Genomic DNA, 126343 nt, shown 5'->3' with positions numbered 1-126343 from the left:
AGCCACCCAGACGCCCTGAGAGGGTCATTTTGAGAGCTGATGAGTTGACATTACCGTAAAGAGGTGGTAATGGAAGCCAGCTTTCAAGAGCTGAACAATAAAGTCAAAGAGTCAATAAGCATAGCCTGGGATTTAGAATGTGGCCAGGGAGAGCACTGGGGTAGGGCTGGCAGCGTGAAGAAGCCAGTCTTCACTTTTTGGTACCACTGTGGCCCCGACCACAGAAGAGCCCTTACCTGGACCCCTTCCATATTATTTTGCCATTTCCCTGCTTCTAAGTTTGTGTACTCCACCCACAAACACCTATTTCCTGTCTACCCTGACTCACTTGTAGGGCACAGATAACAGACATCCCAGTGAATGACAAGCCCTGGGACCCAGTTGCCCCCCTATCCTTTCCTGGAAGGCTTTTTGGTGACTCACTGGTCTGTTATTCCCAAAGGAAGACAGAAGTTTTTCCTAAGATTATTAAATTATATTTTTAAGGTTTAAACAAGAGAACCATGTAACTAAGGGTACACACGTTTAGACAGCAGAGTCACTTAACATCAAAATTCCTATAGTGTGCAAGGAGAGCTGATCAGATCTGTAAACCCAAGCAGGGAAGTTTAGGTGGTGACATGGACCCAGACCAGGGACAAAAAGGAGGACATGATGAGGGGTTTAGCCCAGCCTGAGGACGGAGACAGCAGCAGGATCCAGGCTACAAGCCCACAAGGTTGGTACAGATACTCCCCACAAAGGGCCTCTCTCTAACACTGGAGGATGGATTACAGATTCAGTTCCAGGATAATCTGTCCTCTGCCCTGGTTTTCTTCCTCTGCGACCTAATTTGTTATACATCTTCCTTATTCGAAAAAAAGGGGCACTGCTGATATAGTAGCCCCCAAATTGTGTTCATTTTCTCCACGTAACATAAATGTGTGTTAATAAGGAACATATATCTGATATATGTAAAAGACTCAAAAGTGAAGAATTTCAAGTTGGATCAAATCTTTTTTTTTTTTAAGATTTTATTTATTTATGACAGACAGCGAGAGAGGCAGAGACACAGGAAGAAGGAAGAGAAGCAGGCTCCATGCAGAGAGTCCGCTGTGGGACTGGATCCTGGGACCCCGGGATCACACCCTAAGCCAAAGACAGACAAGTTGGATCAAATCTTGCATAGCTATAGGCTCTGAAGGGCCCAGAATAAGCTCCCATGGCATAAAAATTATTTTTGAGCCTGAAGGCATCTGGGTTCCTGAAATCCCTTATCTGCCTAAAAGCAGAGCCTCCCAAAAGAACTTAAATATCATAAATCCCCTCCCCAGAGTGGCTCTAATTTTCTCTTCTTAGAGAATAGAAGTTGGCATCACACCCAAAGAGGCATTGCCACGAAACTCTCATATCTCCCAAATAATTTCCTAAGAGCCCATTTATTTTTCAAAAACTTCCTTTGTATTTCCATAAGTGGTCTTTATCCATTCTCCACTAAGAAGTCATTTGTTTTCCCAGAAGTGTCCCTCTGTCTCTCCCCATTCCCTGTTAAAATGGTATACGAGCCCCAAATTTTAACTGCCTCCCTGAGCCACATTTCTCTGCAAACTCCCATGCATATGTATGTAATTAAACCTATTTATTCCCCTTGCTAGCCTTTTTGTCAGATTAATTTGCAGGCCCTCAATGACTAAACTTAAGAGGGTAGAGGAAAAGTTTCTCTTCCCTGACAGTACTTTTGAAACATATTTGTATTCCAGATCATGATAAAAGAGGGTTGGCTCAGGTGACTCCAAGGATAGAATTAAGTCAACTTGGGGGAAAACTTGGCAGCTGATACTGAGGATTGATCAGATTTTCCCTAGGAGGAAAGAACATATTCCTACCACTCTTCTCTAAGACCTTTAGACCCTCCCAATCATAAAGCAGTTATCTGTAGGTGATGGTTCATCAGCTGTCTTCGATACCCAAACAATGGTAGCCCAAACAATGACCCTCAAAGATATCCAGATCCTATTCCCTGGAGCCTACACATGATACCATATATGGCAAAAGGGTTTTTGCAGATGTGATTAAATTAAGGGTCTTAAAGAGATTATCCTGCATTATCTACACTTTTACTTGGGCACCAAATGTAATAAGTATCCTTATAAGAGGGAGACAGAGGAATATTTAACTATATAAGAGGAAGAGGGTGAAGTGAGGCTGGCGACAGACATTGGAGTAATGTAGCCCCAAGCTAAGAAATGCTTGCAGCATCTAGAAGACAGAAGAGGCAAGGAACATATTCTCCCATGGACCCTTCAGAAGTAACTAGCCCTGCCAATACCTAGATTCTAGTCTCATAAGACTCATTTTGGACTTCTGATCTCTAGAACTGTAAGAGAATATATTTGAGTTATTTTTTATTTTTGTTTATTTATTTATTTATTTTAAGAGACAATGCAAGTGGGGTTGGTAGGGGAGGGGCATGAGGGGCAGAGGGAAAGGGATAGAATCTTAAGCAGACTCTGTGCTGAGCACAGAGCCCAACATGGGGCCGGATCTCACAACTGTGAGATTATGACCTGAGCTAAAATCAAAAGTTGGACGTTGAACCAGCTAAGCCACCCAGGGGCCCCTATTTGAGTCTTAAGGCTTCAAGTTTGTGGTGACTTTTTACAGCAGTAAGAAGCTAATGCACAAATCAGCCTCATATTTGGAGGTCCCCAAAGTCATCCTAAATACAACCCAGGCTCTCCCTATATGTGATCACTTAATCCTGTCTAAGTTAAATGCCCCAAATTTCTGGTCTTCCCACTCTTGCTCTGATAGAGTCTTCTCTTTCTCCTTATCTCTTCTGTTTCTCCTTATCTATCCTTATCTCTATAAGTAGGGCCACCCTACTTATCCTTCTTCCTTTCCAATGAAAGAGGAAAGAAAATCTGTGTCCCACTTAGTTGAGAATAGAGATAGCAAATAGGGACAAGAAAGAGACAGAGTGAGTTGCCTTTAGGATACTACGAACCCCAGAGGGGGTTATTAGTAATTAAGAGCTTGCTGGTAAATGTTCTGGCACATTAGTAAAACTTTGGCAGGTTCACTACATCAGGTAACATATTAAATACCATGTTTTATAATGTTCAGAAAGAGGAGTGCCATTTAGACCTTGCCAGGACCTCTTCTGAGAAAGCTGTGAGTTCTCAGATTTTTGGAAAAGGATTCTTCCGAATTTCTAGGCAAAACAAATTAAAAAAGAAAACAGAACTGTTCAGCTACCTGACTTTTTTCTCTATTCACACCTTCTGATTATACAGGTTTGTGAAGAGGAGTCAGGAGTTAACGTCTTAGATTAGTCCTGGGCCCCTAGTAGCACTGATTAAATGTTATTGTTATTGTTATTATTATTATCATCATTATTTTCTCTAATGATTCTGAAATAGCTAAATAATTATTCCCTCCTTCCCAAAAGATCCTTCAGGAATTTTAGAAAACCAAAAAGAGATGCATAAAGGTCAACCTGGGCTTTGCTTCTCTTTAGGAATTGCCTCCTGCTTCAACAACAACTTTTTACACATGCATCTTGCATTAAAAAGGGACGTTCTTTTCTTCTCTCATCTAGGTGAGAAGAAATAAACCTGTTGTCCTGTCAGAAATACTTAAATTGACCTCAGCCATGGATCACTCCAGACCCTTCCAAGTGATCTGCCTTGCCCACAGGCAAATCCGTAGGATTTATCCCAGCAAATACGATAGAAATCTGGATTTGCCCAAAAATCCTAGAGGGAAAGCTTACGCAACAAAATTCTACTCTTGGCTGCATCCAGGATCAAGACTTATTGCGATATGTGAAAACCCATGTGGCCTCACCCCACATTTTGAAACTGACCGCTGGCCTGATCATGCTTTCCCTTCCCTGGGCAGTGGAGCCCCACCTTCTCCTTGCCCACATTGTTTCAGGATCTTCTGTCTCTCTACACACTCCCTTCCACTCCTCTGACTTTCCCTCCTCCAACTCCACAGCAGGTTTCTCTGTGCCTTACTCATTTTCTTCTAAATGAAGGACCTTGGAAAAAGGAAAAGTAAATAGTGCTACAAGCCTGGGATTCATTTTTGACAACTTTATGTACTGTTAATGCATACATTTGTATGTATTAAACCAGGGTAGGGAATAGAGTCATGATAGATCATAAAAATGATCCTCAAAGTAAATTGCAGCATCTTGTATGACTCAAATCAACTTATAAGCTATAAAGAAATAGGGGGAAAAAAAAAAAGAAATAGGGGCACCTGGGTGGCTCAGTAGTTGAGTGTCTGCCTTTGGCTCAGGTCGTGATTCTGAGGTCCTGGGACAGAGTCTACATCAGGTTCCCCAGAGGAAGCCTTCTTCTCCCTCTCCAAGTATCTCTGCTCCTCTCTGTGTTTTAAATAAATAAATAAATAAATAAATAAATAAATAAATAAATAAATAAATAAATAAAATCTTAAAAAAAAACTATAAAGAAATGAATTAACTTGTGTTATTCATCCCTTCATTCTCACTTGCTTGGGGAATTCATGTTCAGCAAATGTAAAATGTGGAATTTTAAGGTACACAGACCATTCTGTGTTATTAAAGAACCTAAAATTTATATACAAAGGTGATATTCTCAACGGTCAGCTCTTTCACAATTTTATTCAGTCTGGCTCTTTTTCCTCTGAGGCTGTGATAGAGGCCAGCACTCCAGCCTGGAAATATAATGTCAGCTCATGATCTATCTCGGCAAGTAACACTGCACTTCCAGAGCACACCCGGTAGGAGCAATTACTTGCATTTCCAAGAAACCATATTTGTCTGAGAAAATTTCACATCTATTTTCTCTCCTAAGAACAATTAAAATAAATTCTGAATGGAAAAGTGATTACTATGTTTCAGTCTGCGTCACCCATCTTATGCTGCTATGTACTTCACTCAAGCATGACTCCTACGCTGCTATTTCCAGTTTTGTGGGAAGCACAGCTAATTCACTAGCCAAAACTTTAATGGAGGAAAAATAATTCTGGATAGAAGATACAGAAACAACCAATCACGGATCTGTCCATTCCACTACTTTAAGACAAGGCTATTTTCCTTTTTTTTTTTTAAGATTATTTATTTATTTATTCATGAGAGACACACAGAGAGAGGCAGAGACACAGGCAGAGAGAGGCAGGCTCCATGCAGGGAGCCTGATGTGGGACTCCATCCCGGGACTCCAGGACCACGCCCTGGGCTGAAGGCAGGCACTAAACCTCTGAGCCATCCAGGGATCTCCCAAGACAAGGCTATTTTCAAAACCTGCTCTGTAACTTGCTAATACCAAGTATTGGTAGTACTCCATACTCACTAAAATGTTAGAAGTCTACCTGTTTGAACTAGCTCTCTCCTGCCCCAGTATCTCTTTTCCAAATATTTTACTTCTCTATTAATAATGAGGATAAGCTGAGTAAGCTTTCCTTAAGACCAATTTAAATAAATCAGAAGATAAATGAACTATGTCCTTGGATTTTATGCCATGTTGAGTAAATAACCATGTACAAACCTTCAGGAATATAGTAAAAAATAAGAATGAGTACACTTTCCCCAAAATGCCTCATGGTTGTCCTTGCCAATTGCCTCAAAAGATTAAGAGCACACATCTAATCCCAAGACTCTCCTGTCTTCAATAATTCAGCTCAGTACACCTTTATCAATCATTTACCATGTACAAATGGCTGGTCTTGTCATTTTAGCGGACATAAAGATGAATAAGACATGGTACCTGCACAAGAAGAACTTACTCATTTCTCATCCATTAAGATATTGACACCTTTTTAGCATCCAATTTTATTTTCTGTTCCCAACAAGACTTGAATTAGGCAAAATCAAAGCCTGTCCTGTCCTTTGTGGCATGAGTTGAATCTATAGTCAAAACACTAATGTTAAAATAAAAGAGGAGGAAAATATTAACAATTTTCTTTCCAGGGACTCAGTTTGTGTTGTTTAGAATCTCCTCTCTTAGAGCAGTTTTTTCACCTAAAACCCTTAAATGAGTTCTCAAATATTTGTTCTCATTGTAATTTTGCTACTGCTTTGCTCTAAGACCCGTACAGAAAATCTTATGCTTTGTTATGTGAGACTAAGGGAATCTAGCTTCCCTCTAAGGAAAACACAAAAACTAGTGAGAAAAGCTGTTGAAAGAATGAACTCCATCATGTCTTGTGAAGTTTGGAGTTCCCCTTACGTTGAAATTTTGCACAGACAAGATTAATGAATAGTTAATAACCAGACATAGCCAATTCTATGAGCCCTAAGGAGACCTAGTGTTTAAATTTGAATCAGAAATGTGAAGTAAAGAAAATGCTGCCCATATTAGGAGTTGGGACTGGAACAAGCAGCAACCTTTTCTCTGATCCTTAGAGTCTTTTGCCTGGCTCAGCCATCAGGCCAGCTTAATGCACTGTCTTGAGAAAATGTTCTAATCTGAGTCTGGATTTGCTTAAAGGCTACATAAAACCTAGCAGAGTTATTGATGTGTAGGGGAGGAAAACAATTTACCTTCTATCTTTCTTCATTCTTGGCTGAGGACCCTATAATAAAAGACAGAGAAAATAATAAAACCAGAGAAAAATTATATAATGTATAATGCATGTATACATAGGAGATACCCAGAAAAAAGTGAGCATCTCAAAGAAGTGGCTTAGAACTCCAGCTTAGATATCATGGTCAGTGAAAGACAAAAGAAGAGAAGTATGGTGGAGGGGATATCAGTTATGGGGAAGTTTCTAGGTAAAGCATGGCAAGCAAGGGTAAGGTTTGTTATTCAAATTTAAATCAATGCTTTCTCTGTTGACACACACACACACACACACACAAAGATTCTCTTGTAATTTAAAGCCATTCCTCTGTTCTTGATAGGGAGACACCCCCTAAAAATGGAGACTTCCTTTATTAATATAAATTTTCCTAACAAAAGAGTAACTTCATTAATTCCATGTTTTCAGAATGCATTTTTTTTAAAATTAATGACTTAATAACTTGTATTCAGGAAGGAAAAGTAACTGAAACAGTGCTTCATAAGGTATGTCACACAAGGCCTCTTTGCAGGGACAGTGCCCGAGTTCCACACTGCCCCTCAAGCACCCTATTAAGATGTCATCCTGGGTGGCCATGAAATGGTGGTAACATATCCAAAATAATACATTAGTATTAATGCACTAAAACATTTAGGGGACTGGGTGGAGAAGACAGAGGGCAGAGAAGACAGCAATGTTAAACAATCAAATTTCTACTAACAGTAGCTAGCATCCTTCCAATTTTATATGAGACTATTTGATTTGGACACTCTTTCTCAACGTAACAACAGTACACATGAACACTTTACTGCTTTCTCTTCAGCTTCTCCCAATGTGCCATTTAACCATATGCAATTACATAAAATAAATTATTTTAAATGCTTTCCAAAAATGAGAACAATAAAGAAAAAAGTCATGTAAGTAAGAACATCAATTGCTATATTTGCATGTATGATCCATGATACTTGATCAATAGGAAGACATTCATAAATATTCAGGACTGGAAGTGACCTTGAAATTTTTATTGAAAGCATCTCATTTTATCAGCTTCAAATACCAAAGCTTAAAGAGATTAAATTGCCTTCACTCATGCCTCCAGTATGTGGTAGAAGCTGCAATAAAAATCAATTAACTAGGGGCGCCTGGGTGGCTCAGCTGGTTAAGCATCCACCTTGGACACAGGTCATGATCCCAGGGTCCTGGGCTAGAGCCCCACATCCGGCTCTCTACTCAGTGGGGAGCCTATTCTCCTTCCCCCTCTGCCTGTGCTCCCCCTGCTTGTGCACGCTCTCTCTTTCTCTCAAAAAAATATTAATTTTTTTTATTTAAAAAATCAATTAACTAAAATGAAACCACTTTCCCAACATATATGCTCCAACTCTTTTACGATGAGACTAGCATTGCTAATGTCAGAGAAACTTGCTCCAGCACCCTCTTTTAGAGCTCTGAAGGAGGAAGAGGTATTGAGACATCATGCTCCTTCTCCCAACTCTCTCCAAGTTATCACAGTAGTGGGAATTAAGAGAAGTGAAAATACTATGCCTGTCAGGACCTGGGGGGATGTCTCCTTGTGTGGGTGCTCTGCTTGAGGGGTGCAGTTGACATCAAAGAACAGGAGGTGAGAACAGGTATCCTGAGCAGGAAGTGGGTCGCGGCCCCTGTGCTACACAATCCCAGTGGGCACCATTCGCAGTGGCTCCCGGAGTTAAGCAATGGGGGCAAATTTGTGCTTTCATGAGGAGCTATGCATCATCTAGACTCTAGAGGACTCTTCTGGAGCGATTTGACAACTGTGAATTGTATATGACTGATCGCAAGGCAAAATAATTCTTGGCTACAAACATGGAAACTTAGTTCCATCCCTAGAGGTTCCATTGACTTCCCTCCTAATCTAAAAGCTAGGTTGGGGTGCTTCTGCACACTCATTTTAACATTCTGTACTCCATAGGGTGGTACTTTTTTTTTCCTTTAACTTTTCCATTGAACTGGTTGTAACATCTCACCAATTTGAGTTTAAAAAAAAGTCTTCAGCATGTGCTCATTTTCATATCTGTATGGGAGTTATGATTTTTATCCTTTTTAAAAAATATTCTTTAAGAATTCAGGGGAAGAGCTTACCTGGGTCTTTCCTTGTGATCCAGCCAATAGCATCCAAAACTTGATAGAAGGGAAGCCATAGCTGAGAACTATAGCTCACACCTGCTCAGGGTGTATTAGCATAATAATAGACACTTCAACCTGGAAGCTCAGGCTTTTTTCCTTTCTTCCCCCTGGGTTCCTTAGAGGTGAAAATCTATTACCCCAGGGAGGGTGTTTTAATTCACATCTAAGTGACTAGATCTCAAGCTGAGTTTGCATCCTCAATCCACTGGAGCCTGGATTCATTTGCAAGTAAATAAAATTTAACTTTCCTCTTCGAAAAGTCCTTAATGTCAGTGACAACAAGGAGCCATGGCAAAATTTTCATAACTAAAGGGTAAGTTTTGGCTTTAAATGCCAAGTAAGCTCTTTAAAAATAAAAATAAAAAAATCCTGGCCCCCTTCCTATAGTATATAACTTTCCAACCCTCCCTTTCTCCCTGCCTGCCCTCCTTCTATGGGAAGGCACAGTATTCTTGATATCCTTCGCTGAAATAAATCTATTTGGTATCTCAACAGACCAAAGCTCATCAGGAGTCTCAGCCTGTTGGAGGTACCTGGGGGCTCCTGGGTCTTTGGCGGAAACTCAGCCACTCAAAAGAGATGACACAGTGGATAAGAGAAGAACCAGGATCTAAAAATCAGTAGTTCCAAATTCATCCTTGGTTTTCCTACTATACCCTAAACCAAGGACAGTGGTTTCCAGAGGGAAGTGTAGGAAGCAATTATTCAAATTGTTACTTTTCTTTATTTTGAACTTAAAATGGTTTTTATTTTTTTTCAAATATTTCATGTATATTCTGCAATATAGCAGGATTATAGGATATGTATATAATTGACAAATGAATTGTTGTGCCCAAGATTGCGAATCCGAGAAACCACCAAGGAGCCGACACAGATGCAAACGCACGAGGGTTTATTTACAGGCTTGAGCTTGGGTCCAAGTGTGCCCGACACAGCAGAGCAGGGACTTGGACCCCGAGGTGGGTTTCAGCTTAGTTTTAAGGACTGGTCCAGGGGACCTCCAGAAGGGCTGGAGCAATTCCTCAAGTTCTGTTTACATTTTGATATGGGGCCTTCAAGGGCATTGAGCTCTGTTCTTATTCTAATAGGGGCTTCCTGCCCTTGGCTTGGGCTCTGTTTTTATTCTAATATGGGGCTTTCTAGGACGTTTAGCTGTAAGCTGTTTTCTTCCTGTAACCAAAGTAAGGTAAAGTTCAGCTCTTGTTCACAGGGGCCTGGGATGGCTGTACTTGTGCTAACGCTGAACTTAAAGTGGAATGGCCTTAATTTTCTTGGCCTCCACAGAATGAATGAATAAATATGTCCAGTGTATACTCAGAAAATGTATGATAAGGATGATCAGTCAAAACAATTTACAGACTTTTTCTTTAGTAATACTGTTGAACATTAAGTCCTGCATTCCTTAAAAGCAGGGATAGTAGAGGAATTCTCTTACCATTTTGTGGGAACCACCCAGGTAAAAGCCATCTATGCCCTTCTTCAATGATTTACTGGCTATAAATAATGGTTAGGACCAAGTAGAAAGAATTATAAAAATTAGAACAAGTAAAGGTAAGTTCTGAGATGCTCAGAACTGATTGACCCTTAAATTGAGTTGTTGGGGACCCCTGGGTGGCTCAGTGGTTGAATGTCAGCCTTCAACTTAGGTTGTGATCCCGCGGTCCTGGGATTGAGTCCCGCATCAGGCTCCCCACAGGGAGCCTGCTTCTCCCTCTGCCTCTGTCTCTGCCTCTCCCTCTGTGTCTCTCATGAGTAAATAAATAAAATCTTTTTTAAAACATTGAGTTGTTTTGGACTCAATTGTTTCCCCTAAAATCCATGCATTAACACCCTAATCTGCACTGTGCTTGGAGATAGGGACTTTAGGGAAGTAATTAAGGTTAAATGGGCTCTTCAGGGTGGGGCCCTAATCTTATAGGACTGCTGTCCTTATAAGAAGAGACACCAGCTATCTCTCTTCCCATTCCCGCTCGCAACATACAAGCCCAGAAGAAAGATCATGTGAGGACACAGTGAGAACGTGGCTGTCTGAAAGCCAGGAGGAGTGCTTTTGCCAAAAATTAACCCTGAAAGCACCTTGGTCTTAGACTTCAAGCCTCCAGAACTGTGAGACAATACATTACTGTTGTTTGAGCAGCATATCCCCCCTCCATCTGTGGTATCTTGTTATGGCAGCCTTTGCAGACTAATATATTTGTCCAATTAACCTTCATTGATCAAAAATAACTGTTATATGGCAACCCTCTCAGGCCCCTCCCTCTTTGGGAGCTTTGTACTATCACTCAATAAACTTTGCTTTACTATCACTCAACAAAACAAAACAAACACCAAAAAACTGTTACGACCCTACGGTCTGTAGGGTCTCTAGGAGAACATTGAGGAATGGTTTTCCATAACAGAGAAATCCCCTGTGAGAGGCCAGGTATTGGAAAGGGGGAAAAAAATCTTTTCCTTCTACCCGTCTTAGATGTATTGAGCAAATCAGAATTGATGAAAGACGGACAAGACAAAGGCAGAGGTTTATTAACATGAACCTCTCGCAGACACATGGAAGTCCCCAGAGGTGAGTAACTCAAAGGGGTGGCTAGAACTTGGGCTGCGTCTTAACAAAAGTAGAGTGAGTTTTTAAAGAAGTGACAAAGGGGAAGGACTTTGAGTTTCTAGGGTGGCAAATTGTGGAAAGGCAACTATCCAGGAAACCAATGGAAGCCTAACCGGGGCTGGTTAGTCAAGTTTGCTGTAAGGATTCCTGGGGTGAAAGCTCTAAGGTTGTCTCTGGATGACCTCTTGTCCTTTCTGGTGGAGCAGGGAGGGAGGAAGCCTTTACAAACTCAGGCCCTGCTTTTAGGCAAATAGGGGGAGGGTAGAGAACTTTTCTTATATCTACTTCTTCTCAATTGCCTTCACCTCAAAACAGTCCTGTCAGAGTGGGGGACGTTGAGGCAGCATATTCTGCTACCCTCCGCAGGAAAATCTTCCCATCTCCAAAAAAATGTACGAAAATTCACTTAACCCTCCTACCTTCCAGCCCACAGTGCAAAACACTTGTGACCTTTCTTTTAGTAATTATAAAGCCCCTCCATCCCAAAGGATTTCTAACATCAAATTAGAAAGTGGGAGTCCCCCTCTGCCTATGTCTCTGCCTCTCTCTCTCTCTCTCTCTGTGACTATCATAAATAAATAAAAATTAAAAAAAAAAAAAAAAAAGAAAGTGGGAGTCCTGGAAGTCAAAAGAACAACCGTCTTTTACAAGTCTAGGAAGGGTAAGTGCAAACGCATGTTTCTTTAAAAATATCTAAGCTGAGGGGCACCTGGCTGGCTCGGTCAATGAAATATGATGCTCCTGATCTCAGGGTTGTGAGTTCAAGTTCCACACTGGGTGTGGAGATCACTTAATGAAAAAATCTTTAGAAATTCTATCTAAGCTGACTAAACCTAGACCATCTTTCAACTTCTGTCATTTGGAGTCTACCCTGCAGTACCTGTAGCTACTCAGGATTTCCCTGTAGCCTCCATGGCTTCTCTACTCCCAATCACTCTCTACATGTTCCTTTCTTGTTCAGAACATTTTAATGCCTCAAGATCTTTACAGTGGGATTTGATACTGTCTCCAACTATGTTGCTCACTATCCCTACTCAAACCCCACTTTATCGAGCCTTCCCTGACTTCCGTCTTAATTCCATAGCATTGATATGTCTTAGTTCATTTGGGCTTCTATAACAAAACCCCACAGACTGGGCAGCTTAGAAACAGAAATTTACTTCTCAGTTCTAGAGGCTGGAAAGCCTGAGGTCAGGGTGCCAGGGTAGTTGTGTTCTTGTGAGAGCCCACTTCCTGATTCAGAGCCAGCATCATGCTGTGTCCTCACGCAGTGAAAGGGGTAAGTGATCTCTCAGGAGCCTTTTTAAAAAAATTTTTTTTAAAGATTTTATTTATTTATTCATGAGAGACACACAGAGAGAGGCAGAGACATAGCAGAGGGAGAAGCAGGCCTCCTGCAGGGAGCCCCATTTGGGACTCAATCCCAGGACCCTGGGATCACAACCTAAGCCAAAGGCAGATGCTCAACCACTGAGCCACCCAGGTGCTCCAAGGGAGCCTCTTTTTTAAGGGCACTCATCCCATTCATTATGACCTAAGTACCACCAAAGGCCCCACCTTCTAGTACCATCATCTTTGAGGTTTGAATTTCAACGTATAAATTTTGAGGGGGCACAAAACCTTTCCATTGGCCTACTGATTCCAAATAGAATCATTGTAAGTTGGGAAGGAAATATCCCCAACTGGCCCAGAGAAGCATATTTAGGGAAATAACTGTATTGCCCTTGGTATGGACAAGGACTGGGCTTCTGAATGACCAGAACTGTGAGGAGGTAGGTGTGTGGAAGAAATAGGATGACCCTTGCACACAGTCAATCCGTCTCTAAACCTAGCGTCTCTCCTCTAGTGACCTCACTTTCAAGGATGGTTTGACGTCCATTTTAATAGCACTCAGACCATTAATCTGGGCCAATTTCTTGTAGCCCTTCTCGATCCAAACTTTCATAATGTCTCACCCTTTGGATTAAATTTCCTTATTCTGTAAAGAGATGTGCTACCCCTAATATAAAATATCAGGCTACAGGAAAGGGCCCATATGGTCTAAGTAGCCAAAGCTCTGAAGATTGTGCTATAAGCAGCTAAAATCTAAAATTAGAACCAGATGCCCCACCTAGGACCCCTCTTGGAGGGATCACACCCAAGTCACATGACCATGCTGTGCCTCAATCTTTTTTTTTTAAGATTTTATTTATTTATTCATGAGAGACACACAGAGAGAGGCAGAGACATAGGCAGAGGGAGAAGCAGGCCCCCTTTGTGGAGCCTGATGCAGGACCCAATCCCAGGACCCCAGGACCATGAGCTGAGCCAAAGGCAGATACTCAACCACTGAGCCACCCAGGTGACCCTGTGCCTCAATCTTTTTATCCTGAAGAAGGGCACATTCACTCTTAACCTGGAAAGAATTTTATAGGCTTGGGTTTGAGAAGCCAATTTGAAAGCACTATTAATTTCCCCCTGCACACCCTGGTATCCAGGTCTGTGTTAATGCTTGTATGTGGCTTTCAGTCTCAGAAACCTGGCTTCTCATAGCCACTGTTAACTGGACTGAAACTATTACCTTGTGGGACCTATGAGTTCAATGTTGACTTTTGAGCTTTCGAAATGGAAGTTGACAAACTAGATCTGGAAAAATTACTTAAGATCTTCTCAAGAATTTCCATTCCCAGTTTGCAAAAATCCTGAAGGAGAGAACCTCTGCCTGGTTTATTCTGTTGCCCTGCAACCCCCTCCCTGGAGACATGTTGCAAACTAGCCTTTGCCAGAGCCAGGCTGCCACATAATGCTGCTGCTGCAATGGCCATGACCTTAATTACTATTGCCTATTATTCAAAAACACTAATTGAGTCATGGTCCCATTGCAAATGTGACTTAACTTGCTGTTTAACTGCTGGCTCAGGGACTGCAAATAAAAAATAATGGCAGTTGTAATTAACTCAGATCCAGCTATATACCCTGCCCCTCCGCCCGTGACGGGTAAAAGTTCAATTAAAAAGTAAAGTTATTAACAGAGTAAGGTTTGGTCACACATCTGTCATACAGAGTGTGACAGGACACAAAAAATTACCCCATGCCACTAGGGAGGGAATCCCTAAGGACCTGTGGTAACTTTACTCTGGGACTTTCAAGGTAAATAGCTCTCTGATCAAGCAATTAAAATTACTCCATATATAGGGTCATATGATTAGTCACTTTCCTAAAAAAAGTCTTAATAGAGGTGTTTATTTTAGAGTTATGAACGATAGAGCAGTAAACTACCAAAGTAAAAGAAGAAAAAGGATCATGAAGAATATAAGAACCTTATAGAAATGTCTGCAAACTACCCAAAAGGTTAGTTATTAGAAACCTCCGAAAAGATATGTGACACAATGAGATGTTGCCCGCATCCCCTAGGATGGCTGTCATGAGAAAGAAGGACAATAACAAATGTCGACAAGTTCAGAGACCTCGTGCGCCACCAGTGAGAATGTACGATGGAACAGCCACTTGGGAAACAGTTTGGTGAGTCTGAAAAAGTGAAACAAGTGTTCAAACGACCTGGCATTTCCACTTCCAGATATATACTCAAGATTAAAGACATATGTCCTCACAAAAACTTGTACACGAGTGCTCGCAGCAGCACTATTCATAATAGCCAAAAAGCAAGAGCAACACAAGTGTCCATTGATGGGCAGATGGATGAACAAAATACGATCTATCCATACAACGGGCTATCATTCAGCCAAAGAAAGGAATGAAGGCAGTGACATATGCTACGATGTGGATGAGTCTTGAAAATACGCCAAGCGAAAGAAGCCAGTCACAAAAGGCCACACATCATATGATTCCTTGTAGCCGAAAAGACCAGAATAGGTAAATTTGCAGAGAGAAAAAGTAGAATAGTGGTTGTCAGGGGCTGAGAGATGGGGGTGCAGGGGAGGAAACACCTTTCTCATTGGCTGGGTTCACAAATCATATTGATAAAAGATGATGAACCAGGAAAAAAATTGATTACGTATGTCTGCACAAGAGTTTCACTGAGAAATGAGATGCAAGGGGGAGGCCAGGGGATTGAGGCTTATATAACATCTGAGGCTAAACAAAGAAAAAGGGGTTCAGGCTTCCGGAAAGGTGGAGGGAAAGCAAGTTAGGAGAAGGCAAGGAATATATGGTAATTAAGGGTTGTCTTATTATGCACACAGCATCTGTCAGGTGTTAAGAGTACTGGGTGTCATACTATATGTTGGCAAATCGAAGTTCAATTTAAAAAAAGCAATAAAAAATAAAAAATTAAAAAATTAAAAAACAAAGCAATCAGAATAATCACACACACACACACACACACACACACACACACACACAAGAGCCATCTCTGAGAGTAGCTCTCTTCCTGGTCTGGAAGCACCTTCACAAAAGGGGAAATTCATGCTTTTTTTTCTTTTCTTTTCTTTTTTTCTTTAGGCAATTAGGAGTGGGCAGTAAAGAACGTTGTTTCTGCTGGTTCTCCATTGTCTTTAGCACAAAATAATCTTTGTCCCAAACGGCATTGTCGTTACCTGGCCTGTTGTGTCAACCCCGTGGCCCCTTACCAGGGCCACTTTGGGACAGACAGCTACTGCCTGCAGGAAGCAGCGACCACCAGTGAAGCAAATAACTGAGACAACGAAGACACAGCTCGGAGTGAAAACAGAAGGATCCATATAGGCACGGTCCTTTATGTTCCTGCCCCAAAGTACACAATCCAACAGGATTGCAAACTTTAACCAGCGCATAGGGAAATGTCCATCTGCATTTTGTTCACCAGTAATCTGGCCTCCCACAATTTTTTTGATTTTTAAAATTTTAGCTAAATGTCCAAACCGATTTAAAACTAAATCTGATCTGATTGTGTAAATGATGTTGTCGGAAGTTTCCAGTGTGTCTCAGATAAAGGTTCTCTGCTTCCTCGAGTTTGTCCCCTGTAGATGCCTGGACACTTGAGGGAAGAGTGACGGCCCAGCCAGTGTTTCCAGGCTTGGGTGGATCACGATCTGGTCTTTGATCTGGTCCTTCCAGGCTTGAGCGCTGCTCTGGTGCCCTTCCAGACTCCTCAACCACCAACTTGGCTGGACCCTCACTGCTGTAGATCTCTGGGCCTTTCTACAGCCAGCTTGCTATCCTGGGGGTCCTCTGCACTCGCAGCCCCCCGCAGTCCCATCCCCAGCGCTGGTGGCCTTCCCGCCTACTCCGTGTGTGGCCCTAGGGGAGGTCCCCAGCTCTCAGCTCGGCATCCCCAGCAGGGAGGGAGCCTGGGCACCCTACCGCAGCTGGGTCCAACAGGACCCCATCCAGGGCGAGCTGGGCAGGTCTGAGAATTGTTCCAGACAGATTTTCAGGGCTCTAATGAGCTACTTGTTTCTACAGAGCCCTTCCTCTCTCTTTGGCTTTTTTTTTTCTTTCCTTACTTGAGCCAAAGTGAAATAAGGCAGAAATCTGGGCATACACAACCCGTTTGGGGCTTCCTACCTCCCTCTGCAGACCTCTTCACAATTCCCTGAGGCTGGAAGAATCAGGCTTTCCCGGCTCCCACAAATCTCGGTTCTCACCGTCCTATCCTGTCTACCTCCCTAGTGGATCTCTCTGCACAGGGTAATCCAGGATTGGGTTGTATTAAGAAGAGAGGCATGGAGGTGGAATGAATTGGAAAAATCTTCTCTTCGTTCTCGTTTGCAGGTCAGGGGCCAAATGCTGTCTCATCTTTCCTGCGTTCACCTGATGGTATGCTGAATCTCTCTGTCCTGTGTGCTCCCCTTCCCTCGAACCAGGACAAGTCAATGCTTGGGGCCAAGGAAACGAAAGCCTGGCACTCTGAAAGGCAACAGAAAAATGCACATTAATACTTTCCAAAACCTACCCCTTTGCCATGTATGTATGTGCCATTTGATGAGAGTGCTCAGTAGGTAAGAATATTAAGGAATCCTAGAATAGTACTGAGTACTCAAGTACTCAAAACATGGTGCCATAATGTATCATTCTTCTAGATCAACAAGTGTATTTTATTGTGCTAACAGCAGATGCTCTTGTAGGACGATGAAATGTAGATGCATATAAATGGGACACGTGTAATGTAAGAGTCCATAGAGTACTCTGGAACCAGATAGCCTGGGTTCAAATCCTGACTCTGCCACTTACTTTTGGCAAGTGCCAGTCCTGTGCTTTTGTTTCCTCATTGATAAAATAGGGGTAATAATTTAGAAGGCGTTTGTAACAAATACAGAAAACACACATATAGGGAATGTGTGTAATAAACATGGCTTGAATATTAAACTTTTCCTTATTCTCCAAAGTCACCACAGTCCATTTCAGTACATATAAAAATATATGCTTAATACTTTGTACAATACTGGTTTTTGGTCCAAACAAAACTGGATCAGAAAAGCCAATAAATTCACTTTAAGAATCCCCAATTTTTTTTTAAAGATTTCCAAATGGATTAGGCAACTTTGAATAATGGGATTCACATAACAAAATCTGAGACAAGGGATGCTTGGGTGGCTCAGTGGTTGAGTGTCTGCCTTTGGCTCAAGGCATAATCCCAGGACTCTGGGATGGAGTCCCACATCAGGCTTCCTGCATGAAGCCTGCTTCTGCCTCTGCCTATGTCTCTGTCTCTCTGTCTCTCATGAATAAATAAATAAAATCTTTTAAAAAATAAAATAATAAAATAAAATCTGAGACAAGACTAAACAAAGAACAAATGTTCTTTTTTTTAATAAATTAATTTTTTATTGGTGTTCAATTTACCAACATACAGAATAACACCCAGTGCTCATCCCGTCACGTGCCCCCCTCAGTGCCCATCACCCATTCACCCCCACCCCCCGCCCTCCTCCCCTTCCACCACCCCTAGTTCGTTACCCAGAGTTAGGAGTCTTTATGTTCTGTCTCCCTTTCTGATATTTCCCACACATTTCTTCTCCCTTCCCTTATATTCCCTTTCACTATTATTTATATTCCCCAAATGAATGAGAACATACACTGTTGGTCCTTCTCCGATTGACTTACTTCACTCAGCATAATACCTTCCAGTTCCATCCGCGTTGAAGCAAATGGTGGGTATTTGTCGTTTCTAATGGCTGAGGAATATTCCATTGTGTACATAAACCACATCTTCTTTATCCATTCATCTTTCGATGGACACCAAGGCTCCTTCCACAGTTTGGCTATTGTGGACATTGCTGCTAGAAACATCAGGGTGCAGGTGTCCCGGCGTTTCATTGCATCTGAATCTTTGGGGTAAATCCCCAACAGTGCAATTGCTGGGTTGTAGGGCAGGTCTATTTTTAACTCTTTGAGGAACCTCCACACAGTTTTCCAGAGTGGCTGCACCAGTTCACATTCCCACCAACAGTGTAAGAAGGTTCCCTTTTCTCCGCATCCTGCCCAACATTTGTGGTTTCCTGCCTTGTTAATTTTCCCCATTCTCACTGGTGTGAGGTGGGATCTCATTGTGGTTTTGATTTGTATTTCCCTGATGGCAAGTGATGCAGAGCATTTTCTCATGTGCGTGTTGGCCATGTCTATGTCTTCCTCTGTGAGATTTCTGTTCATGTCTTTTGCCCATTTCATGATTGGATTGTTTGTTTCTTTGGTGTTGAGTTTAAGAAGTTCTTTATAGATCTTGGAAACTAGCCCTTTATCTGATACGTCATTTGCCAATATCTTCTCCCATTCTGTAGGTTGTCTTTGAGTTTTGTTGACTGTATCCTTTGCTGTGCAAAAGCTTCTTATCTTGATGAAGTCCCAATAGTTCATTTTTGCTTTTGTTTCTTTTGCCTTCCTGGATGTATCTTGCAAGAAGTTACTGTGGCCAAGTTCAATATTAGTTGACCATAAAGTTCAGGGTTCACTTCTGGATTCTCTATTCTGTTCCACTGATCTATGTGTCTGTTTTTGTGCCAGTACCACACTGTCTTGATGACCACAGCTTTGTAGTACAACCTGAAATCTGGCATTGTGATGCCCCCAGATATGGTTTTCTTTTTTAAAATTCGCCTGGCTATTCGGGGTCTTTTCTGATTCCACACAAATCTTAAAATAATTTGTTCTAACTCTCTGAAGAAAGTCCATGGTATTTTGATAGGGATTGCATTAAACGTGTGAATTGCCCTGGGTAACATTGACATTTTCACAATATTAATTCTGCCAATCCATGAGCATGGAATATTTTTCCATCTCTTTGTGTCTTCCTCAATTTCTTTCAGAAGTGTTCTATAGTTTTTAGGGTATAGATCCTTTACCTCTTTGGTTAGGTTTATTCCTAGGTATCTTATGCTTTTGGGTGCAATTGCCATGCTACCAAATTGCTGTATGACTTCTAGCAATCTTGGGGTGGATGGAGGCTTTTGGGTTTTCTATGTAGAGTATCATGTCATTAGCGAAGAGGAGAGAGTTTGACTTCTTCTTTGCCGATTTGAATGCCTTTAATGTCTTTTTGTTGTCTGATTGCTGAGGCTAGGACTTCCAGTATTATGTTGAATAGCAGTGGTGAGAGTGGACATCCCTGTCTTGTTCCTGATCTTAAGGGAAAGGCTCCCAGTGCTTCCCCATTGAGAATGATATTTGCTGTGGGCTTTTCGTAGATGGCTTTTAAGATGTCGAGGAAAGTTCCCTCTATCCCTACACTCTGAAGAGTTTTGATCAGGAATGGATGCTGTATTTTGTCAATTATTCACCATGACCAAGGAGGATTTATCCCCAGGACACAAGGCTGGTTCAACACTCGTAAAACAATCAATGTGATTCATCATATCAGCAAAAGAAAAACCAAGAACCATACGATCCTCTCAAACAAATGTTCTAACACTAGTGTCCTGCCTTTGGCCCAGGGCGTGATCCTGGAGACCCGGGATCAAGTCCCTGGTTGGGCTCCCTGCATGGAGCCTGCTTCTCTCTCTGCCTGTGTCTCTGCCTCTCTCTCTCTCTCCATGTCTCTCATGAATAAATAAATTTTAAAAATCTAAAAAGAAAAAAATTTCTAACACAAAATTAAAATTTCAAGTTCACAGATTTGTGCCATGCCAAAAAAAAAGTACAGAAACAAGAAACAAATTGTATTTACACAAGCTTCATAATAAAATAGTGAAAAAGGCAAGACAGGTGATAGGAGAAGGAAAATATAGAAATAGCATATAATTATTAAACGGAGAACGCACTAGATCTACTAAGTCCTTAGCATGGACCATTCTTTAATCAGGCTTCCTCTATCAGAAAATTTTAGTGCACAATACACCCAACTCACTCACTTCACACATACACCAGCACAATTAGAGTAGAACGGTTCCTAGCATGCGGTAAAAGAAAAAAAAAGTAATAAATATTGCTGTTTGCACATACATAATGGTGATACGCATAGAATTGTGATGTGAATCCGACTCCCATATAGCCCAACAAATAGGGCCCGGGTGCGGTGCGAAGCAGGCAGTGCAATTCCGTGTGCAACAAGACAGATGAGTCCTGCCCTTGTGCGGGGCCCAGAGCTCAGGACGCGGACCCACACAGGCTCCCCAAGCTGGGCAAGATCGAGGGGCGCCCTCGGGGGACTCCCCAGTTAGCCAGCGCTGTACGGCTTCCCGGGGCCCAGCCGGGCCGCCCCACCCGAAAGGCCGCCCCACTGGGGATGTATGTTCTTTGCCCTTCAGCTCCCGGTTCCCAGCTCCGCGCATCCCCATCCCACAGCTCCGACTTTGGTCCCCCCCAGGTGTGCCGACCGCCCCGGAGACTGGGTTCTTCCATCAAAGGAACACTAGGGGGCAGTGGAGGCACTCGGGTTTTAAGGCGGGGAGCCTCCTAAAACCGAGCCCTAAAAACAGAAAAAAAATACATTTAAAAAATAGATAATGATAATTAAAAAAAGAACATAAAAATGATGCGAGGCAAGGAAGGAAGGAGGGACGGGGAGGCCTGGGGAAGAACGGTGGGACAGACAGGGAGGGAGGGTGTTCTGGCCCGGGGCCCTAAGTGTGGGGTTAATGCCCCCGGGAGCCCCGGGGGCCAGGGGGGGCTGCACGTGCCCGGGGAGGGAGGAGGGAAACCCGCCAGGAGGGCCTCCCCCCGCCCGGGGGGGCCGGCAGGTGCTTTGGCTCCGGGCTGGTCCTTCCCACCCGCCCCAGCCGCCGCACCCGCCCCGCCCCAGCGCCCACAGTCCGTTGTCTTCTAAGAGCTTTACTACCAGGAAGCAGATAAGAGGCAACAAAAATAAGCAAGTGGCAAGATAAAGGCAATCTTTGACAGCCCCTGGGGTGGAACCTCCAGCTCTTCTTTTTCTTTTCAAATCTAGATTCCTCCAGAGAGAGAGAGCTCAGGTGGCCAGCTGTCCAGGTGTGCCCAGGTGTGCCCAGGACGGACGGGGGTCCCCGCGATGGGAACCCCCCCCAAGCCCGGGAGAGCCCCGCACGAGCCCGGGAGGAGCTGGCGCCCTGCAGGGCCCCCCTGCCCTCCAGACAGATTCCAGGCTCACACTTGCAGGGTCACCCGGGCAAGGCGGACGTTCCGGCTTCCCCAGGCCCCTGTCGTCTCAAGTGGGCACTTTACAGTGTACGCCACTCAAGACCATTAGGGAGGAATCACCCAGTAGGGGATTGTGTCTCCTGGGACCCCCTCGTGGTTCTGTTCAGCTTCTTCACCCAGATGGGAGGGAGTAGGGCAGGGCTCTTTCTGGGTGCTCACCTGGCCATTTTGGGGAGGAGGTAGGTTATGTTCTCCAACCCAGGAAACCCTCCCATCCCTGACGGCCTAACTGCATTTTGCAAACTATTTCCTGAAAGACTATCTTTAAAACCATCTCAAAGTCAAACAGGATCCTTGAAGCAGGACTTCCAGCACCGTGATGGGCTAACACCTTGCGTTTCTTAAAGGGACTCAAGGATGCGGCCCCTCCCAAACCAGGAAACCCCATACCTTCCTCCCTTTGCTTCTGGCAGTTAACTAGAACAGCTTCAAGAACCTGTGTTCTGAAGAGCATAGGATCCTGGAGTATTTGATTCCGCCCTGAGCAACTCTGGGGCTCTCTCCCACAGACACCCAGCACCCCTTTTCACGGAGAAATCACACAGAACGCTGGAGGAGTTTCACTGAAGTGGCCCCACTGTCAGCCCAGCCAGTGGGCAGCGGTGTGTGCGGTTGCGTGCATGTGTGTGCATGCACGCGTGCACACACATGGGAACAGTCTGCCCTACTCAGCTCTTTGTGCCTGACCCAGTTGCATGTGGCATCTCAGCTGGCATGAGGAGGGCAATATGAAGTCTTCGGAAGGCCTCTCTGCCCACGTGACTTCCTACACTTTTTAGGTGCAAATACTAGCAGATTGACTTCTCAGGATCATCCCCTCGTGCGCCAGCATGTGTAGGATTTACTTCAGGTGACTGAACAAAAGGTAGTTTTGTTATACTCTTGCTTAAATGTACTATCACATATGCCCATTTTACGGTTTCTAGTAGCATTGAAGACTCTTGCCTTGAGATCAGTTCAAAGCAACACGTACGTAATGGGTTTTCTTTTTTCAAATGATATGTCTTTTTTCATTTTTTTCCCTACATTTTGTTTTTGCAAATTTTTAAATGGAAAAAAAAAACCAGAAAGTGCTGATTTATATACTGAAAACAGACTCTCTAAAAGTAAATTGGGAAATGCAGCTTGAATTCCTTAATTTATTTATTTTCCCCTCCAGCTAATGTTGCTTGTTTGTTATTCTGAATCTGAGTGTTGATGCTAAGAAAGAAAAAGGGTGCCCTCCTGCGGGGCATTTATCACCTGTAAATTTCCATGAGAACTTGTGCCTCTAATCTCTGAATTTGTTTCCTCCAGAGCAAATTGACTTTCATCGAGGTGACTTTGGAACCAAGTCGTTTTGCAGGTTCGGAGAGGTAAGCTCTGCAAGCCCTAGGTAAGCTCTGCAAGCCCTAGAGGTAAGCTCTGCAAGCCCTAGAGGTAAGCTCTGCCGCCCTGCAGAGCCCCCCACCGCCATCCCCCCTCTTCAGAGCAGTAGTTCCCCCCAAAAAGCAATCCAAGTTGTTTAATTAAAAGATTACCAGCTCCTTATTTCCTAAGTGAAACAGAATGGTAAGTGTCCCTGCTGTAATGTAAATAATGGAGATCAGCCTTTCCACACACATCCTGGTGAGGGAAATTGCTCTTAGAAGGGCTGTCAGCCTCTCCACCACTGCACTTTGGGCTGAGACTCACACATATGTGCTATTAAAGTTGATTTCTGGCAAGTGCTATTAGTGGTATTTATTTAAAAGACGCCAACTACTTAAATGGAGTTAAAACAAACAGGTCTTTCACTCCCTGAGCCCCAACCTACAACCTTTGGCTCAACCTTCTCTGAGTTTTGTTTGGATTTTTAAAAATTGACAACACCCTATAATAAATTCTCTCCTTCTGTACCAACTGGTCTCAACTGGCACTGGAAATGCTGAAATGCCAAAGAGAAGGTTGAAGCTGTCTAGGTGGCAGCTTGCTGAGAAAAATTAACCTCCCTAGGTTTCCTCCCTGGGTTTTAGACTGATTGAGGTCACCTTTTAAAGAACAACCTGTCCACTCTTACCACCTGCAGATGGGGGTGGGTCCTACCAGCAGCTCACATTACTAACTGTGGCAGCAATGCTCCGGGGCCTGGGTGTTCTGCGGGCCCAGGGAGACTTGATGGAGTTAAGATTGCACAGTGAATTTCAATGTCAGGGAATGTGATGACTGGAAGGGACCCTGGAGAAGATGAATCCCTATGCTTTCCTGAAGAGGAAGCTGGGGCCCAAGGCCACTGAGCTAGCTGATCGAGGGAAGGGGAACCAAGTGGCTGCTGCTTTTTGCCAACTCTTCCCTTGACCACAGACACTTACCCACCCCGTCTTCTCAGTTTAGATTTCTTTCCCCGGGTGGCAGGGGAACCAGGAAGGGGCCAGTGGGAAGGAGGCCTGATGGTTAAGGAAGACGAACCAGTCTTCCAAATAGCAGCCAGCACCGTAGGGGAGGAGAAGGCAGGACCAGAAATGACTGTGGGCTTAAATTTTTTTTTTTTTTTTCAGGGATGCCTGAGTGCCTCAGCAGTTGAGCGTCTGCCTTCAGCTCAGGGCATGATCCTGGGGTCCTGGGATCGAGTCCCACATCAGGGTCCCTGCAAGGAGCCCTCTGCCCATGTCTCTGCCTCTCTGTCCGTGTCTCTCATGAATAAATAAGTAAAATCTTTTTTAAAAAATGGATTTTCTCAGCCTTCCCTTTTTATTTTTCTTTTTGGATTTAATGTGCAAGGGTTTGAGTTAATTATGAACCTTAGTTCATGGCACATTATCATCTTTGTCCTCTCAATGACCCTTCTGTTGCTTTGTTTATTTATACTCTTATCACCAAGCTCCATTCACTTCTGCTGATAGGCAACCATTCTCATTTGTTTATTGTGTATCTTTTTAATGGTACATGTTCTTGCAAGATGGTATGATTTTGTGCTATGCATGAACATATGGATAGATAGATCTCTATATGATATACACGAATTTTTAATATCATTTTAAAACAATTACAGACACACAAGAAGTTGTAATAAAAAAAATAGTACAAGGGCACCTGGGTGGCTCAGTCAGTTAAGCATCCAGCTCTTGGTTTTGGCTCAGGTCATGATCTCAGGGTCATGAGATTGAGCCCTACACAGGGCTCCATGCTCAATGTGGAGTCTGCTTGAGATTCTTTCCCCCTCCGTTTCACTTGCCCTCTGCAACTCCCCCAGCTCATGCTCTAAGATAAATAAATAAAATCTTTTAAAAAATGATACAGAGAGGCACATAAGACGTTCAACATCATTACCCATTAGAGAAATCAAAATCAAAACCACAAAGAGATACCATTTCACACCCAGTAGGATGGTTATTATTTAAAACAAATAACCAAACCCAACCAAAGCAAACAAGTGTTGGTAAAGATGTAGTGAAATTGGAAACGTCCTGTATTGCTGGTAGGGAACTAAAATGGTGCAGCCACACCGCAAAATGGTGTGGTAGTTCCTCAAAAAGTTAAACATAAAATTACCGTATGTCTGATTGAGCAACTCCCCTCCTAGGTATTATACCCAAAATAATTGAAAGCGGGGACTCAGATACTTGTATACCGATGTTCATAGCATCATTTACAATAGCCAAAAAGTTGAAACACTTGAAGTGTCCATCGGTAGATAAATATGGATTTTTTAAAAATGTAATATTTGCCCACAGTGGAATATCCAAGGGGGAAGCCCCTGAAATATCCAAAAGCTGTTTGCTTTGAAAAAGGCATTTTTGTTGCCAAAGCTGAATGACGGTGAGCAGATAGGCTGAGGCCATTTGGAAGGAGGCAGCTCTGGCAGGTGTGGGCAGGACCAGGGCTGCAGAAGCAGGTGCTGCTGAGTTACATTCTGTCCAGGATGTGGTTCTAAAACAGGCCAGTTTCATCCATCATTAATTTTTACTTCCCTAAACTGTGCCATCTCCTGATTTTCTCAGGGTACCTTCCCCAAGAGGCCTCTTGAACTTCTCCATCAGTCTCCAGACAAACAGCACCTGGATTTCCCGTGTTTGAGAATATTCCCTGGACAACCATTCCCCACCCCACATGTGATATGGGGAGATGACCAGATATAGGGTCCTACACACATGAAGCTCAACATTTACTTCATGCTAAAAAAAGCAAGACTGCATCTATATACCTTTTGTACATTAAGATTTTAATTTTCTTTCTTTCTTTCTTTCTTTCTTTCTTTCTTTCTTTCTTTCTTTCTTTCATACTCTCTCTTGAAAAAAGATCCCATGAAGTAACTGAAAATGCTTATAGAGCTCTTGCAAATTTGGAGAACTCAATTTAGTGTAAGTGTTTTGGTAAAGAATCCTCCCTTTAAAGGATGCCATTCATCAGTTTAACAAATGAGTATTGCCTATAATTCAAGGCACTTGGTGGCTATATTTTTTAATGAAATATTACTGATAAGCCAAACTGATTCACCCCATTTATATGAAATTTAGCGTTTCATATTAGGTTTCACAGTCTTAGGGTGGGGACTCCACTGCAAGACATAAAATTTAAAAGCCATAAAAGAAAATATGCAGATGGGAATGTATAATAACAATTTTTTTGAAGGATTCTCCCTGGAAACAACAAAAATGAGACAAACAAGAGCAAATTAAAAGACAAGAGATAGACCAGGAGGAGATAGTGTATCTTGTATAAGAGATTAGGTCAATGGCCATATTATTCAAAGAGTGTCTACAAACCTGAAAATAAAGACCAAGAAAAAAAGGGGGGGGGTAATATGGGGGATGAGAACAGGGAATTTATGAAGGGATTACAAATGGCAATAGGATTTGTGAAAAGATATCAAGTTACTAAAGAAATAAAAATCTAAAGTATAACACTTTCCTCCTTAAATTGAGAGATTGAATGTGATTGTGGGAAACTGGAACTTTTATAAACTGGTAGTAGACATAGAAACTGATATTTTTTTGTAAGTCATTTTTGTAGCGCCTCTTAAACTTTCATATCTAGGTACCTAGGAATTTAGAAGTCCATAACTAGATACGTATTAGACGCTAATGCTTACACATGCATATGCCAGTATGAATATAAGGAGCCTCGTCAAGTAAATTATGATACATTCGTTCAACAAATACCACATATCCCTCAAGAAGAATGGCGTGTCATATAAATACTGACCTGAGGGGCGCCTGGATGGTTCAGTGGGTTAAGAGTCTGACTTTAGCTCAGGTCATAATCTCAGGATCCTGGGATCCAGCCCCACATCGGGCTCCCTACTCATCAGGGAGTTTGCTTCTCCCTCTCCCTCTGCCCCTCCCCATGCTTGTGCTCTCTCTCTTTCTCAAGTACATAGAGAAAATCTTTTTTTAAACACAACATTTTATTTATTTATTCATGAGACACACATACACACACAGAGAGAGAGAGAGAGAGAGAGAGGCAGAGACACAGGCAGAGGGAGAACCAGGCTCCATGCAGGGAGCCCAACGTGGGACTCGATCCCAGGTCTCCAGGGTCACACCCTGGGTCAAAGGCGGTGCTAAACCTCTAAGCCATCCAGGCTGCCCGAATTATTGGTTTTTAAATCTTATTTGAGGACATAAGACTTTCTGTAAGATAACCTGCTGTAGGCCTCTCAGATCATCGCATAATCCCACAGATAATGGAGCAAGCTCTTCAAAGTCCTAATCTGGAACATTCATCTCTGTATTCCCCAGATCCAGCTTGGTGGCTGACCTCATGAGAAGGTTGGATAAACGCTTGGTTGAAGACCAGGGGGCTTCACACTTCCCCACTCCACGGAGCTGCAGAGGCTAGTGCGGCTTTATCACGATGCAAGCTCAGCTCGAGCCTGCTCTCAGAACCAAGCTCCCAAACGCTTGGCGAAAGCAAAAGTATAAGGTGGTCAGAAACCCCCACCCAGGTGTGGTCCGGCTTCTCCTCACTCCAGCTGCAGCAGCGCCACCGGCCTGTCCCAGTCTGCAGACTCTCAACTCAGTTCCCAAGGTAGAGCCAAGAGCTGAAAGACGGAGGGGTAAGGTTGGTGGGGGCCAGAGAGGGGGTGCGAAGGGGGCAGACATCCAAAGAGGTGAAGCACGTGACATGAAGGCACGAGGAATCTGCAGCAAGCAATCAGGAAGAGACACAGGAGACGGTACATTTCGTGTAGAAGACCCACAACGGCTGGACGCCCTGGCCTTGCCTGCTAACGCCTCCTGCTCTTAGGGATGAAGCCCTCTTTGACCACGAACATCTTTCCTAAGGGAGAGTGGCAAACATCAACAAAATAGACTCCTTGAAATAAATCTATGGATTTGCAAGCTTTGGCTCACGAGCACAAGCCACTCGGTGGGCTTCAGATGGTGTCTGACATCCAGCCACTTGCCTTAGTCTTCGGTCTGCCACCAAAATATCAAAGGCTGGTGTTTGTCCAGGCCTTACCACGTGCCATTACTCTGAGCCCTTGGTGTATAGTAACTCTTTTCATCTTCCCCCCAATACCAGTAAAGTAGGAGCCCTCTTCTATAGTTGTCAGTGTGGTTGAGTAATTACTCTGAGATCACTCAGTTACAACCCCCCCAAACTCTCCCACACCATTGCCTCCCCCACTCAGATGCCCCAAACCCCTTTCCTTTTTGTTTTTGTTTTTTTTCAATTTGATTTGCAGGCCCTAGACTTTGAACCTGAGATTTTTTTCCCTCCCCTACACATCTAAGCTGGGACATGATGGGTCCCTAGGAGCTACTAGCCTAGCTACCGTGGATGGGGACAAGAGGCATGCAGAAGGAGCACAAGAGAATGCCCAGAAGTCAGTGAAGTAATAAAAGGTATTCAAAGAAATTGTGGTCACCTATTGACTGAGGAGGACATAGTGTGGGGGACAGAGATGTGGGCTGTACCCAGTTCACCATGTTTTTTTTTTTTTTTCAAAGATTTTTTTATTCATTTGACAGAGAGAAAGAGGCAGAGAGAGAAAGAGCACAAGCAGGAGGAGCTGCAGGCCAAGGGAGAGGGAGATACAGACTCCCCACTGAGCAGGGAGCCTGATGCAGGGCTCCATCCAGGACCCTGAGATCATGACCCGAGCTGAAGGCTGAGGCTTAACTGACTGAACCACTCAGATGCCCTCTTACCATATATCTTAAAGGCCAAGCTTTTAGACTCCCCCAGCATGGCTGGGGGTCTAAGGTGGCGCAAAATCTTCAAGGAGTTTTGGGCACTGGGGTGGCTCAGTGGTTGAGCAACTGCCTTTGGCTCAGGTTGTAATCCCGGGGTCCTGGGATCGAGCCCTGCATCAGGTTCCCCCCAGGGAGCCTGCTTCTCCCTCTACCTGTGTCTCTGCCTCTCTCTCTGTGTCTCTCATGAATAAATAAATAAGATCTTAAAAAAAAAAAAAGTCTTCAAGGAGTTTTAAATGGAAGTGGGCAGGCTGGGACCTCAGTTTCAGGACCATAGTGTGTGGAATAGAGTGTGTGTGGGGGGGCGGGGGCTCCAGGTAGGGGACAGGTATCAGGAGGCTATCACGGTTATCTGCGTGACAAATGTCAGTGAACCAACCTGGGAGGCCAGCAGTGGGTTGCAGGGAAAAAGACAAATTAGAGGCATTTATTTATTTATTTATTTATTTATTTATTTATATTTTTATTTATTTTTATTTTTATTTTTTTAAATTAGAGGCATTTAAAAAGAGAGTGCTGAGTGCAAAAAAATGAAGGATGAGAAGCTGCAAGTGAGAAAAAGACGATGTTAAAGACAATTTTTGGGGGAAAAAAAGGTAAAATCATGACTCATAAGGATATAAAATGAACACATGTTAAAGATTTTATTTTACTCGTAAAGAAGAAGCCAGGCAGATGTTATAAGTGGTTCCAGGGAGAAATTGAAAAATAGACACATTTATAGATGAGGAATATTGAAATGAATGCCCAAATGGTAGCAAAACTAGCTTCTTCCCCAGTGAAGAGAATTCAGCCGACCTCTACAAGATAGAGCGGGATCTGCACGTCTACAGCTAAGAATTATCTGCCTCTGTTACGTACGATGTACAGGCTTGTACAGCAGGCCGCATGCAGTCGGAGTACTCAGAGCTGTGTCCTCTAGACAATGCACAGTTTTCCCTGGAAGCACCAATTCCTCCTTGCAGCAGGATGACTCCGTGATGTCTGACTTGGACACCCAGAGGGGTGGTTGTGACGTGTGTGTTCAGGGGATCTATATCCCAGGAGGAGGTTCTGGAAATGGAAGGAAGAGGGGCTAACCAATGAACTTGGTCACATTTCAGGAGCTAACACCTGATGGGCAAACACGTAAAGATATGAAGGAGCTACTGAGAGGAGGGATTAACACAAAGGGCTAAATGTCTAAGGTTAGGAGTGGTTGTCCTGCTCTGATTTCAAGGCTAAAAGACCTGGGGCTCAATGGCTTCAGATTTCGGGGAGGCATTGCTGGAAGAGCCTCTCCTGCTCTCTACCACATTTGACCTTTATGAACACCGTTTTACAGAAGGTTCTGTGTATAACACCATGGTATATTCCACACAGATCTTGCCTGGAAGGAACTTCCAGTGTGGCTGTTTCAAATTTGGAACGCATTTTTCACTGGAAAGAATGTCACCCACATGACCACTTTCCAACCCAACAACTATTGCCCTGTTTGAAGACTCCTCAATACAGGAATGGCTTAAAAAAAAAAAAAAATACAGGAATGGCTTTCCAAACCCAAAGTGGCAAATGTGAAGTGCAAAGATTGCCAAAGACATATACACATATACAGATTATTTCTAAAAATTAAGTTGGTTTTATGACTTCCATGTATTGAAAGTAAAATAAAACTGAGTGCAACTTGTGGCTGCCCTGGAAATTTTAGATCATACGGTTAGATGCAGGGTGGGTTGGAGTGGGAGGGGGTGGGTGGAGAGCACACAGTATAAGACAATTTCTACAGACTAAAATTTCAGTTTGTCAAAAGGGATGACTGAGTAAAGAATAAGCCAGTTTGAGTCAAAGGCTCTCAATGTCCCTTGATGTTTCCACAGTAAATGAATCTCTGAAGAAAGGAGAGATTTTGGTTTTGTTATAAACACTAGCGGTGCTCCAACATTTAATAGCATATACTGCACTTTGTGTTTGTTTTTACTAAGTAAAGCAATGTGGTGTATTAGTAGTAATTAAATATAACCAGAAAAGAGGAAGATGAATGAGAGTAGCAGTGGTTTGTGTAGATTCTGGAAGGATTCTATGTTTTTCGGCCTTTGTTCTTCTCCATTCCTCATAGTGTTATCAGAACCTTACAAACAGCCCCATCCTTCCCCTTTCTGTGAAGCTCTTAAATAGATGTTGTCTGGGTGCTTCTAGTTGTCCATCGTAGGTTCTGGGTCCTGAACCCAGCCACATAGACCTGGCTTCTAAAGGCATTAGAGTTCAAGGCCTATGAACAAGACCCACCTTGCTCTGGCCAGTCCCTTTCTCAAAGCCCTAACCTGGAGATTAGGACCCTGTCCCTGCTGAAGTACTTCTCTGAGGTCAGCTGCCGAACTTGCTGGACTTTGAGCACTACCTCCACCACTCTCTGCGGCCGGGCTCTGCTTGCTTATTGGAACATCTCGACCTCTGGGGTCAGGCCTACCCACTCACCCCATGCTGAGTACCACCAGGACTCTAGCCTGCACTTGTATCCTTCAGATGCTCTGCCCTGGACTCTACACCAAACCTCAGCTCAACATCAGCTGCTGGGTTGCTGCCAAGCAGAAACACGGCCATGGTGGCCAAGTCCCATGACTGACTCTGTCCAGCCCACTTCTCTGTCTACACATTGCTGGGTCATGCCTGTCTTCACTCTGAAAATCCAGTTAACTCAGGGTTGGAGCACCGCTAGTATTTATATCAAAACCAAAATCTGTCCTTTCTTCAGAGATTCATTTACTGTGGAAACATCAAGGGACATTGAGAGCCTTTGGCTCAAGCTGGCTTATTCTTTACTCAGTCATCCCTTTTGACAAACTGAAATTTTAGTCTGTAGAAATTGTCTTATACTGTGTGCTCTCCACCCACCCCCTCCCACTTACGTTCTGAAGATTCTTGATCTCCAACATCAACAACCTTGCAGAGCTTTACTTTCCACAATTTGTGTTATACAGATGTACTGTTTAGTTTTATAAAAATAATTTTAAATCAAGTATTCACCCCTCTTCTCCCCAACATTAGAAATCACTGTTCCCCACACATGGATGTTTGTGTGCTCATGTGTGTGCTTATCGATAACATTACATTGGCAGTGGTTCAACTCCCCTTAATCTTCCTTTCCATAATAATATCAGAGACACCTCCAAAGTGCCAGGTCCTATGCTAAGGGCCTTATATGCACTCTCATTCAGTCTTCCTCAGGCCCATGAAATAGGTCCTCTGATTAGTCCTAATTGTTGCGTGAGAAATAGGAGGCTTAGGGAGAGAAGCAATTTGCCAAGTGTCACATTTCAGGGGGGTGGGCAGAGCAAGATCTGAATTGAAGCCAGGTGCCTGTGGGTGTTCTAAATCTCAGCCTTATCATGGCTCGGGCACAGAGAGGGTCCTAAACGCATGCTTGTCCAGTGAATGAATGCATAACTCCTACTTACTTAGGATTTAACACCAGCTAGAGCAGATTATACATCTGTTTTGTACCAGCCACTGTGCTTTGACATGAAGTGGTTTATCTAAGATAATACCCCTAATTAAAAATTAGAAAACAATCATCATCAGAACCAAGTCTAGAATACACTTTTTATTTTATTATTATTATTATTATTATTATTATTTAATAAAACTGCTGGGGCATCTGGGTGGTTCAGTTGGTTAAACATCTGCCTTTGGCTCAGGTCCTGATCCCAGGGTCCTGGGATGGAGCACTGAGTCAGGGTCCTTGCCCAGCGGGGAGCCTGCTTCTCCTTCTCCCTGTCCTCCACTCGCGCTTGCTCTCTCTCAGATAAATAAATGAAGTCTTTAAAAAAAATAAAAAATGCCCTGGTGACTCAGTTGTCCTTTTTGGCTTGGAAAGGGAATGATAAAGATGAAGTTAGAGAAAAGAGTCTGCTCTTTAGTATAACGGAGGAAAACTGAAAAGGAAAAAAAAATCAAAGAGGATGTATAGTAACCCACAGGATGTTAGACCTACAAGTGATTAAATTCAGGTCAGGTGACAAGAAGGAAGCCCCTGTTTCCTCTTCAGGTAGTTTAAAATATCCCTCCCCTTGCCAAAGCTCATGGGGATCCCAAATTACACCAGAGAATGGCTACTGCGGGCAATGCCCAAGTGCTCTGGCTCTGGAACCAGCCCTGCATGGCTTCAGATTTCATCTCCACCCACTCACGGACTATTTGGCTTTGATGAAGGACAACAACACCCACCTTACAAGATTAGGTCTAAAACCAAGCATAGTTTCTTGGCATTCGATACATAGTAGCTACTGTACTTGTTATTAATTATGACTACTTACTAATTAAATATGCAATGAAATTTTAAAAGCATTTTGAAGAGAAACAAAGCCTCCTGTGGAGGTCAGTTGACAAAGACCCATTATTCAAAGTACACTTGACATATTTGCAGAAGCAGAGAAAGCAGCCACTCCTGAGAGCCCTAAAACCAAGAAATGAATATTCCTACCCAGATGTCCTGGGGCAAGCCAATATGGTACAACCAATCAAATAGACAAAAATATCTCCAGACCTGGAGAAGAAGCAAATTCCAGGCCAGAATCATTTCCTTGTTGACACTAATTAAGAGTTCAAGCCAGTTCCTCAGTGAAGAGGAATTATTTGTAGGAGGACTCATTATATATGTCTGATAGTTCCTCACATAGAACACCTGAGAATAATCACTATTACAGAGTGTGGTTTCAGTCACTTCCAAATTATTATTATTTTTTTTATAAGATCTGGAGTTAAAAAAAAAATCTGGAGTTTATCCCTACAGGTATTCATTCTGTCAGAGGTACCTCCTGTGGAGTTGACTTGCCTCTCCCAGTCAAGGTCCTATCGCAGAGGGGAAAAACTAGCTCAGCTTATTTCTGACTTGGAGTGAGACAAGTTGCATGGTGTAGGGGTGGAAAATTTTTCCCTTCTTCTCTTCTAGGTTCTTTGCCTGTTCAAACAATTAAAATGACGTAGGGCAGATTAACAGGAGAACAACAAATTTAATCGCATATAATCAGGATCTCCATAAAGATATGGAGACTCAAGAGGCAGTCAGGTAGTTGAGGCTTATATAACATCTTGAGCTGAGGAGAGGGATGAGGGAAGGGGACACAATGGAGAAGGAAGGGAGAAGACAGGTTTGAAAAACAAAGATGGCCCTATTATGTCCAGAAATTTTTTCAGTTGAGAGCAATCTCTGCTAATACAGACTCCCTTTCCATTGGAAATTTAGCCAGTCAAGGGGGAGGTACACAGTTTTCCCTGAATCTGCTGGATTTTGATTGCCCTCAGCTCAAAATAATTCTTGTGCTACGGTGGCATATTTTGGGGAGATTTGTTCTGAACTCTTTCAATAGTCATGGGAGAAAGATCACCTAACGGTGAAATTCATGAAGCAGTCAGGGGGATAAAGTCCTTTTTTTATACCTTCCTCTCTGGGATTCCCATATTCAATCTATTATCAGGTCCTGTCAGTTCTCCCATCTCCATCACCCTCCTTCCTCCCTTGCTCCATTTTTATGGCAACACCTCTCCCCCTTGCTTCCTTCAAACCAGTTCTCCATTCAACAGAGTGATCCCTTTAAACCTGAACTCATCTCATGCACTGCATTGCTTTGATTCTTTGATTAGTAAAAACCCTGGAGTTCTTGCGTGGCCAGGTGGCTCATGCTCATTCTTATCCCTTACCCTGGACTTCTTCCCATTTGTCAGACAGGCCCTCATACAGCCCCGTCCCTTTTCCTGGAAATTCATTTTTTCCTACTTTCTAGATCCAACCTAATCTCAGGTCCTATCTCTAGTCACTTCCTTAGGAAGGCTTTTCCCAACCACCCCAGTTTAAATTAGTATCAATTTTTAAAAATATTTTATTTATTTATTCATCAGAGACACAGAGAGAGAGAGAGATGCAGAGACACAGGCAGAGGGAGAAGCAGGCTCCCTTCAGGGAGCCCGACGTGGGACTCGATCCTGGGATCCCAGGATCACAACCTGAGCCAAAGGCAGAGGCTCAACCACTGAGCCACCCAGGCGTCCCTCTCGTTTCTTTCCTTAATATCATTCATCATAATTTGTAATTTGTGTGTGTGTACACATGCACATATGTGTATGTATGTGTATATACAACACACACATACAGATACTTCTATTTTTCAGTACTTGTCTCTGCTTTAAGACTAAATTCTCTGGAGGTAGGAACCATGTCCTGTAGTCACTACCAGGCACCCAGAACCTTGCACAATGTATGTGACATGAAAGGAGTCAATAAATATGTGCTAAACAACTGGATAAATTCCTTGAAAAGGAGACAGAAAAAGGCAGGGATGAGCAGCTCCTAGCATTAACTACCAAGATAATGATTCTCCTAGGAGAGGAGGCAATATTTAACCAGCTGTCAACAGATGCAGGAAATTTGAAAACCAAGTCTTTTTTATTTGAAACAAATTCTACAGGCTTTCTTTAACCATTTAGTATACTACACACAATCGAGAATTTGAAAGAACACTAAAATGAAGCAATGCCATCACAATTCACAGGTGTAAATCCTTTATGTGCACATTTCTCATGCTTATAAACTCAGAAGAGGAGAGGATTTGATGGCCAGGACACAGAAATTGCTCCTGAGAAACAGCTACATGCCGTTGATTTCTGTGTTTCCTGAGCTGTCTCACCAACAATAGGCTATTTTTGCCTCAGCTTATGAGTGCTAACCCAACACCCTAGATCTCATTGTTTTTATTGTTATTATTTTAAAGATTTATTTATTTTAGAGAGAGAGAGAGTACACATGTGCCTGTGCCGGAGGGGAAGGGAGGGGCAGAGGAAGAGAGAGAGAGAGAGAATCTTGAACAGACTCCTGCTGAGTGTGGAGCCCAACACAGGGTGTGGAGCCCAACACAAGGTGTGGAGCCCAACACAGAGCTCCATCCGACAAACCCGAGGTCACGACCTGAGCCAAAACCAAGAATTGGATGCTTAACTTACTGAGCCACCCAGCTGCCCCAGATCTCACTGTTTTTAATGGGTGGCTTTGATGCTAATTTACATTCTACTCCTGTTACTGACAGACTTGGAAGCCAGCAGTGGTAAGTGCAGGCAATGTTTAGAACGCAGGATTCGGGCCCATGAAGGTGGTGACAATGATTCCCTTCCAAGAACCTTAGAAAAAAAGAGAATTCTTTCCCCAATCCCTGACCAATGGTTCTTTATTCCAGAAGCTATTAATTTTCTATACTCCCACCATGGGAAAATGTTTGGTCTCAAGGGAAACAAGCCAATTAAGCAGTTGCTTAAGGGTGAAACCAAAATAAGTTAGGAAATTTTAATGGTTCCACTAATTGTTTCTCCTGAAATCTAACGAGGAGGACACTCAGATGGAAATTTGGCAGATACATACCATCACTGGCAGCCATGGAATGCAGTGACATACAGCCTGATGCAATCCAGCAGTCCGAGGCCAGGAAGGACTCTGCCCTCTAATAATGATTTGGGGGACATAAGGTAGAAAATGTGTTAAGCTGCAGAGAGCACATTAGGTATTAGGTAAGCTGGGAGCACATGGGCTGTTGGAGCCCGGTTATCCAAGTCCGTGGTCTGCTGTCTCCTTCATGTGATGGGGTCTCACAAGGAAGAGGGCTTTGGCCCACTTTTGCTTCATGGAACATTCTCAACCTGCTGGACCTCTCATTATCTTCACTGATTTCTTGGAAGTCCAACCCTGCCGAGGCTCTGCAGGGGTTAGGATCACAGTGGTAGGATATGTTCAGAATGCAGTGGAATGAAAAGCTGTGCAACTTTCCAAAATGTTCCAATGAAATGGAAAAGAAAATTAAAAATTTAAGCCTCTTACAATGTAAATAGTGCCAAGCACGCCTTGCAATTTGGATACTCTTGCCTATTAAAAAAGAAGAAGAAGAAGAAGAAGAAGAAGAAGAAGAAGAAGAAGAAGAAGAAGAAGAAGAAGAAGAAGAAGAAGAAGAAAGAAGAGAAGAAATCCAGAAAACTGAGCATGTATGAGATGAAGTACAAAGAATACTTAGAGTACTGAGGTAGAAAAAAAAAAAAGAAAGAGTACTGAGGTAGAAGTTGAGGGAGACCATGATTCTACTCCCAGTGAGGCATGATCAGCTCACACCATAACCTGGGGCCTCACTGTTCTTACTGGGTTTAATGTCACCCACCCTCCTCCTCCCATGAAGTTGCTCATGAGTTCTCAGTTCAAATCATCTGGATAACCCTAAGAGTGTCTTGAAAAGCATGAAATAAGGATCCAAGGGTGGCTCAGTGGTTTAACGCCGCCTTCAGCCCAGGGCCTGATCCTGGCTGGAGACCCGGGATCCAGTCCCACATCGGGCTCCCTGCACGGAGCCTCCTTCTCCCTCTGCCTAGGTCTCTGCCTCCCTCTCTGTGTCTCTAATGAATAAATATATAAAATCTTAAAAAAAAAAAAGTTAAAGAAAAGCATGAAATATTTCTGTAAATGCCTGTTATTAACCAATTAGCCCTGCCTGAACTGGAGGGACGAGAGAGTACAAGGTTTCAGGACACTCCCACCTGCCTCCTCTCAAAAGGCATAATTTCTCATATTGTAGGAAGGAAAACTGTGATTCTTGTCTCATCAGCCTGTTGCAGCATTTTTTTCTTGCTGTAACCAATCTCTGATACTCATGCGGTGTCAGGCTTCCATCTTAATAGAGTAGGTCTCTCTCTCACCAGGCTACCTGCAGAAATCTCTGAAGGCAGCGCTCAAGCGTCCTCGCTTTTCTCCAACCCATTCAGGATTAAATGCTTCTTCTAGGGGCGCTTGGGTGGCTCAGTCGGTTGAGCATCTGACTCTAGATTTCGGCTCAGGTCATAATCCCAGGGTTGTGGGATCGAGCCCCGCATCAGGCTCCCTGCTGGGTGTGGAGCTTGCTTGGGATTCTCCTTCTCCCTCCAATAAAACAAAATAAATAAAATTAAATAAATAAATGCTTCTTCCAAAGTGAATCCACATCCCGGAGCTCAACATCTATTCTGCATGTCATTTTTCATGCCTTGTGCATCTGTGTATCCTGCTAGGCTGGGGAGGAACCTGGGGACCCAAGACAATGTCTTCTTTGACTTTGGTTCTTTCAGATTGGCCAGCCTGGTGTCTGGCATGTAGTAGGAACATGATCACATTTTCCCTTAGTTGAGCATAATTGTCTTTTTTCCTTTTTTTTTTTTTTAACACAATTCTTTTGAGTTCTGGGCATAACAGCTAAAAGCAATATTTTGCTGCTTCACAATTGGAAAACTGGAAATTTGCCACTGAGGTGAACAGAAATTTCCACACGGTTATTTTTCTTCTTCAGCATTAGGAAAGCAGTGTTTCCTGACAAATACTATTCTGTGTGATGAAAGAATCGTAGAGCTGGAGCAGGAATGTGTGTGGGACAAACAACATTTGTTATTGTGACTTTACACAAATCAAAAGGACTTTTTTGGCTTCTCTCACCCAGGTGGCTTTCCACAGCTCACTTATTTAATGCTTCTGCAGCTAAAAAATGTAGTCCTCTTGTTGCTTAGCTTTTCCACATACATTCAATATTTACAGGATTTCCAAAATTCTTATCCACTTAAAAATAATACATTTTGATGAAAATTTTGGTAACAATGAAATTGTAGACTATGTGTACTATGATTCGCTTGTTGTTTACGAATAATAAGGTTTGGAAACATACATAGTCAACCATCAATTCAGTGAGAGGAGAAAAGGAAAACTATGGATGAATTTTACTTTTTAATTTACTTACATGTTTTTTTTCTGCATAATATGAAAAACTAAAATTAAAGACTTAATACATGATAGACACTGTTTTAAGTGTTGCCCATGTATTGAGTCTTTTAGGTTTTATTATTATCCTCATTTTATAAAGAGGAAACTGGGGATCCCTGGGTGGCTCAGCAGTTTAGTGCTTGCCTTGGGGCCAGGGTGTGATCCTGGAATCCCGGGATCGAGTCCTGCATCGGGCTCCTTGCATGGAGCCTGCTTCTCCCTCTGTGTGTCTCTGCCTCTCTCTCTGTGTCTCTCATAAATAAATAAATTAATTAATTAATTAATTAATTAATTTTAAAAATCTTTAAAGATAAAAAAATAAAAAATAAATAAAGGAGGAAACTGAGGCGCAAACAGGATGGGAACCTGCCCGAAGTCACACAGTAGTAAATGACAGAGCTACAGCCTGGCCCTGGAGCCAATTTCAGAATCCAAACTCTTAATCATTATGCTGTATTGCTCTATATTCTGTACTAATCATAAAAGACTATGAAGAATTACCTAGTGCTAATAATCTAAATATCTTGGCTGAGCCATGTGACCTCGGTGGAGTCATTCAACTCCTCAGGACAATGTAGAGTAGGATTTGACGTTGGCCCAAAAGAGACCTGGCCTTTGCCGTTGGGTTCTAGGAAGTAATTGCTATAGGGATGTTGTGGTTTAGAGTGGGGGGCTGGCCATCCCAGCAAGACCAACAATGTGATTTAGGGTAGGGGCTTTAGGTCATGCCCAGAGGGCTGGAGACTAGCACGGAGATCCACCACATGGGCAATTAATCAATCATGCCTATGTAATGGAACTCCAATAAAAACTCTGAAGCCCAAGGTTTGGATGAGCTTTCCTGGCTGGAAATTCTCCATGTGTATCATCCACTCGTCCATGCCAGGAGATTGATGTGTCCTGACTCCATGGGAAGAGACCAACAGAAGGTTTGCATTTGGAACCCTCCTGGGCTCCACCCTGTCTCTTCCTCTGACCATTGTATCTTATCTATATCCTTTCTCTGTAATAAGCCATAACCGTGAGTATATAGCTTTCAGTGAGCTCTGTGAGTCTTTCTAACAAATTATTGAATCTGAGAGTGACCTTGCAGTTGGTGTCGGAAGTGCAGGATACCCTTGTATGGAGACTGCCTTCTTTAACCAGATCGTTGGTCCTAGGTCCACCCAGTGCCTCAGTATCCTCATAGTCTCAGTAGAATTATAAAGCCTGTTGTTTCCCAAATCCCAACTCATCAGGCCCAAGTGGTTGGACCTCACTCGACATTGTTTTGACTACTTGTAAAGTGAGGGCACCTGTTGCCCACTTTAGTCTCGTGTGGAGACCATCAGCCCTACACTCATCACTCCACAGACTCCAACCACTTTAGTTCATGACAACAGGTCCTGCTTCATGTCTTCACCAAAAGTAATAATATCAACAACCACCTTTATTTATTTTTCCAGGCAACATGTTCATCATCATCTTATTTGATCCTCACGATGGCTCAACAAATTAGGTACCATTATTTGCCCATTTTTTTAAAGGATTATCTCTTTTAGAGAGAGAAAGCTCAAGCAGGAGGGTCAGAAGGAGAGGGAGAGAGAATCTTTTTTTTTTTTTAAGATTTTATTTATTTATTCATGAAGGACACAGAGGAGAGAGACAGAGGCAGAGACATAGGCAGAGGAAGAAGCAGGCTGTATGCCGGGAGCCTGATGTGGGACTTGATTCCAGGTCTCCAGGATCATGCCCTGGGCTGAAGGCAGGTGTTAAAGCGCTGAGCCACCCAGGGATTCCCCAGGGAGAGAGAATCTTAAGCAGACTCCGCACTGGGTACCGAGCCCAACACAACCCTGAGATCATGACCTGAGCCAAAACCAAGAGCTAGGCGCTTAACTGACTGCCTCACCCAGGCACCCCTGGCCATTTTTTTTAGAGCAGGAAAGTAAACCGTAAGGCATTTAAGTAATTTACCCCTGAAAACATAGTGCGGTGGACAGAATAATCATTCCCCAAAGATATATACCGCCTAATCCTCAGAACCTGTGTAGGTGTCACCCTCATGGCAAAGAGACTCTGCCTATGTGATTAAGTTAAGGATCTTGAGATGGGGAGGTTATCCTGGATTTTTCAGGCAGGTCCAACATAGTCAGAAGGATTCTTAGAAGAGGTAGGCAGGAGGGCAGGAGGGCCAGTGTGATCATGGAAGCAGAGATTGCAGTGATGGGAGGAAGAGACCACAAACCAGGGAATGCAGGTGGCCCCTAGAAGCCAGCAAAGAAAGGAACAGATTCTCCACTAGAGCCTCCAAGAAAGAATGCAGCCCTACTAACACCTCAATTTTAGAACTCCAGAACTGTAAGATAACACATTTGTGTTGTTCTAAGCTACTAAGTTTGTGGTGATTTGTTCTTGTAGCAAGGAGAAACTAATGCACATTGCTATTCAGTGGTTGATCAGGGATTTGAACTCAAGCAGTCTGCCTCCAAGGATCAGCTTGTACCTCAATATTCCCCTCTCCAGTCATCAGCCACATCAGATCTGGAATCTTACCAACATTTTCAACATCCAGTGGTTCCAGTTCTTCTCTGCAGCTTCCAGGGAGACCACAAAGTTCTGGAGTCCTGCAGCCAATATGGAGATGAGGAGGTTGGCAGTGTCAGGCTGGCCCGGTTGCTCAGGTTCACTGAACCTATTTCCTCCCTTATAAGATGGGAACAATGATGGTGTAGGCCCTGTGGGGCTTTTGAAAGGATTTAATGAAACAGCCCAAGTAAATCACCGAATACAATGCCTGGTGTAGAAAAACACACTAAAAATATATTATTCTCTTAAAACTTTATTGAGTGTTTAATATAATCTTCTAGCCTTTTTGCTAGGGAGTTTGAACTTCAGAATTTGGGTTTGCAATAGACCCTCACAGGGATTTGTAAACAGAAAAAAAAAAAGGATTTCTTCAGTTTTATAGAATGCTTTAGGTTTAATGTCCAGTTATTAGCTGATGTTTCAGAATAAGTAACATAGTGGTTGGATAGGGTCTCTCAGAAATTCACGTCCGTCCAAAACCTCAGAATTTGACCTTATTTGAAAATAGGATCTTTGTAGATGCAATCAAGGGAAGGATTGAAATAAGATCATACTGGATTCGGGTGGGCCTTAAATCCAGTGACAGTATCCTTATAAGAGACAGAAAGCGACATTGCTGGCAACTACAAGCCAGGGAGAAGCAAGGAAGGATTTTTCTCCAGTCTTCAGACACTTTGATTTCAGACTTGTAACCTCCTGAACTGTGACGGCCTAAGTCTCCATTGTCTTAAGCCCTCTGGTTTATGATTCTTTGTTACATCGGCCCTAGGAAATTAATACAAACGGAGGTTTGGGGTGCCCCTCATGTTCCCCACTTGGAATGGTTCTTCGTCCTCACCACTTTGCAGCATGTGAGCTGCAGCAAGACAACAAGAACAGTAAAAGAGAAAAAATGAGTAGGAAATATCAGAAAGGGAGACAGAACATGAGAGACTCGTAACTCTGGGAAACGAACTAGGGGTGGTGGAAGGGGAGGTGGGCAAGGGGTGGGGGTGACTGGGTGACAGGCACTGAGGGGGGCACTTGATGAGCACTGGGTGTTATTCCATATGTTGGCAAATTGAACACCAATAAAAAATAAATTTATACAAAAAAATAAAAAAATAAAACCTCACATTCATAGAGGAAAAAAAAAAGTAATGCAAAACCAATAAGGATTTCTCCTCCAGTGTTGAAAGCACTCTCCACGGGAGGGGAGTAGCAGAAGGGCTACCCTGCTGCTCATCAGGTGGGTGACCTCGAAAGGTAAGGAATAACTTTCTGAGGTTCCATTTCCTCAAAGGGAACTGGTTGAACAAAACATCCTTGAGGTTCCCTAAACAATAGGATTATTTAGCAGACAATGGCCTTATAAGCCCAAAAAGAAGACGCAAGAGAATTTGAAGAACCCTTAGAACCCAACGTACAAATGCTTAGAGCCCATGTGTTACCTAGGGCTTCGGTCAGAGTAGGATTTTGGTCCTGCCACTGCCTACTTTGCAGGTCTGATGTAGCAGGTGGGGCCCAACAACAGACTGTCCTTTTAGATGCGGACACATCCTCTGAACTTGGTAGGCTGTAATGGTCCTAAGGGCTACTCACATCAACATTAGCATCTCAGGAAAAAGCCCTGGATATGTTGCACTCTCTGCATCTGCCTACTAGGCAAACACAAAGCGCTCGCTTCACTAACTCCTGCTGCAAATCATGATCCTCAAGGTCTCCCCTGGGTGGAACACGTTGTCTCCCAGCCTTCCTGGGAAGCCACTCCACTCAGCAGGTTGGATCTTGCCTGCTCAACTTACAGGCGCTCAATACAAGGTTAGAGGAGATTTAATTAGAGAGAAAAATATAATCTTTCAATCTTTAGATTGCATATCAAGGATCAAAGTCTCCAAAAACTCTCCCTGGCTGTTTGCATGAGCTCATTGGCAACAGGGAAGAAACCAAGGTGAGGAAGAGTTGATTTCGGTTCTGGGCCACGTTAAAGTTGCTCTGTTTCAGTCCCAGATCCTCAGCCTGGGTTTACTGCTTCCACAGCAACGTCATTTCTCCCCTTTCCCCCAAATCCCCGGTCCACAGCAACCAGCAAGCGGTGAGCTTTGTTTTGTTTGTATTCTTGTACAGCTCAACTATTTCATGTCCTTTAACGCGTTCTACCTGCAGGATCGGTTGAAGTCACCAGTATATTACTACTTCCTTGTAGGTTATTAAAACTTTTTCGACTCTATTTTCCTGCTTAAGGAAAATAAAGTAACCAATAATATGTCTGCTTACACAGAAGGAAAAAAGTGAGAATATTGGGGCACCTGGGTGGCTCAGTGGTTGAGCATCTGCCTTTGGCTCAGGGTGTGATCCTGGGGTCCTGGGGTGGGTCCTGCATTGAGCTCCCTGCAGGGAGCCTGCTTCTCCCTCTGCCTGTGTCTCTGCCTCCCTCTGTGTGTCTCTCATGAATAAATACATAAAATCTTAAAAAAGAAGAGAGAGAATATTGATGTTGGTACATTGCTCCAGGTGGAGCCGGGCGGAAACCTGAAGATTCTGGAAAAATCACGTGAAGGCAGACTTTAAAAAAAGCGATTCAAGTGCTATTCCTAACTCCTTGAAGTTTCTAACCAACAGGTTGAAACTCAAGACAGGTTCAAGTAAAAGAAAAGATATAAAAGCAAATGGTCGAACAAAAGTGCCTCAGAAGGAAGACATACAGGGAGTGAAAATTCAACAATTGCTTCCAAGTGAGGATGGGGCTGAAGGGGCCAGGACATTTGGGGACAGAAAGCATGGATTACAGGAAGGGGAGGGGACTCTGCTGCAGGGGACATGATCCCTGGTGCCTTGTTCTTCAAACGTTATTAACTAGACAGGGGTAACTGGCACGTGTCCTCTCTGGGAGCAGCAGGAGCCCCGCGGAGAGGTGGGGCCCCAACCAGCTCTCTCTTTCCCCTTGACCTCTCTCTCTCTCTTAGGTAGGATTCAAAACCGGTACACGGTACACTCCCCATGCTGCCCCAGCTCCACCGAATCTCAGAAGAAAGCCCAGGTTACACAAAGACTCCTGTGGTTCTCAAATCTAGATGCCAAAGTAGGCCAGGCAGCAGCCAGCAGGGCCTGGTGACTAATTTATCAGTGCTCTGAGGATCATTTTTGAAGATATAAATGAATGTCACTCCTTGAGCCCCACAGCTCCCCAAATATGAATCACGGGGCTAATCCAGCACAGGGCTCCGGGCAGTGTGGGCTGTATTATTTGTCCTGGGCCCAAGGGAGAAAGCAATGATATATTTAAAGCAGGGTGTTTTCAGTGAGAGCATTAACACAGTGAATTATTTGGAGAATGCAAATGAAGGAACAGTGAAAGTGACCTTGAGTTCTGTATTTCAAACGAAGTTCCCTGTTAGCTAATTGAGAACATCAGGAGCAGAGGTTACAGATGTTCTGTTTATTAAACAGAAAACATTAACAACTCGGTTGTACATTGAAACACACTAAAGACATGAAAACAAGCACAGGGCAAAGGGGAAAAGTTCAGTAAACTTCTCCTGAACTATTACTACTACTATTTCTTCTTTTTTTTAGTACTATCTCCACCCTGGCATTTTTCAACTATAAGTCAAAGAAGAAATCCATAAGAGGATTTTTTTTTTACAGCTGTTTTTAGCCCTACAAAGTTGGCAGTGTTAATGGAATCCACTCTACGAACTGCCTGTTGAGATACAAAGCTATAGGTCAAATCTTGGAGAAAGATGGTAGAAAGAGGCCATTCCTTGGGGGAATAGCAGGGACAGGGATGATTAGAGCTACAGGGGACATTTCCGTTTTAGGGGAAAGGAAAAGGAGAATGAATTCAAATGACTTGCCCATGAGAGTGGTGGAGATACCTCTAGCACTTAGACTCTTGGCTATGCACAGGACATTAGTTGTCACTTACCACCTTTATCAAGTTTGGGCAGGCTACAGAGAAAATGGAAGAATGCCATCGCAAAGTTGCCTCTGGGTAACTGTGAGCCAGCTACAGCAATCACATCCCAGCCATTGGCAAATGTGGCTTACATTAAAGTCTTCGCCTACAGGACTGAAGTGTTACCTGCACCTGGGACCCAAGCACTTCCCATACTACCCCAAAACGTCTTCTGCAGCAGGTTGAAGTCTGCCCCGCCCCCCATTTCATCCAGACCTCTAAATTGGATCTACGAAATTTATTTCTGCTTGGAGAACAGGCTTAATTAATTGCCAGGTATTCATCATTGGTCCCAGAATCCTCTGGGAGGGAGCCTCTTTCCCTCTTACTGTTGGATGGAGCCCGCTCAACACTGAGCATCCGTGAGTGGCTTAGGCAATGTGGGCAACTTCTGGCTGGGGAGATTCAAAGTTGATTGCAATGGGATCTCAACCTTATAGGAATTCACACTCAGCTCTTTTGCCTTTCGTTGAGAGATAGAAATCAGGCTGCCTGTCAGGCCTAGAGTTACGGCCTCGTTCACCTTGACAGCTGGAAAAGCAAAAGCTTTTTTTCCCCCCTTCGTGGTCATGGCTCCACTGAAGGGACCTAGGAGATTCAGAAGCATTGACATCATTTTGTGGAATTCATAGTTTGACTTCTTTAGGAGAGGTCAGGAGAGAAATCGAAGTTTGAGTCCACTTTCTCATTGACGCAAAACCCATGGCTGGAGTTGAGCCAAGAATGAAATTCTAAAATTTAGCCAGCATCTTGCCCAGAGAAGGTGAACTGTAGAAACTGACTGCAGGGATGCTTAGATCTAGAAAGGGGCAGTCTCCAGAGCAATAGGCATTGACAGTCTGGAGAGGGTTTTGGGGGGGTGGGGGGGGGGGTGTTGGATGCCTCCCACCTAAGCCCAGCCTGCACTTTGAGAATCTGTGCATGTCAGACTCTTGGTTGCCCTCAGAGAGTGCCTGGGAATATAAGGTGTTGAGGTCCAGGGCAGGACAGGCCCATGGCCTTGGTTCATACTGGTTTCAAGCCATTGTGCCTTTGTGGTCTCAGACAAAAGGGATTTATTCCCAGTGCCTTTAGGGAAGGAGATTTTACAGCATCTCATATTGGTGCTACTGGTTAATAATCTTCCAAAACCAAAATAAAGAGGAAAAAATGAGGAAGGGATACTATCAGACCCAAGTACCTTGCCAAATCTCTCACAGATGGAAAGTAGGAACTGAGAGACTCAGATTATATTCCCTGTTTCGCTTCTAAGAGCTACATAAGCTTTGGCAAATCCCTTTGTCCCAGTTTTCTCATCTATGAAACGGGCCTATTATTATCCCAATTTCCCTCATGGGGCTAGTAAGAGGCTTACAAGAAATCTTTATAAATAAAGATCTTAAAAAGTGGCCAGTAAACAAGAGAGAGACTTATTAACAATAGACTCTTATCTATCACCCTTGCTCCCATGGGTGATTCTGTGGCTCTAGCTGGCATCCCAGAGTCAGCACAGCTACTATTAGCCTCTCCAGAACATGCCAGTTCCCAGCAGCTCAGAGATTTAGGGCAACAAAAGAGTGGCTGCAGAATGGACATCTCCTTAGGATGTGACCACTGAGCAAGCCCTGGGACAGAAGTCCTCTCTCTAAGCTGGTGCTGAATTGGGCAGCAGGCATGCATTTCTTTAATTAAAAAAGTAAAAATCTTTCTATGTCCTGAAAACCTCACTCTACCTCAAAGAGGACCCGGCTGCTTTCCTCACATACTTGCTGATTCAGCCTCTGGTTTACACGTAGATCAGATGGGTCAGAATTTGGAAACAGAACTGTGGTTCATGCAGAAATCAGGTCAACAATTAGCAAACGTGGCCATTCATTAAGAGCTTCACCAAGCCTCCGTTCAGCTGTGTAATGAGATTGAGTAAAACCTGATGCTTACCTGGACTTAATCAGACTCACTCTCCCCTCCTACAGGGAGCTACTTCACAGCCCTTAGTATTTTTTTTTTTCCTGTTTACTCATTCTAATACTGGCCTCTGTAGTGAGAACCTAGAGTATGACATTGGGAGCTGGGTAATGGAGGGCTGGCTCCTCTTCCCAAAGAGCTACTTTGAATCACTTGGTAAGTAAGAGATTAGGAGAAATTTGGAGAGGAAGAGTTCTTTTGAAAAAGGCCAATCCATCCTTGGATTGGCTGCAGCCGCTTAGTGGAGCGCAAAGAGGAGTCAGGATCTTTGTATCCTGCCCAGCTGTAGCCACAAGTTCCTGAAAGGCGTATGCAGAGGTGACCTGCAAACAACCCACATACTATTGTTGGCCAAGGTTTGGGCCATAAATCCTCAGCTGGCTCTCATGAAATGGTTGTGACCATGAGTGAGCAAGAAGGTTCCTTCTGCATAGATCAGATAAAGGTTTAAGCATCATTCATCCTGCATGTCACCTCCAAGAGCATTTCTAGGGCAGAGGGCTCCTGCCAAGTAGAGGGAGACCCAGGCCCAGCAGAGCATCAAGAAAAAGAGGATAGAGACAGAGACAAAGATCGATGGCGATAGAGAGATATAGATATCATATATTGTGTTGAATTGTGAGTGTTGAATGTTGAGATAACATTCCACAATGAAGCCGGAGCCTTAGACTTTTGCTCCATTTCCTTTATAAAACAAGGGGATTACACTAAACTAACCAAGCTTCCTTTAGGTTCCAACATGTAAATAGTTTCTTTCAGATAAATGGCTGAGTAGCCACAGAGATCCTTCAGAACATGCCATATTCGAATGCTCAGACAACTTTTTACAAAATTCATTGAGGCTCCTGCAGTCTGAAGAAAAATCAAATTCAAAAAAGATGAAAGAGTTGTCTGTGCAGGATGGCAGATATCAGCTTGTTCAGACAATCCTTGGGAGGTTGTTCTCTAATGAATAGGCTCCATATCAGCGAAAACATCAGGCCAGCAGTTAGAGCGTCTCTCACAGCCCTGTGATTACAGCACACAATGATGCCGCTTGCCAAGTCACTTTATACACAATAGCCTGAATAAGAGCAGCAGCGTCTTTCAACCAGAGAACAGATGAACCTACACAATGCTTGAACATGCACACTCAATATTTCTATTCTTAGAGAATCTCTTCTGCGGTAATGTTTCTGAATTCTTTCAATAACGCTGCCAACTTTGAAAACATTTTGTTAAAATATTCTCCTTCTAAAAGGAAAATTACTACCCAGATGAGCTCATACACACCTAGAAGATTAATCTGATCAGACATCTATGGTCATAAGTAAATTGTTTTTTTTCCAAAGTGGTGATAAGTACGTTTGAGATAGACGTGCTTTCAGTTCCTTTTTGTCACAAAAGGCACAACTGCAAATGATGACTCTGGGATCAGGGTTGTTTGGGGGCCATTGGATAATGGTTTTATATGAAGCAACTGGTCTGTGTGATGATCAGACCCATAATTCTGATATCAAGTCGGATTATACTACTTTAGGCTAAAGGCCATTTGGCCAACACTCCTTCGACTTCATTAGTACATGCTCTAGTCATCAGAACTTGCCAACTGAAACCACAAAGTTAGGTATTATAGGATGATAAAGTGGATGATTTAAAGCACATTTTCCTTGATCAGCACATTGGGAGTTTGACCTTCTGCTGTGGCAATAAGAGTCAATATCACTTCCTCCTTGTTGAATATCGAGGCCATGGTTGGGGAAACTTCAGTTTAGAGCTGAATTTAACCTGTCTTAATTTTAGGTTTGAAGGGCAAGTGCCAGAAAGGAACAACACCATGTGTACCTGTATAGGAAGGAACATCAAATTCAGAATCTTTAGAAGTAAAGTTCTAAAGTTAATGCAGAGATGTTTCTCCAAAAAACTGGAGTGACAGTGTCTTCTTTGGGCTCATTTTGCTGCCCAGCTTATGTCTAGGAGTATTGATTCCTTCACCTCCTTCTCTATCACCACAGCCCTCATTTTTTTCAACATTGTACTAGAAGAATTTTCCAACACACGGTAAAATTGAAAAAATTTTAGTGAATGCTCATGTACTCACCACCTGGATTATACTATATTACTCTACTGACTTCAGCACATACCTATATGTCTAATTGTTCCCCTATGCATTCTCCTTTTAAAATATATTTTAGGGGTGCCTGCATGGCTCAGTGGGTTAAGCATCTGACTCTTGATTCCAGCTCAGGACATGATCTCAGGGTCGTGGGATCGAGCCCTGAGTCAGCCTCCCCCGAGCATGGAATCTGCTTGAGATTCTCTCTCTCTCCCTCTGTCTTCCCCCCCACCTCTGTTCATGCATGTGCATGCTCTCTCTCTCCTTCTTTCTCTAAATATGTATTTTTAATATATATAAACTGCAAACATCAGTTATAATCCTCCTACTTATGTCTCCTTTTTTCTCTTCTCTGTTCAGTATTTGTCAGTTTTCACCATAAGAGTTTTCTCCCCTCTATGAAGAATTTAAGAAATAAGTTGACACAGAATTCCAGAGGTAGAGGGACACCTGGGTGGCTCAGTGGTTGTGTGTCTGCCTTTGCCTCAGGGAATGATCCAGGAGACCCGGATCGAGTCCCACTTTGGACTCCTTGCATGGAGCCTGCTTCTCCTTCTGCCTATGTCTCTTCCTCTCTCTCTATGTCTCTCATGAATAAATAAATAAAACCTTAAAAAAAAAAAAAGAATTCCAGAGGTAGAAAGTTGTGTTCAAACCAACCCTTGTGTCCCAGTTCTGAGTAGGTGTTTCTCACCACATATTTGCTCCTCATTTCCCCTTGTACAAATGCGCTAGATTTCCCCTTACATGGATACCTGATTACTTATGTTTTCTAAAAACTAGAAAGCTGAATAACCTTCAACAGAGAGAAAAAAAAAAAAAGCTCCCTATCTGTCCTTGGTATTAAAGATCTATTTATGTATCTAAGAACATTCCTTGTCAAACAATAGCATTCTGTTTCTCTGTTTATTATTTCCCCCCCACACACACACTCTTGGATACTCTCCATACTATTTCATTGCCAGCATCAATTCTGATATAGAATCGGAGTATTAGAAAGACTTTAGAAGGTTAGTTAAATCTATTTAAATATGGCAGACTCAAAAAATGTATCTCTGTCTCCTCCTGAAATACCATCAATATATAAGTAAAGGAATAAGACATAAAGTCAGAAGGACAAAAAGAGCAGGAGCAGGGATGAAAGCTGACAGCAAGCAGATGTCACCAAGTTTGGGCAGATTAAAAATGGGTAGAGGCGTGAAACTCATCTAGCCAAACAGAGAAAGCATAAATTCACTTGTTCTCACGGGAGGCGATGATAACAAACAAATCAGCTTGCTCTGCAAAACTCAGGAAAGACTCAGGGCTTGCTTGGATATATAGGGCATCATGAAAGTGGCTTGGGGTAAAGACCCAAGGGTTAGCCAAAAGACCACATTTGCATACCCTCAAGCCCATCCCCAGCCCTCCTCTCCTCTCACCCCAGGAGATTAGAGAAAACCTGGAGAAAATTAATCAGAGCATCACCTCTGAAGTAGGGGACACTTAGCACAATGGAGAGAAGGTATGAGGACTGATTTTGAAAATAGGGACATTCAGTGAAAGTCTACATATCAAATAGTGAAATACTGTTCCTCTCTTTCTTTGCCCGCTGTCATAATGCTTGTAGCTAGGAATATTTTAGGATTTGGTCTCTGGAGAAATAATTATGAATGCTGACATCTGGGTTTTCCTCAAAGAAAAGACCAAGTCTCTATCAAAGCACTCATGTACACCTCACCAGTCACCAGCAAGAATACACACCACACACACATATACACACACACACAGACACACACGTACCTTCCACTCAGCTTTTTATGATTACTCTTCAATATGAACTAAGAGCTAAGGATCAGCAGATATCTGAAGGAAGTCTATAACAGAAAAGGCAAAACACGAAAGGAACAAAGAACAGAGAAAGCAAATTGAGGGAACAGAGAATATTTCCTTGGAAATCTATCATTAATATAATCAGAAAGATAACAGAAAACAGGACACTCATAATAAAGAATAAGAGGCTACAAAATAGGAATAATTTTTAAAATATTTTATTTATGCAGGGAACCCGATGTGGAACTCGATTCCGGACCCCGGGATCATGCCCTGAACCAAAGGCAGATGCTCAACCACTGAGCCACCCAGGTGTCCCCAAAAAAGGAATAATTAATTCCTAGTTATTTAAAATATTATAGCTGAAATAATAAATAGTGGTATTGGTATTGTAAATGGAGGGACCAAGGCAGGCCCCCCCACCTCAAAATATGCTGCTTTGGCATAAAGATTATTTTAAAAGCAATCAAAACCCAGTAGATTCAGGAAAAGCTCTTTACCTACCCCTTAACTACCTAAAAAGAATTTAGGCAGAGGACTTGCTCCAGGAAGAGAGCAATCACATAGATAATTACATTATTCTGTGAGCCAGGTTTGGTTTGGTGGACAAAGAACCTAGCAGTTCTCTTTGATCAAGTCCTTTGTGTCCCATGGTCTCTGAGCGCCCAGCAAACATGTGTTTACCAAATATTGACTCTTTTTATCTTCTTGTGAACTACAGTCCTTCCCTAGGAAGTCCAGACCCCTAGCCCCCCAACCCCCTTCTCCTTAGTTCAGAATGACACATACACCTCACTGTGCTTGTCGTTGGGATTTCCATGTCTGTGTGAACTACCTGTACTTCCGCTACTAGATCTGATTTTCTCCCCTTAATCTTTCTCATGTCAATTTGATTCTTAGTTTGGCTAGCAGGACCTGGAAGGGGACAGGACATTCTTGCTCCTCTACATAAGTTCCTTAATAAGCCCTTGAGGATAGACAGTGGTAACTTAATGATGTACGTTATAGGCCCTGAAGCAACCACTAAAATAACAAAATAAGGAGTCATAGCTAATAAAACAGAATTGTACAAAGAAGTTCAACTAAGCTAAAAGACAGAAAAAGAGTGGGGAAAAGGATAAAAAAACTCAGAAGGCACAAACAGAAACACAGTAAGAAGCCAGAGTTCTAACAAACCATACCAATAATCACATGAAATCTAAAAGGTGGAAATCTTCCAAGAAAAGGCAGAAATTGTCAAGTTGGATTTTAAAAAAGACTCGAATATATGCAGTCTGTAAGAAACATACTTCAAATACAGAAAAAAAGATATACGATGCTAACACTAGTCAAAAGATTCGGCTGTATTTTTACCAGACAAAGTAGATCGCAGAGCAACGACGTTACCAAGCACAAGGAAGTTCTTTTCCAAACAATCAAGGGCTGAATTCATCAATAGGACACAGCAATCCTAAATATTTATGTATTCAATAGAGAGTTTCAAAACCTATGACGCTGGACTGATAAGGCTGCAGGGAGAAACAGACAAATGCACATTAGAGTCGGAGATTTCAAGACGGAACCGACAACTGAGTCAGGGCCTCTTGCCGGCCTGGAATAGTCCACTCTCACATGGACCTTGAGATCTTGAGGTCTTCTCGATGGACTTCGAGAAGTGAAGGAGAGCTGAAAGAGGAAAACCTCCAGAAGGGCTGGACCAAGCAAACCCTGCTTGCCCTAAAGTTGCCCATCAGAGAACTCTTCCACGGGCCTAGGAGAGAAGTAGAGTCTATCTCCACCGAACCACATGGCCAAGGGAATGAAGGCTCTCCCTTGACGTGTATGTTGGAGATACTTCAAGGCAAGGTTTTAAAATCTGTACGTTAAATAAATAAATAAATAAATAAAAATAAAATAAAATCTGTACGTAAACAAAACGAGTTGGAAGTTTCTTTTTTCATAACTAGGATACACAGTTGTTGAACATCCACTGTGTGCACACGCTCACCACAGTAGGGCAGAAGGATAAATTACTACTCAGACGAGCACACAATGTTCTACAAGAGCTTCACTGGTATCTGGCCTGGATTTTCAAAAACTCCCTCTAAGGTAACAAAGTGATTAAAAATATCATGTGATAGTTTTACACACTTGTTATTTGGATTGAATAGCAGGCTTTCCTGTTTCTATTTCAGGGTGGAGTTTTTGCCTGTAACCCTCTGGACACATGTCCTATTTACGTCTGTGACCGAGACCACCAAGCTTAACAAAGGCAATAGCATTGGGAAAAAAAAAAACTATGAACATAGTCTACACTAAATTGATTCTACCTTTTTATTTAGTCATGACTCTAGATTAACTTCTAAAAAGTAACAGCGTAATACAAGCCTAGCAATTGTCTATCTCCAGTTCCCATTGTTTCCTCTACTCTCCTCTGTTCGCCTTCAGTTTTAGATTGCCTGGTGAAGCTTACACTAAAATGTGTTGAAAATAGCAATGATGTTCCATTGGGAGAAACAAAGGAAAGAAATAAAAGTGGCATTTAAGGGATATAGAAAGAAATGACTTTTCTTTTCTGCTTCAAATTGGAAAAAAAAAAAGTGTTGAGACTTGAAATAGTGTTTCTATTTCGAGCCCTAGAGGCTTATTTAACTTGGGTGGATTAATTTACTGGGGGTGGGATCCTGCTTTATCATCCATGGAGAGGTCATTTTAAGAATCTTTGACCTTGTCAGCCCAGGGGTCACTTCAGGTTGGAAGTGTTGTATCTGCTATGTCACCTCCAATTTTCAGGAATCTTTCTTGCCTCGAGATGTTGACCTTGCGGAGTCTCAGTATTTATTGCTGGGAGTTTTCTTCCTATTATAATTCTTCCATCCTTTTGAATCTTTCATGCATTTTTTTTTTTTTACTTGTGAAATACATCGTATTTTTCAATAAAGGGACTTTACTTTTTAAGATAATAGTATGAAGAGAAGAGGAAGAGAACTAACATTTTTTACAGTTAGTGTGTGTTCAACAGTGCCCTAGGTACTTCATATATAATCTCATTTAACACTTAAAATAATCAAATACGTGGTCTTATTCCCTCTTACAAACTAGCTCAGTTAAGCAACACACGAACAAAGAGGCACAGAGTGAGTATCTAAGCCCAAGTCCAATTTCAAATTTCTTCTTAGAAAAGATTTTTTAAAAAATCTATGCACATTTGATATGAATGTTTCCTAATTTAAAACCTCATGAAAATATACAGCTGTGCTGAAAGTACTTTACACTCACAACAAGGTATTATCTCTTTATGGATTATTTTTCCAACAAGCTCCCAAGAAACTGCCTTGGGTGATGAGCACCAAACTATTTACCTTCTTGGAAATTTAAATCTTAGTTCCTTCCTGTCCCTTCAAACTGGAATATCCACTTCTCAGGGTTTACTGTGGACTGAATTGTGTCCCCTGGATTCCTATGATGAAGCCTAACCGCCAATGTGATTATATTTAGAGATTGGCCCTTTAGGAGGTAATTAGGTTTAGGCGAGGTCATGAAGGTGGAGCCCTCATGATAGGGTTAGTGTTCTTATGGAAAGACACACCAGAAAGCTTGCAAGCACCAGTGCATGCTCCCTCCCAGTCTCTCTTTTTCTCATGCTGTCTCTTTCTCTGCCACGTGAACGCACAGTGACAAGGTGGCCGTCTGCAAGCCAGGAGAAGAGTCCTCACCAGAGCCTAACCATGCTGGCTGGCTTCATGATCTAGAACTTCCAGCCTCCAGAAGACAGTCCAAAAATAGATCCTATTAAGCCACTCAGTCTATGGTGCTTTATGGCAGCCTGAACTGACGCATACAAGGTTCTTCAGAATTCAGTCCAGGGGATTGTACTCTGCGGACATTACTTGACTTGTGTAAATCCTTCAACCTATTGAATCATCTTCTCAATGATCGTCTCAATGATCCCCTTGATGGGCCAAAGGTGAACCAAAAATGCAACAATGTTCTTTCAGGTGTTTATGGGCAGTTTGAGCTAGCACTAGTCAACGGCTGAATAGAATTACTGAGATTCGGTATTCCTAAATTAAATCACCATGTTAGAGTTTTCCAGGTCTACATAGTAATGCCAATGGATTTTAAAACAGCAAAACTTTTAGTATCCATATCTATGCAGACACATAGAAGATATTTTCAGAAATGACACTTCATTGTAAGTTTTGAATCAGCTACGGTTTTGTTACTTTTGCTTTAAAATTTTTTTTGGAATAATTATAGATTCACAAATGGTTGCAAAGATAGTACAGAGAGGTCTGTGTACCCTTCATCTGGTTTCCCCCTTGGTTATGTAACTATAGCACAATAGCAAAACCAGGAAATTGACATTGGCACACTTCCCATGTACAGTTCTGTAACATTTTTTTTAAAGATTTTATTTATTTATTAATGAGAGACACAGAGAGAGAGAGGCAGAGACACAGGGAGAGGGAGAAGCAGGCTCCATGCAGGGAGCCCGATGTGGGACTCGATCCCGGGTCTCCAGGATCACGCCCTGGGCCAAAGGCAGACGCCAAACCGCTGAGCCACCAGGCTGCCCCAGTTCTGTAACATTGTTATCACCAGTGTAGATTTGTGTAACCACCACCATGATCAAGACACAGATCACAGAGGGGATGAGCACTGGGTGCTATACTATATGTTGGCAAACTGATTTTAAATAAAATATTTTTTTAAAAAAAGGGCACAGATCAGTGCCATCAGTGTAAAGATCACCCTCACCATCCCCTTTGTAGGCACATCCACCCCCTGCTCCCCATCATCATCCCTTACCCCACTGACCTCTAATTTACTTTTCATCTTTGTAATTTTGTCATTTTAAGAATGCTATGTAAATGGAATCATACAGTATGTGACCTTTTGAGACTGGCCTTTTTCACTCAGCACAATGCCCTGGAGATCCATTCCAGCTGCTGAGAATCCATTTCCTATTGCACTGTAACAAATCACCAAAAACTTGTGACTTATAGACACACAAATTTATTACGGAATGGCAATGGCAATTTATTCCATCTCTTACAGTTTTGAAGTTCAGAAATCCAAAGCCACCAGCATTTCTTGGCTCTTGGACCCTCATCCCCCAACCTCTGTTTCTGTCACTACATCTCCTCTTCTAACACTCTGATCTCTCCCTTTCAAGGGCCCTTGTGATGACATTGGACCAACAGGATAATCCAGAGTAATCTCCCTGTCTCCAGATCCTTAATTTAATCACATCTGCAAAGTCCCTCTTACCATGGAAAATTACATATTCACAGTTTGGAGATTTAAGAGATAAACATTGTTGGAAGGCCATTATTTTGCCTACCACACTGAGTCTAATAATAGTTTGTTCCTTTCATTTTTATTGTTTTTTAAAGATTTTATTTTTAAGTAATCTTTACACTCAGCATGGGCTTGAACTCACAACCCTGAGATCAAGAGCTGCATACTCTCCTGACTGAGCCAGCCAGACACCCCAGTTTGTTCCTTTTTATTTTTGAGCAGTATTCCATGGCATAGTAGCACATACCTTTGCCTGTTATAGGTCTCCAACTTGGGCTATTATAAAAAACTGCCAGACGACTAGGCACAGGTTTTTGTGTGGACATGAGCTTTCCTTTCTCTGGGAGAAATATTCAAGTATGCACAGCGTAGGTTCAGATTTTTTTTGAACTGCCAAACTATTTTCCAGAGCGGCTGTCCTGTTTTACATTCCCACCAACAATGTGTAAGAGATCCAATTTCTCTGCAGTCTTCCCAGCATTCGGTGTTGTCATTATTTTTCATTTATTTCTTTTAATAGATATCTAGTGATATCTCATCATTTTCTTAATTTGCATTTCTGTAATGGCTAGGGAGGTGGAACATCTTTTCATGTGCTTATTTGCCATCTGTATATTTTCTTAGGTGAAATGCCGCTTCATGTCTTTTGTCTATTTTCTAATTGGATTATTTGTTTTACTATTGAATGTTTCAAGTACTTTATGTATTTTAGACAGGAGTCCTTTGTCAGATACGTGGCTTGCAAATATTTTCTCCTAGTCTGTAGTTTGCCTTCTCATTCTCTTAACAGGGTCTCTCCCAGAGCAAAAGTTCTTAATTTTGATATGGTCAAATTGATCCATTTTTTAAAGAATAATAAAAATAATTATTTATTTTAGAGAGAGAGAATTGAGGGGGGTGGGCAGAGGGAGTGCAGGGGCTCCATCCCAGGAGCCTGAGATCATGACCTGAGCCAAAAATCAAGAGCCAGATGTTCAACTGACTGAGCAACCCCGGTTACCCAAATTTATCCATTTTTAAAAAATGGATCATATGTTTAATGTTATGTCTATGAAATTTTCACAAAGTTCTAGGTACTCAAAATTTTGTTTTCTTTTGAAAGTTTTATAATTTATGCTTTATATTTAAATCTATAATTTATTTTGAGTTGCCTTTGTGTGTATAAGGTTTGAGGTTTAGGGTTTTTTTTATTGTTATTGTCATTGACATCAAATTTTCTAGCACCATTTGTGAAAAAGCTATCCTTCCTCCCACTACATGGCTTCTGAAAAATCAGTTGGTTATGGGACATCTGGGTGGCTCAGTTGGTTAGGCATCCAACTCTTGATTTCAGCACAGGTCATGCTCAGCAGGGAGTCTGCTTCTCTCTGCCCTGCCCCCACCTCTCCCTCTGCTCACAAACACTCTCTCTAAAATAAATAAGTCTTTTTTAAAAATCAGTTGGGGGATCCCTGGGTGGCGCAGCGGTTTGGCGCCTGCCTTTGGCCCAGGGCGAGATCCTGGAGACCCGGGATCCAATCCCATGTCAGGCTCCTGGTGCATGGAGCCTGCTTCTCCCTCTACCTATGTCTCTGCCTCTCTCTCTCCCTCTGTGACTATCATAAATAAATAAAAATAAAAAAAAATCAGTCGGTCGTCGGGATCCCCGGGTGGCTCAGTGGTTTAGTGCCTGCCTTCAGCCCAGGGCATGATCCTGGCATCCCAGGATCGAATCCCATATCGGGCTCCCTGCATGGAGCCTGCTTCTCCCTCTGCCTGTGTCTCTGCCTCTCTCTCTATGTCTCTCATGAATAAATAAATAAAATCTTAAAAAAAAAAATCATTGGTCGTGTGGGTGTGTCTACTTGTGGATTCTCCATTCTGTTTTATTGATCTGTGTGTTCATCCCCTTAGCAACACTCTCATAGTCTTGATTAATATAGCTACATAATAAATCTTGAAATCAACTAAACCAATTCCTTCAAACTTACTCTTCTCTTTCAAAATTGCTCTAGATATTCTGGTTCCTTTGCCTTTCCATATAAATTTTGGAATAATCTTGTCTATATTTCTACAGAAAAAAACATCATATCAGAATTTTGATAAAATAGTATTAAAACTGTGTCAATTTGGGAAGAACTGACAGCTTTATCATATTGAGTCTTCCAATCCATGAACACAGTATGTCTCTCTCACGGATGTTTTGTAGTTTTCGGCATACAAGTTCTTTACATATTTTGTTAGATTTACACCTAAATATTTCATAGATCCTTGCCTTTTAATGGTAAATTATTATGACAACTCTCTCATCATTAATTTAGTTGTGATTTACTTAATCTCTGAGCAAAAATCATAAATTACAGTCCCTCTGGGAAAATTCAGCCTGTAGAAAATTTCAATGGGCAGTCATTTCGTATTTAAAAAAAACCCACATTTCTACTCTTTTTGGAAAAATGGGGAAATCTGGGAACACTGGGCTTCATATTCCTACTCAGCCACATCTAGCTAGAGTTGTGTAGCATCCACCACCTACAAGAAGCATGCTCTCTAGGTAACCACAACCCCCACGACACCCAGTGAATTTGTATGTACTTATGCTGGGCCTAATTTCCTTGTTGCTGTACTGGCTTTGGTAAGTTTCTGAGTTTCCCCTTCTTGCCTTAAATTGCCTGGTGATGCATATTGGCATCAACTATATTTTTGGCTTATTAATTAGGCTTTCATAGGTTACCCAAAGGGCTTATTATACATGTCAATCATCCATACTCTATGTATTTACTATACATATATTCTCTCCCAACTCCAAATTGTCCTTGTTCTGTGACATCTCATCATCACCAACTGTTTCTACCAACTGGAGAAAGCAGAGTAAGTGTGGTCTCAGACTAGAGTGAAGATGGAAGAATTGGCCCAAGGAGACTTCTATATGCGAGTCTTCTCCATGGGTTGATATTTTGTCCCAGAGAGTCACTGGGCAGAAGTAAACCTCTGGTAAACAAACAAAGGCTATTTTTCTAAGAGTGCTTTTCAGCTCTGAACTTTTACTTTCAAAGGTACTTTCCTAAGAATTTATCTTGTGATAAGGGAGGTCACACTTCAAAGCTTCACCAACAAGACTCAATTTTTCTCTCAGGAGTGAGAAAAGTGGGTTCCCTCAGGTTGACTGAGTTTACTGTGCTTATCTCTACTGTTCATTCAAGTGTATGACAGAGTTAACCTAGTCCCTATATAACCTCTTAGCACCATCTCTATACGGCCAGGGAGGAGAGTTCATTTTTAATATCCTATACTTCTCCAAATCCATTATCCATGATAATCCATTGTGTCCCCTGGGTACTTAATCATCAAAGCAACCATAAACCTCTTTTTGAAGATCAAGTGGTTCCTTAATCCATTTACTTACAGCATCCTAAGTTACAGAAAATTAATCTGAAGCATAAGTGGGCCACTATTCCAAGTTTCTCATGGAGCCTGTTAACAAGGTAACAAATCGGTAATGGCTTATGTGCCAGGTGAGTCAAAATGTGGAACAAATCACCTTGGTTGGTTGCTTTTCCCTGTGCTCTTCATTCTAACTTAGCTCTTACTGCCTGCTTGGCCTGCTCGCCTTCCCAGAATCCCATCCATGAATTAACAAAACTCAGCCAGCCTGAGAGCTAATTGGACTTTAAACTTTCCAGTGAGGGTGCCATTAATTCTCATCTTTCCTTCTGCATCAGGTTTGCTGAAACCATTTGGGGAAATCACCTTAAGTCTTTGAACTCTCAAAGAAGTAAGAAAGCAGTAATTTTAATTAAGCAAAAGCACCATGTTCCAGGCTAAGTCTCCCTTTGCCCTTCTTCACATCCTCTTGCCTCATTACTGAGGGACTGTGTCACATTACCCCAAAATGGCTGTAGACATGGGTGGCCACTGTGAAGGCTCTTAGCTTCAAGAAAACCCCAAGGTCATTACTGTAGTTCCCTCTACATTTTTCACTTACCCAGTTAAGAGAAAGGATAATCATTTCTGAACCGCTCAATAAAAGAAGTTGAGATTCCATATTAACTAGAAATGCTATATTGGTATTATCCTTTATAAGGATTTTCCTTTGCCAGGGAAGCTGGATTAACTTGAATATAGAAAACTCCTGACTCTGATCACGAGAAGAGGCTTTTTAATTATTCATTATGCAGTAACTAAGTGTTCTTTGGTTAAGAAAAAAAAAAAAAAACAACACCTCTTCTAAATAAAAATCCGCTCACAGGCTAGATGAAAAAAAGCCCTGCATTTTCTGTGCCTTTCCTGAGTGTCTACTCCACATAGGTTTTCTTCATGTGAATTATATGTAGGTGCAAGCACATTAATGACAGTTGAAACATTAGCCAGGGGAGTGGGAGAAAGACAAAGTATAATAAAGTGAACCCAGGGGCCCGAGGAGGGGACCAGTAACAAGGGAGAAGCAGGGCAGCCCCAGTGGCTCAGGGGTCTAGTGCCGCCTTCAGCCCAGGGCCTGATCCTGCTGCCTGTGTCTCTGCCTTTCTCTCCCTCTCTCCCTCTCTGTCTCTCTCATGAATAAATAAATAAAATCTTAAATAAAAAAAAAAAAAGGGAGAAGCAGCGCAGGGGAAGAATGCCACTGTGGACTCAAGAGTAGGTGGGGTGCTCATCAGGACGAACCGACTTCTGTGGATTGGAATCAGAACCTAAGTCAACATTCAGCGCTTCTGCTGCCCGCCAGGGACAGGCTTAGTCCAGCTCAGAATGCAAGCAGGACTTGAAGAAAGAATGTCACTTCCTCAGCAAGGAGGATGTTTGTAGGACCCTCCTTAGGGCTGAACAGAGAACCAGGAGAAATCAGATGCCCAGAGAAGGATCTAAGAGAGGAAGAGGCTGTTATGAACTGAATGTTCCAAAATTCCTATGTTAACATCCTCTCCCATCGTGTGATGATGTTAGGATCCAGGACCTTTAGGAGGTGATTAGGTCACCAGCGTGGATTCCTCATGGCTGGGATCACTGCCCTTATAAAAGGGACTCAGGCGAGTTCTCTCCCTCTTTCCACATTATGAGGACACAGCGAGAAAATGGCCATCTGTGAACCAAGAAATGGTTCCTTACCAGACACTGAATCTTCTGGCACCTTGATCTTAGACTTTCTAGCCTCCAGAACTGTAAGAAATGAATATTTGTTGTTTAAGCCATCTGGTCTACACTGCTTTTGTTAGCGCAGCCAGATGAAGATAGCTGGGCGTGAGGATCCGGATGAAGTAGGCAGCCCTTGAGACTGTCTAGGGCAGAGTCCTCCTCCCTAAAGCTGGATGTGCCCCAGTCTTGCAGAACTGGGCTGGCCTGACAGCCACACTAAACTCACTGGGGCTTCTCATACCGGGTAAGGGATTTTGTTGTGCTCTAAGCATCAGGCCCAAGAAAGACATTGTTGAGGACTGTTAAGAATGAAATGTTTATGGGGCACCTGGGTGACTCAGTGATTGAGCACCTGCCTTTGGCCCAGGGCACAATCCCAGGGTCCTGGGATGGAGTCTCGCATCGGGCTCCCCATGGGGAGCCTGCTTCTCCCTCTGCCTGTGTCTCTGCCTCTCTGTGTCTCTCATGAATAAATTAATTAAAAATCTTAAAAAAAAAAAAAAAAGAACGGAATGTTTCTGTACCTCCAAAATTTATGGGTTGAAGCCCCACCCCCTAGTGTAATAGTATTGGGAGATGGGACTCTTGGGAGGTCATTAGAGTTAGTTGAGATCATGAGGGTGGAGCCCCCATGATAGGATTATAAGAGACACCAGAGAACTTGCTCCCTCTCTCTGCCGTGTGAGGACATAGCAAGAAGGCGGCCTTCTGCAAGCCAGGAAGAGCACTCTTGCCAGAAACCAAACCCTGCCAGAACCTTGGTTTTGGATTTTCCAGCTTCCAGAACTCCGAGAAAATAAATTCCCATTGTTTAAGCCACCCGGTCTATGGCATTGTGTTATGGCAGCCCGAACTAAGATAATGGCTCATGACTGAGAAGGGGTCATGATCTAGGGGGCACTTGTCAGCCCAGCCAAGGAAGTAAGTCTGGGAAAGCAGGTCTAATGAATCATTATCTTTTCTCTGGTACACACTGTGGCTAAAAAGCAAACCTTTGTACAGGGCTTATTCTTCTCATGATTAAACTCTAATCCAGGGATGCCAGGGTGGCTCAGTGGTTGAGCGTCTGCCTTTGGCTCAGGTGGATCCTGGAGACCCGGGATCGAGTCCCACATCGGGCTCCCTGCATGGAGCCTACTTCTCCCTCTGCCTGTGTCTCTGCCTCTATCTGTGTGTCTCTCATGAATAAATAAAATCTTTAAAAATAAAAAATAAAAAAAAATAAACTCTACTCCAGGGGGCAAAACTCAGTGAAAATGTCCACAAGGGTAAAAACCAAAGACAGAATGATAAGCCTTTAGGAAGAAGACAAGTGTAATGTCACGTGATCACTGATGCTGCCATTGATCAGAGCTCTCTGTACACAAGTGCCCAGCGGATCTGTGGTCACATGGCCAGCCCTCACATGAACCCCTCTTCACCCTCAGTTGCCCCTGCTGGAAGATTCTAGCCACCCTTGCTCTTGCTTAGCTCCTGCTGCTACAACACTGCTCAAGAGAGTTTCTCCATCAGCCTGTGACTCACAAGGATCTGATTTGGACTCAGTTTCCACCATTGACTGGGAGAACGACCTTGAGTGAGATACTTATTGACATCAATTTATAAGAGAAGCGTAGCAGCTTCTTCTTAGGTTTGTGGTGAGAATTAATGAAATAAGTGCAGAAGACATCTTTGTACAATGCTTGGCAAATTACTCATTTGATATCCTAAAAAGGGAGAGGAGAGGAAGTACAAGTGTGTAAGCGAGAGGTAGGTCTTCCTAGCTGGGAACAGAAGCTCTGGAAGACAGGATAGAAGGAAAACATGGTACCTCCCTCCTTCAGGAAGAAGATTTTGGCCTAGTCATCATGCTTATTCCTTGCGGACCTCTGCAGTGTCTCCAGCTGCCCGGAGCACGGCTGCTTCTCTTCTCGATTAGACAGGCAAGAGAGGATAGTCACAATCAGCATTTTCTAGTTGTTGCCTAAAAGCAACAATTTTTTATTATTGCCATTTCCCTTCCAATTGCTAGTGCTTTTAATGGAATTGCAATAGTAATGTTGTCCCAGGGTGATGGGCCACTACGATGGAATAATATCCCTGGATTCTAGGTTTTTATTAAAAAAAAAACAAGTGGGACACAGGCCCATCTCATGAATGTTAATGTGATCAAGACCGTTGCCCACTGGAAAAATGTCTTTTAATTGAGTCGTGAGAAAGCGTGCTTTGCCACATCAAACAGAAGGAAGTCAATAGCCTTTAAAGGATTAGAGTTCCCAGAGGCTGGGTGGGACAAGACAAGTAATATTTTGTCTAAATAGTGTTTTTGAATTGTTTTTTTTTTTTTTTTTTTCAAAAAATAACCTTCATTTACAGGACTGGTTCAGTTAAGCAATTTTATTTTTCTTGTCAATGAAGTGTCAAAGCAGTTTGACCAAATGCTGAGTGAACACTTGGTTTCAGTCTCATTACACATGCTCTACAAGCTTGCTTAATGACCAGATAGGTATTTTCCTCCAAGACTCAGTATCTTCCTAAATTGGAATCAGGCCAGAGTATCTAATTTTTACAGACTTAGCTCTCTTCTCCATCCAACCCCCCTCCCTCCTACCTCAACCACCACTGCCAAGTGTCTCTGACACATCAAGAGCCCTTCCCAAAGGAAAATCCGATTCCCACCTTTTTTTCCCTCTGTCCTCTCACCTTAGCACCCAGGAGAGATCCCTGCAATTTACCTTGATTGTGTAAAATGAGAACCGCCATGGTCAGAGTGAGTTAGCAGATGCTTCCCACGTAAGACAGACAATACGGTGATGCAGACAACTAAGAAAGCATCTTACCAGGATGTGAAGCGAAGTGTCTACACTGGGTTATTGATGAGCACATCTCACCTTCTAATGAAACCAAGCAGCTGCATTGCAGAACCTTAATGTTAGAAGCCAGCAGCTTAACGTTAGCCTTGGCCCTCGTGACCCTGGGAAAGAAGCAAGTCAGAGAGAAGAATGTGCCCTTGCTCAATCACATATTGGTTGAGCCCCACCATGTGCCAGCTAGAAGCTTCCTTTCTAGGACAACAGGCTCTTATGGGCAGAAAAATATTTATGTTCATTCCTCTTGGCCACTAGGCAGTAAAGCACGAATTACTAAAAGCTGTACTGTTCAGATGATTGCACCCAGGGTTAGAAGTAGGAAATCTTTTGTGGACATTGAGATGGGTGTGACCAGATATGAAATCAGTTTTTATTACATGTTTCATCTGATTATTAGCAGCAAATTACCCAATTCTCTGATTCATCAAAACATTTCAACGGGTTCCCTGCTCATAGAAAAAGGAAAAATTGTTTGAAAACCCAGCCAGAAATATTCAACTAAGAGTGACAAGAGGTCTCCAGAGTTCCACACATTACTATGGCAGCTCTGTGGTTTGGAAGTCCAAAGACCATTCACAACACCTTCCCTCTTGCCTTCCTTTACTAACGAGGCTGGAAAGAAAATATTTCAGAGGCCTGCTTGTGGCTAACAGCGACTATGTGACAGACACAGTTCTAGCGGATGGATAAAATAAGTTATTAAGTAGAGCTTTCAAGGGGAGATTTTTTTAAAGCGAGAGGTTCAGCATAGCTCCTTGGGCCACTCTCCTTCCTTTTCTTCTCTAAAACAGGTATGATTCAGGGGCACCTGGGTGGCTCAGTTGGTTGAACATTTGACTCTTGGTTTTGGCTCAGGTCTTAATCTCAGAGTTGAGATTAAGCCTGGCATCGTGCTCTGCCCTGGAGCAGATGAAGCCTGCTGAAGATTCTCTCTCTCCCTTTCCCTCTGCTCCTTGACTCCCAGAGTGCTTGTGCTCTCTCTCTTTCTATAATAATAATAATAATAATAAACAATGATAGTAATGATAAAGTAGGTATGATACCTGGGGTGCAGCAGCCCCCTGGAGGTCATGAAAATGAAAGCTACTTGCTAAGTATAGAAGAGGAAGCTAAACAGAACTGGGTCCTTGAAGACATTTAGAATTGCTTTCCTTGCCCAGGATGATCTACCTCCACACCTTTTGTTGCATATAACAAATGTGGCACATACACCCCTTGCTTGTTTAAGTCCTGTCAGGTGGTCTGCTCCTTGCGGCTCAATGCAATCTTAGTGGACGCACTTCCTGGGACCGTTCAGCATACGCTGGTCCAGCTCTGTCGTTCTGTCATTTACCTCAGTGACAACTGTTTGCACCTGTCTTGGTTGACACTTCCTGGGCCCTCAATGCTGCCACAGCATCAGACAAAATCTGTCTTCTGCCAACCTTCCTGAAGATAAGGGGTTGCAATGATTATTCCCACTTAGTTTGGGCTTTAAATGATGGAGTCTTTGTTTTTACCATATTTCTTAACCTGGTGAGGTGGAGTTTGTGATTCTTCTGGGTTTATTCAAAACCTCTCTTTCCTAATATTCCACATCACTTTTGTAAACAAAGTTCTTACAATTTTCACCTGCAGACTGCCATAGGGGCTAAGTCAATCTACTCTCTCAATCTCAAAGCTAAAAGATCTTTAAAGATCATCTTCTACACAGAACCCTTTCCAATGGCAATAGTTTTCATCCAGAACTCTTATAACGGACTCCATAAACTACTTGAAGGGCAACAGCTCCTGTGAAAGGCCCATAAATATTTGATGGTCCAATCTTAACTCTTCCTAAAGATGAAACCACTTTATACAGTATCAAATTGTCCCCAGAGACTCTTCTGTCTAAATAGTTGGCTGTAGCCACTTTACTTATCATTTGTGGCATCCCGCCTTCCCCTTGAGGAACTTCCACAAATCAATAAGAATTAATTTGTCAGATGTAGAACATGTAGCTTATTTGTAATTATCTTAAAACCACTGTGTGCAAGTCCTGTGTGTGTGGAAATGACTGAGAAGCACCACTACTTGAGACTATAAAGTTATCTCAGAGAATGGACAGAGCTCACCACTGTGCTGCCCCCGCCTTTCCAGAAAGAGCATCAGCAAAGAGAAAGAGTGACAACGGCAACCATTACATGGAACTACTATATGCCAGGCTTCTCTGAGAACATATTTATTTTTAAAGATTTTATTTATTTGAGAAAGAGAGAGAAAGCAGGGAAGGGGCAGAGGGAGAGGCAGCCTCCCCACCAAGCTGGGAGACTCGGGACTCTATCCTGGGACCCTGGGATCATGACCTGAGCCAAAGGCAGATGCTTAACCGACTGAGCCAACCAGGTACCCTGTTCTGAGAACTTTAAATATAATAACTCACTGGGATGCCTGGGTGGCTCAGAGGTTGAGCGTCTGTCTGCCTTTGGCTCAGGGTGTGATTCTGGGGTCCTGGGATTAAGTCCCACATTGGGCTCCCTGCATGGAGCCTGCTTCTCCCTCTGCCTGTGTCTCTGCCTGTCTCTCTCTCTCTCTCTGTCTCTCATGAATAAATAAACAAAATGTTTAAAATATATATAATAACTCATTTAATCCTCACAACAACTTGGTAAGGTAGCTACTATTAATATCCTTGTTATATAAATGAAGAAACCAAGGCAGAGAGAAGCACAGATACTGAATGGTGGGGCTGCAAGTTGAAAGCAGACAGACAACTCCAAAGTCTGGGTCTTTACCACTGTGTTTTACTGCCTGTGGTGGGCAGGTTCTAAGATGGGTCCCCAGGGAACTTGGCCGCTTGATATTCAAGTCCATGTGTAATCCCACCCCTTGAATAGGGACTGGACCTGTACCTTGCTTTAGTCCACAGAATATGGCACAGGCGACAGGGTGTTGCTGCCACAATTGCATCACATAAGGAACTAAAAGTATCATCTGGCCAACTGCCAGCAAGGAACCGAGGCCCTCAGTCCAGCAACCCTCCAGGAACTGAATTCTCCCAACACCACATGAGCTTGGAAGTGGATTCTTCCCCAAGAAAGTTTTCAGAGGAGACTGAAGCCCTAGCCCACATACCTTGTTGAGAGCTCCTGAAGCAGAAGATCCAGCTAACCCAGGCCCTGACCCTGGACCCATAGAACCTGTGGAATAGCAGGCATGTGTTGTTTTAAGCTGCTAAGTTTGTGATAAATTTTTACACAGCAGTAGATAACTTATGTATTGCCTCTTGCTGTAGGTAACACTTTGGGATAAAGATCTGGCCCATCAGAAGTTGTCACTAAATGAGAAAAGAAAATCATCATTGTTTTTGGCTAAAAGTCTGGGTGCAAAAAACATAGTTAAAGGGAATCTGGGTGGAAACATGGAACCGAATCAATGCTACTGTGTTTGTGAGAAGTAGTGTGTTAACTGCTCTCCATCACAGCACACCCCCTCTGACCTTGTTAATGCCTGACCTTGAATCTATAGAGAAGATTACCGGAACAGATCATTAAAGAGATGTACCTTATATACTTTTGAGACAATTTGCTACATCTCAAATAGTTTCTAAAGTCTTTAAGAATTACATGATTTCGGCTGTCATGTTGTATTATGTATAATGAGTGAACATCTGGGACCTAAAAGCTACAAAAAAGCTGACAACTCAGAATGAGGGAAATGCACAGGGAAGTAAGTTACCCCGGCCCAGGAAGGGGTCAGCTGGGGTGGCAATAGACATCTAAAAGTAAGATGTCAGGGCAGATGTGCATGATCTGGGGTAGGTTCAGTGAGTCAGGCAGGTATCAAAGGTTGGATTAAGTCATTGGTTCACAATCCAGGGAGAAAGTCATTGAGTTGGGGACAGGAAGACAAAGAATGTGCAATAAAGGAATGAATTGAGATACACTGAATAATAAGCTCAGTGTACCAACAAAAAAAAGGCCTGGATGACTGAAACACCTTTTGGCCCTAGCCCAGTCACTGGGATCCACCTGAGACCATCTCAGGAAATGGTTCTTGCTGGAATAGACAGTATTAGCCAGAGAAGTCACTTTAAGACCAAAATACAAAGCAAGTCATTCCATAGTGTTTAGAGCTACTTACTGACAGGGGAACGGAGATGGAGCGGGCGTGCAATACCGACGTCATGCAGTTATTCTCTGCTAAGCCTGGACCTTAATCCCCAGCTTTTATAGAGTGAGGGCCGGTGGTGCAGTCACAGAATAGTTAGGTGGAGTAGGGGCCTCCTGTGTGCCAGTCCTCTATACTAGTTAGCTAAAGTGGGGCCTTCTGTGTACCACTTCAGGGAAAACCAGAACAAGCCTTCCCTCATTCTGGTCTGGGCATATGTTAACTTCCATGGGGCTTGGAACATGTAACCCTGAGGGGGCGTGCTTCATGCACAGGCATGAACAAGATGGAGGATCAAAGATGGAGTCAGTGTTGTCAGGACCCTAAAGTCCTCAAGCAAGACTGGCTGAGAGTCTAATGGGGGAGAGGAATGAGAGCCTATAACTGGAGAGGTGCTTATTGGCTCTGCCAAAAGACTGATTCACAGAATGATCTTTCTGAACAGTTCTCTCCAGGAACCACAGGACAGGAGTAGAAGAACCAATCATAGCTTCTTAGCACTGGAATGAGTCTTAGGGGTAATCTCACCGTATCATCTCATTTGATAGATGAAGAGAAAGCAGAAACCTGGAGAGGTCGGTAACGTGTCCGAGCTCATAGAGCAACTTAGTGGCAGTGTCGGAAGCAGGGCCTCGGCCAGGCACTCTTTGCTTGATGCCACGCTTGCCTATTCATCAACGGGGCTTTGAGAGCCCAAGCCCTCAGCACTCAGCAGACAAGCAACACCATGTAGTTAAGTGCTAAATTGCACAGACAGGCTGTAAGCGCTAGAGGAGTTGAGAAGATAAATGAAAGAGGGGTAATTAGAGAGGGTTCAGTCCCACCTAGGCCATGAAGAATGAGGAGGCATGGTGAGTTTTTCTAAGCAAGTCCAAATTTAATCCGCATCACTAACCTCCTTCTCATCAAGACAAGGACCTCCAACACTGTAACATCGCCCCAAACTTCCCCCACTTCCAAATGTTTGTCTAATATATTATATGCAAGAGTTTTTAAATACAGAGAAGAATCAGCTATTTTCAACAATCAATCCAACACATTTTAACAATTTATTCACCGTTGCTTCCTGATTCCCTATCTCTGGCTTCATTTTCCTCTCTCTGAAGCATGTATTTTGTTCAGTGGTTCTTTCAGCAAGGGCTCTGAGAGCCGACACTCCCAGCCCCATGTTCCACCAATGTCTACTTTACCCTCTATCCCCAACAGCACTTTACCTAGGGAAAGACTCCCTCTAGCATTTACTCTTCTTGCTGTCAAGGCTGCTGTCTGTGTGATGGCTGCTCATCCATAGATAGTGGGTCTTAGTGGGGTTTTTTGGTTTTGTTTTTGTTTTCACTTTCATGTTTTTTCACTTTCAAAGTGTCCTATTTGTTTTTTTCTTTTTTTAAGATTTTATTTATTTATTCATGAGAGACACAGAGAGAGAGAGGCAGAGACACAGGCAGAAGGAGAAGCGGGCTCCATGCAGGGAGCCTGATGTGGGACTTGATCCCAGGACTCCAGGATCATACCCTGGGCCAAAGGCAGGCGCTAAACCGCTGAGCCACCCAGGGATTCCCCTCAAAGTGTCCTATTTGGATGATAAATTACCAGGCCACCCAGCTAGAAGCTCGAGAACATGAGCTTCTTGAGTGTAGGGCCTGGGATCTCTTTGCCTATGTGCTTCAAGCACACAGTGTCTGACACATAAACATTTCAGTGTCTGTTGAAAAAAATTAATGACTCTAAGACAGGAATCAGAGCAGAGCAGTTATGAAGGTAGTAAGAGATCGAAGATAATGCAATATTGATGAAACCAGAGCTTCAAGGAGGAGGCTGTGGGTAACAGAACCTAGTGTTCCAGGGAGAGCGAGAAGACTAGAAGAAATAAAATGAATGTGGGCTTCTTGGAGACATGGCTAATTCCAGGGCCAGGAAAGTACAAGAGCAGCATGGGCTATCTCGGGTCAGAAAGCAAGAAAGTGTTGAAAGACTAAGTGAGCCCATGTCAAAAGAACACGGGAACTAGTATAAAAGGGCTCCCACTGGCCACATTTGTGTGGATTTGAGCATTAAAAAGAATAATGAAGGCTATGGGTTAGAAAACAGAAGAAAGGAAAAGAAATCTTGGGTCTGTACTGGTATTGAACAAAAAGGAGCAGGGAAAGCTTTCTTTTACACAAGAACACCAGCCAATAAATGTAGAAGGAACTCGAAAATGGCCATGTTGCAGCCATAACGTAATAATTGGTCGAGGCGAGCATAATCAAAGCATGCAAAACCACTGAGTGAAAAGTTGTCAGGAACAGGTTATTCACATAGTCTCAAAATAATACTTGTTAATTACAAACAAGGAAAAGACAATTTTATAATGGAGAAATTTGGCAGGCAACAACATAGTTACCAAGTGGATAATGGGATAAAATTGACTGGTACCTCCTGATGTGATGCAATTGGAAGTACACAACGTTTTTTTATATGGTAGCCTTGCCAAAACACAAAACAAAACAATGTTTAAAGTGAATCTAAACTTGAGGAACCAATCAGATAAAGTCTAGAATGAGAAACCATTTACAAGACAATCGACCTGAACTCTTTGAAAATGTCAACTATCATGAAATTCCACAAAAGAGGATGGAACGTTCTAGAATATAAATTAAGGGAGCTTGGAAAAACAAAATCATCAAAGACAACATATGGAATTTATTTGGAGTCTGGATTTAAAAATAAGGACAACCAAATTTCAAAAGCCATTTTGGGGGACAACTTAGGGTGTTGAATATGAACTATTTATTAAACGATCTTACAGAATCAATGTTAAATTCCTTGGGAACAATAAGGTATTGTAGTGAATGACCTTTTTTTAGGAGATACCTGTTTAAGTATTTAGAGTGAAGCATTTAGGTGAAATGTTATGATAAATACAAGCTTCTATCAAATTGCTCTGGCAACACACACACACACACACACACACACATAGGGGAACCGAATGTGGATAGTGTTGGTTATTTGGTGAAGTGAGGTGAAGAATATATGGGTATTCATTGTATTATTCTTTCAGGTTTTCTGTGGGTTAGAAAACCCAAAATTAAAAGAAGGAAAAAAAGAAAAAAGGAAGGAGGGAGGGAGGGAGGGAGGCAGGAAGGAAGGAAGGAAGGAAGGAGGAAGGGAGGGAGGGAGGGAGGGAAGGAAGGAAGGAAGGAAGGAAGGAAGGAAGGAAGGAAGGAAGGAAGGAAGGAAGAGGGGAAAGCCTGGAGGAAAAGCCAAGTGGTGACAATGAAGAGGGCATCTGCCAAGCTTCAGGGGACAGTTCATTTGGAGTGGTAGAAATCAATTGCCACAGGTCAAGGAGGGAACAGAAAAAAAAGAATGGTAATGGCTGCCAATAAAAATGAGGTAGGAGAAATAAGACAATAACTAAAGGAAAATCAGGATCAAATAGAAGTTTTTTGGCTATTTTTTTTTATAGAAGAGTTGGATAATCGTTTGAGGGTAGAGGCTCCAAGTAGAAATGAAGTGGCTGCTGACACCAAGAAGGTAGGATGAGCCATGCTGGGAGAACAGCATCTTGGGTATGTGTGGAGAGGTCACTTTGGTAACCTGAGTCCCTCTTCCATGGGGACCGATGGTTGGAAGCCTGTTTCTTCTCTCTTCCACTATCTACCCCTAAAACTCTACATTGATATTTCCTCTGTAAATTTGGAGAGGTCATTGCTCATGCCCCCCTGGGGCCACCATATGCATAGTAACCCCCAACTCCATCTTCTGCAGACTTCTACGTGGCTCATCTAATGCTCATTTATGAATAATTCCCTGAAGGGGTCACTTACACTGGAGATTCACAGAGGGGCACCTGACACTGTTTCCTGACCCTGTTTCAGCTTCTTGGTTCTTCATTTCTCCATGGCAGCCTTGAGTCGCAGCAGAGTACTCCCAGCACTAAGTCCTTCATGCCATTCTTCCATTTCTACAGTTGTGAGGTGTGATGGAAGTTGGAAGCAGAGGGCATGAAGGCAGGTTGAAAATGGAGGCAAGCATGTCTCAAGGTGGATTTTATGGTTTAAGGCCTATTGTCATCTTCCAGGATGTGTTCTAGAGGCTTCTGATGACACAATAGGTTGTATGGAGAGATTTACTTGAGGAAAGGATAAAGATAGGACCAGGAGATTTTTAAGTTAAAATTTTAATACTTACCCAAAGTAATATATGTAATGATATGTGTACATTGTTTAAAAAGTCAAGTATTACTGACAAACTTGTGATTTAAAAAAAACAACAGTATTTTCCTCCCTTTTCCTTCCTAGTCTTGATATCCATCATTTATCAGCTGCCTCTGGTATCGACAATCATATTTTGAAATAATATGCTTATATTAATACTTCTTGCTTAATTTTACTTATTTTCTGTTCATTTCCTTCCTTTGAAGATAGCCTTTAGGGCAGCCCGGGTGGCTCAGCGGTTTGGCGCCTGCCTTCAGCCCAGGGCATGATCCTGGAGTCCTGGGATCGAGTCCCACTTTGGGCTCCTTGTGTGGAGCCTGCTTCTCCCTCTGCCTGTGTCTCTGCCTCTCTCTCTCTGTATGTCTCTCATGAATAAATAAATGAAATCTTAAAAAAAAAAAAAAGAAGATAACCTTCAATGATTAGAGTATCACCACCAACACCCAATCTATATGAACAAGCACATGCCAAATCCACTGTTCCTCTTCGCATCCTCCCCATATAGCTACATCACAACTTCTGGTTAAATTGGTAGCCATTGTCTACTTTTTTATTTATTGCATTACTTTAATAAGCACTTATTTATTTATTTTTAAAGATTTTATTTATTTATTTATTTACTTACTTCTTTATTTGAGAGAGAGAGAGCACAAGTGGGAGGAGGGGCAGAGGGAGAGGCAGAAGCAGGCTTCCCGCTGAGCAGGGAGTCTGATGTGGGGCTCAATCCTAGGACCCCAGGATCATTACCTGAGCCAAAGGCAGATGCTTAACGACTGAGCCATCCAGGCCCCAATAAGCACTTATTTAATGTTTACTATGTGCCAGGTACTCGGTACTCTATAAATATTAATTTCAAGTCCTTATTAGAAATAGAAGTATTATTAGCCACTAAACCATAAGGTTTACTATGATGACATTTCATTTCCTGTAAGATAATTTTTTCAAGAAAATCTTTTTTCTCCCTTACTAGAATAGGATTCTTTGTCTTTCTATTCTATTTGGTGGGGAACTTTCTCAGCTTTACCTTTCTTCTTTCTATCGATTATTTTAAATCAATGCTATCATAATTTTGATTTCCACGTTGTTCTGTTTCTTTTTTACAGCATTTTGACCTTATTTTATAAATTCAGTATCTTCTCATATGTCTCTGAAGATATTAAAGCTTTGTTGGCACTGTTTCAAAGTTTTCTTTGCTCTCTGCCTTGTATGGGGGGGCATGCATGTGTGTGTGTGTATGTGTGTGTGTGTGTCTGTGTTTCTTATTTTGGGGGGGCTCTTTATGTTAAAAGATTTCATCAAATGTCTGATGGCCTTTGGCTGTTAAGATTTAAGGGTAGAGTACCAAAAAGTTGATTTGAAGTCCTTTGTGCCCGGGATAGACTTGACTAACAGTGGGCCTCAACCAGTCATTTTCTTCCTCTCCTTTCCGATATTAGTATCTAGATATTTCTTCTTGGGCCAGTTACATTCCCTGTAGGGAACTCCTCCAGTGTCCTACTCGGGGACTATTCTGTATGGAGATTTTCATTAAATCCCATCTGGTCCCTCCCGTGTTCTGGCAGTGTGTGTTTGTGGGGAAGGGGATGGTAACCTACTGTGTGGGGTGAGGAGCAGGATGCCCAGGTGTGTGTGTGGGAAGGGACTCGATGTGCCTTATAAAGACTTGCAGCCAAGTTCACCAGCTCCATCCTGCCCCTCTGCTTTCAGAGGAACCTGGTCCTTTTCTACCAATGCCGAGTTTCTGTAGTTATAATCATTCTGCTTCTTGTGACTTGTACCTTTTAGTCTTCAGAGGAAGAGACGTTGATGTGTGGCCTTTAACTCCATGAGAGTTGTTTTCAAATTAATTGGATTCTGAAAGTGAGTTATTGTGGGAGCAAGCACAAAGTTTGATGAATTAGTTCATTTGGAAATGAACTCGTGATGACTTCAAACCTGCAGTAGGAAATCTTCTAGTACCTTCCTCCCAAATACCATAAGGCCCTACTGAGGAGGAGGTTAAACACAACTGGTGTTGAATTCAGGCCTCAGCCTCAGGACAGCTTTCCAGAGGAAAATGTACATCTCCAAGCAGGGGTTCCTTACAGAATATAGAAAATAACCTCCCCCTGCCACATTCTTTCATGGAACATGAGACTTTGGAGGCTTCCCTCAAGCAGGTTTTTAGAAATTATAGTCACGTCACCTCAAAAAATCTATATCAAGATGAGGTGTTCACTCTTTTCTCAGCTGGGACCTAACTACAAAGCTCTGCTCTGTCAGAACCATGGCTTCACCCATTGTCTGGTTACTCTTCTCCCCCTCACGATCTCCTTTTCCTGTATAAATTGGTGAAGGTGGCTAATTTTCATTTATTCAAGGTCCGCAGGTACTAAGCAAAGATCAAAAGTGGCCTATTTGAGGGGTACCTGGGTGGCTCAGTCCATTGAGCATCTGACTCTTGATCTCAGCTCAGGTGTTGATCTCAGGGTTGTGAGTTCAAGCCCCATGCTGGGCTCCATGCCTAAAATAAATAGATAAAATAAAAAGTGGCCTATTTGAGTATTCAAAGGATGTTTACTATAGAGATTTTGTAATGGCAAAACAACACTGAAAATAAAGCCGAAACATCTATCCATGTGGCACAGACTAAATAAATTACTGTATAATGACAAGTTAGACAGCCATATTATAGTAAAGTTCAAAAATCACAGCCCAGAACAGAATTTAGAAGAATATACACATATGCACATATACGTACACACCCTTGTATATGCACAGAAAAGTCCTAAAAGCACATAACCAGATGTAACAATATTACCTCAGGGATGGGAGTGGGTGCAAAGGACATAACTGGTCAGGTCTACCTTTTAATTTACACACTCTGAAATTTTGTTTCCAAAAACACATACTACGTTGTATCATTTAAATTTTATTTCATTTAAAAAATTGCAATAGGGCAGCCCTGGTGGCTCAGCGGTTTAGCTCTACCTTTGGCCCAGGGTGTGATCCTGGAGACCTGGGATCGAGTCCCACATCGGGCTCCCTGCATGGAGCCTGCTTCTCCCTCTGCCTGTGTCTCTGCCTCTCTCTCTCTCTCTCTGTGTGTCTCTCATGAATAAATAAATAAAATCTTTAAAAAATAATAAAATCTTAAAAAAATTAAAAATTAAAAATTGCAATAAAATACACATAAAATTTGCCTTCTAACCTTTTTTTTTTTTTTTTTGAAGTACCCACAAAGTGAACAGAGTATGGAAGAAACAGCTGGAATCTGGCACCCTGAGCTGTGGGCCTGGGGCAGCTAAGTGGGTAATCCAAGTAAAGGCAAGGATGCCAGTGGAGGCAGCACCAGCTTGGAACACAGTATGGAAACAGGCATGGAGCACGGCATGGAACCCAGCATGGAACCCAGCATGGAACCCAGCATGGAGCCCAGCATAGCAAAGTATGGGCCAGTTGTTCCCAGAGTCTGTAGCATCTGACTGTTCTGGGGATGGGAGAGGGTGAATTCACATTTCACTCTTGTAAGAGTCCACGCCAGGTAGTCTGGGTTTAGACAGCTGCTTTGTGGCTGACCAGCTGTGTGCCCTTGGGCAGGGTACCTAAATTCTCAGGGCTTCAGTTTCCTTACCTAAAATGGGAATAAAGGTAATGTAAGTTGCATAGGTTGGTAAAAGGATGGAAACAATTAATATACATTATGGGCTTAGAGCAGCACCAGTGCACATCAAGCTCTGTGTAGCTATCAGGGGTTGTGGGTGTTATCATTAACAGGGATCATCATGATTATTATTACATGCTTCCTGTTTTTTAAAAAAATCTTTAATTCAGACAACATATTCACTCAAATGAGTGACATCAGATTTCAACATCCCGATTTGCACTACCAGGTTTGTTCGTTTTAAGACAGACACACACACAAAAGCTGCTTCTCCCAAGAAATCTGATTAAGACAAGTTTAAGAGAATAAATTACTTTTCATTTTACATTAGCACGTAGACAGGTTCTTTAAAGTTTATGCTAATATGATTATTCAGGATACAATAACTGACCCTAAAGAATGAAGATTTGATAAAGAAAGAACGTTATGGCTTTTATTTTTTTTTAAAGATTTTATTTATTTATTCATGAGAGACGAGAGAGAGAGAGAGAGAGAGAGAGAGAGAGAGAGAGAGGCAGAGATACAGGCAGAGGGAGAGGCAGGCTCCATGCAAGAAGCCTGATATGGGACTCGATCCCCAGTCTCCAGGATCACAACCTGGCTGCAGGCGGCGCTAAACCGCTGCGCCACTGGGGCTGCCCTGTTATGGCTTCTGTAAGTCCAGAACACTACGGCTGAGCTGCATGGTAAAACATGTGGAACTGTACCTGAACCATAAACAGTTTTTGCAGGTATTGGTGTATTAACATATCAATACTTCAGTCCACTTATCACAGAGTAGTGCCATAGTTTGCTTACCATTGTATTACCTTTACTGACAATAGCACATGACATGGATGCATTATAGTGTGTAGCTGTTCCAGAGGAATCCACAGAAAGTGTTCACCGGATATCAACCCACCAGCTGAGCCTGACTTGCTTCTTCCTCAGGTAGTACCTTGGTGGGAATGCAACTAGCTCACTGTAATCATTTATTCAATATTGAGGGAGACCTCATCATCCGCCCAACCTTCAGAGAACATCAAATCCTCCTGTTAGTGCTGCAGTATACCCAGAAACTATAAACTGACTGTACTGGGTTAAGCAGTGTCCATTGAAATTCATTTTCACCTGGAACCTGGGAATGTGACTTATCTGGACATAGCGTCTTACAGATGCAGTCAAGTCGGATCAGGTTATACTGCATTAGGGTGAACTCTAAATCCAATCCAATCTTATAAGAAGAGGCAAATTTGGATGCAGATGCATATCCGGAGGGAGAAAGGCCGTATGAAGATAGAGGCAGACGTTGAAGTGATGCATCTGCAAGTCAAGAAACACCAAGGATTGCCAGCAGATACTGGCAAGGAAGATTCTTCTCTAGAGCCTTTGGAGGGAACCCATCCCTGCTGACACCTTGATTTTGGACTTTGAGACTCCAGGACCACGAGAGAACAAGTTGTTTTAAGTCAGCCAGTTTCATTACTTTGTATCAGCAGCATCAGCAAACCAACTCACCAACCAAGTCACGGTCTGCTGCCAACACAATTCCACACCACTTGTCAGCTCGGTGAGGGCAGGAACCCTGCCTATCCTTATCATGATTATATCCCCACCACTTTCAACAGTGCCTGGTACCTACAGTGAACTTGATAGGGTTTGGTTTAAGTCAAGAGGAATGAATTCATTTGATCCTCAGAATAGCCCCAAATTACATCTGAGTAAGCATCAGCCCAAAGGCTCATAGCAAGAAGAGGGCAGGTCCAGGCCCCCAATCCAGCCTGTGTTTCCAGTAAAGAGCTGCCTGACGGTCTGGGCCCACACAGTGCAGCGCCTTGTCTGAGAGTTTCCTGGAATGTGAGGTCAGCCTGCTTGCGGAGTTCCTCTGGCCTGTGGGAACTTGACCTGAGATAGCAGAACCTTCTTATGTTGAATAACTGGCCTTTTCCGTGCCTGTGTTGGTCTGGCGGCCACAACCGGAGCTCCAAGTTCCTTAAAGGAGCAAAAATCCTTGAGTGACCAAGTAAATGCAGTCCCTTACCCCTTCCTAAACCAAGAATCCAGCTTCTATATGACTTCATGCAGCTCCAAGTAAATGAAGTAAATGATGGAAGGAAAACAGGAACCAGTTGACAAACTGAGCAGACTTGCTCAAGAAAGTGCAGCGAAGGTCACCTATTACCCACAGCACTGGCCATGACACCTTAAATGTCACCAGAAACACAGGTAAATTGCCACGCTAGATAGTAAGTGCCAACCATCTGGACTTATTGTCCAGACTCTTGGCAACAGTTGACAACTTAAAATGTTTCAGATTGCTATGGAAACAGAACGAAAATATCAGTAATTGTCAGTAATTTCTTACCCTGAAACTCAAATCCAGCTCTGATTTCCATAATTACCTAGACATGGTTCGAAAAAGTGCTCATAAAACCCAAGGATCTTGTTCTGCCCAAGGCAAAGCCAAACGTGAATAATCCCTCTGGATACCTGCCTGCCAATGGTGCCTCTGCTTGTTCTCGGGACCGGCCAGGAGAGGAAAATGCACTCACTGTGCCGCACAAGATGCTGGAATGGAGAGAAAGGATTGCATCATGTGTCAGAGCCAGGGGAGCCTCACACTCCCAGACAGACCTTGCATTGTTTAAGAGCTGGTCCTTAAAGGGCGTGAGTGATAAGCCAGCAAGCCTTTCAGCTAGAGGGTCCTACATCACCCAACCCTGTGCTCAGTCACTGAACACTGGCCTGAATGACAGAAGGAAGACATGCTCCCAAGGCCCTCCTTTCCTCCATAGCCATCAGCGTTGCCTCCACGATTCACCATCTCCCTTGATTCCTGTGATAAGGCGAGTTCCGTATTGTTCTATGTCAGACACTAAGGGAAGGTCCAGGCCTGAAACGTTCCTTGGTCAGAGCATCCATTGTCTCCCCTCTGCTACCCGTTAAGGCTCCTCCTGTGGCTCTTTCTGTCTAGTGACATGCGGCCCTGGGTCTCTGCCCTGAAAGTAAAAACGCCCTCCTCTGACTCCAGTCTCTCCCTTTGCTGTCTTTACAATCAAGTGTCTGGAAGTGGTGGTAAATACTCGCTCTGCACCTCCTCACCTCCATTCCGCTCCCCCTCACCTCCATTGCATTCCTAGACCGCAGGATTACCCCAAGGCTGCACTTAAATTATCCATGATAATGACTGTGACTTAGTAAGGCTTGGGAAGAATCCATTGTACTTCTTGCTGATTACTCTTTTTTCACCTTAGGTAATAATTCAGATTGTTAATGACCCCCTGCTTTGAAAATCTCTTTCCATTTAGTTTTTGCACTACTGTTTCTCCTTTGTCCTCTGGCCACTGGTTCTGTTTCATCTGCTGATTCTTCTTCCATTTATTTCCCACATATTAGTGTTCCCTTTAGTTCCATGCTTGGTCTTCCTCTCCATGTCCTCCATCTATATCCTGGGTAACATCATCATCCATGCTCAGGGTTTTCTCTACCACAAGACAGCTTTGCCAACAATAGACAGCTTCTATCTGAGATCTTTCCTGGCTCTACACGCACTAGTCATCTGCCTGTAGGAGGTTTCCACTTAGCTATTGTATATACTCAACAAAACCAACAATGTGTTCAAGGCTAAATATTCTCTTTCCCACAATGCTCTTCTTCAAATGTCTCTTTTCTTTGTTTAAGAAAATGCTAGTCAAGCCACAACCCTGGAAGTCTTTTTTTGACTCTTCCACCAACTATACCTACCTCTCACCTACCCTAAATTGATCACCAACCCAACTTCCTAAAGTAGTAAGCTCATCCCTCCATAACTGCATCAGTTCTGGTCTTCCCAACTTCTTACTGATAACCGATAATTACAATTGCCTCCTAGAGGCTTTCTCCACATACCAGCTGGCTTCTTCTAGTCTATATTGCCAATAGAATTTTATTTCGAAAAATGCACTTTGGTTTAATGTCACTGCCAGCTCTAAATCACTCAGGGGCTCACCTCTATCTCTTCAGTATGTATTTCAAAGTTCTTAGCATGGCCATCAAGACCTTCATGATTTGGTCCTTATTAATCTGATTTCATGCCTCAACAACCCCCAATGCACCTGCATTCCATCCAATCAAGATCTACTGTCCATGTCTTTGTGTCTTTCAACATGCCCTCCAGCTGGTGCCTGTGACCAGTTCCTCTTGGCCAATGACTCAGCTTAAGCATCACCTCCTCCAAGAAGACTTTCTTTTTGACCTACCTCCCAGATAAGATAGCGGTGCTTTTTCTTTTTCTTTTCAGTTTTATTGAGATATACCTGACAGCATTGTGTAAATCGAAGGTGTACATATTGTTTTGATACACTCATACATCGCAAAATGATTACCAGCCTAGCATTAGCTAAAACCTTCATCACATCTCCTAATTACCACTTCTTTTTTGTGGTGAGAACACTGAAGATCTACTCTTTTTGCAACTTTCAAGTATATAAAACAGTATTATTAACTATAATCACCATCCTATACATTAGATCCTCAGAACTTACTCATCTTATAATTGGAAATTTGTACTCTGACCAACATCTCTCCATTTTCCCCACCCAGAACCTCTGGTAAACAACATCTAGTCTCTGTTTCTGTGAGTTCAGTTTTTCTAGATTCCACATATAAGTGAGATCATGCAGTAGTGAGTAGTGGTCTACCTGTGTCTGATTTATCCCACTAGTAACCACCTTTCTTATGAGAAGCTAGACACCCCATTTTCACCTATGTTATAGGATATTCACCCAACATTGTAATTATTGTTTGTCTTAACTTTCCTCCTCCACTAGATTATTAATAAGTTGAAGACAGGAACTGTATTTTGTCTGTCCAGCTGTCCACCACTGCCTAGCCCAGTGCTTGGCACAGAGTGGTACTGAGTAAACCTTCACTGAACACATGAGCACAGCAAACAAAATAAATATGGAGATGTATCAATCACTGAGAACACAAAGGATGGAAGTCCCAGACAAGACTCCACAGAAGGTTATGTTTAGAGGGTGTAAAGTTCAAGCTACTAGATGTGGTGATGGAGTTCATTACATAAATAAACTGTATATCAGATTGCAATGATAACTACATGCATTGGCTCTCATTCTATACATAGTTAAATCTTAGTGTGGAAACCAGGCTGGCACTGTGGTTGCATAGTGAACAGAACAAACAACTCTGTCCTCCCCACTTCCACCTTATTCATGCAATTATTTGCATGAATTATTGAATTCACTTTATTTATTTAATTATTTAATTAAATAAAATTTAATTATTTAATTATTTAATTAATTAAATTTAATTATTTAATTAATTAAAATTAATTAAAATTTAATTATTTAATTTAATTATTTAATTATTTAATTAATTAAAATTTAATTATTTAATTATTTCAACATCTCCTCACAGTATTCCAGGCATTATCCTGAGTGCTTCATAAGTATATGCATTTTTTTAAAGATTTCTATTTGTTTATTCATGAGAGACACAGAGACAGAAACACAGGCAGAGAGAGAAGCAGGCTCCATGCAGGGAGCCCAAAGTGGGACTCAATCCCGGGACTCGAGGATCACGCCCTGGGCCCTAGGCAGACACTCAACCGCTGAGGCACCCAGGGGTCCCAGCATATGCATTTAATCCCCATAAAAGCCCTGTATGATTGTTGCTGTTCCCATTGTACAGAGAAAACTAAGATTCATGGAGCTTAGCTAATTTGCTAAAGATCATAAGGTACGTGGTGGTACAACATGGATTTAATCCAAAGTATGTCCAATTATATACTTTTTCCTGCTCTTAATCATTATACTCTAACAACACCACAAATTTAGCTTGAAGATCACTTGTATTCTTTTTTTTTTAAAGATTTTATTTATTTATCTTTAAGATAAATAAATCTTTAATTTATTCATTATCAGGTAGAGGGAGAAACAGGCTCCCCACAAGGAGCCCGACATGGGACTTCATCCCGGACTCCAGGATCATGCTTGAGTCAAAGGCAGATGCTCAACCGCTGAGCCACCCAGGTATCCCAATCACTTGTATTCTATTCAGATACTTGGTTATTGTGGCTACCATAGAATCCTAAAAGTACGTAGGAAGTTTATTTCAACTTCTCCTTTTACAGATAGGACTATTAGTATGGGGAGGAGGATTTGTAATAAAAATTGATCCAAGAAAATATAGAAGTTTTGCAAGTGAGCATTTATGTTCCAAAGCCATGAAAGTATGGCTATTAGTGTGATTTATCACCCTCTTCTGGTCTTTGGAGCCTAGAGAATGGGGGGTGGAATGGTTTTGAGAGGTAAGAATTTTACCTTGAGCAAATGCTGTGCTTTGGGTGAGCTCTGCCTCTTTATTTTCACAAGGGCGATGACACTCAGAAACAGCAGCGTGAATATGATGGGTGTACAAGAGGCCACTTGGTACTCGGGGCAGCCAAGTTATTTAAGGTGTTCAGAAAAATAAATCTGTATCCCACTGAAGTGTTCTTTAACAAATGAATTCTGCAGGGGGCGGGGGAAGTAGTTTCAATGCAGTGTTCATTTTGAGAGTTGAGATAGAGCCTGAGAGATTTAAAAAAAAAAAGAAAGAAAGAAAAAGAAAGGAAAAGAAAAGAAGAAAAGGCAAGAAAAGGCAGTGGCAAAACCAATCTTAAAAAGGCAGCTGCTTTTCAATGTGGTTCTGGGAAGGCTTTCCAGAACCCCCAGGTAAGGAAAAATTTGTACTGCCCTGGAAAACTAGACATAGTCTACAGCATACCCTGCCCCATGATCTGGTCCTGATTCTATGGGGACTATTTGACAGCTGTGCAGCACGTTAGGTAACTGAGAGCAATGCAGGATGGTTCCTGTCCAGAGACACACAGATGAGGGTGGAAGGACGCCCTCTCTCTTGTGGAAAAACCAGTCTGCTCCCATTGCACATTGAATATTCCTTTAGTCTTCTTTATTTTTTTCTTTATCTTCTCCCTTCCTGGGTGTACCAGCCTGGTCTTCCTATGATGAGTAAAATAAGATCCTTGACACAAGTTCATATTTATATCCTTTGGAGGATATTTCCTTTTTATATCCTTTCGTATTTATCTTTATGACTGAGAATTCAGCAGGGAGGCTGTGCCTCTGGTCCTGCCCCTTCCCCCTTGACCCAGTTTTGAACCGAACTCCAAAGTGTGAAAGTTCCCAAGCGCCAAGTGTCAGGTTATGACTCTTGTGCTTGGGAGCAGATACTGTTCACCCTCTGCCAGTTTGAGAATCCCCACACCACATCCACAGGTTGACAGATGGCTCCCCTTTGATGTCCTATTCGAAAGGTGAGGTATGAAGCAATGCCCAGAAAGGCATAACATTTTCATCAGCTTTATTAAGTACAATTTATACACAATAAGGGTGCCTGGATGGCTCAGTGGTTGAGCCTCTGCCTTTGGCTCAGGTCGTGACCCTGGGGTCCTGGGATCGAGTCCCACGTCGGGCTCCCTGCAGGGAGCCTGCTTCTCCCTCCGCCTGTGTCTCTGCCTCTCTGTGTGTCTCTCATAAATAAATAAATAAAATTAAAAAAAAATTCATACACAATAAAATTCATCACTGAAACGACTTAAAAGTGTGTGCTACTTGATGAGTTTTGACAAATATGTATATTTGCCGACCAGCACCACAATCAAGATCTAGAACGTTTCTATCCCCTCCAAAAAGTTCCCTCATGCCCCTTTGCATTCTATCCCTTTTCCTGCCTATAGGCCCTGGCAACACCATTGATCTGCTTTCTTTCACCATCAGGTTTGCCTTTTCTAGAACATCATGTAAATAGGATCACACAACGCTTAGGCCTTGGTGTCTGGTGTCTTTCACTTAGCAGAACACTCTTTAGATTCAGCCTCTTGCATTAGTAGTTCACATTCCTTTTTATTACTGAGTGATATTCCATCGTATGGCTTCACCACGGTGCGCTTATCCATTCCCCAGCCGAGGGACATCTGGATTGTTTCTAGTTTGGGGTTTTTTATAACTAATAATAAGTGGGATCCCTGAGTCATTTATACATTGGGTAAGTGTATATTTAACTCTAAAAGAAACTTCCAAACTTTTCCATTTTTAGATTCCCACCCACAGTACATGAGAGTTCCAGTCGCTCCACACCCTCACCAACACCTGGCATTGTCAATCTTTTTAATTTTAGTCTTTCTAGTCGATGTGTTGTGTTATCTCATTATGGCCATAATTTGCATTTCCTTGATGATTAACAGCGTTGGGTGTCTTTTTGTGTATTTATTTGGCATCTGTACATCTTCCGGGGTGAGATTTCTATTTAGATTTTCTGCCCATGTTTTAATCAAGTTGTTTATCTTCTTATTGCTGAGTTTTTAATGTGCTTTATTTATTCTGAATACAAGTCCTTTATGAGATGTGTGTCTTGCAAATATTTCCTCACAGTCTGCAGCATGAGAAAGCATTACATTTTGACAAATAAGAATTTTCTAATTCAAAATCCCTGCAAATGCAAACCAGCACTTCATATCTAGTCCACTGATGTCTGCAGAGCAGCAGCAGCCGGCCTTCTGGGGGAGGGAAATAAACAACACGCAAGAAGTTCCAGAATTTGGCCTCGATAGAAGCTGCTTTCTGCTTTCACCCTAACCCCCGTCTCTCGATTTTCCTGCATTTTGTTTTTTCCAGTTATTTTCTTTCTTGTGTTACTTGCCTTCTGTAGTTATTGTAATTTTAGGCTTCAACATGTATATGGAACATCCGTCTGTTGTTTCTTTTCCAACGCAAATGAATACCTTGCTTCGGGGTTTCACAGTGAGCCCCAAGTATAGTCTCACAGACCACAAAGCTGTTCATATGGAAATTGTTCCTAATTGCTCCCAATTCAACCTCTGGGTGTTATACCATTATTCTTCTAGAGACTGGCTTCTCTCCTCCTGGCTTTTTGGACAGATTGGAAGGCTATGAGGGTAAAGATTCAGACATCCTGGAAATAACATGAGTTGTTACTGTGAGAAACCCCACAGAAGCCCCATAAACCGAAAGCAAAAAAACCTTTCTCTTTGGAGCTACTGCCTCCCCCGGTGCCCCCATCCCTTGTTTCATTAGTCTATGCTTAAGCTTAGGTGTGTGTTTTCATTTTCATGCATAACCCAACCTTCTCTGCACCTCTAGCATGCTATCAGCACCTTCTGGAACAGTTCATGTGGGTCAGATTTGCATTAGTCACGTCTGTGGGTCTTGGGAAACAGGAACAGAGACTGGGAGCCTGGTTTTGAGTCTCTGATTAGCCTGTCCTTGTGATACTAGAAAGGACTGGAAGTCATTGTTCCTAGGAGTTTTCTGATATTTAGGAATGACCTTATGAAAAAGTATCCACTAATAGCCTGTTTATTTTCAGCTATCATATTAAACATTCCAGCAGAAAAAGACAAGATCAAAAACCCCAAAGTTTGAATGCCTGCTTCCCGGATGGAGTTTCAGAACTGCTTAGGAGCCGATAGCCCCCAAATCCCATGGCGTTAATAACCTAGGAAAGCGTGGAGGATGCGGGTCCCTGGGGGATCCCGTCTTGGGTTTGAAGGCATTTTGTACTCTATCAGGCGAAAGGAAACACGCATTAGCCAAATACAGGCAGACTGCTCAGATGCTAGAAAAGATTCCCACGAGAGCCCCTTAAAGCTTTCCTGACTGATCTTCGAGTTTTAGGTTATGCCCAAGCAGACGGTGCTGGAAGCCCATTTGCTCCAATGGGGCGGACAGCTCGCCGGAATCAAACCAGGCCAGACCTTTGGCAGATCTCTTCCACCGGCTGAGATGAGTCAGGGAGCCCAGGCTCCAAGTGTCTAAACCTCAGCCTGGGGACTCCTGGGACCCCCAGCCAGGTCGGAGCCCCAGGGATGGGCAGCCAGAAGCCAAGGGGTCTCATTTTCCCTCTGCTGTCACACTGTCATTCCTGATACTCTCTAAACATTTAAGCCAACATGTAAGTAAAAATCAGCATTAAACCCAAGAGTAAGATTTTGGTTACACGCCTAGAAAGGTCATTACCAAGGAAGATGCAGTGACCTGACCCTCCAGCTCATCTCTGGCTCTGACGGCTTCTGAGGCATCATACATATTCTCGCTTCGTGAATCTCTTAATGTTCAGTGGGACCTGGGCTCACAATCCATGGGATCTAGGTGTGCTGAGAAAGAGGACCTGGGAATAGCCCCCCAGATGGCCTACAGACGTCTGCCTTCTGCCTTCCATGCCAGGTGAAGATGGAGAGGTGTCAGCAGTTGTGAAAACCTCTGCCCTAAGGGACTTCAGACAGGAACAGAAAATTTAAGGGACTTTGGACAATTGTTACCAGCAGAAGTCTGGGAAATGACCAAGGTCAGGTGTTTGCTGAGCTATTCAATGAGGCTGCATAAGCAATAAGAAGAGGTTCATAGGGTTTTAGTGTCACTGAGGTTTCCAGGGTAAATTAAAGAAAGCAGTGAAGTAAGAGGAGAGTGGATTTAAAAATTAACCTGTGTGTGAATGTACTATGTTCGGAACAGGAATTAAAAAGCAAACAAGGATTAATTGATTTCTCCTCCTTCCCCAGAAGCAGGACGCTGGCATTTCAGGAGCAAAATTGATTGGTTGAGAATACACTCTGCTGGGTAATTAAACAAGGAGGCCGATCAATACTCAGTAGCTGGGATTTAGATACCCATTGACAAGCTAACAGAAGAATCCAGAAGGGACCAGGAGAATAGCTATTTGGCTCAGGCAAGGTTGGATCTTAAGGTTTCTGAGTTGAAAAAAAAAAAAAAAAAAAAAAAGAGCCTTGCTTTCCTTTCCTCTCTTGCTTTAAAAACTCCTTTGATTTAGTATGAACCCAAGCAAAAATAAAGATCCCCATTCAGAGTATTTTTCTTAGTGGCAGGTGACAGATGTAAAGGGCCCAATTTGTGATTACATGGTTCACTTATGCAACTGCAATTAAGCTGCCTGTTATGTTCACGCAGCTAAATAAAAATTACAACCAAGTTACTTATTAGCTACCTTGAACCTGCCTCCCTAAGAGCTAGAGGGTTAGTGGAGAGAGCGAGCTGGAATGGTCTGCCTTGCTATCTGTTGCGGTTTTAAGTCAGCTGGGTCATGAGCATCCTGTGTGTCTGAACAACCAGCGCTGCCTCCAGACTAATCAGATTAGCGGGCCCACCGGCTACCTGCCAAGCTGCTCAGCTCCTAACCGGAGAGACCTGATCCAACTCTCCTACAAATAAGCAATGGGCCCTGGACCCTTCAACATCCACTGATGAAGGTGGAAGATGTCAGGCAGAGGACAAGAGTTGAAGCCGAAGGAGATTTCCTTCAAAGCACTTGGAGCCTTGTTACGGGGAGGGCATAGGGCATAGACGTGACCGAGGCTGTTCCATCTGTTACTGTTGTTTGTTGACCTGGAGTTCTCTGGGGAGGAGGTGGAGTAGGAGGAAAATCTAGGGGTAACAGATCACAATTGGCCCAGTGACCGAGGGCCCCCTCTCAGGCACTCATTGGAATTTCCTGGGTTCTTGAGGTCTTCTGGGAGAAACCAATTTTTTCCGCTTCTTGCTTTGTAAACCCATGGATTTCTCCAGATACAGAAGCAATTTGGCTTTCTGGCTGGAAACGCGAGAGAGAAGCTGACCCTGTAGCAAAGGGCTCTTGGGGACACAAATGGATAAAACACAGGAAAAACACACCAGAGAAGACAGTTGATTTAATCCAAGAAGAGACAGAGTTAGAGGGTAGGAGTATCTTAGAGAAGCCATGTTATAAAATTCTAGAGTCATTCATAGAGACAGAAAGTAGAACAGTGGTAATAAAGGACTGGGGAGGGGCACCCCGGGTGGCTCAGTGGTTTAGCACCGCCTTCAGCCCAGGGTGTCATGATCCTGGAGACCCGGGATCCAGTCCCACCTCAGGCTCCCTGCATGGAGCCTGCTTCTCCCTCTTCCTGTGTCTCTGCCTCTCTCCCTCTCTCCCTCTCTCTCTCATGAATAAATAAATAAATAAAATCTTAAAAAAGACTGGGGTGTTCATGTTTAATGGGTAGAAAGTTTCAGTAAGGGATGATGGACACACTGAGATGGACAGTCATGATGGTCACACAACCATGTGAATGTACTTAATGCCACTGACCTATATACTTAAAAATGGTTGAAATGGTAAATTTTATGTTGTATGTGTTTTATCCTAACAAAAAAAAAAAATTGAGAATCAGTGAGGACAATGTAACTTCCTGTATAATTCATATAAACAGTCTATTATTAAGGTTTCTCCACGTTTAAAAAAAAAAACAACAAACATTTCTGAGGGACATCAAGAAGATGAAGACTTCAAGGTATTGGAGATGTGCGTGTATCCATTCAAGCTCAAGGCGTTCATGGGAAACATTTCCCAAACAACGTGACAGCCCAGGTCCCAGAGCCCTCAGCCTGCCGGGGAATCTGCCTGTGTGCCCTGTGCCCTCCCCACATCCAGGCTGAGTTGCTCAAGAGCCAAAGTTTGTCTCCTCGACCCCCAACTACTGTCCCTTCTGCTTTTCTTATGCAATAATTTTTTCTCTCTCTTTCTCTCTCACGTTTTTTTCTGCATTTCAGAAATGGATCTCATACACTCATTCACACTGAGGTATAAAGGTCTAAGAAGATCTATACAGCCTACTCAGGAATATTTACATATTACCTGGAAGCTAAGTTCTGAGCAAGAAGAATTAAAATATAGAAATGGGAACTGATGTCTCCAACTCTTCCCCCTTCGGGCTCCTCCCAGACTATGTTTTTTTGTGCTGCCTCAAAAGCAGATGAGGCTTCTAATCAGATTCTGCTACCCCTCTCACACAGCCTTAGAAATTTCTTTTCCAAAGTCTCTTTCTCTGGTCAGTTTCTTCTTCATACACAAGCCCAGATCATACTGTCACCTATCAGGTAGCCAAGAGTGGCCACAAGCCCCATGCATGTCAAATGAAGTTGTTCACTGGGCAGAGAAGTGTCTCCAAGGCACCTTCTACATGTCGTGGCCAATTTGGACACAGAAGTCTGAAGACAAATAGGAAAGTTGAGGGAGGACTCACACAGAACAGGCTGAGCCTAGGCCTGAAGGCAGTTTATTACTAATCCAGCGAGTGCTTCCAAACAAATGAGACCACATGGATGTTGGCAAAGAGCACAAGGAAAGTTCTATCTTTACTCAAGCCTGTAGCCTGTCCTAGAACAAAGGAGCAAAGGTTCCTCCAAACATAAACACAGCTGACTCTCTGGAGGGAAAGACAGTCTCTCCTTTATATCTGTAAAACCAGAACCAGTAGGGGCCGGGCCCGGGCATCTGGATTTGTGAAAGTCTCCCCAGGAGAGCTGATGGTCTAAATTAAAGTGATGACAAATAAAAAGCCAAAGTAGGGTACTTTGTGTTAGATTTTGTTGTATGGCGTTGCGAACATCAACAATAAGGAATGTGATATTTATCTTATTTATTGACTTGTTTTTTTAAAACAGCAGAAAGATGCTGAGATAGGAGGCCATGCTCAACGAGGCAGCTTCAAATGCCCACAAAGCCCTCTTGTTTCATATTCCAAGGGTCACCAACTGTCAACAGTGACAAGTCCAATGAAAGTACGGTCATGACTTTGGTTTACCTTTTCTTTCCCTTGATGCATAAAAAAATCCTTTTACCCAAACTAAATTACAGGGCAGAAGGCAAGGCCTTTTTGTTTCTGAATGGGGAGCGTTCCAGGGATGAAACAGAAGGTCCCAAGCAGAAGGGAGGATCTGAGGAAGTGTGAGAGCTGGAGAATGAGCTATGGGAACACCTGTGGACCCCCAGAGGGCCGACCTCAGAAGTGAGGAAGAGGCTGACTCTGGTGAGCGGAGAAGCTGTGTCTCACTCACCAGGGAGCCGATGTCAGTGGCCATCCTAGTCCATCAGTGCTGCTTTAACACAACACCACTAATGGGGGGCGGGGAGTGGCGCTTGGCTGAAAGTTACTACTCACAGCTCTGGAGTCTAGAAGTCTGAGCTCAGGGTGCCAGTGTGGTCGGCTGGAGGCCCTCTTGCGGGTCTTGAACTTCTTGTATCCCCAGTGGTGGAAGCGATGAGAGAGCTCTCTGGAGTCTCTTTTACAAAGGGCACTAATCCCTTTCCTAGGGGCTCTATCCTCAGGACCTGATTGCTACCCCAGGGCCCCACCTCTTCAGATCACCCCTTTGGGGGGCAGGGGGTTGGATTTCACCATATGAATGGGGATGGGGGGCAGACCTTCGGGCTGTAGCAGCAGCCATCACTGGGTGAAGGCCAGTCCGGCCTCTGTCTGAGGCCAGCCACCCTACCAGCTTCCTCCTACTGCTCCTCTTTCTCTTTACATCAACCCTGTTTGCTTTCTCAGCCAACCTTTCAACCTCCCAGTCATCCAGCCTTGGAGTCCTTGAAATATGACGAAAAGAGAAATCTCCTTGGGGTCTGAAAACCTGGGTCTGGATCCTCACCCCACGACGTCTTAACCATGTCACTCTGAGCAAGGCTCTATGCCTCTGTTTTGAGTAACTGCCCCATGCACCCCCTGGGCTATGGCGGGGATCTAATGAGCTGTTTGAGGGGTGCTTTGCCTATCTCCATGCACATACGCCCCTGTATCTGACACTCCCGCCCGCTTGCCACCACATGCCATCAGTCACCAAATCTTGCTGATTCTGACCTCCTTCGGGTCCCTCCCATACATTCCTGCTTTGCTGTTGCCATTGCTCCCACTGCCCTCCTAACCTCCTTGCTCACGCTGCCCTGGACCAGTGGTGGCCCTCTGTCACCGTATTAGGTTCCTAGCCTTCTGGCAGTCTTCCATGGTTAGAGCGAGTGAGGGCCAGAAGCCTCCTCCCCCTCCACCCCTGGACCAGGTGGCCTGTTACAATGAAAGCGAGTCTCAGACCGGATCCTGACACGCAGAGACGCTTACCAGCCAGCAGGAACGAACATCAGACCACCTGGTTTGTGAGCTCGGCAGAGCCCCAGCTCTCCATCTTTTCACTCAGAGCAGCTGTGACAAGAAGCTAGCAGCAAGATACAGTTAATTGGTCTGATGACAGGATTCTCCTTAAGCAGATGGACACAGGATTTAGCGGAATTCTAAAACCTGGAGGCCATTCCCAACGATATGAGCTGCTTCTACTCGGCTCATGCAAAGGCAAAGCTGCCTGTACAGCTCGTCTAACCAATCCAACAATTATCGCTCGTTCCACCAATGAAAAAATACAACCTAACACCGAGGATGCTAATTAATACACCTTCGGATATTCACTGGAAATAAATGTAATGAAGTGTTAGCATCGGCCTCTGGAATATAATAGAACTACCCCTAAATAGCCCAAGATAACTAGGAAACCTCAAATGTTAAATAACTATGCCTAGGGTAGCAATTAAACAAACTTAAATACACACCACCATCACATTGTTTAAAGAGTTCCTTAAAAAAAAAAATTGCAGATAATATAACAGTGCCGTACACAGACTTTGACTTCTTATCAAATTGTCCTTCCTTCCTTTTGAACGTACCCCTCAAGCATTAATGCATTTCTCCCCTTCCTCTGACCTCAAGTGAGGCCTGATTTATCTGTAACAGTCCTTTATCCCATAAATGATGCCATATTACCCCTCCATTCATTTATTCAGCAAACACTTGAAGCCCTAACACAATAAAAATTCATGCAAGCCAGGAGGGGAGGGGCCGGGTAAAACCGTGCCCTGACTTGCAGCAGCCCCCAGTCTGGCCAAGGGTGGGCATTGGAGCTGACAGTGACAACACAGGACAGAAGATCCGCAGACAGAGGTTACTGTGGAAGCACAAAGGAGACATTCATGGGAGGGAAGGTGTCCGAGGAAGCTTCCTTCCAGAAGCATATATTGTAATAACTGGATGGAACCTTGGAGAATGAGTAGAGGGCAAGACTGTGCCTTTTAGGCAGAAAAGACACACACACAAACACACACACTCCAACAATAACAGCAAAACTCAATTACATACCTCCTCCCATTCCATGCAGCCTTCTGGGTGCATCACGTACCTCATTTCACTTACTCCCCAAACAATACTCGGGTTGATATAATTATTATCTCCATTTTACAGTTGAAAAAGTGAGCATTTAAATCGCCTGCATCAGGTCATACAGCTAGGAAGTGGTAGAGGTGGGATTTGAACCCAGGGAATTCTGACTCCTAAGACATTACATTATTCTCTGTTCAGGGACTACATATAAGCAATCGAGTGGGTGTGAAATGTAAGTCAAAGACAGATGGTGCAATCAAGCTGGAGAGGTAAGTCAGCCAGAACAAAGGCTCATGATTCATTTTCTCACCCAGAGTGTAACTACCTGAGTCAGCTCCATTTCTCTGTGTCTACCACAGAGTTAAACACAGAGAAGAGGCTCAATAGAATTGAGTGACTGGATTCAGGGAGAAAGAGTTTCTGGATTAGATTCTTGCACCAACCCCTGGGTAGATTCACTCCTTCTTTGCAAAATGAGCTGGTTTGCCTTTAAAAATAGGGTTTTCAAAACAAAATAAATAAAATAAAATTAAAATAAATAAAAATAAAAATAAAAATAAAAATGAAAATAGGGTCTTCAGCTGGCCCAACATCAACGGACATTTGAGTGTCTTCCATAAAGCATGCACTGGGACAGGCAGTGGGGATTCAGCAGGGAATAAAAGAGACAAGGTCCCTTCTGTTAGAGAGCTTAAAACAACCTTCTCCTAATGTGACCTCCCTGGTTCCCGAAACATGCAGGGAAATACCAACCACCGGCCGCAGTGGCTCTCACAGTGGGCACCCCCAGAGAGACGCCCTACTGTCCAATGGTCCCGGAACTCGGCCCCACATGATCACCGCCAGTCCCCTAGCCTCATCACCACTGCTGGATCCCCGCCCCCACGAGGCCCAGGACAGTCACTCATCTGGCCACCAGGAGCTCATCCAGGGAACACTGTCTGACTTTCTAAGGTGGCAGCAGCCAGGAAGCACCTGCTGATTCGGCAGGGCTGCCCAGAGCGCTGTATGCTTTGGCCTGAGAGCTCAGCCCTGGGCAAGGCAGCAGGATTTTTCCCCAAGGAAGAATGCACCTCTCTTCAAACTCCACTCTGCAGGGATGCCCACAGTGCCAAAAAGGAGCAGTCGGAAAACGGGGAGGGGATGCAAAGCAGAGCATGTTGACGTGAACTCTAGTTCTCAGACTTCATTGTCTTTCTTTTGCTGAACCCCACACATGCTGAACGTGGACCGTGACAAAATCCTCCTGACTGTGTGTGAACCGAGGTGGGCTGAGGGGAGGAAGGTGCCCAGAGGCGGGGTGTGATTTCTTCCCAGCAGCGGGGCTGAGCCAAGTGAGGAGAGATCGGTGACCTCAGCACTCAGACAGAAGGCGGGGGGAGAGGCCACCTGGGGGGCCCTTTGTGGCTGCTGTAGGACTGTACTGATCCAAAGCTCAGGTTTCTGTGGGAAGTGGCCTATCTCCTCAGCCCACCCTGTAGGAGCCGCTGGCCGAGGCCTCAGGCCCCACAGTGGGCTCTCGTCAGAGTGCTCTCCCATTTCCAGGCCTCCCTTTACAGATGTGACCTTGTCCCCAGGTGCCCCACTCCTGCTCCTCCCACAGGCTGAGCCAACTGTCCCTGCCAGAGGCTCCCTCCCGGGGATCCTGGGGCAGACGAGGCCGTGTATCTGGGGCACCCGCGTCTCCCAGTCTCAGCTCTGAGACTGGGGCTCCTTTATGCTCCCTCAGCCCTCTGGGGGGCCAAGGTGAGGATGACTTGATCCTGAGCCGTTTGCTTAGCCTAGACACATTGCCAGATCTGGAGCACAAGCTGTACCCCTGGACTCGGAGCTGCTGGGTGCTCGTGACGCCTTCCCCAGGGCCTCTTCCTTCCTCCCCGACTGTGGGGTCTCACGGCCACCATGGCCTAAGCCAGGGCACAGCACACTTTCTGTAAAGGGTCAGATAGTTAATATTTCAGGCTTTGTGCTCTCATCCAATCCGTGTCACGTATCCCTTTTTCTTTTTAATCCTTTAAAAATGCATAAAGCGTTCTTAGCAGGGCCATAGTCCAGATTTGGCCTGTATTTAGCCAACACCTTTGTGTATTCTATCGGCCTTTCTGCAGGATGATGATCTCCTCGAGAGGTTTCTTGACATTCAAACACGCTGCTCCTTGGTGGTGGCTCTGCCTGGGTTATGACGATGTCGTGATCCAACAAGCAAACATCTGTGATCATAATTAACTAAGAGAGACACTTAGCCAAGAGGGAAAGAGATTTTCCATCAAACCCTTCTTGAAAAAGAATTCCTTACCAAACTAGATAGGCTTAGCAACTTATAAAATAACAGAATTCAATAACAACCGCCACACTAACCATGATCACTAATCGCTGAGGACCTACTAAGTGCCGAAATCCATGTGCTGTGATTCACGTGTGCTTTGATCCCTATGGCTACACTCTGCTGAAGAAACCAATGCAATCCAGGGGTTGGCCGAGGTCATTGTGTCATTTGAGATTTGAAATAAAATTGGCTTAATGCCCCATCTTAAATTCTGTGGGAAGGCCAAGATTCTGGCAAATTCTCAGGCAAGCTCCAGCTTGTTCTGAAGGCATTACTGGCTCCCCCTTCCACCATCTGTCCCCTCCCACAGCTCTCCTCTTTCCCCCCATCAGCTGTAGTCCAAGGCCTGGGACATGGCTCTTTCTATGATTTCCTTCCAAGCACATGCATCCGGTAGCTTTGTGTTGAACTGACCTCACTGAAAGTATAGGACAATGGAGACTCTTGGCCTTGAAGGGACACGATGTCAAAATTACCTGTATCCATAAAATCAAGCACGAATCACTTCGTTTTCAAGTCTTTGGGCCATCTCATCAAATATCAGAGGGAAAAAAAAATATATCAGAGGGATCCCTTTGGCCATATTTCTCCAGTTCTGCTCCCTCTCAAGACACTCTACACTATGCTATGATTTTCCTACGAGGATAATGAATCTAATTCTCCAGATTTTTGTAGAATCATATGATTCTGTTTTCCTGCTTAACTTCTGCTCTTTAGAGTGGCTGCTTGGTTGTCCTCTGGGCACACTGGGACATCATTATTGACCCTAAATGATTCTGATGAGTGTTAATGCACATTTTCTTCAGTGAGAAATCGCCCTGCCTGTATACAAGTTTGGGCAGCAGCCCCTTTAATTTCCTTAGGAAGTTCTTGTACAAACTGAAATTGAATATGACCCTCCCTTTGGCAATTCAAAACCTTTAATATAGAGCTGGAGTCAGAAACAATTTCCTAAAGCACCTATATCTCCTCTCATACAAAAGTTTAACCCATATATGTGAACACACACACACACATAATTGATGTTTCTTGATAGATATTTAGAGGGACTTTCAGAAATGTCATACCACAGAATTTCAAGGCCAAATAACAAAACTTTCTGGGAGGCTGAGGACAGCTACAGGAAATTTTCAGTTTATGCTCTTCTAGCTCCTACTCAAGAAAGCAGGTCTACCAATATGTCTCTCCACTCAGGAGTACGCTGGGATCCACCTACAAATCAGAAATCTTCAGCCTTATGGGCAGATTATCTCATGGTCATTATCTAGGGCCACTGCAAAACCAGTACGGAGGCAAAACCCTGACAATAACCAGTCATTTTTCTTTCTGAATAGAAGATGAATTTCTTTGCCCAAATAATCATTTTTCTAGCTTCTGTGTGCATGTCTTACATTCAGAGAACTGCCACAGTTTTGGCACCAGAGAAAGGGAGAACCATCTGGCCCCTCTTCTGCTCCTTGGCTTGAGTTCCTGAGGTCATTGTTACCCTCCTTTGGGAGGCCAACCACAAAGGCATTCCCCAGTGAATGAGAACAATGGGAGGTAGGTAATAAGTTGGAGCTTGTAATGGGAGGAAACATGTGAGCATTTAGAATCCTCCCTTTGAATAACCAACCACAGCTGTACAACCCCAGTGCCAGGACTGAGGACGCCTGGACCGTAGGAAATCTGGTCATTGTCTGGCAGTGAGGAACTGTAGTGTTTATGTAAAGATTTCTCTATCATGTGCTCTCTTAGTCGATGGTTCTCAACCCATATGGAGGTTCTATGACCTATATTTAAAGGGGCAACTGATTTCCCAGTAGGGGAAGGAAAGAATAGATTCCTGCAAGGAAGGAAGGGGCAGAAAGGACAGCTTTGGAGTAAATGCTTTAGAGAAGCTAGATCCTTGGGGGCGAGGTGTCCCAAATAATTGGTTTAGTACCTTGGAAATTAGCCACATCAGAGAAAACTGCCACAGGGATGGCCCTTCATAACACACATGCATGGTATGGTTTCCAGGTGGCAGTCTTCTTTTCCTTGAACCCTGTGAACCCACGGTATATCTGGACAGACAGGGTCCCAGCAATGCAGAGAAGTATCTCCTGCCAGTAGCCAGCATGGACTTATTTTTCATTCTCTTTGATGAGATTTGCCTGTGTACTTCCCGAGGGTAGGCAGGGTTCGTTCTGGAACTGACTCAAGGCTAAAGGCAAGAGTAGTAACAAGCAGGTCCCACCTGCTGGGGTACAGAAGGATCCTCCTGATTCAAACCCCACCAGGGTTTCAGGCACCATTATGCAGTACCCCCCTTGCCACCAGGGTGGCAATCTTCTCAAAGAGAAATTGGCAAGGAGGAAATTCACTCTTCTGGAACACGGTTCTGGAACGTGGACCACCATTCAACACTTCTTTGCTTTGGTGATTTAGGGGCTACTTTTACTTGTGAGACTATATTGTGTGCATTTCCTTCCTCTTCGCTCTTTGGCTGTGCGTATAGAACAACTGTCCTGATGTGGTCATTATCACCGTGGGGCAGGGGCAGGAAGCTTTGCCACAGCTATCATAATAGCTCAGGCTGGTAAACAGGTTGGAAGACAAAGAATGGGAGCATATCTCTGTGGAGCACTCCAGAATGTGCCAGCCTGGCACTTTATGAACATGATGTCATGAGCCCTCAGCACAACCCCCCCCCAAACCCAGACACAAGTTCAAGGACACCCAGGAATAAAGACTGAGGATACAGAATTCCAGTCTCCTCTTTGGACAAATAAAAAAGATGTACTTTTACCAAATTTACTGTAAAAGCAATTACCAGTCCCTCTATTCTCAGGAAGGTTATAAAGGAGCAGAAGGTACTTAAGAAGATGGACAAATATTTTGCAGACATTCATAAAAAGAATTTCCTTAATTGGTGTCCTGCACATTTAGAAAGGTGGAGCTGAGGATCAAACTAGAGTTTGTTACTCTGACAATGATGACTTCTCCTGCTACTTGCTGATAGTGGCTTTAAAGGCAGGAAAAGGTGGCAAATACATGTAAAGCGTGAGCTGAAATAAACCCGACTCACCTTAAGTGCTTACGACGTGCTCTGCTCTGCTCTAAGCACTTTAGGTTGACTCATTTAACTTTTGAAAAACCCAGTGAGATAAGTACCATTAACAGTCCTATTTTAAAGATAAGGAGGAAACTGAGGCACAGAGAGCCAGCTACCAACAGTCATGAGGCCAGTGAGCAGCATAGTCAGGATTCAAACCCAATCTGGAGGCAGGGTCTGTGCTCTTAATAACTACACAATTTAGGGGCGCCTGGGTGGCTCAGTCGGTTCGGCATCTGCCTTCAGCTCAGGTCATGATCTCGGGGTCCTGGGATCGAGCCCCGCGCTGGGCTCCCTACCCAGGGAGGCTGTTTCTCCCTCTCCCTCTGCCACTCCCCTTGCTTGTGCTCTCTCCTTCTCTCTCTCAAATAAATAAATGAATAAAATCTTTTTTTTTTTTTTAATAACTACACGATTTTGCCCCTCTTCATGACTGACATTCTTTATGCCATAGAGAAATACAACGCTCACTCAACAGGCCAAACTGAGCAAGAAAAGGCAGTTTCTCCCTTAGTTACCTTCCCATGTCATGGCCAAGAAAACCTCGAGTGACTGCCATCAGCACCAGGTGACACATGTCTAACTTTATTTATTTTTTTTTTTAAACATTTTTATTTATTTATGATAGTCAGAGAGAGAGAGAGAGAGAGGCAGAGACACAGGCAGAGGGAGAAGCAGGCTCCATGCACCGGGAGCCCGACGTGGGATTCGATCCCGGGTCTCCAGGATCGCGCCCTGGGCCAAAGGCAGGCGCTAAACCGCTGCGCCACCCAGGGATCCCCACATGTCTAACTTTAAAAAAATATTTAAACCCAGCCCGGGTTCTCTTACCTTGTGTTAAATTAATTATACAAAGAGGCCCTCTGACTGAAAGGCCCTAACACTTTGGTGGCCCCTGTAAGCAAACCAAAACGTAAGCCTAGACACGCCGTGGGTTATAAAATCAAAATCTAAGGATAACCAATCACAAATAACCAACTAGGCTCTAAGCCATAGCTGATCAAATAATTTCCTTTCTTTCTTTTTTTTTTTTAAGATTTTATTTATTTATTCATGAGAGACACAGAGAGAGAGGCAGAGACACAGGCAGAGGGAGAAGCAGACTCCATGTAGGGAGCCTGACGTGGGACTCGATCCCGGGTCTGCAGGATCATGCCCTGGGCTGAAGGCATTCAGCCAAACCATTGAGCTAAACCATTGAGCCACTTGGGCTGCCCAGTGATTTCCTTTCTTTGCTTCCACACCTTCTCTATAAAACTCTGTCCCCAAGCTTTTGTTAGTAAAGCACACCTACCTCACCACTTTTAGGCCAGTGCTGTCCCATTCTCACCCAGTTTGCTCAAATAACTCAAAATGTTTCATGTGCCTCAGTTTACCTTTGACAGTTCTAACCCTTGTAGGGCAAAAGCTCAGAGTTTAGTTGGAAATGGCCAGAGGTGAAGCCACAGTCACTTTAACGGGACCAATGTCTGCTTTATGTTTCACTGGGTTTCCTTTTTTTTGGAGGGGGGGAGGTTCCTTTTTTAAAGGAATACAGGAAGCACTCCTGAGGTCAAATATTTGAATAAACTTGATGTTTATTACTTGGTACTTGGTGTTTGCTCACCCTCCCTTGTCGAGGGGATGATGCCCACATGAAGCACGGCCCGTCCTCAGAAGTACACCAAGTACCAAGCAGTGTCTGATGGTGTCCCGTCAAGACTTGTTCCAGAAATAGTCTAGCTCTCCAGCTGCCGCCCTGAGAGTCTAGGCGTGCATATGAAGAGGTGTCAGGCAGCCAGACACTCTGAGGGACTGGCCAAAGGTGCCCAGGGCAACCCTAGGGCATCCCCACTCCACCACCCTCCTGCTATGGAATGATCTCCCCCTCTTTCCTTCTTGAGCAGGGAAGTGGGTTTGAGTGGCCAGTGACGGATCCTGGGCGGGATGCGCTCCGAGCAAGTAGATGAAACAGTTGGAGGTTTGCATTCTTTCCTTGTTGCTACAGACCGAACATATGTGTACCCCCCACACCCCCAAAATCCATATATTGAAAACTAACCCCCAGTGTGACGGTATTAGGAGGTGGGCCACTTGGAGGGGATTATCAGGTCATGAGGGTGGGGCCCTCACGAACGGGATTCGTGCCCTTATAACAGAGGCTCCACACAACGTCCTGGCCCCGCCACCATGTGAGGACACAGAGAGAAGAAACCCAGGAAGCAAATCTTCCCAGACACCGAATCTGCTGGCACTTTGACCTTGGACCTCCCAGACTCCAAAATGTGGAAAACAAATGTCTGTTGTTTAAACCACCATCTATGCTACTTTTGTCCCAGCAGCTTGAACAGATGATGAAGACTTGCCTTTTATTTCTCCCTCTCTGAGGAAGGCACAAGCTCTCCTCAGGAAGGCAGATGCATCCTCCCCCCAGATGGGAAGGCAGCTGCTGGGAGTGGAAGCCAGAGAGCTGCGCATGGCACCGTTGACTCGCTAGCCGGCAGGGGTTCACCCTGCAGAGCCCCCCGACGCCTCTGCCCTCTGTGCCAGCTCCCTCTTCCTCCCTCTCTCCTGGGGAGAACTTTCTGTAAGGCTACCCACCGTGGTGGTTACAGGCTCTGAGGCCCAGCTGCAGAGCATGACGGCCACAGCCGGCAGCATCTGCCCAGGAACCTCTGGGAAGCCCTTGAGGGGGCCCATGGGCTCTGGGGCAGTGCCCAGCTTCCTTGGGTGACATCTGCAAAGACTCTCTTTCCAAACAAGGTCACCTTACATGTACCAATAGTTCGGACTTGAAAACATCTCTTGGGGGTGAGGAGGTGGACACTACTCAACCCACAACATCCAGGTAACTAAGACAAACACCTACAGCGATTTCCTCACAGCCTCCGCGGCCTGCAGGGAGGTCACTCGACCACCTTGGGCTGCAGCTTTCCTGCTTGTACAGGAAGGAGTAAAATTAGTGTCTTCCAGGCCCAAAGGCCTTGGAATCTGTGTTCTACTCTGCTGTTCCCTCCGCTTCCTCCTCTGGTTGGAGGTGAGGGGCTGGTGCCCACAAACCCGCCCTCCTTCCCTCCTCCCTTGGGCTGTGAAGCCTACAGCAGGGAGGGCTTTTGTCCAACATGGCAGGCCCTACCCTCCATTTCCAGCGTGACGACAGGACGATTGGCCTCTCTGTGCACACAGATTCCCTCGGCATCTGCCTGGCCCGTGGCCCCTCGCCAGCTCACCCCCCCACACCCTCCAGCAGGCTCCTGCCCTAACCAGCAGGACCAGCACACGTCTCTGCTCTTTGGATTTACGTCTCAGGCCCTTCTCTCGTCTCACTGACACACCAGGTTTCCTGTCTGCCTTCCCCGGGCTTTCTTTTTTTTTTTTTTTTTTTTTTAAATTTGTATTTATTTATGATAGTCACAGAGAGAGAGAGAGAGAGAAAGAGAGAGAGAGGCAGAGGCACAAGCAGAGGGAGAAGCAGGCTCCATGCACCGGGAGCCCGACGTGGGATTCGATCCTGGGTCTCCAGGATCACGCCCTGGGCCAAAGGCAGGTGCCAAACCGCTGCGCCACCCAGGGATCCCTTCCCCGGGCTTTCTTAGCTGCCTGCCAGCCCAAGTGCTCTATTCTCGGCCTTTCTCCCCACGAACACACAGAGCTGGGCGTGTTGCCTGCAGAGGCACAGGCCACGGGCTGCAGGTGCAGTAGAGCAGCTGCTGGCTGAGGCTGGAGCCCACGAGTCCGCCAGACGTGCTGCTGCTGGCCCGGTGGGGCTGCCCCTCCCCCCATGCCTCAGTTTCCCCCATGGCTAACAAAGGAGTGAGACTCGACAGGAGTAAGAGGCTTCTGACAAGTAAACAAAGGCGAGCAGGGGGTGTTAGATGCGCACCCTGTGACCTCACATTTACCCACCCACTGCACGATAACGGGCACAAGGTCACTGGGTGTGACCTGGGACTGTGAGCATGAGGCCTGGGCTTGCTTCCGATGGGCACAGCACCCTCCCCAGGCATTGGCATCGGAGCTCCTCAGGAAGTAGCAACTCAGCCCAAAATAAGGTTTTCCAGAGCCCCAGAGACCCCAGCCCAAGGCTGAGGTCTGAATGCAGAGCACTGGTCATCTATTTTGACTCTACATCTTAGGAGGAATTCTGTGAGTTGTTTTGTAAACTGCAGAGATAGTGCTGTGTCATGGGAACCGGTGTGGGCAAGATTTCCAGGCAGAGGCAGTACTTATCCTTGCTACGTGAGCAGAAGGTCAACAAAATGGAAATCCCTCCAGAGCCTGAGCAGCAAGGTGAGGGTACGGGAGGAGAGGTGGCAGGTCCACCCACAGAGCCCAAAAATCTGGCCATGTCTGGAGGAGGCCCTGGCTACCCCCGCGTCCTGGGTCTTTTGCTGAGCACTTCAACACATGATCTCCTAGCAGCCTCATAACTTACCTTTTTGGTTTTGATTCCTCTGCCATCAGAGTGATTCTTGGTCATGGTGATAGAACATCAGAGCCCCCAAATGGCATCTTTTATTACGAAGTCTCCTGCACCTGATGCTAGAACCTGGCTACTCTCACTAGCTCCTCATCTGAGGAAGCTGAGTCTGGGAGAAACACCAGCCCTGCCTGGGCTCAGTGTAGACAAATAGGCAGAGGCTCGGTGGAAATAAGAGCCACGGACAAAGGCTGAAGTTCAGTCTTGCAGCAGCGGGCTAAGTAAGGTGTCTTATTTTGTCGAGAGTAATAAAACCCAGGATTTTAAAGTGCGTTCCCTTACTTACCCTGGAGGGCTTAAGAACTCTTTCTTTTTTCTTTTTATGACTCTGGCTTTGCCTGTAGAAGTAAGTGGTGCTATAAATCCCAAATAGCTTCTAACCTGCTCTTCTTCCCTAGTGAGATTTGAAGTGGTTACTAGTAGGGTTTCGGGCCCTGTAAGATGATAGGAAACTTAGGGAGTTTGCTTTCTGCTCAGATTTACCAGGGAGAGAGGGTAATTTAAGTAGCATTTCATTATCTCAAAAGAGGTGGCTGTAGATACGTTCTGTTACCAAGAAGAGACACTTAACTAATTTCTATTACTGGAGATCTCTCTATTGGAATTAGAGTAAGACTCCCAAGTTCAAACGCTTTGCCTTTCCTGATTAGATGGCCTCGTACTAAATTGTCCCTCTTTAAGACCATTTGCAGTTGGAAATCATCATTCCTTCGGGCAGTGAATGGAGGTAGGGGAGAAAGGCCCTCAGTACCATACCTGCCCCAACTCATCTGCAGCCCCACCCATGCTGGACCACGGAGGGCCGCCTCTTCCCTTCCAGATGGAAGAAACTGGTTGACAGTTTGCAAGTTGTCTTTTAAAGAGGGCAACACCTGCTCCAGGCCCCAAGTTGTTGAGAAGTACACATTAAGCCAGAGTCTCATTGCAGCTGTCAGAATTACAATGATTGACAGCTGGGGAATCTCATTAATGCCACAAGATTGCAGCAAAGCTTTGATTAGTATTTAGGCTCTCACATTTGCTGAAGCAGCATTTTTCTTTGCTCTTAAAGAATGTTTGCTAACACTCAACACCCAGCATGGAAACTCTATAATGTGTTGAGGATGAGGCCAGCGCCACGCAAAACCAAGATATGTTTTCTTTTGTTTCTCCTTGATTTTACCTTGGCTGGGTCACCTCTGGTTTTTGATGGGAATCAAACTCCTTGGACAAAGAAGGAGCTGAACAGAAGTTACTCGGCCTGTGATTCGTTCCAGGATATGACGCAGATTTGCTCTTCACCTCCAAAAAACATTTCTAAATTCCTCTCTGTAACAGGAATGCATGGCAAAGTGGGTGGTTTTAAGATAAATATATCAAAGTGCCATCTTAACTTGCAACCAAGAAAGGTTATGTGTATACATTTGGTTAAATAAAACCCCACAGTTACAAGATTAGTCTGTGGTCAGTAAGGATCTTTTCAAAGAATCTTGACTTGATGTAAAAAGTCACTGGTGACTCATGGTGAAAAGTGGGATTTTCCCCCCCAAAAAAACTACTCCTTGCAGCAGAGCATATGGTCCTGTTGTATCATAAGGGAACTGAGTACCACTTACTGGAATAGTTTTTGGAAAAAGTGATTGTGTTAGTTATTAAGTTATTGCTTTTCTACTCCAAATCCACTGTTCTATGTTCTGTTTTGTGATTCGGGGCCTGGGATACTGCAAATCCCATTTTGTCTTTTTTCTACTCTTTAAAATAGCCTTTAACTGGTATAGAGAGTTTTATTTTATTAATATCTATTCCAAATAAAAAAAGATTTTTGAAATCCATTATTTGGAGTGTTTCATTCCCATCAAAAGTCTTTCAAATGGAGCATTTTATGGAAATGGAATGTTTAATGAAGCCTCTAGGGTCAGGAACTGTACTCTGGGTTAGACTCCTATCAGCAATAAGGAGCATAAAGTAGATCCCAATGTAGCAGTTCTGAGAAAGACCTGGTTACTTTACTAACTCATGGTAGGTAGATAATTACAAAAAACTATTGCAAATCTCCAAGGCTGCATAAAACTATGTTCCCTACAATATCCACCTGCCACGGTCTGAATATTTGCATCGGCCAAAATTCATTTATTGAAATCCTAACCCCCAAAGATAATGGCGTTAGACAGTGGGGCCTTTGGGACGTGATTGTCATGGAGCAAGGGCACAGCCTTCATGAATAGAATTAGTGTCTTATAAAAGAGGCTCCAGAGAGATTCCTAGCCCCTCCCACCAGGTGAGAAGAGAGAAGGCACTAGTTAGGAACCAGGGTGAGGGTTCTCACCAGAACACCATCACCAGAATGTAAGCATGCCGGTGCCTTAATTTTGGACTTCCGGCCTCCAGAACTGAAAGAAATAAATTTCTGTTGTTTATAAGCTTTCCAATCTGTGGTATTTTGTTAGAGCAGCCCAAAATGGACTATGACACTAACCCAACTAACCATTCTGAATTAGGAAGAAGTAACCACTGAGAACTGTGGAAGCCTCTAGGGCTCCAAGGAATCTCCTTGAAAGGCTTGCACAACAGGACATGGCTGCTCAAGTTCCCATCAAGAGCGACCTATACCAGAGTCCTATGCCCCATTCCTAAACGGAGGAAAGAAGGCACTAAAAGAGGCTCAGGTGAGTCAATGGCCAATGAGATAGATGTGAACCACTAGGTCAAATCCCATCTCCAAACTGAAATACCATCTTCCAAAACTGAAGCTGTTAATCCCCACATTAGCCATCGTTCATACGCCGACATTCATGATGGACAATTCTCAAAGCTTTCTCTTGAAGTTCCGATATTCACAAATGCTGCTGCTGCTCGGTAGGCCGCTGTGGCATTTTCTCTATAAAATACATTGAGGAAACATACAGAAAGAGAGCCACACTGAGATACAGAAGCTTGGTAAGCTTCAGACATGAGGGACTGACTGGTCCACACTCCAGCTTCCTAAGGTAAGGGATTCGGGACCTGCGCTATGGCCTAACATGTGATCTACGGCCATGGCTCCACAATTCAAATTCCTAAGTCATGGCTCTTCCAGGTCATTTGCCAATGGTTCCCTAGAAGAGCCTAGCAAATAGTCAAAGCCAAGAAAGTTAAATCTTCAAATGCCAAGGGGTTAGTCTGTATATTGACTTTTGTTCATCTATTTTGATTAAAATCTAGTAACTAAAGTTCATAAAATTGAGAATACAGCATGATATATTGGAAATAGAATGAAATTTAGAAAGTAGGTTTTACGTTCAAGTCCTTGGGCACAGCTTTTGACCTCCCTGAGTCCTAGTTTCCTTTTCAGTAAAATAAAGCTGATAATGATATCTACTTCCTCCTGTTATTGTGAAGATAAGTGCAACATTTTTATACCCAAACACTCTACATCAATGAGAAGCCAATTTAGGATTCTTGGATAACCCCAGGGGCTAACATAGTGCCTTGCATATAATGGGTGTTCAAGAAATGTTTGTTGACTAACTAGATGAATGAATTCCGTGATTTATTGAAATGTCCAGACAGCTCCCTCGTGCAATGAAAGAGTTTATATAGCTCTTAAAGGAGCCCATGTCAAGGAAGAAGCAACCCAGACATTTGAAAGATCTGCACCATTTAAGTTCCTAGATTGTGTGGTATTTCATTTAAATACAAACCTTATCCTGAGAAGCTTTAAGAACTTTCCAGGAATTATATCATTAATCATAATTCCTTCTGATAAGAAAGAATGCAAAAAAAAAAAAAAGAAGCATGCCAGCTACAGCAGCTGTGTAACAGCTTGAAGAAACTGAGGCACAGCCTGCTTACCCCGATTAGGTACTCCGGACCCTGGGCTTTCTGGCACTCAGAGATCGGCTGTTTCCAGAAATCAGAATAAAGAATGGCAAAAACCTGTCTTTGGGCTTTAGGCAACCTAAGTGCTTTTCTGCTGGCAGGCCATATTCTTGTTGCTTCTTCTTAGCTCTTCCAGAAAGGAGAAAAACTGATGCTCTCCACCAATTCCCAGTATGGATAACCTGATGGTGGAATTTGCTCAGTGAATAGAGTCCCAGGTTCTGGCTTTTCTGTACAGCAGACTCACTATTTAAGTAAAATAGGTCATGGAGATCACTCAACCAATAACCACTTAATTCTCTTATTAACACCCATGGTCTCAGCCCTGTGCTGCTCGAGGGCTGCAGGGAAAGAGAAAAGATGTACTTGTTGCTGGCTTCCCCTCCCCCTGTTTCACTACCACTCACAGACCCATTACAGGCCAGATGAATTTCTTAAGTGCTATCAGTGAAAATTTCCAGGAATCCAAAGATGCTTTTTACATTGCTGAAGGCGCTGAGCATTACACTTAAATGCTCGGCACAGCTATAAATGAAACTCAAGCCTCTTTATATGTGGCATTATTCCTCCTGTGTCTTCTTGCTAAGACACCAGGGAAGACAGCATCACCAAGCCGCTATCAGCACCAGGAAAGGATGGTCCAGTCCCACTGCCACCAGAGGCTACTTAGGAGCATTAAATGTCATATTGAGATGATTCATTGTCAGAAACAGAAAGTAGAAAGCAACCTATAATAAAGGAATTGCAGAAAAAGATTAATTTTTTCTTATAAAACGGTTGCTAAAAATAATAGTTTAGGGTTGTGTCTTACAGTCATGAGACATTTCACCATTAGGAAATCATTAGAGGGGCAGCCCCGATGGTGCAGCGGTTTAGTGCCGCCTGCAGCCTGGGGTGTGATCCTGGAGACCCGGGATCGAGTCCCATGTCGGGCTCCCTGCATGGAGCCTGCTTCTCCCTCTGCCTGTGTCTCTGCCTCTCTCTCTCTCTGTCTGTCATGAATAAATAAATAAATTATCTTTAAAAAAAATGAAATCATTAGAGATTTCCTAATAACACACTAAATCTGTGGCTGAGTGTAACTTTGTGAGGCATGGTACAATGAATGGTCTAGTTGCCTACCACTTCCACTTGACCATGAGCCCCTTGAGCCCCCAACATCTAGTAGATGTAGGGAGAATGAAAGGAAAATTCAAAGGATCCCTGGGTGGGTCAGCAGTTTGGGGCCTCCCTTTGGCCCAGGGCATGGTCCTGGAGTCCCGGATTGGGCTCCCTGCAGGGAGCCTGCTTCTCCTTCTGCTTGTGTTGTAGCTCTGCCTCTCTCTCTCTCTCTCTCTCTCTCTCTCTCTCTCTCTCTGTGTCTCATGAATAAATAAATAAAATCTTAAAAAAAAAAAAGAAAGGAAAATGTAAGTAATTACTGTAAGTGTCATGTACCTGGAAGTCTCCATTGGAGCACCTCTTTTGAGGATACAAAGGGCCATCTGATAACTGGGAGAAAAGGACTCCAGCTGGGGCAGAGGGAAGTATTGGTGGGGTGCATTATCAAAGGAGACCAGCCCTCTTGGAAAAGATCTGAGGTCTACTCAAGAAGGGCAATAAATGACAGAAAATCGTATTTATGTTCAACATTTCTCACTTACTCTACCATTGTCTTAGTCCACTTGGGCTGCTAAATTATGAAAATACCATATTTTGGGTGACTAAAAAAAATGAATATTTATTTCACACAATTCTGGAAGCCAAAAAATCTAAGGTCAAGACACCAGCACGTTGGGAATCTGGTGAGATCCTGCTTGCCAGTTCATAGACAGCTGTCTCCTGGCTGTGTCCTCACGTGGCAGAAAGAGTGGGAGACTTTCTGGTGTTTCTATCATGAGGGCAGTAACCCCATTCCTGAGGGCTCCACTAATCCACCTAATCACTTCCCAAAGGCTCCACCTCCTAATGCCATCATACTGGAGGTTAGGATTTCAACATACAAATTTGGTGGAGCAGGGGGCTGGATGGGGCGGATACAGATATGCAATCCATAATGACCATCTTTTCAGGACTCCCCCATTAATCACCAATTCCCTTGGGCTTTCTAGACCTCAATGTTCTCTTTCACCCCCTCATAGGCAGAGCAGTGAGTGGAATCCCGGGAGAGTACCAGGGAATCCCAGATCTGTCATTTGCTAACTGTGAGGATATGGAAAGTTTCATTTCTTTGAACTTCATTTATTCACAAGGATAATAGTAGCTACGTGGGAATCCTGTGAAGTTTAAGTGTCCAAGAAAGTCACTGTCATAGTTTGTGGCACTCAGGCACTCAATATAAAAAAACTGATCGGATACACGCTATATTTTACCAACCTCCCACTCTACAGGCTTGGCAGGTGTCAGATTGAGTAACACACTAGGGATGAGTGGGAAGAAGGGTGGCCCAGAAGTGTTAAAATATAAGAATCACTGCAGTAGAATGTATACCCTCTAAGTACCCATATAGCACCATAGTTATCACTCAGTAAGTATTCATGCTTTCCTTCTTCAGTTACAATAAGTGATTATCGTCACCCATGACTGCTTAGGGTCACAGAGTGGTGATTCAACAGAGCAAAAGACTCACAGTCACACCAAAGCCCCACTTCTCCTGAGAAAATTCAGACAAAATCTAGTGGGCCTCATCTAGGAGAGGCAGATAAAGAAGTATGCAAAAGAAGCCTCTTTAATGTATATGCTCATCACCTATTTAAATGATCTCAAGGGTCTGCTTAGAAGCACTGGGGAAGCATTCAAGGATCTGATTGGATCCTGGGAGAATTTGGTCAGAAGCAGTAAGCAACAACCTGGAACCTTGGGAAATGCGTAGGCCATGGAAACCAGACATACAGTTTCCTACACCAGCCCTCCTCTTACTGGTCATGTGGCTGTAGGCAAGTTCCTTAACTTTGCCTCAGTTCGTATCTCTATGAAATGAGGCCATTAATGTAGACTTTGAAGGTTGTGGGGAGAATTAAATGAAAAGAGGCTCATTAAGCCCTGGGCCATAAACATTTCTTTTTCCTCCTTCTTGAATTCCTCTTATGATGGTATATCAGGCCTAGGTCGTCATATCATTGATGATTGGTTCCATCCATTCCTTATAATAGAGACTAAAATTCTCACTTGGGACAATGTATACCATTATACAGCAAGTGGTTTGTCCCAGAGAATACCAATGGTCTCAACTGTGCTTCTAGAAGATAAGCTAGTGGGGGGCAAGGAAGATGTCTTACTCATCTTTACATTCCCCAGAGTGTCAAACATAGTACTGGTCCTGTAGTATTGTGGAAACTGGTCCGTTGGTCTCAAAACATTCAGATGTTCCATTTTGTTAATTCTACAAGGCATCCCCCAAATAAATCATGGTGAGTCTCAGTATTTGTAGGATATACCTTGTTCAGTAGTTCCCATCTTGAGTGTTTCAACTCTTGAGTTTCTTTTTTTTTTTTTTAAGATTTTATTTATTTATTCATGAGAGACAGAGAGAGAGAGAGGCAGAGACACAGGAAGAGGAAGAAGCAGGCTCCATGGGACGTGGGACTTGATCCCTGGACTCCAGGATCACACCAAAGGCGCCAAAGGCAGGCGCTAAACCACTGAGCCACCCAGGGATCCCCAACTCTTGAGTTTCTGAAGGGCTCTATGGAGGCAAGAAACAAAAACTATGATGTCATTTGTTCCTTTTATGTGTTGTCCCCCCCATTGCTGGGCTGGGCACGGAGGAGAATCACCAGAGAGTGTCATGGGACAGCAGACACACTTTCCATCTGTGCACGCGCATCATCTTCTCACACCTAGATTATTATTTTGCTCTTATCCAAACTTACTGAATTAAAACAAAATGGTTGGATCTACCATTCCAGAGGTAACTGCTATTTCTATTTCTGTTCTTACTCAGCCAGGCAGAACCATTTTTAAGTGTAGGTTAAGAAGGCAGTAACTACAGGTCTTTGAAGTGTTCCCTTCAACCCAACACACACAAGGGAGTATTTTCTTATTCTCATTAGCTTACCCAGGCTTTCAAAATCCCCTGCACTAAAAGTGAAGGCACTGCCCATCTGCCATCCTCTTAGTCAATATTAACAGGCTCTTGGCTTATGAGTTTCCATAACCACGAGCAGAGACCTTCCTTCAGATCTCTGAAGGCACTGGGCCATCTTTGGTCTACCAAACTTTGAAATTCTTTCTCTTTACCTAAAAAACTATGTCATGGGACGCCTGGGTGGCTCAGCAGTTGAGCATCTGCCTTTGGCTCAGGGCATGATCCCAGGATCCGGGATCAAGTCCTGCATCGGGGTCCCTGCGAGGAGCCTGCTTCTCCCTCTGCCTATGTCTCTGCCTCTGTGTGTGTGTGTCTCTCATGAATAAACAAATAAATCTTTAAAAACAATGAACAGAAAACAATGTCATTCCCATCCTAAGCTCTATCATCAGCCCCTCTCCACTTTGCTGAATGAGTCCTACTTCTTATCCTCCAGGTTCCCTTTGTTCCAGGAAGCTCTGCTTGCTTCCTACATAGTTCCCATAGCACTTGTTTGTTTCCCCAACGTCACTAATTAATATTCAATGAAACAAATGCTATTGACGACTGTTCATGCCCCTTACACTGTAAATCTCATGTGACCAGGGATCTGTCTCACTAATCATTGTTTCTCCAATACCTGCCACAACACCACTTACTGTTTATTGTACTCACCCCGACTCTTCTTCCATTTTGAAAGCGTCTGCCTACCCAACTGCATATATTAAAGAGAACTTACTCTTTTTGTATTAGTGACATAAATAAATGTATACCAGCCTCCAATCAGCACAAATTAGTTTCCTCTCATTATAAGCAATAGAAACTCTGATTACAGCAATCTGTTGACAAGATGTCTGCTGACTCAGATTATGGAAACCCAAGTCTAGAAGCATAGATTTAGAAGGGGAGGTCAGAGAGTTGACATTGCTACTTACAATCTTATCAGAATGCTGTATCTGTTAACCATGGGTAGCCAACTGTTCTTAGTCTTTTTCTCATTCTGCTCAAAATTTAAATTCCAGGGGCTTGGCCCCCTATCCCATACTTTGTCTAGAGGACGACAGGACATCTTGAGTAACAGTCTCACCAAACTATATGGAATGGGGGAGAAATAATTTTCCACAAGGAACTGAAGTGCTCTTACTAAAATTGGTCATGGATGCCAGATAGCCCAAAGTATTCTCACTTTGATAAAATATGCATTGTCACCACATTCAGTCAATTAAGTTATAATCAGAAGCAAATAAATTTAACATTTTTTGTTAGCCTGAGTAAGCTTATGATGGATAATGTTCTCAAAACAAAAATCTATTTTAATGCACTTTAAATTTAGCCTTGAGAAAGAAAAACTCAATAGGGTATAAGCAGAAAACAACTCTATTCTTTCCCTTCATTGTCTGTCTGAGCTATTTCAGCCCCACGCCCTCTTGGATGAACTCTTGGCTGCTCCCATATCTTTGTCAGCCACCCTTTGATAAGAAAAACTTCTCTAGTCACTTTGAGAACCTGGGATAGCCTCCATTCAGTAAATTTCCTCTTCAGTGTAACAAAACTGGGAACTTCATTGAAAGTTCCTGCCTTTGGCATAGCTCTGCTTCTGGCTGGGAGCCTGCAGGGGGAGGGGATGGCAAGGCTGATGTCCTTCTGGTTTCCCTGCCTTTCCTCTTCCTCTCTGCCTGAATCCTTCCAAATAAACTTGAAGGTGGGACTGGGTGTCAGGCTACTAGAAAAAGAAGCACCAGAAAGACCTTCCTTGGCTGCTACTGTCAATATCTGCTGAAGCATTCTATGAAGAAGGGTGATTCCCTTGTTGACTTTCTCTCATGGAACACCTCCTAGAAACATCCACCTGCAGCTCTCTTGATGAAAAGGCAAGGCCTCTCTTCCAGCTGTCTTCTTAAAACATTTCTATTAGCTTCTGCATCCAAAAGAGCATCCCCATCTTTTCTTGGCAGGACACTCTTTGGGGTGAGCTCCCCTCTGAGCGGCCCAAGTTTGGTCTACGCTGTGCCTTACCATTAGTGGAAGCCCAGCCTTCTCCCAGTAGTGCCAGCAGGGCGAAGGGAAAATGTCATCACCCTTCAACACCCTTGTTTAAAGAAATTCTTCTGATTTTCTTCAACTTCAGTCCTTTCCTATACTTAAAGTCATGAGATAGGCTAACAGCATACCTCACGGGCAAGTCCTTCATAGGTGGTCAGCACTCCACTTTGCACTGCGAGGGTACTTGCCATCTAGTATTTTGCTCTGGGTCTTTGATAGAATACCGGATTTTTAAAAATTTATTTATTCATGAAAGACACAGAAAGAGGCAGAGATATAGGCAGAGGGAGAAGCAGGCTCTCTGTGGGGAGCCTGATGCAGGACTCGATCCCAGGACCCCAGGATCATGACCTGATCCAAAGGCAGACACTCAACCACTGAGCCACCCAGGTGCCTCTAGAGTACCGTTTTGACACACCAATGTACAAACATCTATTATACTGCTTGAATGTTGATCACACACCGGGCATTGCTAGTCACAGGGAAAGCAAACATGAATTGGGCTCCCTGCCCTCTAGAAGTTCTTAAGATACACTTCAAGGTAGAAAGAAGCACGTGTTTACAAAAATTGTAGTGATCAGATATTCTTAGTAAGCATGATCTTAAAAAAGCAATTGGTCCTTTCTGATCCTTAGTTTCTTTAGATTTAAAAATGAGGGCCTGGTTCCTCAAAACATAGAATCACCATATGATACAGTGATGTCAGTCCTAAGTCTACACCCGAAATAACTAAAATTTAAGACTCAAACAGATACTTGTACACCAACGGTCACAAGAACCAGAAAAGTGGAAATAACACAGGGTCCATCAGCAGGTGAATGGATCAATAAAATGTGGTATAGACATAGAATAGAATATTATTATCTACAAAAACACATAAAATTCTGATACATAATAAAACCCTGCTCCAACATGGTTGAACCTTGAAAATGTTATGCTAAGTGAAACAAAGCAGACCGAGAAGGCAAAAATTACGTGATTCCACATGGATGAGGTACCTCAGACAGCCAAGCAGAATGGTGAGTACCAGTGGCAGAGAGGAGAGAATGATGGTGACCAGCGGCTGAAGGGGGGAAGGAGGAGTTAGCTCAAGGGGCACAGAATCTCTGTTTGGGAAGATAAAAAAAGACCTGGAAATAGGTAGCAGTGATAGTTTGCAAAACACTATAAATGTATACAATGCCACAGAATTGTACACTTAAAAATGGTTGAAATGGTAAATTTTATGTCATGCATAGTATACCACCATAAAAAAATGGGGGTCTGGGCATAAGAAACCCCTGGTTCTGCTACATTCTAAGTTCTCTTAAGCCCAGAAATTGCTACTATGATGAAATTATTTTCAGTTAATTAACAATCAAGTTTAATTTCCAGCTTCTCCCAGGAAAAGGAGGAAGCTGGATCTACCCCCAAGTTTACCTGAACCATAAGAGGGAGGGTGGGAAATGGGATCAGAAGACTAAACCAACGTCATTCTGATCCTCACAAACCACAACTATGAGGGAGCTCTTTTATGTATTCATGTACTGACTGTGAAAACCATGGCTAACGTCTGAAGTGCACCTTCTCATCCAGAAAGTTCGATGATACAGCGTGAAGTAAAGTGACGCAGTGTTATCTGGGGCTGGGGGGTGAAGGTGAGGGAATTAGGGTTTCAATGGATTTGGGAAGTAAGCAAAAATAGAGAGTGAGACTTACAGACAAACCGAGAACGCCACTGGGCTGCCACCTGGGACCTGGGGGGTGAGGAGGCTGTTTTTATTTTGAAGGAAATTCCAAGGGACAGTAGGAGTGAGATCCCAGGAATTCGGCGAACCACAGAACCTCATGTCTTACCGCCTGGATGATGTGGGCGACAGGCTGCACGGAGGACTTCACTGACACTGAATACTTCACAAGTCTCTTTTCCAAACACAAGCGTGTTAAGGTCACGGGTGTGTGAAATGTCACACCTCCGCTCCTCAGCGCAAAGCGAGGTGAGATGAGGCGGTTACGGGAAGATGGGCCACAGATGGAAGGCAGAGTGGAAGATGCGGGCTTTCGGACGGCTTTCCTCACAGAACAAGGGCCTGCCCAAAGGAAGCAGCATCTGCGGTGTTTCTAGGGAACACGTCACATCAGAAATCTCTGCCTCCTGCCAAATTCTTACGCCCCAAATCACCTGGGCTCAATTGTGTCTGCTAGTGGCTCACTACTAAAGGCTGAGTTCTGAGAAGAGGCTTTCTTCTAAATGGGTGATGGTCACTGGCCTCATCTGAAGGGGGTTGCTGGCGCCGGAGCTCGGCCTTATCTGTGGAGAGCAGCCTCCCCACAGCAGGCCCGGCCGCCCCCTCACACCATGCGACAGCGCCACTCACCCCGGGAGCCTCACGTGATCCTGTTTTGCATTTCCACCTCCTCATTCGCAGATCACGCTCTATTCTATTCGTTTTGGCCACAGGTTCCCCCCTTCTGGGGGCTGCACACATCCGTTTGGCCTGAATATGGCTTCCATTTCTCTTAACCCTGTTCTCTCTCTCTCTCCCTTGGGAATCTGGGGTGACAGTGTCTATGCCTGGCCCCTACCAGATTCAAAGGAGCACCCCCACCCCACCCACCCCCGTTCTCAAGTGCCTGAAGGAAAGCCCTGGGCCCATTTTCTCCACCTGATTTAGTCTTTATTTGATTTTAAATATTTTATTGGTTTATTTATTTGAGAGGGAAAGAGAGAATGAGACAGGGGAGGGACAGAGGGAGAGAGAGAGAAGCAGGCTTCCCGCTGAGCAGGGAGCCCAGCGTAGGGCTTGATCTCAGGCCCCTGAGCCAAAGGCCCACCCAAAAGCTCCACCGAATGGGCCACCCAGGTTAGTCTTTAACGAGATTCTGGAACACAGGTTTGGAACGAGAGAGACTTAAGTTTCAATTCCAGCTCCATCGTTTATTACTTACCTTGATCCAGCTACTTGACCTAAAATTCAGTGTTCCTTTTCTACAAAGTAGGATAATAAGACGCACCCCAGAGGATCACTGAAAGAATTTAATAAAATGATGCCTGTCAAATGCCCATAAATGATCCATAAATGGTAGGTCAATCTCCTTATCAATCAAGGCCGTCAATACGCTCCCTGCCTTATCAATTATTTGGAAGATTTGATTTTGTTGTTTGGTGTTGCACTTTGTTTCATTATTAATCATTTAAGCAAATGCCTTACATTCCCCAAAAAGTATGTGCATGTGTAAGGAATAAAGAATAACAACACAGTGGCCCATGAACCAGTTAAAGAAAAAGATGGTCCCCATTACCTGGAAGTGCTTTGACTTCACCTCCACTTCATTTTCCCCACCCCCACCCCCCCAATTATTTTGAACTCTCGGCTATTCCTTCTTTTTTGGTTTATAGTTTTAACTTCATATTCATAACCCTACACAATACACCTACAGTAGCCTTTTAAAAGTTTTTTTCATGCTTCCCGTGGGAGCTCAATAAAGATTTATTGAATTGGAAAAATAAATAAATAAATAAATAAATAAATAAATAAATAAATAAATAAAAGTTTTTTAGAAATGTAATCGTTCTCTGGGTATGCTTCTGAGATTTGCTTTTTTCATTCACTATTTGGGGTCACCCATATTGCCGTATACGCATGTAATTCATTCCCTCCCACTCATTTATGGCATTTGATTATACAAATACGCCACAATTTATTTAACCATTCTACTGTCAGTGAAAATGCTGGTTGTTTGCAGTTGTTTTCCTATTATGGGGCTGCTATGAACAGTGTTATGGGAGTTCCCACTATCCACAAGCAAAGGTTTCTCTAGGGGAAACCCCTAGGAGTGGAACGGCTGTGTTACTGGATATGCACATTTTCAAATTGGCTAAATCATGCCGGTTAGGTTCTAGTGTAGCTCTAAGAATTTACATGCCCACAAGCAGCGTCTAAGTGTTCAAGTTAGTCTACATACTCATCAAAATTCGATCTTTATCTTGTTGGAGAAATTCTTCCTAATAACAAGGTCATAAAAATATTCTACTTTGTCTCCTGAAAGTTTTATGGTTCGCCTTTCATATATAAATGTTTAATCCACCTGGAATGGATTGTTATGTCCTGTGAGATAGCTTCATTATTTTGGGGGTGAATCACCAACAGAATTTTAAATTATCAATTTAAAATAATCATGTTAGGGGCACCTGAGGGGCTCAGTGGGTTAAGCAAGCGACTCTTGATTGCAGCTCAAGTCGTGATCTCAGAGCCCCAGTTCGGGCTCCCCCCTGAGCATGGAGCCTGCTTAAGATTCTCTCTCTCCCTCTATCCCAGCCTCTCCCCCCATTCCCCTGCTCGTGCACTCTCTCTCCCTAAAAAATAAAAATAAATAAAATAATCATTTTAAGCAATCAATCCTTTACCCTACTGACCAGCACTATTTTAAATAATTCTTTACAGCAGTGCCTAAAGTTTCTTTATATGAATCTGAGTCTGTCTCTGGGCACTTGATTCAATTTCATTGGTTAATCTGTCTTTCCAAAGTATTTCCAAGTAATAATTCTTGCTATGTTTCTGGTAAAGCAAGGCACCCAGATTGTTCTTCAGGAGTGTCTTTGCTATTTTTGATCCTTGGCTGTTTTTTTTCTTTTTTTAAAGATTTATTTATTTATTCAAGAGAGACACAGAGAAAGGGGCAGAAACACAGGCAGAGGGAGAAGCGAGGTCCCCGCAGGGAGCCAGATTTGGGACTGACCCTTGATCCCGGGATCATGCCCTGAGCCGAAGGCAGAAGCTCAACCGCTGAGCCACCCAGGCATCCCAATCCTTGGCTCTTTTTTTTTTTTTTTAATTTTTATTTATTTATGATAGTCACACAGAGAGAGAGAGAGAGAGAGAGAGAGAGAGAGAGAGGCAGAGACAGGCAGAGGGAGAAGCAGGCTCCATGCACCGGGAGCCCGATGTGGGATTCGATCCTGGGTCTCTAGGATCACGCCCTGAGCCGAAGGCAGAAGCTCAACTGCTGAGCCACCCAGGAATCCCAATCCTTGGCTCTTTGATATAAATTTGTACATCAGTTCATCAAGTTCAGACAAAATGAAACAACTCAAAACTGTGTTTTCTGTGAAATTGCATTGTCTATATGTAAATTTGGGAAGACTTGATTTCTTTGCTAAATCTTTTCCCCCCAGCCATTACACAGTATATTCTTCACTTCCTGGCATCTTCATAAATGTGTTTCAATAAAATTTAATAATATGGTACATTGAGATCTTGCTCTTCTTTTCCAACTGTTTTCTTCCTCAGTACTTCATATATTTTCAATGCTATCATAATTGGTATCTCTTATTAAATTACATTTTCTAAATGTTTATGGCTGAAATACCCAAACAGATTAATGTTCATATATTAATTTTGCATTAGGCAATCTTTCTAAAGTCTGGTTAACCATAATAATTATTAGAGATGCTTTGGGGTTTTCTATGTACATAATTATATCATCTGCCTAACAAAGAAAATCGTGCCTTTTCTTTTCCAAATCTCACTGGTCTGACCATGACTTCCACCTTTGTCTTCTTTCTGCTCTTAAAGGAATTACAGTCAAACCTCATTGTTCATGGGTTCCGCATCTGCAAATTCACCTACTTGCTAAGACTTCTCTGTAACACCGAAGTCAATAAGCGCTTCTGTGGTCATTTGCAGCCATTTGCAGGTGCAGAGTGGCAAAAAATTTAAGTCCCTCCTCTTGCAGGTTCCCAGCTGAGGGCGAGCAAGCCTTCAGCTCTCAGGCTGGAAACATGTGCCCTTTTCACGTCTCATGTTTCATGTCATGTTTTTTGCATTGTGGTCATTTTTTGTCAGTGATTCCACTGCTTAAAACGATGGGGAAGCCCAAGACTGATGCTCTGTCTAGTGCCCAGCATGCAAGAAGGTGGCTTGAGACATAGGAAGAAAATACATGTGTTCACATAAGTGTCTTTCAAACTGATTTGCTATTTCTATTTCTGTATAAATCATATTTTCCCAGGAGCACTTCTATTTTGTTCAAGGTTTTGAATATAGTAGAATAAAAATTTTCACTATATTGTCTTATCTTTCATTTATTCACATTTAAAAATATATTTTATTTATTTATTTGATGGATAGAGCACGAGCAGAGGGGGTGGCAGGTAGAGGGAGAAGCAGGCTCCCCACCGAGTGGGGAATCCGACGTGGGGCTCAATTCCAGGGCTCAGAGATCACGACCTAAACCAAAGGCAGACGCTTAACCGACTGAGCCACCAGGTGTCCTTTTTCTTATCTTTTAAATCTGAAACACCTGGGTAGCTCAGTCGGTTAAGCGTCTGTCTTCAGCTCAGGTCGTGATCCCCAAAGTCCCGGGATCGAGCTCCGCATTGGTCTCCTTGCTCAATGGGGAGTCTGCTTCTCTCTCTGCTCCTTACCCCACTTGTGTTCTCTCTTGCAAATAAATGAATAAAATCTTTTTAAAAATCCTTGAAACACCTATAGTCAAGCCCGTTTCATATTTCTCATATTTCACTTGCGCCTTTTCTCCTTTTTATCCTCCATGTACATGGTAAGAGACATGCAGATGGCCCTCAGGTGTTAGGGGTCCCTGGCAATGGGAGCACCTGAGAAAGAGCCCTTACCTTCTCCATGGCTATTGCTGTGCTCAACCTCAATGTCCCAGAGGACCCAGAGGACCACTGTCGGTGACCTCAATCCAATTTCTCCCAAGGGCACCCATGCTAAGCCCTGTGGTCCTCAGGCTCCTCCCCCATGCTTACTGCCTCCTCAATGCTTTTCTCACCCTTGCAATTATAAAGCTGAAGACTAGCAGGTGTACAGTGTCCCCTACATTGTGGCAATTGCCCTCACTCACCTGCCATGTACCATAAAATGTTCTGAAGACGGGGGAATGAGGCTATGACCTAAGGAACATGAGCAGCCTCTGGTACCTGCCAAAGGCAACAAAACCAGATTCTCCCCTAGAGCCTCCGGAAGGAACACAGCCCCACCGATGTCTTCATTTTAGCCCATGTTGGACTTCTGATCTCAGAACTGTTTGTGTTGTTTGAAGCCACTAAGTTTGTGGCACTGTGTCACAGCAGCTATGGCAAACTACGTACCACCTTCTCTGCTGCCTTCTGACTTGTCCACATTTTTTTTAAGATTCTGTTTGAGAGAGAGACAGACAGACAGACAGACAGACAGAATGGGGTGGGGAGGGGAGGCATAGGGAGAGGGAGAAGCAGACTCCCTACTGAGCAGGGAGCTCCACACAAGGCTCGATCCCAGAACCCTGAGATCATGAGCTGAAGGCAGACGCCTAACTGACTGAGCCACCTGTCTTGCCCACATTTTTAATGTTTCTTTTTTTTTACTTCCTAGACTTCTTTGTGATTATGTTTCAATCATTACATTTTCTTCTCTATAGTTTGGAGGTTCTATACTTTCTATTCTTTTTGTGGTTACTAAAGAACCCTAGGGGCAGCCCAGGTGGCTCAGCGGTTTGGTGCTGCCTTCAGCCCAGGGCGTGATCCTGGAGTCCCAGGATTGAGTCCCATGTCAGGCTCCCTGCATGGAGCCTGCTTCTCCCTCTGCCTGTGTCTCTCTCTCTCAATCTCTCTCTCTCTGTGTCTCTAATAAATAAATAAAATCTTTAAAAAAAAAAGAATCAGATTATTCATTATCTTTACACACATAATAAATAATGTAAGAAACATAAAACAACCGTACAGCATCACCTCCCTCCCAAATCATGTGCTACCAAGTAGTATTTTAATTCTACAGTTCAACCCCCCAGATTAAACACTACCATTTTTTTATATAATTAATGATTGTTTCATCTACCCAAATATCTGCCATTTGCTTATTATTCCTTACTGCACCTCAGACCTTTTGTATAAGATTACTTTCCTTCTAGCCAAAGTAAGTCTCTTTCTTTAGTCAAGGATTATTGTGGCAAATTCAGCTCTCTCTCTTTTTTTTTTTCTTTCTTTTTTGGTTTATTTTTGGTCTTAAAATGTTTTTCTTGCCTTGTTCTTTTTTTCTGTTTACTACTTGGTTAGGATAGGATTTCAGTACAGCAAATTGCCCGTATTTAGAATGTACGATTTGACGAGTCCAGTAGATGTAAAAACCTGCGAAACCAGCACCACAATCAAGACACAGAACATTTCCATCACCCCCAAGGTCACTTCATGTCCTTGGCCCTCCCTGTCTCTGGGCAACCACTTTGTTTACTGTAACTATAGATGAGTTTCTTTTTTTCTGGAGTCTTTTATAAGTGAAATAATTCAGTAAATAGTTATTTGGATCTGGCTCCTTTGGCCCAGCATAATTATTTTGAGATTGATTCATGTCATTGCATTTATGAACAGTTCCATTTTATTATTGAGCGGTGTTCAATTTTATAAATATACCACAGTTTGGGATCCCTGGGTGGCGCAGCAGTTTGGTGCCTGCCTTTGGTCCAGGGCACGATCCTGGAGACCCGGAATCGAATCCCACGTCGGGCTCTCGGTGCATGGAGCCTGCTTCTCCCTCTGCCTGTGTCTCTGCCTCTCTCTCTCTCTCTCTCTCTCTCTCTCTGTGACTATCATAAATAAATAAATAAATAAATAAATAAATAAATAAATAAATAAATAAATAAATAATAAAATATGCCACAGTTTATTATCGCTTCCTTTGCGATGGATATTGGGCTATCCCGAGTGTTTTGACCACTATCAGTATGCTGTGGCCCTTCACATACACATCTTTGTGCAAACACGTTTTCTTTTTTTTTTTTTTTCCAAACACGTTTTCATTTCTTTTGCGTAAATACTGAAGACTGGAATGACATCTAGTAAGTGTATTATTTAACTATTTAAGAACGGCCAAACCGTTTTCCAAAATGTGTGTGCCATATTAGATCTCACCAGTAGTCCCAAGTGCCCCCTATTTTTCCTAACATTGACAATGCATTTTTAAAAATTCTGGCCATTCTAGTAGATGTGTAGCGGTATCTCATTCAGTTTTGATGTGCATCTCACTGATGACTCATGTAGGCAGTCTCTAAGATGGCCTTTAACATTCGTCACCTCCTGGCATTCACACACGTGTGTAATTGTGTAATGGACTGAACTTAGTGAATTGCTCCTAATGGAGAGCAGACTGCAACACTGGCAGGTTCTCACTCCAGCAACAAGGTTACTACCATCAGACTGGCTTCCATCTTGGGCTTCTTCTCTCTGGAAAAGCAAGCCACTGTGATAAATTCTCAGACGTTATCTTTTCAGGCATTTCCTTGGTCCCTTTTTTTCCCACTTCCCTTTCTGGAACTCAAACGAGATGGAATTAGAACTTCTTCCTCTCACTTCTGTGCATCTTAACTTCTTCAGATATTTTCCATCTCTTTTTTTCCTGTGCTGTATTCTAGATCATTCTTTCGAATCTGTCCCCTGGTTCATGGCTCCTTCCTTGGTTGTGTGTACTCTGTATGAAACATAAGACTGTTTTTCATTAGGAGGGCTTTCATTACTAAGGTTCTACAGGCTCTTTTTCATTTTTCATTTCTTACTCTTTGAGCATGCTTTTAATCCATTCTTTTATTTCTTTAAATATTCGGCAAACTTATTTTCTGTATTCAAAGGAGTTTATATCTGCTTCTGCTGTCTGTTATTCCTGCTACCTTGCATTTGCTGTGCGTTGTTTCCTTATTATTTTGTAATTTTTCACTGTGTACTCATATTCCTTAGAACTTCATCTTTGAGAATTCTTGGGGCCTGCTTTGAAAATGATTTCCTTGAGAGAGGATTTCTATTTCTTTTGTCAGATGCCTGCAGCATCAACCTATCCTAAGCTACTTTAACCTATTCTTGCCTTAAGGTTTTAGGAATCACCAAGTATGGTAAATTTTGGCAACAAATATGCATGAAGGGAGTCTTATAATTTTGAATTCCCAAGAAACATTTGTTTTCCGCTACTCCAAGATTCAAGAGAGGCAGTTTTCTTGCATCCCCTCCCCCTCCTTAACATAGGTACAGATTTATTTCCAATTCATTATTATCCTTAGGAAATAGTCTTCTGAGTCTCGGCTTTATGCAAGGGACCTATAATTAGACACTCCATGGGCAGTCTTGGCTTTTATCAAATGTCACTGTCCCCACAAGGCTTTGAGAGCCAAGCTCAAGTTCACTGGATTTCAGTAAGGACACTCAAGGCAAAAGGTTGATTTAGTGCCTTACCTACTTCCATAGGTTAAAGCTTCTACTTAGCTTGTGGCATCAGAGTATTTCTACTTTCTTGCTAGCTCATTGATGCATTTGAAAATAATTTTTAAATAGTTTCAGAGGCAGAGTTATCAAGTCCAGTGTGCTGCCAGAAATGGAAAGGTTCCTTTTAATTTTTGCAGGTTTCTAATGAAGTGTGAATTAATTTAACAATGTTCAACCATGCATCTAGTAAAATAATTCAAAGCACTTTGCCTTAGCCATTTCAAGCTGCTGTAACGGAATACCATAGACTTGGTGGCTTAAACAACATAATTTATTTCTCAGTTCAGGAGGCTGGGAAGTCGAAGATCAAGGTGTAGGCAGATCCAGTGACTGGTGAGAGCCCACTTCCTGGTTTGCAGATGGCCTTCTTCTTGCTGTGTCCTTACATGGTGAAAAGCAGAGAACAATCATCTCTCTCAAGTCTCTTCTCATAAAGGCACTAATCACATTCATGAGACTCTACTCTCGTGAGTTAATCACCTCCCAAAGGTTCCAACCCCAACCCCCATCACATTGGAGTTTAGGGCTTCACTATGAATTTGGGGAGAACATAAACATTCCGTACATAGCAGGCTTATTGTTTTCCGTGGAATTTTATAGTTTGATCTAGCAGCTGCATATGTAGCTTTAAGTCAAGATGTGAAAGGTCGAAAGGAGGACAGTTGTGTTTTCTTGTCATCTTAAGTAAATTTTCCACCAAGATACCAGTCCTACTCCTCAACTTCATCCCAAGTCCCTCCCCACATGGAAGGGCTATTAAAATATTTTCGGACATCCCTAACATGGACGGAATGACCTTGAATCCCTCTGTTTCACAAAAAGTGAATTTATGTAGGAAAATATAAAAGATATTAGTCTAAACCTCTTTGGACAGCTTTTTAAGAAACCTAGCTATCCAAATCACCCTCATAAGGCCCTTTTAGGCTGTGGAATCATGGAGGTCTAGAGCCGGAGGTCATTACTTCAACATCTCATTCAACAGTTAAGGAAGTTGAAGTCCTAAGACCTCAGCCGAGGCTAATCCTGTGCCTTGTACATTGCCTTGCTCAGAGGAAGCAGCTGAGTTTGATTCAAGGGGCCTGAATCCTGGTCCTGATCTCTTTCCTCCAAGCCCCACTGCTAATAGTATTATTTGCAAAAGCCAAGACTTGCTCTTTCATTTTAAGATTTTATTCATTTATTCATGAGAGACACAGAGAGAGAGAGAGAGGCAGAGACACACAGAGGAAGAAGCAGGCTCCTTGCAGGGAGCCCGATGAGGGACTCCATCCCCGGATCCGGGATCACATCCTGAACCAAAGGCAGAGGCTCAACAGCTGAGCCACCCAGGCATCCCAAGACTTGCTCTTTCAATCTTAGGGGTTTTGTAGTGCAAGAACCCTACTACTCCCCCAGAAACGTCTTTCCTTAGCCTAATAAGACATGTGGAAGCATTGTTAATTTAAGATTTAACATGGATTTCAGCTTCTAATAGGTGACATCTTCAATTTGGCCACTCATAATTTTTATGTTTTATTTGTGCACTGTATAGCCCATTGGAAGCCTGTTGTAATGTACACAGTACATTTATGCCCAATTTGTTTCATTACTATTTTAATTAATCGAAGAGGTTAATAGTTTTGTATATTTGATTTTATGGCACATATTTTGCATATCCACTACACATTCGATATTGCATTCTGGATCAGAAATGTAACCCCTAATTGTAACATGGTTCCCATGAGAGAATATAGCTTGCTTTATGACTGACAGTCACTTTATGACAATTTCTAGAAACGAATTATGGTCTACATATAATCTGTAGCATCAAATTTACGAGTAATGGAATTAGAACATGTGATCTGCATGCTTTAATTTGAGGAGCACTGTCAATGGCAGCAGGAATCTTGACAATTTTCCATGGAAAACCACCATTACTCCAATATTATGATTTTATGATAACCTATAGAGGAGAAGGGATGGAAAATAAAGCATTTAAAGAGAGATTATACATTATTAACTAATATGACATAAAATGTTCCCATCCCACTAATAAAAAAAAATGCTGAATTTGTTATTTTATAGCAAGCTGTCTCCTAGAGAATAGAAATATTGGTAATATTTTTTTCACAGGGGAACTGGAACTTTTTGGTTACTTACATGATTTACAAGGCTACTTTGGGAAAGGTACAGTAAAGACTCAGATGTGGGTTTGCCCTAAACTAGAGTAGTTACATTAGAGATTTAGAATGGTGGAAAATGTAAAACCCACACATCCTCACAGAAAAGGAGGCAATATGAAAATAAGGAGAATCATAATTTGTTTAATGGAATTCAGTCAAAGGGGGATTTAGCATTAAATACTTCCAGAGATCTGTATTTGATTTTGCTTCTTTTGTTGTACCCACACTCCTAGCAAAGACTTCTGTTACCATTTAATGTTAACAAATCATTTCTCAAACATAGTGGCTTGTTATGGTAATCCACGTTTGCTTAGTCAGCTGCAAAGTCCTTAACATGAATCATGTCCAAGAGTAGGTGGTTACGGATGAGGTAAGTTCCTCAAGAAGGAACTTGGCCTCAAATAGTGGTAAGCTTAATCTGATAACATTGGCAGCTGGTCATCATTGCAACATGAATGATTAAAACCCATTCTGACTACCTAATTATTCCTTTTTCTTTTTTCAATATTTTATTTATTTATTCATGAGAGAGAGGGAGAGAGGCAGAGACCTAGGCAGAGGGAGAAGCAGGCTCCATGCAGGGATCCCAATGTGGGACTTGATCCTGGGACTCCAGGATCATGCCCTGAGCCAAAGGCAGACGCTCAACCGCTGAGCCACCTAGGTGTCCCCTAATTATTTCCTTAATCTGATTATCACCACTCACCACATTCCTAAAAAAGTCCTATGAGATGTTCTCATTTAAACCTAGTTGACAGCTAACTTTCATTATCAATAAGGTGGCCAAATAACTTTATCTGCGTCTTTGAGATCATGAGCTGTCCAGTGATGGAGGTATTCAAAAAGGAGCCAGAAGATCTCTAGGATCACTTTCAAGACTGTGCCTCCCATTATGTGAGGGAACGTGTACATGACAATGACATGCTGGGAGATGTTGAGATGGCTGGAGAGTATGGGACACAAAAAGCCATCAGGGTTGTGATTGCCACTTTGAATTGAAGCAAATTTGACCTGAAATTGCTGATTATACCAGCGAAACATTCACCCACGTGGTTTAAAAAGAAAAGCTATGGTTTAAAGTCAGGAGTTCTGAATTCAAGCCACAGCTCTGCCACTAAATAATTGCATGTTCTCTTAGTGCCTGGGTGGTTCAGTTGGTTGGGCAACCAATTCTTGGTTTTGGCTTGAGTGGGGGTCTTACAGTTACGGAATCAGGCCCCACACTGGGCTCCACACTCAGTGAGGAGTCTGCTTAGGATTCTCTTCCTCTCTCTCTGCTTCTCCCTCCTCCCCATTCTCTCTCATTCTCTCTCCCTCTCAAATAAATAAATACACCTTTAAAAAGAATAATTGTATGCTCTCCAGCAAGTTTCTTCAACTTTCTGGGCTGACGTAGGACTCACTAGCCAGCCTCAACCTTTTGCTTATTACTTGCCTGTTTAGACTAAACCAACTTATTTCCATTCTCAAGGAGATGGTTGCCCACCTCAAGGCTCACCACCTCTCTCAGCTGTTCCAGGTATAGCAGAGAATGTAGGGAAGGTATTAAGAGATATGGGACCTGCATTGAAGAACTTGATAATCCAGCCCATAGGTCAGATGGTTTTCACCCACAGAGAAGGGAGGGTTAACCTGCAAAATGTTAGGTATAATAACTGCTGGGAGAATATGGAGCAATGGAGATGACTTTGTCAAAGCACAGAAGGCATACGGCTTGGATAACACTTGGGCTGGACACTCTTGGATCGACAGAGTTTGCTCAGGCTGAGAGCACAAGGAAGGTTATTTGAAACTGGGTGAACAGCATGAATGGAG

General features: G+C 43.3%; 1 long non-coding RNA gene across 2 annotated transcripts; it reads right to left on the bottom strand.

The window, feature by feature from the left end:
* Window positions 1-29606: 29606 nt before the first annotated feature.
* LOC118353368 (uncharacterized) lies at window positions 29607-86608 on the bottom strand. 2 transcript variants are annotated; one of them, XR_004812175.2, is made up of 5 exons: window positions 86357-86608; window positions 75103-75197; window positions 41309-41498; window positions 36371-37906; window positions 29607-30039 (listed from the first exon to the last, which is right to left on the bottom strand). It is a non-coding gene; the product is annotated as an uncharacterized LOC118353368 (long non-coding RNA). The 2 variants fall into 2 exon arrangements; XR_007411916.1 differs by lacking the exon at window positions 36371-37906.
* Window positions 86609-126343: the final 39735 nt, after the last annotated feature.

Source organism: Canis lupus, chromosome 1 (assembly GCF_003254725.2).
Source record: "Canis lupus dingo isolate Sandy chromosome 1, ASM325472v2, whole genome shotgun sequence".
Classification (NCBI taxonomy): Eukaryota; Metazoa; Chordata; class Mammalia; order Carnivora; family Canidae; genus Canis; species Canis lupus.
Note: the sequence above shows the minus strand (reverse complement) of the source record. Positions and strands in the feature narration are given on the sequence as shown.